Source organism: Rhipicephalus microplus, chromosome X (genome assembly GCF_043290135.1).
Source record: "Rhipicephalus microplus isolate Deutch F79 chromosome X, USDA_Rmic, whole genome shotgun sequence".
Taxonomy (NCBI): domain Eukaryota; kingdom Metazoa; phylum Arthropoda; class Arachnida; order Ixodida; family Ixodidae; genus Rhipicephalus; species Rhipicephalus microplus.
The window spans coordinates 106,374,839-106,519,017 of NC_134710.1; the positions used below are offsets into that span (position 1 = coordinate 106,374,839).

The 144,179-nt window shown below is 47.6% G+C and overlaps 1 protein-coding gene across 6 annotated transcripts; it reads left to right on the forward strand.

Annotated features, from left to right (window-relative positions):
- The first annotated feature begins 45,146 nt into the window (after nt 1–45,146).
- LOC119176772 (protein TMEPAI-like) lies at nt 45,147–121,364 on the forward strand. 6 transcript variants are annotated; one of them, XM_037428128.2, is made up of 4 exons: nt 82,784–83,408; nt 83,467–83,559; nt 117,515–117,690; nt 117,999–121,364. In XM_037428128.2, exons 1-4 carry the CDS (start codon nt 83,402–83,404, stop codon nt 118,356–118,358), a joined length of 636 nt encoding a protein of 211 aa, XP_037284025.2. In that variant the 5' UTR covers nt 82,784–83,401; the 3' UTR covers nt 118,359–121,364. The 6 variants fall into 6 exon arrangements, with proteins under 6 accessions (XP_075733481.1, XP_037284025.2, XP_075733480.1 ...); XM_075877366.1 differs by lacking the exons at nt 82,784–83,408; nt 83,467–83,559 and adding an exon at nt 45,147–45,350; XM_075877365.1 differs by lacking the exons at nt 82,784–83,408; nt 83,467–83,559 and adding an exon at nt 97,933–100,019.
- The last annotated feature ends 22,815 nt before the right edge of the window (nt 121,365–144,179 follow it).

Consider the following 144,179-nt stretch of genomic DNA (forward strand, 5'->3'; position numbering starts at 1 on the left):
GCGGACGAAGTCTTGCGTACGTGCTTAATCTCACGCGCAAAATGGCACAGAAGAGCGTAGCAGATGCATTCGCTTGCAAGTACTGCAAGGCGGCACAAAGGCACGTTAGTTTTAATGAAAAACTGGTTAGTATCGTTTATCAGGAAATACAACAGGCTTCGTTTGCATTCACCAAGTACGATTCGGATGCGCACCACAATAAATTAGACACACAAGTTTAATTATTATGCGGCAGTGCAGAAAAGACAAAAAAACAAGAACGTAAGAATGACGACACGAACGAGTGGTGCTGAACTGACTGTATCGTTGATATACGAGCATGCGCTCGCTCGCTCGGCCACTCTCTCGCTTGGCCACTCTCTCGCCGCTCACTCGCTCGCTCGGCCACTCACCTACGCCATCACATCCAGTTAAAACTTGGTGCGCTCAAATAAATTGATAATTTGGAAGTACGAATCGAACGCGTTTGTGCCCCATTCGATAATGCATTATACGATAGTGTCGAGAGCATTATAGATTCCTTCGAAGACGTGAAATATAGCGACACTGATTGGAACCTCAAATCACTGACCAACCACGATGAAGGTGATTACTGTCTCGAGTCATTCCGCTATAAAAAAGGCGTCGTGAAGAGGCCCTTGGAGTCAAATACCCGAACATTGCATTCGCACGTGTTATATACTTACCCTGAAAAAAGTTTATACATGGCCCCTCATGAATGTCGTTGCTGTTTGTAGACCACGGGAAGAAAATGCGTGACTCGGACGCAGCGCTAAAGTAATAGTTTGTATGGATTACCTTTTAAATGGGGTGTTATGGGAATGAACGTGCCGACCGCGTTTATCTCCCGCAGGATACTATGTAGCAGTCACGTGAAACATATTGTAGAACATAGCTGTACGGAATGTCTACATGCTTGGACGTCAGAACAACACATCATATTGAAGTAAACTACACCTCGCACATGCATGATTGTATTCCCCGGGTCATAAATTTCTATTGCGACTTTTCAGAAGATACGTTAGCCTGGGTGTCATGTTCGTCAACGCGTGTACACATTCTGTATGAGTAGCATAGCCAGAAATTGTTTTCGGGGGAAGGGGAGGGAATTCAGTCATATTTTATACATGTTCGCGCGTTTGTATGTGTACGTGTATATATGCGCAAGCAAAATTGAAAAACATTCGGTGAAGGTGTTGAACCCCAACCTTCCCCCCTCTCCCCTGGCTACAGCCGTTCTCGACATGGGGGTCGAAGCCGCAGCTTGTGATGGTGGCAGGGGTGAGAAAACAAGTACATCATGGTGCCAGTGCCCGTAGTTCAGTGTATGTAGTGAGGCGTGAAACGTTGCCAGGCCACTATCTATTTGTATTCTTATGGGAGCGTGGCCTGGGCTCCAGCAGAGGTCTCTATCAATGAATACGCCTAGAAATCTGTGCGTCCTAACATATGGTATGACTTGGCCGTCGATAGATATGGCGTATGGTCTCACTGGCTTTCGACTGAAAGCAATTAATGTGCATTTCGCTGGCGAGATTTTCAGACCCTGTTCATTGAGGTACACTGATACCAACGTCGCAGCTTTCTGGAGCCTTGCTAGTACCTGAGGTCTTGTCACGCCAGATGCCTGACCACACTCGGAAGTCGTTCCACAAGACCAATGAGAACGAGATTGAGGAGGGTTGGACTCAAGACGCCACCTTGCGGAACTCCACGATGCTTGGGGTGTTGGGAGTTTGGACCATCTGCAGTGTTCACAAATAAGGTCCGACCTTGTAAGTAACTGCGTGTCCAACAATACAGTTGTCCACCTAGGCCCACTCACTCAATGACTTCGAGGATGGCGTCATGAAGAACGTTGTCGTATGCTCCTTTTTCACCAAGGAACATGGTAACAGATAATCGTTCACATGCCTTTTTATGCTGGACATACGTGACACGATCTATGACATTGTCGATAGAAGATCGGTGACGGCGAAAACCAGCCATGGCGTTCAGATATATCTCGTAGTATTCAAGGTACCTTTAAAGCCTAGCCAAGATCATTCTCTCTATTACCTATCCAACACAACTGGAAAGTGCGATCGGTCGGTAAGAGGTAATGGCCAGGGGAGATTTTCCAGGCTTAAGAAGCGGTACAAAGCGGATAATCTTCCAATCTTGCAGTGAGCAGTGTGTGTCAAAGCTGTGGTTTACAGCGCTCAATGACTGTGCTGCATTTTGGGTAATTGGTTGCGTGGTATACAACACGTGTTAAGGCGATAGCACTAAAGAGCTCGTTACACAAAAATTCTGGTGTCGGCGTCGGCGTCGTTACTTGTGAGCGAAAAATCAGCGTTGTCTGTTAGCGAAAATTCCAGATAGCCTCAAATAAACAAATAATAAAAAATTTACTTTGAGTGGAAATAGTACCATAAACTTCTGCGTAGCAGCCGTGTGCTTTACCACAGACAGAGCTACGCCGTTTCTTGGAACTTTTCTGAGAAAAAAAAAATGGATATACGAAAGTCATATAATGCGAGGAACCTCATTGACACATGTAGTGCTGTGTGACAGACGCGTAGAATCGGTCCGGGCTTCAAGACCTGTGAACTGCACAGCAAGGAAGGGGTTTGACGACCCATCCATTGCGGTGTGCTCAGACAACTTTCATCATCATCGGCAAACAAAAGGATTGTGAATGGAAACAGCTGCGTATGTTCGCGTGTTGCCTTAGTGACGCTTAGTGAACATTTCGCTGATTTGCAAAAAAAAAAGAAAACAATTATGGCACGTTGAGAGCGCCAGATAATCCCAATTTTGGGAGCCCTCTATTATGACGTCACTCGTAATCATATATGCAGAACGCCGACAATTATGATGAGTGATGTGTCTATTGAGAAGTGAAGCCAGGCTACTGAATGAGAAGGCGATGCTCAGGGCGACCGATTACGCTATGACGATCGACTCTCGAGCCGAAGCTCAAGCATTATCCAAATTTTCAGAGAAAAATGTAAGGAAAAGCGAATCGTTGTCAAACGAAGTCTCACCCAAAACACGCGTGAACGATCCATTAAAACGAGGCATGCTGCGGCCAGGAATGACGGTGAACGAGTAGGGAATATTGACCGTTAGCGAACAATACCGATATACATCAAATAATCCTTACGCGCGGACGTTTCGCACGTCTAGGTGTTAGCCAGTTGTGATACATTCCCGAAACCGACGGGCCAATGACAAATAGTGTTAACAAGCCAAAAGCTTTGTGAATGAGGTCGCATATCTTGGAAACATTTGCTACGCTTTTTACAGATGATTGTCATTTTCCAGCTTGCTCACGATTGCAGTTGGCCTATACGTATATTCTTACTCACAATCATTCTGTGTATACGTGGACAAGAAGGCTTCAGGAAGTTTTCAAATCACAGAGAAGGGAGATAGTTAGTAGGGGTTCGTGTTAAACAGACAGAGTGCAAACAAGGACACAAGATAAAAGTAAATACACCACATACACTGACGATTACATAAGAAGGCGCACTCAGCAGAAGATAAAGAAAGTAGACACAAAAACATATCGGCACATACATGCCCCGGCAAGAGGCGAACTTATCAATCTGGCACGCGTGTTGGTCTACGGGACGGATAACTATTGACACAGTTCATTTCTGCCTTACGTAAGTCGATCGATAGTCGACTCACGCATACGCTGCCACTTTTATGATATGCTGTAGGTGTCTACCATTACACGCGTTTCTTCATCTGTGTGCCGGCACAAAATCGCGCATTCATTGAATTTTCGCTTGCGCTTATACTCTCGACAAGCCCAGCCGTGGTGGTCTAGTGGCTAAGGTACTCGGCTGCTGACCCGCAGGTCACGGGTTCAAATCCCGGCTGCGGCGGCTGCATTTCCGATGGAGGCGGAAATGTTGTAGGCCCGTGTGCTCAGATTTGGGTGCACGTTAAACAACCCCAGGTGGTCAAAATTTCCGGAGCTCTCCACTACGGCGTCTCTCATAATCATATGGTGGTTTTGGGACGTTAAACTATACATATCAATCAATACTCTCGGCCATGTAAAGATAGATTACATGGTGAGCCTCTGTTTAGCGATCTCTTGTGTTCCACTAACCTCCGTTTAACACAGCGACCCGCATAATTAAAAGTGACCGCACCTAAGCGGAATCTTATACACCAGACAGACCCGTACGGCAATCCGTACATCTCGGTATGTTTCCATCACGGTGCTTTCCAGAGAGAAACGTCAGTCCGCTTTTTGTGTATCAACCAATCATTCTATAAATGTCTTTTTGTTTCTTTCTTTTTCTTTGTATATGGAGGCACATAACTTACATATAGCTTAAGCAAGACTGTGATTCAGCCTAGCTTATTGGCTGCTGTAAAAACCCCACTTTCTTTAGTTTTCTTTTACTGGAAGCTTTTTTTACGGGCGGCGGCGGCTGCATTTCCGATGAAGGCGAAAATGTTGTAGGCTCGTGTGCTCAGATTTGAAGTGCACGTTAAAGAACTCCGGGTGGTCGAAATTTCCGGAGCCCTCCACTACGGCGTCTCTCATAATCATTCGGTGAATTCGGGACGGCAAACTCCACATATCAATAGATCATATTAACGCAAGAATGTGTAAGCTGCTGGCAGTTAAAGCATTAAGCGTATCGTTAACACGGCTGACGCAAGCAAGTTAATAAGACAAACGATGTATTCACCGTGCTAACGCCGTGGTTATTGCCTTTGCTTTACAAGGTCGCCAGGGAAGGAAGAAAGCGCAGAAGACTGTGTCGTGTTCCTCCTTCGTGACCGGCATAAGGAAGGACAACCTTGCATAGAAAATGAGAACATGGTGTCTCTCTTATTTTTTTTTCTTAGCGAGAAAGAGAACAGTCAGGTGGAAGAAATGGCTTCAGTGCACAGAGCCCCTTAATGAATGTCTCATATTTTGTCTCAGCCAGGATCACTTACAACGCGGAACGTGCACTTCTCGTGCTCGTATAATAATGAGATGATTGATTGATAATTCTTATTACTAGCATCGGAGTCATGGATAGCAGCCACCACACCAGTGCGCACATGAACGAATGTTATAAAGCATCAGCCCGTCGTTTGGCGTCTATCCCTTGGACGTGCGTCACACTAGAAAAAAAGAAAAGAATTTTTTGCACAGTACATATATTTAATATTATTTTATATGCGCTGCCAAAAAGTTGCACGACGAATTTAATGAGACATCTAAAATTACTGCGTGACAGGATATTTATTGTATATTTCAAAATTTCAAATATATAATAAGGACTAAGCACCACCATTTAGCATGGTGCGAAGTTATTGATGTATGTGTTGGAAGTTCTCGCAAAAAGCACCGCACTGGCACTTCGCACTTCGCTATTGTATTAATACTATTAATGAATACAACCTAATTATTGAAACTGAGTTTAATACCGCCACTGAAAGAGGAAAACTTTGCTCGGGTTGTGAAAGTAGGTGAATATGGAACAAGCTGGTACAGCTCATATGCAATCCGCTCATCTAGGCCCAGGATATACTTGGCACGACAATATAAAAGACGAACGGGACCCATTATTCAAGGCAAATTGTTCATTTTTCTAAGGATATTGTAACGGGTGCTGAACTATAAGGTCCCGTCCCCCCCACTCCTAGACATACCTCTCCGTAACAAATGTCGGTGGCTACATCACTGTACTTGACTCAAATGGCGCAATGTATACTATTGGCTGGGCTTCGGGCCGACTAGTGTGATTGGCGGAGAAACAGTACTCTTTAACAGGAACGATCGAGTTCCTTCTCCCGCTTACAACTGAGATATGCGTGAAGAGATCATTCTGCAAGTGCTATACATCTTCCCAGAAAAAAAAAAAAACGGTGATGTTCTCATAGGCATGAGACATCGCGTAAGACATTCCTGCTGGCTCATCCTATTAAAACGCATGAATTCATGCTCGAGTAAGCGTAAGACTCAGCGTAAGAGAACTACATTGAGCACCGCATGTATTGCGCAACTAAGAACTATCTTGGTAGAGTTATATACGCAGCCACCACAGTGAGAAAAAAAAAGTAGAAGACAGGGGGAAAGAGTGAGTTAAAAGCTAACCACGGCCATTATTGCACAGGGACTTACCAAGTCGGGGACCTTTAATTACTGATGCATTTTCATCGTTCACTGGAATGGAACCACACCTATAATACGCTTAATTATAAATCAGCCATTTCATGAATTCATTATGAGAAAACTAACTGAATGGCACGAAAAGAACTTCTTACAATTAAACACCCCAAGTTGACCTGGAACCATGCGGGGAGAGATTCCTACACTGCACATAGTCTGGGAACTGAATGGCACGAAAAGAACTTCTTACAATTAAACACCCCAAGTTGACCTGGAACCATGCGGGGAGAGATTCCTACACTGCACATAGTCTGGGAACGCTTGCGGCATTTCTTTTCGCGGTTCCAAGCGTTTCATGTGTGGCCAACACTTCGATAGGAGCCCTGTCGGCGAATGCCTGCAGTTGGCTATAGATTTTTCATCGCAGACCAGAAGACGCACGATAGGAAACTTCGTGGTTTCTGGCCGCCGGTGGCCCGCGTCTTCTGTTGTCCGCAATGCTGTGGGTGTTCGTGTTCGATTCGCGCGTCTTTTGGCGGCCAACTGAAAAATCAGAGAAATACGGAAATGGCGGATAGGGGAGGTGGGTGAGGGTGTGGAGGGGTCAACGACCAGATCAAAACGAGTGTTGTGTTTCCGTCGTCTGACTCGGTTTGTTACAAGCCTTCAGGAAATATAAAACATGTACTCACTTCGCCCAACGCGGTCAGCCATAGTCGCGTCCTATAGTGTTCGACATAACGTTTGTAAAGCTCCTCGCTTGGATCGGACGATTCAAGCCATTGACAAAAAAAATGAAATTGTTTTGAATAAAGGCTGTAATACGTGCGGCTGTTATAACACTTGTTATTAAAAGACAGATTACGTTTTGATGGCGTGAACCAGTTTCTGCGAAGAAACTGGCGTTTGCATTGTGTAAATCTCTTCTATAGATGAAGTAAATTTCAGACAACAAAAATGTGATAATGGCGGGTAGGTGGAGAAAGTGGTATGAAGCGTGTCCAGTGGCTGCTAAAAAGTGCAGTCTATTCACGGCACGGCACGCGTGAAGAAGTCAGTTGAAGCGCCTTTTTTTTTTCTTGCATCAGACGGTTCAGGTGGAATTCGATAACGGGCAATAAAAAAAAAGGAATACAGAGCGAGAAAAAGCATTCGTTATTTGAGCGGGCGGCTATTTTCAACCACACAGTAATATAAGCGACTGCCGTCTCGTCTGCCTTCCTTTCGTGCGTATGGTTTTAGCGAGGGGAATAAACTCCGTTCAGAACATATATACCGTATACCATGTTTCAAAAGTTACGGTGCAGAAGTTTACAACACTGTGCCGACTTTCATGTAGTGATGCACGTAGCTAAACTGTTTTCGAAAACCTTCCCGGTGTTTGGTTTCGGGGGTTCGACTTCGAGAAACTGTTTTCGTTATACGAGCAGAGCTTTTGGTCTTCTCTATTTCATTATCTTTAGATGCATGTTGTGTATTATTGGTATCAGTTTCCTCCTATACCGCCACGTTCAAGAAAGACGCCATTGACTAGCTGTGTGTTTCATTATGTGCGGGAGCACGAAAATAAATTCAATGAAGGAGCACTCTCTGTTCGGCTCTACGATATGCCCACGATACGGGAAAGCTGTGTTGTGGGAGCCGTGTAAATATATGATCCAGTGGAGGTAATAATTCATTCCAAACGAAAGAATGTTTCCTTGGCTCTGCCTACAAGGAGAGTTCTTGGCGAGCCTCAGCATCCCACACCGCTGCGATAGCTTGGCGCCTATGTTGCGCTTACATGTTTCAGTACACGCGTTCGATTGCCTGCATGCAAGGGCGGCGGCACTTAGATGGAGGGCGAAATACAAGAGCAGCCGTGAATATATACTTAAATTTAGGTGTGCTTTAAACAATTTTAATTCCAAGTACACTAATTTACGTCGTGTTGGATCATACGTGCCACGACATTGGCACGTATCACCCCAGAAATTAATTTTAAAGGACCCCTCCCCATGCCACATGGCAAATTTTATAGTTAGACACTGGAAGCTGTTTTGTACTTTATAAAGAGAATTGCACCACAGCGCTTGTTTTCATATTGTTTAATTACGAGCTGAGGCTACCATGATGCGAGGAGGTGAGCTTTAAACTGTTGCCACTCGCTCCGTCTGACCTTCGCAAGCCAAATTTTTCCGTGTCCTTTTAGTTATCGGAGCCAGAGGGTCACATGGCCAATGTCACATGTTCATTATGTTCGAAAGTGCGTGAGTGGTGTTGTGTTGTTTCGTCGTTCTGACGTGGGTGAACATCGTTGTGTTGTTTATAGTAATATCTGGGTTCAATGTGCCAAAACTACGATATCATCGCCCCGCCATGGTGGTCTATGGCTAAGGCATTCGGCTGCTGACCCGCAGGTCGTGGGATCAAATCCCGGCTGCGGCGGCTGCATTTCCGAAGGAGGCGGAAATGTTGTAGGCCCGTGTGCTCAGATTTTGGTGCACGTTAAAGGGGAACTCCAGCGTTTTTTTTTATATAATCACTGATTTCAATAAAACTTCGGACATGTGTTCGCGTTGGTACCTTGCTGATATGTGCCAAATTATACAACCATAAGCCATTTAGTTTTTCAGAAGACAAATTTTAAAATGTGTAGCTGATTTTGGAATCACACTTGTAAACGTGGGCCACCCCGTTTATATGACGTCAGGGCCTACCTTTTTTTTTTTCAAAAACCCCGCCTTTCCCAGCAGATGGATGCAGCGCATGCTTTTTGCAACAAGGTGACGACAACGCGAGCACAGTTCAATTTTGTCAGCACCATCGCCAACTTGCTTTTCGCGCATCGGAAGATTGAGGCACCTAAACTATGTTTACACCCTGGCCAGCCGTGGCGGGGTGTAGCGGATCCAGTGACGTCATCGGCGATGGCATCTTGAGACGTCATCGAATACCCACCATGGACGACAGAGCCGCTTCCTGTTTGGATTTCTGTTTTGACTGGTCGCTTTTTTTGCTTAATTAATATTTTTGATGAGTACTTGGGCAAAATGAACCGCCCTAGCTTTTTTTTTTCAGGACTTTCAATATTATTAGAAAGCAGCATTATCTCAGTATGGAAGAAAATGCATCGGAGTTCCCCTTTAAACAACCCCAGGTGGTCGAAATTTTTGGAGCCCTCCACTACGACGTCTCTCATATTCATATCGTGGTTTTGGGACGTTAAAGCCCGTATCAATCATCAATCTACAATACCACTATGAAAAACACTGTATATTGGAGTGTTGCGGTAATTTCGGCAATCTGGTGCCTCTTCAACGTGAAACGACATCGAACAGTACAGGTGTCTCTAATATTTCGCCTCCACCGAAATGCGACCACTGCGGCCGGACTCGAACCCATGACCTTTGGGTCAGCAGGTGCGCACTGTAGCCACTGTTCCACCGAGGCGGACTGTTGCACTGGTTCGTCGTTTTCTGAGGTGTATTTTGTCCTTCTGCGGTATGAAAACATCAGTGCGCCATGTTTGGAGGTGCTTGCCCTGATCATGAATCCTTACCGTGAGATGTCGCGTCGAGCCACTAGAACTGCTCTCAGGGATGAAGCACCTAACCCTGACAATTCTGGCACTATTCAACAAGATCTACATGCTTGAAAGCAAAACTGTGATCGGAAACTGTACGTTCAAGAAATACCCCCACTCCCCCTAATTTCACTAACTGGTGGACAAAATTGATAAAACACAATTTAGTGCACTTATATTTGAGAACTAAATGTATGGCACTGAGTGGATGGTGATTTAAGTAAAACACAACCTACATGTACAGGCGCCAGAGGTCTTTTGTGACTGACTCTGACTTTGTCCTCGTCTTCTTAGCATGGTGCTTTTAGTTCTCAAATCACGAACCAGCCAACTAAAGCTCAGCAGCAAAATTGTTGTTTTTATTTTTCTCGTTTTAATATGCCTCGAAAGGCACGATGACAGATGACGTCTTGCGTCCTGGTCAGGCGTGAAATCGAATAAATGAAACGGATGCACTCATTCCCTTCGACAGAAGGCAAGTTTAGTGTCGAAGTTCGGTTGCCGGTACCGTGTACAAAACGTGGTCCGTCTGTCTCGACTGAACCACTGCTGCCTTGCAGAACACGCAGAGTTTCGTGCTGGACTCGAGTGCTGTTCATTGCGTGACAAGAGCACCAGACTCTGTAGCCGCGGAAATTTGTACAGCCGTGTTGTCACAGAAGTGCAATCGGTACTCGAAGGGATGGGCAAAGCTTTGGGACAGATTTTTTTTCGAGTCCTTAGATATAGAGTAACCTCTCATATCCGAACGCTGTCACTTTCATTCGCTACAATTCTAGCCATCTGTTGCTTTCTTCTCTCTTTTTTTCCGGTATTTTGTGTAATCTCTATCTGGTACAGTTACTGCTCCAGCGTTTTCACAGTTTTGTTCTCCCATTCGTTTTTGTCGATGTCATTTTTGTAGGGCGGTGAACGAAGCCGCAATTTAATTACTTTAGCTTCTTTCCGGTGTTCCTTCCGAGCAACCTATGTCACAAAAGACATTTCAGTTGTTTCGCCAAATTACTTGATTCGGAATCCCTCAGAGAATGCTACATTATTTAGTAGACCACGCTTACCCCCTAAAAATTATTTTCGTTTGTATTCCTGTTTGTATGAAACTGCATTTACATTTTATTTTTCAAACTCCTTTGTGTCCTTCAGCATGCAGGCATTTTTCAAAGCTAATGTGCGGGTTTCTTTCTTTGTTTTTTTACGCGCACGTTTTCTGCATGTTTTGTGCACATGCAAAGCAAACCAGTCTAACTGATAACCCACCAAGAGGATCTTCACGATGCTTACAATGTGCAGTCGCGCAAACGTGCTTGAAGTAGGCGTCCCAATATGAAACCAGAAGAACGATGTGCGGCTGCCAGCTTTGTCATGAGTGTGTTTCTGATAGACCACTTGTGTCACTGTACAGGCTGGAACATGTAATCAGCTGAAGAAACAGCCAAACTGTTAGCGTGAGTCGACCTCCCTCGCCGTGTTTCCCGATTTCGCGGAAGCCCTGATAAATGCACAGACTTGCCATGCATCGAAGTATGAGAAAATCCCGGAGCTGCATGCTGCAAAAGAGCCGGCTCTACAGTATGAGTGTTCCTCTCTGATAACGAATCAAAGATCTTGGCCGGCTCGATTAGCCTTGCTTTTGCAGCCATTGGCAGCGATGTCGCGTAGCTGGTTATGGTAATACAAGATTACCTTTCTAATACACTGAACAAGTTAAATGACCAGCGCTTCAGAAGGAAGTATACTGCGCCATCGTCATGACTCACGATCACAGAAGAAGGCCGTACAAGCGCTACTTGGCTTCTTGCAAACTATACTGGCCTGTCGAAACGACTCTGAGCGGATTGATTTTGTGTGTGCGTGCGTCCGTGTTTTCCTCTTATTTTTCTCTTTTTCAACCTCTTATTCCCCAACCCCAGTGTAGGGTATACGCATACCGGATAGTACAGCATCTGGTTAACCACCCTGCCTCCCTTTTTTTCTCGTTTCGCTCTCTTTCTCCACTTTCGGCTGCTTTCTCTTTCACCAGGCGGTAAAGTTGAACGAGGAAGATATTCGAAAAGGACGTTTATGGGGGCCCCAGTAATTCGTACCTTAGAAAGTTCCACGATTTTACACGCCACCACGCAACTGGCCGTGTAATTCTCTTCGGAACGCTGGCTGCGAATTTAAATTCGACTCTAAGTCGTGATCAATTTTGTCAATGGCTTTCCGTCGACGAGCTGAAGTGTTCCCGGCAACGTTCCCAGTTTTGTATAGCAGTCGACGTCGTTACAAATGAAGTATTTAGCCAGACAGCCTCCGGGCAATTACGGCGCCAGCGGACCTGTTGAATGTAGCCGAGTCGTCAAAGTAGTCACCGCAGAACGCTCCCGGGTCATTACTCCGCCCCCGTTCGCGCAATAGTTTGCAGCGTTGGTTACGTGTTGATGTGAGAACTAAATATAAGTGCAACGGTAATGATCGTGTAGAGGGACCTGGGCAGCGTAAAATGCACCACCATCTGCACTTACGTGCCACTGAGAAATTTAAACGTGACTGCTTAGAAGTAGAGAAAGACATTAACTATATTGTCGCACACTTGTCAGTCTCCTTACACTCACTCAGAGTGTAAGTTCCCACCCAGTGCACCACCCATGAAGACCGAGCCCCAAAACGTCGTGTGAAGCATCACTAAGAGCACCCCGGAGAACGCTCCCACAAGTTTCCCTGAGTCCGATCGAATTGCTTTTCCCCCAAAGCTGCTGTAAGAAAATATGTTGTTTACGAGTAACTACAAGAAAACGAAAACAACGAATGTCATTCTAGATGCCACACACGCAGCATGTCATCACTTCGAGACTTGTGTTCCCTGTCTGAGATTGCAATGCATTTTTGAGCAGTGATCTGGAACACTGCTTTTGCAAAATGAATTAGACAATAACCATTCAGAAGATGGTCAATGTTTCGCTATCGCTTGCACACTGTTACTGTCCTTAACCGAGAAAACTTGCGGTCGCTCGAGCATCATAAAAAATTGGTTACACTACAGTAATTCACTATCTTGCGCCCAGTAGCGTGCCGGCTGGCCAAAAAACCACAGAGAACACAAACCACCGGTCACGTATTATCAGTCCGTCATTAATATTGTAGTTACCACACCAAATGGCTTGCTATTACGCCGGGTTGCTACGTCAGCAGCGTGTCGTAGTAGCTCTGGCTGATTTGACTAATTGTTATATCAGGAATCGCTTACGTAGTCTTCTATGCGCGCCGACTGATGTGGCGACTAGATTTTCGTGCACCTCTGATTTTCCTCTGCCCAACTTTTCTTAAAAGAACGCCAGACTTTGCAGAACTATTATGAGTGCACTGGGCGATATATATATATATATATATATATATATATATATATATATATATATATATATATATATATATATATATATATATATATATATATATATATATATATATATATATATATTCTAGTATCATCATCACACCCGAAACGACTGCACTGCTCGGTTCAGAGCCACGGAACTGCAGCTCCGGAGTGTCAAATAGGTGACCGGTAAAATGGGCAATCGCAGGTAACTGTGGGATACGATGGCTTCCGGTTCGACGCACCACACGGGTCAGCAACGGCACGCGCACATTTTTGTACTGCTCCGTTGTGGGATCGAATCCCGGCTGCGGCGGCTGCATTTCCGATGGAGGCCGAAATGTTGTAGGCCCGTGTTCTCAGATTTGGGTGCACGTTAAAGAACCCCAGGTGGTCGAAATTTCCGGAGTCCTCCACTACGGCGTCTCTCATAATCTAATGGTGGTTTTGGGACGTTAAACCCCACATATCATCGTCATCGTCATCATCACCATCATCATCATCATCGTACTGCTCCGTTGAAAAAGCACCTTGCGGTGCAATGTCAGTTCTTTAGAAGTTGTTTTTTTTTTTTTGTTTTTTTGCCAACCGTGACTGTGACGACGACAAGCTACGCAAGCCATGAATGGTCCGGAAAATTTTTAGCCGCTGAAAATGATGTGCAATGCTTTTATGCTGCTCGGGGGTGCTGTCAGTTTGGCTAGCAGATCAGTCGATAAGCAAAACAGTTTTCCTTGTATGATACGGTAATGGAGATAAAAAGTCACCATATTAAAGATCGCAGGTGATGGGGATGACTGAAGCAGTGTGCTAAGAGTTCATTTCGTTATCGCTGCTACGGCCGAACTCGTCTGTCGATCGGCATGAAGTGCAACACTTATTGAGCGCGTTCAGATATTTTTTCTAGCGTTCAGCGCGCTATAAGATGCATTTCTTAGTCGAAGCCAGATGCCTATTTGAACGCTGATCTTGGTAAAGCTGCACGGCACGGCGGCACATAAACAATACAGTCAGACATAGACGGCGCCGAATAATCAAAACTCTGCGCTTGTTTAACGCACTTCTTCCTATGGGTGCCGTCCTTGCGCACAGTTTGACCAAGATAAACGCAAATGGACTCGTCCAGTGCTTCGTGTAAACTTACTCTTGAGTGAAGCTTTCGTGTTTTTTGTCATGTATATGGGTACAATGGCCGTCGCTCATCTCGTATGGCAAGTAGGTGTCGCCCACGTGTTCCCATAACATTTTTGCTAGGGGCGCCTGAAGGACAATTTATTTCTCAATATAATATTCATAACGAATTCATGCGTAAGCTTTTCTTTAGCGTGGAATACACACGTACCTGTAATAAAATCGTTTTCGCACACTCTGGCTTCAACGTTCCGTACTCAAAGGCTACCTGTCGCTGTGGCTCTCTTCACAGCCGCGGCCTACCTCATTTTTTTCTCTTCGTTCCATGGGAATTATACCTGCGTTCGCCTTTCACGCTCGAGTAGGAGCAGCCAACGGCTGAACAACCGACCATGGTTTATCAGGACGAAGATAAACGGGCAACCGCGCGCACGAATCTCGGATAATCTGAGGCTTGCGGCGAAACGGTTCGCCGTCGTCTACTCTTCTCGAACCGGAAGCTGGTAGCATACGGTGCATCCCACGATCCCTCGCTCTTTTACTGGTCACCTATTGGCTGAAGACGCCGTCAAAGCGGAAGGCCTGACCACTACCTGAGGAAAAAGGGGACTAGCCTTCCCACTCACCTCCTCCCTAAGCCCATCTCCAATAAAAATATAGTTTACTACTACTACTACTCTTACCACTATATTAAGCTGAGGTTTATGAAGCGAACTTTACCACTTATAAAGCAACCCATTAGAACACTTCTGTATTGCGCCAAAGTATCAAACTTGGATATCCAACGATAGACCACATACGCCTTCCTTGTGAAGGCGATGAAATTGATCTCAACTGCCCCTTCTTTCTCTCGTTTGACATTTTCCGCATGCCCTTTCTTTCCTTCCTTCCCTCCCTCTCTCTCTCTCTACCACTACGATATCAAATTGACTTAGTGTGTGTTATCAAGTATGGCTCATTTAAGCTCTTCATGATTTAATACGAACTTAAAGATTGTATGTAAAGTAAACTGCAGGGTAAATCTCCAATCTCTCATGAAGCAACCATCAGCTGCTGCCCGAACACGTGCCTCTGTCGTGGGCGACGAGTCGTTGAAATCTTAGGAGTCGTCGCCCAAGTTATCGGCTGTCAGAATCTTCGTGGCTTGTCAAGTGCGCTGAGGGGCTTGAGAGCTTCGCCAGGGGGTGACGTGCCAATGGTAAATAGCACTTACGAGCGAAAAGCTTTGTGAATGAAGCCGCGTTTCTTGGGAACATATACTGCGGGGCCTTTGCAATGCACATTGTCTCGCCCTAATCTATGCATTGCATACAAACAAAAAATTACTGAATGGTGGTATAGTCCTCTAGATTACACCACCACAACTTCGGCTTTGATCTCTGGACAAAATGGGCATTAGTAAAGAGTGCTGTTCCACGTGAAGCAATTGAGTGTAAAGTAATTTTTAAAAAAATTGTGAAGTGTGAGCAGACTAGGAGGGTAGAGGTGGAAACCGCCTGCTCATTCATAAGAACGACTGATGAAGTCTTCTACTCAGCAATTGAAAAAGCAAGAAATGCTATAACAAGCATCATGTTCACGAATGAAAGGATGACTGAAGGCTAACACTGGTCGTGTCTATTTCTCAACCAACCATTCATCTGAAGAGCGCTAGGGTAACTCAGGCAAACGGCAGCGTTCGGCAACGACGAACATTTTCAAGCCAGAGGCTCAAGCAGAGAAGAGAAAACGCGCCGGCAGAAGTCGCGCAATCGACGAAAACAATTCGGAGCCGAAATAAGGTAAAGTTTCCCAGACGGCGGGCAAACGTTTCGTCAGCGCGGATCTGTCTGTCTCCCGTGGAGGGTGCCTTCGCTGCTTGTCGTCGGGAAAGATACGAGAAAGCTGGCTTCTGTACTCGAAACGTGTCCCTCGAGACAGTACGCCAGACGTGGCAAGCTTTGCTGCTGCGCAATGTTATGCGCGTGCACCCAACGCCATAGACCCATCTTTCCAGGCCCCGTTGCCACCGCAGCGTTGGCCTCGAGCGGGAAAGGGGCCGCAATAGAAAGCCCTCACAAGCGTTCCTTTGTCGTGTGCGACGGGTCGGCGAAAATCTTTTGAGGACTCGCCGCCAAAGTTGTCGGCTCTCAGGAGCTTTGTGGCTTGCCATGCGAGCCACACCAAGGGACGTACAGGCATTGATGTCTCAGCCAGGGATGAGGAGCTCTCTGTTGCGTCGTGTTCACAGCATATTTCAGGCTTGAATTCGCGGCGTTTGAAATCAAAAGGGGATTCTTCGATGTGGGCTATACAAGGAATAATTTACCGAATGCCTAAATGATGTGACAGCAAATCCTGGCAGTGTCTGCCACTTTCTTACCGCTTCCTTCTTTTTTTTTATATTGTCACGGCGTTAAGCATCTATGGGCTCGGCAGAAATACCTTGGGGCTGTTTGAAGCTCCACTGAAGAGACAAGTTAATAAAATAAAAGTTGTAAGTTTAGCCTTCTTAATGTCAACTTGATTGAAGTTGCTTATTTGAAAAAGCTTTAGGCAGTCACAATTTATTGAGGACCCACCTTTTAGAGAAGCGAAGAAGTCGCGCGTACTTTGAAGTATTCAGCGCCGAATCTGAGATATTAAGCCATGTACGTTGACCCCGAGGACGCTGGGAGTGATTCGAAGGATGCCGCTCTGTTATACGTTAGAATGAACTCTTCGGGGTGATAGGTGACGAAATTTGAATGAAGAAGCGTCGCGACAATATCTTGTGAAATGAATCGGCTAGTCATCTCATGTACATCAGCGAATAACTTATACGTTGCGTGTTGTGTTTGGTGCTTATTTGGTTCTTTTGTACCATGTGAAGCAAAACCAGCGCTTACGCCATCCATGCTCGTTCGCCGTGTGCAATGTAAACATCAAGGACAGCCACTGTGTCGTTTTTTTTTTCGCTGACTGCGACAGTGCTTTAAGCATATTGACACTTTAAAGAAACAAACACATACGCACCCCACATTACACTCTAAGAATAATTGGCACTATCGTGCAATTCAGCCGGACGGCTTGCCGTATGCTCCGACCAGATTGTGCAGCGACGCGCGTTCATTTAAATTTCGTCACTTCTTCACGGGGTGTTCTTGTCTGACGCAACAGAGTAGCCGCTTTTTCAGCGTTCCATCCTCGGTGTCAATAACGCCTGTACCCGGGACTTGAAGTTCGATTACAAATACCTTAAAAAATAAAGGAAAAGAAAAAAAAGCGAGAGCTTTCTTTTTTAATTTCAAGATTCTATGCCATCAATTGCGACGAGCTACAATTTTTCTACACAAACCATTGCCATCGAGTTTATACTTAAAATGTTAACAAGATTTCGTCAATTAGTCCACCCAAACTAAAGCTGATTTTAGCAGCGGCAATGTATGACGACCTCGATGTTCCGTCTGTGAAGACGACTGGTACCTAATCAAAGTCTCACTGTAAAAAGAATTTCTGGCTTGAAAAAAATTAAAAAGAATACCCGGTATGTTCTTGCTTTCGAGCAACCAGTTCGGCCGCCGAGATTCAAGATACTAACTTTTGTGTTGGCGTACAAATTCAATTTCCCGATCTCATGTATCCCGGCCGTAGTTGAAAGTTACCTTGTTTCCATCACTCTTTCCCAGTAGTCATCCATATTCGTTGACCTGTTTTTCTGGTTTTTTTAATGGCTCCTGCATGGTAGGTTACGTGCCTTTCCACTGTCTTGCAGAGCGCGATCACTGTAGCTTTCGTGGCATCTTCCTCTACTTGGTGTTCATGCTTGTGAGGTGCACGCACTTAGGCGCTATAGCTGCATATTGTCACTACCGTCGTTCGCATTTCTTCGAAGCAAACTTCCCTCTGCGCCTCTCTCTCCCTCCAAATGACGCCCAACTCACGGCGACCCTAAACTGCCTCATTTCTCGTTTGACCGTCGCTAACCAATGCAATCCGGTTGGACCTCCGCCTGTTGATTAACTTCCAACCCCGGGCCCCCGCGCTTCGAAGCCCAGAGTCTTAACCACAGTGCCAGTTCGAAAAACTCGCTCGGGCGAATTCCCGCATCTACTGAAATCCAACACGGTGCGTACGACGCTTTCTCCGGCCGTGTGTCTGTGGTGCGGCGGCGGCGAGCCGGTTCCTGGCTATTACTCGCGGGGGTGCGCTCGTAAACCAAACGACTTGGCCAATTTTCTCGGAAGAACTCTAACACCTAGTATGCAGCAGTGGGAGGAACAACTCGCCAGCTCTGACCCATGAGTGCAACTCGTGCTCCTGAATCTCGTCCGGCGGGTGGCCAAGGCCAGCAGAGCCATGAAAGCAAGGCCCCAGTCCTATAAAATTTAGAGACCCTTTTTCCTCGAATAATGTTATACTCTCTCCACTCTGACCCCGACAAAATATCTGATTTTCACGTGCAGAACGGATTCTGCCATAAGGCACCTATGCATATCTCTCTGGTCAAGCACCTTACAGTCAAAATTTTTCCTTCTGATGCGCTGATTAAACAGCAAACTCTTTATGATGTATTACTATCGTGTTACAACGTATCTCTATTCAGAGCTGTTCAGGGTGTCCAGTCTTGTGTACTTCATCTTGCGATGCACGTATTGGGGCGCTTTTTGTTCACATGGTTTTTTCTTCTTATATTTGTTGATCTATGCAAGTGCCCTTGCCACCTCAGCCCCCAAAAATTCACTAACAAAAAAAAATTCTTGCGAAAGTATTTCATTTGGCTTCCTGCCCTTAAGAACCAACGGGTAAAAATTACGAACTCGAAAAATTTAACGCTAGTATGAAACCTTGATGGTACCCATTTAGGTACCCAAGCCCCGCCGTGGTGGTCTAGTGGCCAAGGTACTGCTGATCCACAGGTCGCGGGATTGAATCTCGGCTGTGGTGGCTGCATTTTCGATGAAGGTGAAAACACTGTAGGCCCATGTGCCTAGATTTGGGTGCAAGTTAAGAAACCCCAGGTAATCGAAATTTCCGCAGTCCTCCACTATACGGCGTCTTTCATAACCATATGGTAGTTTTAGGACGTTAAACCCAACATATCAGTCAGTCGGTCGGTTGGTTGGTCGGTCGGTCAGTCAGTAAATAAATAAATAAATTTGCGTACTGAAAGTGGGTCCTAATGATGTGTGAAATGAGAGAGAACAGTTGCTGGGACATTAAAAAAAATGCACTAGGAGCGGCTCTCTTGATTTCCCATGGCATCCGGATCAGCGGCACTTCGTTTGAGATGTGACCTTTTCGTGCGGAAGTGTCTAACCTGGTCGTACCACGCTTAAACAGATGGAAGTGGAATTATCTTGCGGCACCTCACAGCACTCGGTGATGGCTGCTCATCAGTCTCTGAAGTGAGAAACGATCTTACCTGCCTTTCAAGGTCAGCTTTGAAGAGCATATTCGCTATGTTACATTCCAAATCCAAAAGATCCAAGTCTCTCCATCTGTCTTGAGAGGCAGAGCCCTTTCGCAGTCTCTCTCGTATTCATTCCCACTGTTTCAGCAAGCTAGGTCTAAGAAATGTGCAAATGCTCGTAGTCCCATTTGAGCATCCGGAGGGACGTTCTGTAGCAAGGGATGCAGCGATCAGTTGGATACACTCCACCCACGTTTGTATTGTACTTGGTGCCAAGTCTCGCTGCGTCACTAGCTAGGTGCTAGTGAGTGAGCCAGCGATGTCACACACTGGTGTGTTACATCCTAAGTCACATACTTAAGTGTGGCCTTGGTGCTTTACATCCAAACTACAACACCGACTGGTACTAGTATACAAAATACTAGCAGCTAGCATGACTAGTCAGCTACTTGGGTACATATCTCAAAAACGCTAGTACCAAAATGGGTGTCCATAGCTTTTTAAGTCTCTATGGTTGCGCGCAACAAAAGTTGCCGACCAACATGGGCCTTCCAACGTGATCTTAATGGCGTCTACAGTTAAGGGACTGTACTAAGATTAAGGAATGTACTAAAGATGTTGTCACTCACAGCTAAGAAAAATAGTTTTTACTTACCACGAGTACTCAGCCGTGCGCTCGTGCAGTGCGCAGCCATTTTCGTTCCCTCGTTTTTTGAATACGACTGGACACACGCCACTACTTCTCGAGGCTTAGGGAAAGCAGCTTATGCCTTTTGTAAGACGAATTTAGACACGCGAATAGTGAATTGTATTGATCTGTCGTAACGCTACCCATTTGGGTACTCTGGGACCTAGGAGGCCAGAGGTAGAGTTTTAACGTTTACTGGGTTCATTCTGGCCCGTAGATGACACGTTCCGATAAGATCATTCGCCACCTGAGATGACGCGCACAGTGCGTTTTCGTTTTACAAGTGAAAGTTCTACATTTTATAAGTGTGTTTAATGTACGTTAAGTAATGAGAAGAGAGTGAATTTTAATAGTTTCTGCCGTGTGTAAACAGTACCCACGACATGTATTTGATTTATACGCATTTTCAAATCTGATTCCATTGACGTTGTTGTAGCTTCAGTCACTTTGACAACTGGCTACATAACAGAAGGATCCCCAAAGCAGATGGATGTGCATGTTGGTATCACATATCTTAAATTGGAAGCATTTCTTTGTGTACTGCAAAATTATTTAAGCTATCTATCTATCTATCTATCTATCTATCTATCTATCTATCTATCTATCTATCTATCTATCTATCTATCTATCTATCTATCTATCCAGTTGCATACGTCTAGGTGCACTCGTGATCGCCCTCTTAACTTGGGGTAAGGGTAAATCAATATTAGTATGGCAGGTAAGATGGTTTCGGGATACGACTCGCTGGTCATGACACCTACCCGTGGGCGGGTATGTGCCACTAGTGGTCGACATTTCACATCTACCCAAGAACGGCGAGAACACACATGGGCAATTTGAACGTTTGAGCGTTTAGAAAAATCTGACATCAGCTGCGTTGACCCGCCGAATGTAAAGCAAAATGTTTCAGGTTCCCACAGGAATCGAAGCTCAGCATTCTGTACGGCAAACAAACATACCACAGAGCCACGCAAGGTCTCGCAACTGCTTTTCAAATAGACCGGTGTTTGTGAAGCGTCAATCGGGGATGCAGTAATGGCTATTCATTTCAATTTTTTCAATTTTTTCAGTTTGTTCAATTAATGCCACTGTGATGGCATTAATTGAACAAAGTTCCTCCATTTATGTTTTCAAAAAGAAGATACACACATTCCTTCTAAAAACTCAAACAGATTCTCATACCTCTTTCGATTCATTATATTTTATGTAACTTTTATGTGCTGCTGTGACTTTATGAATTTTTTTTGCTTTTGTCTGCCTGTTTGTTGTGCGTAAATAGTCTCTTATTATTCCTTTGTGTGCTAATTCATAATTGCTGTTCATTTCTTTGTTAATACTGGCTTGATGTAAAAAAAAAAAAAAAAATGTAAATGTTTTTTGATATTGTATGTATCTCAATTTCAATTTTTGTACTGCTTATGTATGTGTGTACATAGGGGGTTGGCGCTTTGTCAGGCTTTCTTTGCCTTTACGCCGATCCCCTAGGCAAACTGTGTACACGGGTTGTCTGAAATAAATTAAATCAAAAAAAAAAAAAAAAAAATATACTCCTACGATACAGCCCTCACGTCGGGTTAAGATCAACTGTAGTTAAACTCAATGCACTCAAGGTGATTGAAAATTTATATCAACCAAGGAACAGCGCGAAAAGTCATTGTCAATTCTCATTTGAGAGCGTTCGAAAAAAAAATCAGTGCATCTCCATGAAGTGAATGACGACGGGTGGGCGAAGTAATAGGTCCTATAAGGTGCATCATGTCTGCGTTGAAGTCACCAACTAGTATAAAGAACGGATGCACGAACGGACGGACACGTAGACGTATACACGGATAGTATACGGTGCACGGATGAACGGATGGACAGATCGGCGGACGGACAGATGGATGAACGGATTACTGAACGCGAGGACGGATGGACGGAAGTACGGCGCGGGTGATCATGCATCGTGCTGTCGTATAGGTAATTACACACAGAGTTGGTTGTTTACACATACGTTTTCATTTTTCGTTGTGCAGCTTACCACTTCTGGCGCTGCTAATACCTATGTTGCTGTCGGAATTGTTACGCAACAGTAAACATGCCACTGTTTAACATACGTCAGTTCGCACATATCTTTAGCGTCATTTTGTAACGTTTTGCTCAATAAAAAAATTACAACACAGTCAGCTTCTCTCCTCGAGCTTCGCATAACATCCATTCTCAAGGTACGTGGGATTTGCCGAATTGTTTTACACATGGTGCACTTCATTCCTACAGTTATTTGCATTTTCTAATTTTACTGAAACTGTCACCTTAAACATAAGAAACTTTTTTTTCTAGCATCCATTGCCTCTAAGTGAAAGGTCATGCACAATTTTACACCCTCCATTATGAAAAACCATTGAGCTGGCTGGACTTAATTGTGTGGTGGTGCCAATTTCATGAAGGACAAGGAAAACAAGGTTGCCCGATAGTTCACCGATATTCATTGCTACTGTTGTAATATTCGTCTGGGTCAACCATTTTCAAACAAAAAATACATATTCTAGCAACCTTAGCACAGTTGCGAAACCATTCGACCCTGTCGTACGTAATCAGACTATAGGGATGTGTAAGTAGGTAACTCTAATTTGCAATGTGTTGCAAGGTGCACCCCGGTACCGTTCGTGGAAATCTCTTCCCCATAGAAAAAAAAAGGGACAGACTCTCAGTACCCCAAGGGAGTTCCGTGTACGAGTTCTGTTCTCGAAAGGGCATGCACCAATGAATCGAACTAAGCTTCGCCGTTAACCATGGGCGACGGCTGCTCAAAGGAAGGGGGGGGGGGTGGGGGTGGAATACTTTACCGCACAACGACAGCTCTTCTCGGCGATAATGCATAAAACGCTTAATCTAGTTAACGCCTTTGCCGTCCTGGGGGTCTACCATTTGTAACAACTTACGGGGCAATCAGCTAGTCCCACATTATTCAAATTGCGGGAACAATAATATTCCACGGGAAGGTTGCTTGAATGTAATCAAATTACTCGAGGTGGCGCACGCCGCCTGAAAGTGTCTGTTTTTTTTTTCTGTTACACACAGAGCGCCTTTTCTTACTAAGTTCACGCTGCAATTTCTGGTTATATATATTTACTCACGGTGAGAAACGAGGTCGTTTTTCCTGAGCGTGGACTTGAACTAGGCCGCCTACTTCGGAAGGCGCCAGATGTGGAGATGCAACTAGGGCTTCGTGAGGACAGTTCAGTACGTGCATGCTAAAAATTCAACTATAGGGAGTTTCATTTAGCGAGGCGTATGTGCTTTTAGTTATTATGTTTGGATGGGTTACGTTCGGCATCATCATCATCGTCACTCTGTTAGGTTGTGTTCAGGCGTGCGTGTGCGGTGTTTACATAAAAATGAAAGTCCACTAAGCGCTTTCGCACTGCCGGGCTCCGTGATATATGCCACCAAATTTGCCAATATCCTCACGCCATCAAACCTTCACAGCATCAAACCTCCGATGCCATTGACTGCGTTTTCCTCGCCATGAAGCCCATTTGAAAAAAAAAAAAGATTATTCTAAAGAAGACATAGAGAAGCCTGAGTTTCCAAGGGAGATAAGAAATGTAACGTTTTGCCAGTGAGAATAATATTATATCCTAAACGCGTTAAATCACCTGTCGACCATCTCTTCAGCTTCATCATCTTAGCTAGTATATTTATCCAGTCATAACCGTAAGCCTTTTTTTTTCTTTTGCGCTCCGTATTGTCGCTTTCCCATCTCTTTTTGGAAAAAAGCTTGTGGCAAGTTAAGATCTCCCAGAGTTAATCTAAATAGAGAGCAGAGGCAACGTCCTACGGGATACAATTCGCGCTCGAAATGTGGATGCGTCTAAATTGACTTGGTAAGTATGGCATTTTTCACATCAAAACAGAAAAAAAAAGTTCCCTTACCGCTAGCGCAACGTAACACGTGGCCGGGAACACGCGGCCTCATCGCATCACCAACTCCGAGATTAGGCGATGCTATGGGCTATTTTACGCATGGGTTTGAGGTCCGCCATATTGAACAATTAACATTCGTGTTTTGCATAATTAACAACTAACCGATAGAGGCATACGCATGAAAACGGTTTTCTTGGTGCATACGCGTCATTACGTTGTTGATTCACGTTGCAACATACACAAACAAGAAAACATCGCCTTAACAGTCCAAGAGAGCATCGCCCACATATATTACGTAAAATAGTGTGGACTGGCTGACGGCATGTTGCAAAATTTTGGAGTTGAGGCTATTGAGTGTTACACTTCAAGCTCTTGTGGTCGTTGTTGCGTTTTCACAATATAATTTTGTTTTTCTTTTTCCTTCATATTTTGCAGGTTGTTTCTGTGCATGCTTTTCTCTTCGAGGGTATCGGTAAATTTCCGGTCATAAACCAAGGGTGCTAACTAGGTTGGCTTAAGCAATTTTTACTCGTTTAGAAATTTTGTTCCCATTGTCTGGCATGTTCCCTGTGTCTGCATGAGCTGAATAAATAAGGCCTTGCCCTACTTCACAACACTAGCTGCCAGTCATAAGCTCTCCTTTACTTGATACGCTATCGAACTTTCCCTTAGTTGTCTCTCTGAGAAGCTTGTTCAAATGGTAGATCAGCATAGGCATGCGCTCGAGGAAGTAAAGGGGGGGGAGGTATCACCCTCCCCCCTAATCATCTAAAGGGGAGCGCCAATTCAGCTCTTCAACTTTACTCATTCGGACCTTTCACGCCTTTTATAATGCGCCTGCGTTTTTTTTCCCTTAACAATAAAAATGTGACAGAGGACTACTGGTCTTGCATTCGAAGAACTGTTCCCCTCCTTCATCCCAGAAAGTGGAGGCCAATGAATTGCCATTGCGAGAATCACGATATCGCTTCATTTTCGTTTTTGCATCCGTTGCGGAGCTTGCGTTGTATGTGGGACTGGGGGGGGGGGGGGGGGGCTGTGGTCAGACACTTTCCCCCCGCCTCAAAGGACAACCGTATACGCATACCCACGGCCGCTGGATGAAAGAGCGCACAGTGCGCTCTTTCATCCAGCGACCGTGACATACCTTTGTGGATCAGAGAAAATAAACGCACCCGACCATAGGCCCGTTTACATTGACCCGACGAGGGCACGTTGAGTCGAAATAAACAGGTTTTTTGGACTCGCCCTCCCCATGTATAAGCGGACGCGTCGGGGCGGAGAGTCGTCGCGGCGAGTCCCGTCGACACGGAGACAGGGGGTAGGTTCACCGAACTCGCCGCGCTCAAAAAGGGCATGTATAACCGGTCGCGCTGAGTTGACGGCTCGTGACCTCTCCCGCCCGTCGCCGTCTCCGCTTCCCCTGTCCCCATCACTCCAACGTTGCTCTTTCTCTGTCGGCCGGTACGCGTGGTACGCGCGGAGGACATCGTTCTGTTATGCGGTAAATGCAGATCACTTTTACGTTTAAATCTTGCTTGGCACGTCCTACGAGAGCTTGTTGGTTATCGTTCTCACGACCGGCTATTTCGGCTTGTGTGCCAGAAATCTCAAATACGTGCACATGAACGCTTTAATAAAGTTTCTGGTCACCTCGCCATAAGAATACATTTGCGTAAATTCGCAGAAACGTCTACTAATGCACAGCATTTCAACTCCGCTTGCATTTATTTTGCGTTCTTCACAGCCAGGTTCGACTAGGAAAAGGCAAATAATTTCGTGTATTTTATTCTTTGTAAGTTTTGTTTTGAGTTTTTTTGCAAGTGGTGTAAATAGACTTTATCACAAAAATTAAGTGCCTTTATCAATACATGTAATTTCCCCCAGAGGAAAAGCGTAGTCAAGGGTTGGTTTCGCTCTTTTTAATTCGTGTTTCATGATTCCCTGAATGGACTTAGGCATTTCGAACGTTTTTTCGGGTTTAGTGTTCAGGTTTTGGAGGAGATGAGGGTCGTTCCACGCCAAATATCCCAGACAGTACGCTAGACCATCTACGATTACACTATAAAAAGTAATGGTTGGTCACTTTACTACACTATTCATTTTCGGAACCAATTTTCTAAAGAAAATTTTAATTTCTTAAATATGGTGGCAGTTAGGTTGCGACGAAACTTCGAAAAAGTGAAATATTATACGCAGCACGGTAAAACGATTCCAGTCGGTAGGAAAAGAACCGCATTTCCTTGTTAAAACGCATTCACCACTAGTGTATGTTAATGTGCTTTGCGGGGAAGCAATGCAGTGTTCTTGACCAAAGTCAGAAATTTTTACAGCTTTTCAACTTTTCCAGAGACAACGCTCCTGCATAGCTTGCTTGCATTGTTGACGGTAAGGGGGGGAAAAACACGAGTCGCAAAGACAGTAGTTTGGAAGCGCTGGCACATGAACTTTGAAAAATTTGCAATATTGTTCATGTTCAGGCACTTATCGGTCTGTGTGGCGCGCCATATAAACAATATACACTTTGGATCATTTCAAAGGGTGCAGAAACGATATTTATTTCTGTAAGTTTAATACGAATCTTTGTTTTACGCGATAAAATATTATTTATATTCGGTACGGCGAATTCCTGGAGAGACCAGCCAGGGGTGAACAGGGGACGGTGCGTCAGGCTGCGGATACGCCTGCGGCGAGCGCTGTGCCGCAACAGAACCACTGCTGCCATCGCGTTGTGCAGTGTTAGCCAAGACACCAACACAACCATAAAGTACAGCTGGTGCAAACTGAGAAAAAATACCAAGACAGCTATCGCGGTGGCGCAGCGACAACTGCGTAAACAACCGCAGCCCACAGCGGCGAGAGCGCAGGCTTGGAGGGGCGGAAACCGGTACCGGAAGACGGGCTTTCGGCTCGCCTCGACGCAAAGCGTCGCTGCGATCACCGCTCACCTCAACTCGTCCGTGCGAGTTCATATAAACTCGGGCGCGTCGAGGTAAGCTGAACCCGCCTCTCAACTCAGCCCGCCCCCGTCGCGTCCATGTACACGGGCCTCATGCAGGTCGAGGTTGTTGTGCCTCGCTCACATACCATGGTGTCAATGTTCCTTCGGGCGGTGACGAATACGGATAATCGGGGAGTTTTCGCCTAGCCGGCTCTTTCATGTTGACACGAGTTGTCGTTCGCCAAGCCCTGCTCAGCCACCGAGAGCAACATTCCAGAGCAAGGCGCATGGGACAAACAATAGTTCACCGGCGGTGTCGACTCGCTGGCGACATGAATATGTCAGCTGTCTCATCTCTCTTCAGTCGACTTGCGTCGTCAACGAGATGTCATTTTCCCAAGAATGGGTCATTCTGACGCGTCTTCCACCAACCAACGTCAACTGCCCATTGACCTTTGGAGACAGAGGCGTGTTCATCACCATGCTTCTGTCAGTCTTACAGGATTGGCGGACTTCTTCCTGGCCACCGCGTGAAGAGGCGAATGTGGGGCTGGACTCCACCCTTCCAATTTAAGCCGTCGCACCGAAGAGGGCTGTTCTTTTCCGTTGTCTGGTGTCTGTTTTCTTTTTAGATTGCACCATGTAAATACTTAATATAAGTTATTTTTCTCTCTCCAACTCGCCCTGAAGAACGCTCTGGGCCCGACACCAACTTGAGGTCCCACCGGCTGCCAACTCACAGCGGTAGTTTGCAGCACCGGGGAGTCGCAACAAAGTGCACGATTGGCCCGATGCATTCGCCGGTCTTCCGTGGCCTTCGACCGCATCTGTATCCTATATTGACCAACCATATACGTCAGCTCCCTGAAATGTGTAGCGTTCCATGACTACTGCATGCAGCGGTGTTGATTCAGCGCTTTCGTGAAGCTCGTGACATTTATTGGTGAGATCGGTTAAGGCAGGTTTCACGGCACGATTCAAAAGAGACTACGTTGCAATGCCATGTAATACGCGTCATGCCGTGGATTCCAAATTAACCCCTTTGTGGCCACGCTCGTCGTTTCTGGAGTTGAAAACACTTATTTCGTATCACCGTAGCGTCAACGGCCCCCACACAAATATAATCCCCATTAGAGATACGTGAGTACTTCACGATGAAACTTCACACGAGGCTTTCTTATGTAGTGGGTAGGGGTGTGTGAATAATTAAGTTTGGAACCGAATCAAATGCGAATCGAATAGTGACGACACCGAATCGAATGAGAACAGTAATCGAAAATACTGTTCGAATAGTTTTCGAACATTAAGTAGACAGTGTTCAAAAAAGTCTTACTACACAACATTTTATTTGAAACAAATATTCACAAACTTTTAGCAAAGCTCATTAGAGTTAGTTTCAATTGATTCAAAATAGCACAATTACCAAAACTAAGGAAAACTCGTATACAGAAGGAACTATATAGAGCCATCGTAATACTTTCTAACTGCAGTTTAAAATTCAGCATTCACTAACACTATCAATGCGGGACTTTGTAACCTGAATTTAAATAAAATTCGGATGCAAGAACTAAACAATTCTAAACCAAACACTGCGGATAAAGGTAAAGATGTAATGAAGCCGATCAACCTGTCATCACAACATGGCCTGCCCAGTGAAAGTCTGCTATATTCGACGTTTAAATCTACATCTGCAAGAACAATTTACGTGAACGCAACACTCGCCTCTGTTGTTAGCCATGAAGCTGCAAGCAGTCGCAGTCCCCACCTTCACTTATTACATTGCAAGATGAAGACAGCAGCGGATTAATGTGATACAGCTTCAGCATAGTAAAAAGTGAGCAAGAGTGGAGTTTTCAGACAAAACACGTTCATCCGGCAAGCAATGCAGTGTCGGTGGTCTCGTAAAAGCTTGGGCGGCGTGCAGCCCACTTTAAGAAGGAGGAGAGCCTAGAATTTGTGCCACACCACCACACTGAGGGATAGGCCGAGAATCAAGTAGTTCTAACGAAATACTTTTATTCTGTTGGCTTACGCCTTTTAAAATAATTAGGCATTAAAAGAAGAAGAAGAATGACCTTTAGCTGTAACAAAATTAGTTTTTTTTATGGTTCTCCCGTTGCTGACGACTATACGAAAAACAGCTGGTATTTAGAATATTTTCAAATATGCACTATTCGAGCACCGAATTGAGTGCAGCGCCATTCCATTCTAAATTTTCTAATATTCGCACACTCTTAATACTGGCGCAATGGGCATGGAAAAATAGCTGTTATCCTTTCAAACTTCGTCTCTTGATCGAGTGACGACCAGAACTCGAAGACAGACGCTGTACGTGTTATGCCGGTCGTATACAAAAAAAAAAAAAACTCTATGTGTACAAATGTGCACAAAAACTGCCATCCATCATGAATGGGTATGTGCCACGAAAATTGGGCGATACTTATCGCTGGTTCCCCAGAAAGGAAGAAGTCAACAGACGGGCGAAAAACCTTAAGAATTCTATACAGACTTAACCCATAATTGAGGGAAGCTTCAATAAACCGTCCCAGTGATAACCCTGTGATAAACAAACCCTGTGATAAACAACCTTGTGATAAACACTGTGGCCGCATTTTTCAGCTTCTCGGAAGCGTCGTTACAGAGTGCTTCAGCGGTACGCACAAGAGAACACTTGGGAACAGTAGAGACAATGGCGGCTGCAATAAAACCCCGAAGCGATGAAGAACGACGGGCCCGCCGATCTACGGAAAGGGCGATCGCTCGGTTTCAGCGTGAATTTCAGCCTTTGTAGTTTGGACTTCCGCTTCGAGTCTGTAACTGTTTGTGGCTTAAATCTAACCTCTCTGCACTCAGAAGCGACCCAGCAACAACCTAGAGTCATTTAGCTAAAACCAAGCAACAACCTATATATAGAAGAAACAGAAAAAAAAAACCATGTAGCATCGCCTAGCTATAGTTTTACAACAGCCTATATAAAAGCAACAATATTAGACTTTAGAATCGCCCAGCTTCGATGTTTCAAGCCTCGCGCGACTTACTGCAAGCTTCGTTATTTCTTTTAGCTCTTACGTGTCGCATTTCGGTAAGAAAGGTGCAGAGGCTGCCTGCGTAATAGGGCTACCAAAAACCGATAGAACTGTCACTAGAGAGATGAACGGCCAGAATAAAAAAATAAAAAAAAACTTTACATTTGTGGCGAGTACATTTATGGTAAAGGATGCGAGTAAAAAGGAATGTGCAGCCGAGTGGTTGACTATTATTAGAATAAAACCCTCTTCCGACTGCCGACTCAGTCAAGTGGGGACTTCGAAGTGTTTGTCAAAAGTAACTACCGTCCCATACGATTCTCAACTGTTGACGGCCCACCTACCTTATCCAGCACCATTAGAACATCGAACTTCTTCTCGTCTTTCTTGTCCTCTTCCCTAATCCCTCAGTGTAGGTAGCCAACCGGATGTCTTTCTGGTTAACCTCCCTGCCTTCTCCCTTTTGTTGCTTCCTCCCCTCCTCCTACTAAGACCACTGTTTGTGTCGGTTATTATGTTGTGTAAAAAAGCTGGGGCGAATGTTTTTCGCGGGCAACACAAGTCACCTTCGCGAGTCAATCTCGTACAGCAAATCGATCTTACCTGAAGCATGCGGAGCCTGAAAACGAATCGCACTCTCGGAACACACGGAAATGCAAACCGCATAATGCGGTCAAAACAAACAAAACAAAACATTCATTTAAGTAAAGTAGCGAATCGGGCTAGTTGGAACAGCGCCCGTGTCGTGCACTTTCTTTTGTTTTTGTGCTTTTCTGTGTGCAGATCGTGATGGAAAAAAATTGTTGATTTGATTTTACAAACGAAGATATCACCAGCCGTATCAAATACGTCTATAGTGACACGCTAAATGCAAACTTATACAATATTCCGACACACTCAATCCACATAACAACAAACACAACGTAACGTGAAGGCGACGTTACCAATGTTCGACTCAGCACGAGGGAATCTACGGGCCACGGCCCGCAGTCGTTGCATCCTGCGGAGCCCCTGCATGAGACGTTCATCCCAATCGCCGCTCACGCCTAAGCGACTTTCCGTCGTTTCCGATGTTTTCTGTGCGGCTGCCCATTGCCCCGCCGCTGCGCGGCCCTGCTGGCGCTACCGCGCTAACCACAATGGTAATGATGATAGTGAACCCGCGTGAGCACGGTGCCACCTACCGCTCGGCGGCTGTTAAGCCTCTTCGTGAGACACGTGCGCACCACGAGGCACGAGCGACCTTACATGGGGGGGGGGGGGGGGGTAGCACGCCCTGAAGTATGCGTAGCAGACACCCCGACCCGTTACCGCTTGGATTACAACTGGTACACGATGACTTCGTGATCGTAATTACTACTGCGATCTCCCAAAATACAGTCGAAATTTACACTGACGCACTTCACCCAGCTAATTTATAAGAGGTTCCAAGTCTGTCCATGCGTACCACAGCTCATCACAGCTTTCTGTTCAGCTGTAATGAGTGATATCCATATTTAGGTGCAGTGGATACAGAGACGTAGTCGGAACCATTTCACCAACATGGCACACCAATCGGTTCGGTCCCCAGCCCCATCTTATACCCCCGTCCCTTGAGTCGGATGTCGGTGACCATCTCCAAGCACTAAAACCAAGCCTTGGACGGGACACATGCGACCTGATTCTGCCCTGTGTCTTCGTCTTTCCCCGTTGTCTGACTCGCGCGCAAAAAGGCTTTTGCTTCGGAAAGGAGTGGCTCGAACGCCATCTGTTACCAGAGCTCGGGGATCGATAAAATACGACCAACGAACGTGCCCCAAGTTCTTGGCTGCAGTGGATGCTGATCAGATAGTAAACACCTGCTTTGGATGTGTCCTAGAACGTGTCAGATAAGGTTTAACGTTTTAGAGAAGCTGGAATAATGCCAGACCCAACTAAGAACCACAGCCGTTATGCGACCGGAAACAAGTTTTCAGAGCGACTGCTACACTTGTGCGATGGGCAGTTAGGAAGCTATAAACGACTTTCATTGATTATTCATGTGCCTTGCGGCAAATCCTAGTGGACCAAAAGAATGACTTCAGAGCTGGGATAATCGCTGTAGTTTGGTAATGTTAAGAAGCGTGTAACCTTGCCGCGATTCCAAGCCGTGTTTCCTTAGAACTGCGGCTTCCTATGAGACGTAGCTATATCTATGCTGATGATATGGCTGTCTGGATGAGCGGGCATATGAATATTGGTTGGCGCCTTCATGCAAGCCGTGCTCAGTTCAAGTTGGTCTACCGATTTCACTTGCTAGGTGGGCTGCAATCGAATACTGCCCCTAGGCAACGCGTGCGTCGAACCGTGAACCGATTGCGCCTCGGCGAGACGTGTGCAGAGGTTGCGACAACACCGTTACTTCGGCGTATAATTAACGATGGTCGTGTATCTTGGCGACTCGCCGTTAACTCTGTACGGGGCGAGTGGTAATCGCTTCTCGAGTATGTGGCCACCTCGATTGCCGTGGAGGTATACTATAGCCCAGACCAGGCGACAGCGCTGCGAATATACGTGTATCAATGTAACAGCACTTGCACTCTGGCGTTACACGCCTGTGGTAAGTTCCGCCAAGAGTCTTCTCAAATGAAACGAGGTCGTCGCATTGCTCTCCTACGGATGTTTAGAGGGGGAAAGAGAGATAGTGTAGAAATAGTTTATCAATAACAGAAAACATCAATCTTGCTATTTGCAGAGTTTGTTACTTCAGATGAGGCGTTTGAGATCACACAGAGAGAAAAATAATGTAATAGGTGAAAATGAAATAAGCAAGCAGTTGCAGGTGAGTAGCGGAAATCGCAATAAATAAGCAAATAAGTTGTGTTGACTAGCTAAAAATCACAGCATATCCACGGAGTGAATGATGATGAGTGGGGCCAAGTTTCCGTCAGCCCGTCCATGCTTTCGTCCGTCCGCGCGACAATCCGTGCGTCCATTCATGCGTCCGTCCGTCTGTCCATGCGTCCATCCGTGAGTCCATCCATCCATCTGTCTGTCTGTGTGTTCGTGCGTCCATCCGTCCGTCTGCCTGCTAGTCTGTCTGTCTGTCCATCCGTGCGTCCATCTAGCGAACACTCCAAGTACCACCATCTCCCATCTCGCAACCCCTGTGGCACATAGCCACTCTATAGAGCGGGTATGTGCCACCGGTGGCTACGTACTACTACTACATACATACAAGGGATGGACAGACCCATGCCTTAAGGAGCTTCGCCCCTAAAAAGTCAAAGTGTGCCTGCAAGTTTTGCTTTTATATCTATAGTACAGCAGCGGGGCCTCGGATTGCGTCAATGCGCTTTTGTTGCCGGGCTGTAAAAATATCTTGCCTGTGTTCACGTAAACCGACTAAAATATTTGCTGCAAACAGCATGGTAGTAATATCAGTAGCAGTGACACAGCACGTACTGACCAGGTAGACTGCATGCATTCGTTTCAGGACATTGATTAACCGAGCTGCCATATCTCAGCCAAAAAGCTTCTGGTGTCAGCTACATAAACTTAAGCAAATATATGACGCCCACAACGTGCTTTCCCGATCGCCTGGCGACGCTGTTAGTGCGCTAAGGGTCAATGCGATAAGCGTACGCTTGCTGACCACCATCAAGGTTGATCCTAAAAGCAACCTTTGTCCGCCATTCGATGTGTCATGCAAGTCTTTTGATGTACTCACGGTAAAATACGATCTGTGCAGTGGATGTGGAAAGTTCTGTGCAAGCCCCTTAGCTGGTGGAAAGTTCACGATAGGGAAGGATTGTCATCCATCTGTTTGCATATATATTTGTATGCTGCTCTCTCTCTCTCTCGTTTTCCCTCTTTCATGCATAGTGAATTAATCAGAATCGGCATCCTTGCCAGTGGAGTTTTCGTTGACGTATCCTGTAACTTCGCTGTGTCCGGGTAACGTTTTTTTCACGTGACCCTAATGAAATCAATAACTGAAGAGCTCGATGGTATACACTGATGTGCGTGAAATAGGAAGTAGCAGAATGGTACGCTGACTCGGAGTTGCATGCTGCTCATAGCACACTACCGGCAAATGACTCTGACGGCTGCACGTTAACACAATGGCTTTTTGCAACAAAATTATGCTAGAGGTTCTGCTAGAGGCGACATGCTAGAGGTTCGGGTACTGAGCGTCTCTCATAATCATATCATGAGGGGCGTAAAACCCAGATAATAATAATAATAATATTATTATTATTATTATTATTATTATTATTATTATTATTATTATTATTATTATTATTATTATTATTATTATTATTATTATTATTATTATTATTATTCAACCAGCGTTCTAATATACTGCATCGTGACGTCTGCCTGCACTTCAAATAAACTTTCTTCGTTTAGTCAAGCTATACGAGACTCTTATATGTTCCGCAGCATCCGATCGTTCATGCCGACAAGAACATTTGGACATCACGTCCTGGCCTTCAAGTTGGAACTCTTCAACACTTGACATCGGAGCACCGATCAATTGTTTTAGTAGACCGTGTACGTCACTCGTTAAGAACAAATAAATAAAAAAACAACGTCATCTTGTTGTTCTTTGCACAACCTCTGACGAATGCGCGCACCAGTTGTATGGACATGATCAAGCCCTCTTTGTTGTGACATATGCAGCGAGTTACTTTTTTTTTTCCTCCATTGGACATTATTTTCCATTTTGCTTTTTTTCACCTCTTTCACTTTCTCTTCTGAAAAGCAACTAGATGGTAGGTCCGATGGCAGTTGCCACATGATGTGGTGCAAAGAAAGTAACCTATCATTCAATCAATCAATCAATCAATCAATCAATCGAACATAATTGTGCAGAGTACGAGCTAAGAAGACCTAGCACCGGATTGCTTAAAAATTCATGCTCGTGTGGAGGAAGTATTAGGGTCGTTATAGCTGCCCTGCGCGTTATTCATTGGTGCTGAATTTTGCTAGACGGCCCTCAGTAATTAAAACACAAGGTCATTTCCTTATGACCCACACGACAATAAAGAAACCTGCTGCACTCTTGCTATCTTTCCTTGATAAAATTGCTTGGGAGGGGGAAGGGGGATGGGGCGTATTTACAATGGTCTCTCTTCCTACTACTGGGCACCCGGTTTATAAATTTGTCCGGATATTATGCTCGCCTACGTATTTTGCTGGTGCTTCTTTTTTACGAACCGCTGATTAAGCGTGCAAACTGCTCGCATGGAGTACTTCTGAAATAAAATGTGGTGGACGTCCTCATACATTGCTGAGTGCGAAGATGGTGCATTACTCCCGAAATAAGCGATCCACACGATCAATAATATCCCGTTCACTGCTGCCACTGTCCGTAGTGCTGACTGTAGGGTTCATTTAAAGAAAAAACATGATAGAAATTTCGTCGACAGCCGTCAATATAAATACATTCATATAAGTTGTGACGCCCCTGTCAAACGTACGCCACTTTCGAAAATTGATATCGCGTTCGCGAGGGTGTTCGAACTATACGTATACTCTGTGATCGATACTTCTCTGGCGGGAGCAGAACTTTTTTGTCATTTCCGTGGGTCGGCAAGTTCGAGAAACGGCCATTTGTTTGCTGCGCGAGCAGTCAAGTAGTTTGGATGTATAATGGAATAATGTCACTGGTAATTTCAAACCTTCCGAAAAAGAAAGAAGCGTCTTTAATGGACGTGAGGCTCCCTAGTCCCATTGGTTGGAGCCCCCCTCGTCCAAGGATGGCCGCACTGGCAATGGGGGCTCGCCTGGCCTGGCCAAGGGGTCGCTGATTGGCTTCCCAAATGCACAATTTGCAATGCTGCGCCTCCCACGACCAATTTACGAGTCTTCGGGTGTCAGAGCGGATGTCAGGTCTACGTATTAATAATTACAGCTACGGCTAGCCTGATGACGTAGAGTAGTGAATGGAAAAGTAAGGACAAAATTATTTCTAGTTCTAGAGAGCCGTGAAAGACAAAATAACTTGGAAATTTGTACCAAAGAAATTACCTGTTAGCAGCCCTCAGCGCATGGTGGCAACTTGGACTTATTGGCACTCGAGGCCTTTGCATGCTGTCTCACAAACGACTGATATTCCCTCAGCACATGGGTTTAAAATATCCGATGGCACGCCAACCCTGAGCCCTAAAATGGATCTATAGAAGCTGGTATGAAAGGGGGGGGGGGGGTGCACGACCCGTCTTTAAAAAGGAGAAGAGTGTTGCCCGGGGGAGGTTAGTTGGCGTAAGGAATTCGGGGGATCGTACCGAGCATCTGGGCGTTTTCTGAATACGTTCAGAAAGGAACAAACAATGGCGAGCTGTGAATGTCAAAATTGACAAGAGATCAGTGGTTCGAATACCAATGCCGGACAATTCCCCAACCGAATGTAGTTAAAAAAGTGCGTGATGATGAAGTCATTTAAAAAAAAAAAAGGGGGGGGGGAGGTATGTTGAAGAAAGAGACACTTATTTCTGCAGTTCTCGAAGGAGCAAGGCGCACGGTGTGCGGCCTCATTGGCGAACACAGTCAGTAATCCACTCCCTCCCCACCAGAGCAGGTGCCACTCTTAATTAGCGGAGATGGTGTCTGCCGGACTCTGTGTGGAGTTAAGTCCATCGTTTCTGTGTAGAACATGAGAAGAGGACTCGATGGGTGTAGGCGCGCGCCTATGGAGGAGTGACACAGGCATTCGTCAGAGGTGGTGCGCGCGACAACCAGAAGACGTTTTCGCTTGTCACTGACATGCACTGTGTAATAAACAGATTACTTGGCGCTCAATTCTTCTGCAATAAGTGTTGCACTTCAATTCCTTTGTTCAAAAAGTCCGTCAAGAAGCATCTTCCCGAATAACCTTACTTGCGATCATTTACCTGTTTGACTCGTTTGTTCTTCGTTTTTTTATACCATGTTGCGTGTTTTGGCTTGATTTGTGATATAAAAGTGCATTTTGATGTCCGTATATTACAAGAATTTTCTGTTACTCTGTATAAATTTTACCGTCGATTTGTATCGACAAACCGAGGGTCCCACTAAAGTCTCTGGCTCTGCGACCCTCGTCTGTATATCTTAAATTTTGTATCTTGTTTTTGGAAAAAAAATAAACTTGAAACTTGAAACTTGCGCGAACAGACCAGGACGAAAAAAGACACTTGAAAACAGGGAAACGTTGTTTCTTTTTTCATGTCTCCTTTGGTGCTTGTCGCATCGCGCTGAACATTTTCTTCACCATGGTCCAACTATATCCAATTCAAAGGTCGTTCTACGAGGTGTGCTTCCACATGGTAATCTCGGCCAAATTATACGGTGTGGAAGCAACGTTTTGAATTAACTTCAAAAATGCAACGAAACATCGACGTTTTCTTTCTCTCTCTCTCTTTCTCTTTGTGTTATCACACACACAGACGCACATCTTGTTGAAGAATCTTGGAATTGGCTGGTAGGCTCATATAGGGAAGAAAATATTCAATGCGACCGACCAGCACAGAAAGACACGCGTCAAAATAAGACCAACGCTGTCCTGTTTCCATGCGTCTTTGTTCGGACTTATTTGTCCGCGCTGGAGATCTCGTGCACACCCTGTAGTGGAAGCGTTTGAGATTTTGAATTTCGTTTTGAATGCGCCAGCCGATTACTTCACTTTATTCAATTGACTACCTCCTCATGTAGACCAAAGGCGTTGAGTAGCGATAATTATTTACCAACAGAAATATGTCGAGGCCTATACTTAGGCCCTATACCATTACGCCCACGGAAATAAATAAGACTTTCACTGTTCGTAAACTCGATTAATTCACTCTCCCTTATATTTATTTGCTTTCTTTCTTTCTCCTTTCTTTCTTTCTTTCTTTCTTCCTTCCTTTCTTTCTTTTTTTTATCATAATACTGTAAAAATCGCTTTCATGGTTCGTTGCATTGAAAATCTCGCGTTTTTACAGCTTCGAATAATCCTAACAGGATTCGCTCGACGAAATGCGATAGTCTTCGAAGAGTTTCCCCTCCTATAAGGCAGTAAAGGACAATAAAAAGGAAACCGGCTGCCAAGCGTCTGATCAAGATTTTCAATAATTAAAACGTCGCTATCCGTTCAACCATTGGCCGAACCCGGCGTGGCGAGCTGTGCGAAGGAATCGCCATGGGCTGTATTCTGAGTCGCGGTCTGTCCCGAAGAATTGATCTCCGTTTGTCCTCCGGTCTTCTGTCAGTCTGTTCGCGCCAGAGAGTGCACCGCGCGTATCGATTGATTCTGAAACGCCCCGAGACACCTCGGGTTTTCGGTCGACGCGCTGTGCTGGGGCAAGCGCGAAGGAACTGGCGCCAGACAGGGGAAAAAGGGGGGAGAGAGAGAGAGAAAAAAAGGTCGATAATCGAAACAAAAAAGGACTTCGCGAATGGTCCCAGTGCCTGACTGTCGGTCTGATTCACATTCCACTGCACAAAACATCGTATATAGATTTAACGGAGAGGGCCCGACGGACGGGTTGTGAAACATGCCGATCAGTTGCTGACAATGTATCGGAGTTCACCTCAAACTTCATCTGGCAAACTTGCATCTAACAAAATTATCTTTTTCTATACTTTTATTCCTCCATTTTTATATTTGATGCGTGGAAATGTTCACGTTCGGCCAAAATTTTAAGAAAAAAATGCGTCGAACTTGAAGCATTGCGCGAAACATTAATTGCCGGGTTGCACTGAAGTACTTGTAACAAAAGTAGACCCATCCCTTGCAGTACATTGGTCATATGAGCAAGTCTTTGAAATAGATCGAAATGACACTGCTTGGCTAATGTGCTTGCGCCGTATGAACTGCTACCGCATCATCATTGTCATCATCATCACTAATTGGCTCTTTCATGATGATGTTGTCGATGATTATGTTCATTTTAGTGGTTTATACACGAAGTACAAGCGACTGAAATGAGTCGTCAGCCCTACGCTGACCATTTCCAACTTTAATTACAACAAACAAGCCAATGAATAAAAACAAAAGAGAAAGGGAGAGAAAGGAGGAGGTGGAAAACTTACTATATTGGATACGTCAGTCTCTCTCCCTTTGTTACCGCTGCAGTCAGCGCTTCTGTGAAGGTGAGGGCGGTAAACATACCTTGAGACGATAAATAGAAAAGTTTTCTCAGGTGTGGATAATTCTCAGAAAGGTGAAGCTCCTCACGTTATGTGATAGTTCTCGACACTTTCTCCCCAGATGCCACTGTCTCCCCGGATCCCTCCCCCCATATCCTCGCTCAACAGGCCAAGCCTTTTCTCCAAACAGGGCATATCCTCCCCCGAAAGGATCTCGCCACTTTCATATCAAGAGTGCTATGTCACGCTGATAACACGCGCGAAGTCCGTGACCTTTCTCGAGTGACGGCCCTAGAGACCAGAGGTGGAAGATGAGGGTGCGCGGTGCAGCGACTCGAAAAGAGCGATGGTACTTTTCAAAAAAAAGTATCCCGTGGTTTTATGGAAAGTTCGGGCTCCATAGGATGGTCCATTAAATTTTTTAATCGATCAAGCGTTAATCATTAATCATTGCAACATCTAATCGATTTATCACTTTCGTTCCATAGTTTTAATGGATTAATCGTATAATCGAAATTCTTATGGGTGTTTCGAAAATAGTATCCCGTTACTTGAGGAGCATTGTTTGTATAAGAATGGAAGCTTTTAAATGAGTTGGTATGCGTTCGTCTTCGTTGATACAGCGCACACGAGAAAAGGACTAAGAAAAAAAGTCACAGTTTAGCCAAAAGGGTGAAGCAATAATGCGATAGTTTACTAATGCATTATTGCAATAATGCGAATGTTTTACGAAGCAATGCTATCGCCCTTTTGGGAGCAATAATAATTGTAGTAAACATGCGCTTGCTAAGTAACCAAGTTTCCTGCGGCGCGGCCACAGTAGATGACCACAACTAGGCTTGTGCGTAGTGACGGCGTTGATGAGAAGCTCCTCCCGTCGGCAGCGCATGCTGATACTAAGGGCTACACGTCGTGTGACGCCATTGGTGGCAGTTTGTTATGTGTGGAACGCATCTGTATGTGGACGGCCGCTCCAGGCACACTTTTGGCACCGTTTTTTCGTGTTGAGAACACAGCCTGTAGAAGCTCCCGCCTGCTGTGGGGGCGAGAGCCGCGCGCTGATCATTGCCGCGATCGAAATAAGCGCGCGCGCAGACGACCCCGGCCGGAAAGGAGGTTCGCTCCGCAGAAAGAGGAGGCAAGCGCCAGGGTTGCCACTGGTGGCTGCGTTTCGCCAAATTGGTGAATTTGAGGGGCCCGTGGTGACAGAAAGTGATGCATGGCGAAATTGGTTAATTTTAGGTGATTTTGAACTTATATCACGACTTTGAACATTCTATACTCTGTGCTTTAAAAAGAAATAAGCGACAACATGTGTTAAACTTTTCACAGCCTTTCGACCCTCCAAGTAGTGGGAGCACTTCACGCGCAATTCGGTACGTCCATCCTGTTTCTCGTGTGCCCTCAATTTTCTTAGGTGCCGGAGGCACTGTTGCATCTGCCAGCAACCTTCAAGCAAATTTAAGTCAGCGGATGGCTTCGCGTGCCGCGGGGAAGCTGTATTAGAATATAGGTTGTTTCGGTGCCTTAGGAGGGATAAGCTCTTTTTTTAAAGTTTCGCTTTTGCAGTGACTAGATGACGGTTAGACCGCGTGTTCCGACCACAGCTCCAACCGTTATGAATAGCTTGTCGACTTCTTCAATGCTGCGGTTCCCATAATTTGCTATGTAGAGTTAAATTTCTTTAGTTTTTACAGTGGTTTTGTAAATACGTTGTTCAATTATCGGACACACAATTCCACTGCAATTAAATTCACCGAATCTGCTGAAGGAATATGCTCTTCGTGTAGCGACTGATCTGTCCTATATTCGATACAACTGAAACCATCACTACGTTTTGGTATGAGGCGCTAGGATTCAGGGACGCTGATGGTGCATGCATGCTCTAACACAATGCTCCTATGTGAAGCGGGTGATGTTCTTCCAAGACCACTGAGCCCTTCCATGGTGAAGCGGGCGATGCGACTTACATTGAAAAGAGGGGCAGAGATAGAGAAAGGTTAAATGCAGGTAGGTGAACGTCAGTATAATTTGGGGTTATAGAGAGTACTGTGCTCCACGGGGCCATACATATTTTTCAATTTTTATTAGTAGGTACGCGCACATGAGTGCCAGCCGGCCTTTCTGGCAAACTTTGAAGAAAAATGGCGAGTTTTATATATATATATATATATATATATATATATATATATATATAACAGACAATAATTCCGAGCAAAGTATAGGGTAGGTTATCAGAGACCAAATTGTAAGGTAAATGTGAAGAAAGAAAAGTGCCTGAAAAGATAACTTAACCTGCGACCTTCGAATAACGCGTTCGATGCTCTACCACTGAGCTACCACGGCGGCTACCCTCCCGTTATTCGAAGCACTCAGGTTCGGTTCCTGCCTATACGGCAAGTTATCTTTTCAGGCACTTTTCTTTCTTCAGATTTACATTACAATTCGGTCTAATAACCTCGCCTATACTTTCCTTGGCATTATTGTTTGTTACATACATACATACATATATATATATATATATATATATATATATATATATATATATATATATATATATATATATATATATATATATATATATATATATATATATATATGTGTGTGTGTGTGTGTGATGGCAGCGGCGGCCGCGAGACGGCAATAGCCAGCCGAGACTGTCCATATAATTGCTATCGCAATAATAAGAAACTTGCTGGTCTCGAAGCCTGTCTGCTGTACCTGTCAGCTTCTCTCCTGTGTTTCTTATTCTTTGTCGTCTTCTTATGTGTGCTGTATCAACAAAGATGACCGGATTGTTTTTTTTTCTTTCGACCGAAGTCTTCCTCAGATGCGCTAGAGATCTTATGTGCACATTTGCGCCTTAGTGAAAATTTGTACTTACGTGCAGTATATAGAAGTCAAACGTCGTCTATGGGTGATGTCACAGAATTAACGATCTGTGGCCATCGTTCATGGACGATTCGGCAGTAAGCCGTATTGCCTCGAAGCCTGCCTACTCGAGAGCACCGACATGGCAGGCATTTTCGGCTACTACACTGACTGAAATTATTATTATTATTATTATTATTATTATTATTGTTGTTGTTGTTGTATTTGCATACAGATACACAAGGACAGAGAGAAAGGGGGGGTTGTGAGGGATATCAACCACCACCCGAATTTTTTTATCTACATGCGCACGCACGAGCATACATTAAGTATAATTGCATCATCCCCCGCCCCCCCCGTCCACCCACTGACTTTCAGGTCAGCAGCTGAGCGCTGCAACCATTTATCCACCATGGCGGACCTCAGAGTCCTAAGAAATACCTAAAAAGACGCCATAGACATAGCAGGTGCAGAAACTCACTTGCTAATCAAAGGCAAGGAGAGCTGAGTTTGCGCAATGAAATAAGACAAAACGGTGCGGAGCCGAAAACGAACGCAAACAAAATAAGCAAGCAGACTCGCGCGTCTGAAATGCACAGAAAACAACAAACGTCTATGTTGAACCTTGACGCATCGCCTTGCTGCTTTCATTCGATGAAGTGAATGCCCGCGCATTCTCCTGTCGGTGCTTGGGGAGGGCTGCGAGGTAGGCGTCATAGAAGACGGAGACCAGGGCGAGTTCATTTCTGCCTCTTTGAGGTAGGGCCGCGGACGGCATGGGGCTCGTTCTACTATACGGTACACAAATATGCGCTGTAGTGAGAGAGATTAGGTGTGCTGTGCTCGACTTCTGCTCCTCGGCATCTCTCGTCTCACACTCATGCGCACCCAGCCTAGAGGCGGTGTTGGGAATGAGGGCAGCGGTTGCTATTATTGATTAATCGAAAAGATTTTTTCAATTAATTCGATTTTTAAAAAAGCGAAAATTGATTATAAATGATCGAAGAATAGTGCAGCATTAATTATGTGATCGATTAATTGTTCATCGATTTTGCCATTCCTGCGTGCTCCACGGGTAAACTGTATGCGTATCACGTACACACCTTCCAAATTTGGCTCAACTGTTCACGGGCGTGTTAGCTGTTCGTAGAATGTGTACTTTCCGTTTAGCCCGAGAGGAGAAGAAATAAACAGTCTAGCTGACTGCTGGTGGCAGCTACAACTGAAAGGCGATACCATTAAGATCAGCAGCAGCAGCAGCAGCAGCAGCAGCAGCAGCAGCAGCAGCAGCAGCAGCAGCAGCAGCATATCCACAACGTTTTTCGCTCTTGATAGGTGTTAGCCCCTTTGCCGACTACCTTCGCTGATACGCCCATCATCAGGCTTCGTTGGACTTCACTTTCGAGAAAAACTCCAGCTCAAAATCTGTTCGTCAACAGGGTCTCTTGTTCCTAAACGCAGAACTTTTCACACGTAAAAAAAAAATAATAAGGATTGGCCAGCATTCAGCCATTCGCCACTCATGATGACTATTTGCAAAATAACGTCACTGTCACATCGGCATGTTCAGAAGAAAGCCGTGGTCGCGCATGGTAACTTTTGTGAAAACGGGGCTGAGGGCTAGTTGTTCATAAACTGTAACAACACAAGAGCAGGCGCCGGTCAGTCGTAACTTGACAAGGCTCGCACTTTCAGAACACTTCATTGGCCTAATTCGTAGTTATTAATCTTTAAGTTACGTTCGCCATTGGTGACCTGCCTTTATCAATATTTCCAACGTTAAAATGTGTCGGGACCACCTTTGTGAACACTGTGAGCGCGAGACCCTTTTATGATTACGCGCTATTTCGTATGTGCCGTCTGTAATTTGTCATTACAGCATCGATAGTCTCTTCATAACGCCAATCCATGACGTGACTGGGAGACAACAGCCAGGACTTCGACAAATCAGGACATGCTATTACGTAAGATAGGTTATGAGAATGCGGGTGCAAGGTAACATTAAGCGGTCCCCAAAACCACTCAAGGGTTGGAAGGCGAGGGAGGGATTTCTTTATCTCCTTCGCTGCCCTCTCCACAGGCGCTTTCTCCTCCTCTCCACTCATTTCATTGGAACACACGTTTTTCATCTGAGTAGTTAGCGTTGCGCCTATCAGAACCTCGCCTTTTTCGCCAATACGCGAGTTTCTTCGCTAGAGCACAGCCAAACGCACAATACGCGCTGACAGCAGTTCACTGCACACAACAGCCAATCGCAATAGAGTGGGCGTGCGAGTGCACGGTAAAGCGTGGCAGCAGACAAATCGCAACTGATATTAGTCACAATAATGGATCAATTGGGGACTTGCACCCCAGAGATGTTACGTGAATCACCCTGTTAGCGTCGCAAAGGGCCGTGCAGCTACTGCACGGCAAATTGCTGTAGATTCCAGGAGAACAGCTTATTACAATTGTTATAGCTTTCGAGAAGAGAAACTGAAATGGCGGAGAGAAGCAAACAAAAAAAAAAGTCATCGGGTGACTGTACGTTGTTACCACGCATTACGACACGTGCGCTTCGCTCTTGAAAGGTTGTTGAGGTCCCGACGCTTCAACGTTTCGCAAGAACACTGCGCCAACTTTATTATGAAGGTTTCCTTGGTCTTCATTAATGAGCGAAGTTCAGAGAAGACGAGACGCAGCGTACCACTATACGAATTCGTGACTGTTGGGGTTTTCGGATCTTGAGCTCCTTTTTTCGCGGATGGTGCTACGTGCCGTACTCGGCTGCTGCAGCGGTCACGACCAGCGCCGTGTGTCCTCGTGCGGTGGCGAAGCCGACCACTGTAGACGACGTCCGCGCCAGCATTGCCTCACGCGGGGCCGGGATGGCCAGGAGGCGGCGGCCGAAAAAGCTAAGCTCTTTCCGAGAAGCGCAAGTTATCGGGGGGAAAGCGTGGGTCTCCAGCAGCAGCCCCACGTAAGAGAGGAGGAGGCCGCAGCGGCAGCGGTAAACATTGGGCCAGCGAAATTGCGTTCGTCTGGCGACCTTGCGTCTGCGCGCCCGTCTGTGACGTCGGCGCCGGGTCACGTGGGATGTGACGTTGCCGGCGTTCAGAGGGCGTCACGCACCGCCCTGGCAGCAGCGGGCAGCGGCTTGGCGGCTGCGCTGCTGCTGCTGCATTTGCGTGTCGAGTGTTAGCCCTGCTGGATGGCCCGCCGAGCGCCGAGCTCGGCTTAGCCTGGCCGCTCTGCTCTAGGTCCACCCGGATAATGCCCACAAAGGCCGGCGCCGCCGGCCCCCCTGCGTTGCGGCCGACATGCTGGCGAGCTGTGAGTACTGCACTGCTCTTAACGGTTGGCCGCATTGGGGGCGTGCGTTTTGCACCGCGCCAGCCCAGCTGGGTAAATGCGCCCAAAGGCTTGCGACTTGGTCACCCGCACGGGGTCGAGTCGCGATCCTTTTGGCCTCGCTAGCGCTTCTGCAGCTGCGATCTGCACGCTCCCGCGGTCTCCCCGAGAGCTCCGTTCGAGCCCGATCGAAGCGCTCTGGGACGCCTGCACTGCTGGCCGATTGAGTCGGCGCCTTCGCGTGCTGCATTGGGCCGCCCGGGGCTCGCAGGGTCGAGGCCTAGGCGCCTGAGCGCTCCGGGCAGCTCTCCGGCCCCTGTGCGCCGGCATCCGCTTCGCAAAAGCTGCCCCGCAGACCAAATGGGGCATCTCCCCAGCGGGGATGCACGTTCGCGTAGGCCTTTTGAGTCGCGGTTCGCTCTTGCGCCTTTGCAGGCGCAATACCGACTTGCGAGGAAAAAGGAAACAGCGTCTTGGCCCATGTTCCTCGCGATCACATGGGTCTAGTATTCTCGAAGGCCTCCACGGATACAACTGGCGCTACTAATTTTCTGGAGACCTCTAATAAGCCAGCGGTCATGCGAGTGCTCTTGCACTTGGCTTTTCGCGCTAGTGCAAATGAAGCACGATTTCTATCTTAAGGATTGCCTGAAACCTTTTATGACCCCTTAATTTTGTGCAGGGACGTGCACGAAATAGGTGTGCGCCTGCTCATGGGTGACCTGACTGCTGAGCAAAAGGTCCCGTTCGCGAGCGTTATGTATAGGAACCGTGCGTACGCACACCAATGCATTTCGCGTGCTGCGCAAATATATTTGGTTATACGCAGACTTTTCTCAAGCGTGTAGAGCTAACCTACGTCAGAGTTATCGGTACGTCGGATCCTAGAATCATAAACGAAAATGAACAAACTTATATAAAATAGACCCCTCCCCCCCCCTTTTTTTTTTGCTGCAATCCATGCATACGTGCACCCGAGACGAAAGCCGTTTTCTGTTGACACTTTCGACCTCAATCATGCCGTCGTGCAGGCATTCTCTATTAGTGCTGACTAAAACCGTGTTAGTTACCCTGCCCCGAACGAGTTGAGCTGCAGTGCAGGGTATCCTCGCGTCGGAAATTCGTTTGCGCCTCCATAATAATTATTAGTGTCTTCTCTCTTCCCGGTATGAGAGCTAATTTGACGCGATGTGTCTAAAGTGAAGGGGTTAAGTTAAAGTATAGGTGGCGTTCGCTGTTGCCAACTGAAATTGCCCTGTTGCCTGCGCCGGGTCGCTGATGCCAGCCGCGGCCTTATTCGGGTGGTAGTACAACACACTGTCACACAGTGTTTCGTGTGCGCCCGAACGCGGGTCGGGTAGCCTACTTTCTTTTCTTTTTTTTTTTTTGTCTTTGCTCGGCGTAGTTTGGCCTTTTTTCTTGCTGCTGCATCTGCCCGTGGAAACATTTTCTGCGCCTCTCTGGGCCCCTCCCCTCCTTTTCCTGGACCCGTCCGGAGAAAACTGGATTCGGATTCCTCCTTCGCAGCGCCCGAGTGAAAGCGCCGCCGCTACGCCGACGAGTCGTCGCCGTCGTCTTGCTGCTGTTGCTTCTTCTTCGCGCGTAGCTTTTTCGAGCGCGCGCCTGCAGCGGGCTCGCTCCGTCTGCAGCATCTCGGCGTCGTCCCTCCTCCACCGCCTCGAGACATCGCATTTACGTTTTTTTTTTATTCTCTATTTTTCTTAGCGTTCGCCCCCCCCCCCCCCCTTCCTTTCCTTGGGTTCCTTTCGCGGCATGTGCCCAGATCGAGCGTACTCGGTCTTCACGTTCCCTGTGTCCTCTCTCTCTCGCCCTGACGTTGTGTCATCGATTCCAGTTTTAGAGGAAGTTGCTAGCCGCCGGCAGGCGGTCAACAAAATGTCCCCCGCCGTCTCGCTTCCGTAAACACTGCCGGTGACCACCACTGCGCGGCTTTCGCTCGTATTCAAACTGACGCGTCTCTTGTTATTTGCTCCCCCAAAGCGGTGGCGTGTGTCTGCGGGTATGCCGGATCAATAAAGGACACTGGAGCCGCCTTTGTGTGTGTGCCCACTGGCGTCTCGTGAAATGAATGAACACACAGAGATTAGAGGAATGTTCACTAGACAGCGGCATGACAGTTCTTCGCCTGTCAGATGAACTTTTTCTGACCAACCGTTTACCCCTTGTTTTTCATCTAAGCGAGGTTGCAATGAATCAACTTCACATGAGTACGCATAATTTCGCGATGACCTAGCGAGAAAAGTAAGACTGAAATTTTCACGTCCACACTGAACAAACATGCAACAAACACATCATAGCATTACGCATCTGCCTGTTCTTGTTGCCCCGTGTGTAAAAATTCCGGAGCAGTAAACACATTTATCTTTATACTTCTCCGGGCAGAGTTCGAAATCGCATATATTGTTGTAGTGGGCATCATTCGGTCAAGTAAGTATTTCTTGCCTTCATAGTCTCGTGAAAGAGCAATGAAGCAAATTAGTTTTACGGGTTCGCATTTCCAGCACAATGGCTCTGCAGCTTGTAAAAATCATTTTTGAAGCTACTGTTAATACCTGCCTCTCTGTTTTTTTTTTTCTTCACTTTCGCTGCTTATTGCAAAAACAAAAGCTTTTTTTTTTCAACCATATCGCCTGTCTTATTAGATCTAGTGGTATTAAATCGCATTTCTTCTGTCACCTACTCATTGCGTCTATATTTGGAGCGTGTTAAGTATACCGAGAATATAATAAAATGCCTTGATTCAGTCTTCGTTTTCATGTCAGGATCCAATACGTGCCATCACGCTGCACCTATTATAGTTAGAATATAATTACTATGAGCCTTCATCTCTGCGGTACCGTTCACTAATTTCTTTCCCAGGAAGCACAACATCCCATATGTCGACAAAGCGATGTTCTCGCTACAAGGGGACTCCAGTGTAGGTTCTCACCTCACCAGTAGTTTCACTAACCGAAACTTTGGTGCCGTTGTTATATGCCCAGGAGAACGTAACTATTGTGAGTGTTAGTGGTTGCGTTGCAACTGATTTCTGCCCTCCGTTTTCCACGACGTAAACATACAGGGATTTATGGCAGTCGATGTCATCCCCTTTACATGCCCAGTTGAGGACAAACTTTTCTGCAGAAAGCTCAAGTTTCGCGACATATTTGTCGCCCGAAGAAATGTCTGTGTCGCTTACTTGGAACCTCGCAGCACGTGTGGTTGTGCTTGCTGATTTCTCCGCGCGTAGTTGTGTTCGGTCGCTGCTGAAGGTGCGACAAAATACGCGTCCATCCAAACCGACCACTCGCGTATACACTGGTTCCTGCATTGCGAGATTTGAGGAGCATGTTTACGGCGTGGGGCTTTAATTGAGAACGCCTTCGCAAAATCAATACGCATAACGTTGCGATTGCTGACTTGTATCTGTAGATTAAACGGACATTGTATCTATAGATTACACAAACATGGTCTACTGTTCTTCCAGATCTGCGTGCATGATGCGTAGAGACATAAATAATTGGGTTTTTAAATCTGTCGTGTTTTATTTTGCAGTGAAACGTCGTTTTACTTTAATATTTTCAAATCAAGTAGAAAAAGACGCATTTCATGGATGTTAGATACATAGGGCTCGTGTTCACGAAAACCTAAGCTATATACCATTGTTCATAATATTTCAGCCAATGGTGATTCTGGACATCGGAAATGGTTGACCACTGAGAAAAAATCCTTTACAAAGAAAAACAAACGCTTTGTGAATTCGATTCCCGTTGTGTAATTATCACTTGACGTCTTTAAATATCGGAAAGGGGTTGCGCACACCAAGCGGGCGCCCTGTCTCTGTGCACATTTTTTTAAAAAACCGATTTACTTGAGTTATGCACGGAAAATGAGTCATGTGAAAGTCTGGCTTTTAATACTGCCTCCCACTCGTGTTTTTCCTTAATTGTTCAGCTTGCGCCACAATTCTGTCGTTAAGATGCCATGACGGCCACTGTGCATGTGTTCGCAAAAGATACAAATCGTACGCCGTGAGACCCGGAAGGCTTCTCTTGTGTAATTTAACAGTGCATGATTAAATATTTATTTCCAGAGAATGGAAATTTCGAACGCGCGGCGACAAAAGATCCAACTCGTGTTCTTCTATGCCATCTTAGTCCTGATTGAACACTGGGGCGGAGATGCAGTCCTCCGTGACGTGACCCACCTAAGAACCGGTCAAGTCTGCCGTACTTGTCTGCCAATGAAAGCAGAGATATTCTTGTTAATCGCTTTAGAAAGCTATTGATCGTTATATTGTCAGGAGTTTCTGCTTCATTTGTCTTAGCTCTTGAAGCTGCAATTGGCGTTGCTGTCGTTTTGCCTAGTTTTTTTTTTATGTATCGTTTACTGTGGATAATATTTCCAATTATCCATGGTTGTCACCGTTCTCTTTCTATCTATGCTATCTGAACTGTGCTGAACGTCTTCACTTCTCGAGCCATTCAACGAATTCTCAACCTGGCTTCTCGAAATTTCAGTAACACTTTCATATTACAAAGAATTGATGTTTTATCACAGAAATTAACTTTAATGCAAGCGTAGATAAAATGGACCGAACACATAAAACTTCTCTTTCGTAATTGCTTTTTCTCAGTGCTCAGCCGGCTTCGCTAATGATATGTCCCGAATCATGATTGACTGAAATATTATCTTACGGAAGTTTTTTTTTTTTTTGTGTGTGTGTGTGTAAGCCGTCTTTCCGAGCGCAAGCTCTATTGTTTGGTAGATTGGGTGCAACTTACCACATCCGTAGAAATGATATGGTCGTATTCGACTAATTATAGTCGGAGATGACCGCATGATATCTGATATATGACATTAGAGTAATTTTGTTATATATGGAAACAAAGGTCCTGCAACCGCTGGGGCTTAAGCGCGACTCCAGCTAAACTTTTTACAGCTTGAAGAGTACGATAATACATTTATTCTGGCATCGTTTCGGCATTAGCAATCTCTACCAAACTCGTTGAATATTCTTCCCATTTGAAGTGACTACAGTTGGAGTCGACAGTTAATGTTAGTTTTGTAATTCCAATGTGCATAAACATGTTGAAACCGTTCAGACTCTCGGGCAAAGCGGGAGTCTCTCCGTGTTACGCGGCTTCAATAAGATGCAGCATTAGCATAATTGATCGTTCGCCGGGCCGTTTCCGATAAGGGGCCGCGCCGTGCGCCTCCTATAGGCCGGCCCTGTCCCGCCTGACGATTTATAGCCCGACGGAACAATGCAACTAACGCCACGAGGGTGAGCCGAACGTAATAAAACGTTCTGAATCTGTTACTTTGTTTACTATACGCCGCTCGAATTCAGCGCATGCAGTCGGAGCTCTCACATGCAGCGCCTCGCTTCCCAAACACTACACGGCTGACGGTCCTGATACCGATGCCTTGCCAAGGCCAGACTCATCAGAGCCACTACTGCGCTGTCTGTTATCTCGACGACTTTTACGCGGCCAGCGAATGTTGATGCCATTCAGATATATTTACTCTAAGCTTATCGGAGATCCACTGTTTCTCCGTTAGTTTTCTTCTCCGTTTCACACTCCTTTGTCTTGCATTAAGTTGCCTCATTCTACTCGGCTGCTGACTCGATGGCCGCATTTCGATGGATTGCTATACAGGCCCGTATACTTGTGGGATGTCAGTGGCACGTTAAAGAACACCAGATGTTCGTGATCTCTGGACACGGCGTCTCTCGTTGTTATATCGTTGCTTTCGCTCGCAAAGCTCCAGAAATTACTGCTAAACTTGTCTTATTCGAATAAAACGAGATTTCAGCGTGCTTGCATTTTGACAAGTGCGCTTCTTTTTTTTTTTTGTATTCTGTTGTCCTTTGTAGCTCACGAGCATGCCCACAAATTTGTGTTGTGCGTATTTTTGCCATCAACTCAATCGAGTGGTTTCTTCGAGTGCCTTGAAATGTTTATTCCTTCTCTGTTTACCCATAGTTTAGTATTAAGGAGACGTTAAAGTGGAGCTGGCTTTTCCTTGTCGTGCGGCAAGCTTATATCGGCAAAAAACAACACCGATAGTAGTGGGTAACACTGAATGATGTTCTACAAATGCTGCTTACAGCAAAGCATTGTAATTTTAGTCCTAAAACTATAGTTTTTGTGAGCTTCTTTCTTTAAACGATCTTTTAATTGGCTGACCGCCATCCATAATGATGTTTAACATCGGGTTTGGCGGCATTTTTTTTTTCATTTCTTAGAAACCTATGTAGCGTCAGACGTTTTCGCGAATGCGGACCGACCAGCATAGGTTTAAATTTTGTCTTACGACTTTTGTGAATACAGGCCGAGATCTACCGCAACTTGTTTGGGATTGTTGAGTGTAGGACTGTACATATGAGTTGTGCGCGTCTCGCCGTTATTTCTTAATTGGTGATTTCTAAAAAAAAAAAAATGAGGGGCGACGCGCCTTCCCTTGTATGTGTTCGTGGACCAGTGCAATTTTCCTGTTCTCAGGTGCGTGTTAAACGTGTGCGAAGCCTATACAGGCATAGCTGAATTTGTTGGAGATTATGACATCGTTCGTGGGTCACGTGTTGCCCTAGCGCGTTACAATCACTCAATCGGTCAACTAATCGTGCCATTTCACTTTGACTGTTGCGGTGGCGTGTAGCGAGGGACGTATACTTGATGGTGACATAACAGTGACAGCTGATGGTGACCTTGACAACAGTTGCTTGCTCCTGTGACACCACATCGCCAATACCGCTAACCCTATAGAGCAAATTGACCAATCCTCTCCGTCAGTATACGTGTCGGTGTCCTGTTAATCGCTACGTTGTGTGATGATTATGCGACGTTTCTCTGTCAAAAGAATACTTCTGTAGGCACGTCCGTTGACTTGCCCTGCCGCGGAGGTCTAGTGGCTAAGGTACTCGGCTGCTGACCCGCAGATCGCGGGTTCGAATCCCGGCTGCGGCGGCTGCATTTCCGAAGGAGGCGGAAATGTTGTAGGCCCGTGTGCTCAGATTTGGGTGCACGTTAAAGAAACCCAGGCGGTCGGAATTTGCGGAGCCCTCCACTACGGCGTCTCTCATAATCATATGGTGGTTTTGGGACGTTACACCCCACATATCAATCAATCAAACGTCCGCCGACTTGTAGTATATTTCATTTGCGACTAAACTACGACTATCCTACCGCGCGGCTGTGACATTGTGCTTCTAAATTCGGAGTTGCATGTTTGGTTCCGGCCGCGGCGTCCACGTTTCGGCTCGAATCAAACGCAAGGACGCTCGCGTAGCGCGCGTTGGGCGTGTATTCAAGAATATCGCAGGTTGGCGAAAATGGTTTTCTCCGCCACGGCGTGGCACGGCAGTTCTCGCACGTAATACTCTGGCGTCCTCTTGGAGTGCGCGAAGCGCGCACCGGAAGCGTGCACCTATGGTCCACTTGACGGAACTTCGTGTAGGAAAAACCATAAGTTGGGCAATGGTGCGGTGCCTCGCTCAAATACCACGGTATCGTCGTCCTTCGGACGGCGACGGATACGGATAATCGCGGAGTTTCCATATTGCTGGCTCATTCTTTCGACACTAGTTGCCTTTCGTCCGCCCTTTTCAGCAGCTCAGAGCAGCATTCCAGAGCAGGGCGCGTGTGACAAACAATAGCACACCGGCGGTGTGGACTCGCTGACTCCGTGAATATGTCAGCTGTCTCATCTCTCTCTCCTGTCCACTTGCGTCGTCGGCGAAATGCCATTTCCCCCCAGAAGGGGTCATCTTGGCGCATCTTCAACCGGCCGACGCCAACTGGCCATTGACCTTTACGGGTGTGGTCATCATTGTGCTCTTGCTATTCCTGCAGGATTGGCGTACTTCATCCTGGCCAGCGCGTGGAGAGGCGAATGTGGGGGTGGACCGCACTCTTCCAATTTAAGCTGGCGTGCCGAACAGCGCTGGGGTTCTGTTCATTTTCGATGGTACCATGTAAATATTGTATACAAAATATTTTTCTCCCTTCATCTCGCCGTGATGAATGCTCTGGGCGCGACACCGACAGGTTGGCGAAGGCACTGATCGGTCGTCTCGGACTCAGATCAAGCCGCGAGTCTGAGCGAGTCTGGGTGAGTAATATTGTGGCGAGTTGGAGTCCGAATGAATGCGGTTGAAGAAAATGTTAGTGTGAGTCAAAGTGAGTCCGACTCGGAAAAATTTTGGCGTGTCTGAATCTTAGTGAATCCAAAATGCAAGATATATTCCTCGAGTGAGTATGAGTGAGTTTCACTCATGTTGTCGACTTGCGGTCCTCTCTACTCACCTTCAGCTTTACTTTTGAGCCTTACCTGGATTCATGCTTATACTATGACGTCTCTTCACAAGCATTCCAAAAGAGTACCGTTCATACAGCATCTCAATATTTATTAATTAGGGGGGGGGGGTTGAATTACTTGGGGGTGCCTTGTACTCCCCCAACACTAATTATTCCGGGAACTTCTCGGTAAATTTATCTTATGTTGTCATCTCTATCAATAAAATGTCCTTGCTGGCTCGCAACCCCTCATGAGTCGTATTCGAGGGTAATATATTGAAAGGCGCCATGGAGAGCGCCGATAATTGGTGTTAAAGAGCATGGGCGCCATGATCTACAAAGCTACTGCTAGACACGGACTCACGAGTCGACTCACCCGGACTCGCTCAGATCGAGCCGTGAGTCTGAGAGAGTCCGGATGAATAATTTTTTTTTTTTCGTGAGTGTGAGTCCGGCGCAGTAAAATTTCGGTGATTCTGAGCCCAAGTGGGGGATCCAAAGCGCAAGATACATTTCATGAGTGATTCTGAGTGAGCTCCACGGTTTTCGCCGAACTATGAGGACACCAACTCGAGGCCCCACCGGCTACGCTACCACCCGTTGTTAGCAGCCCGGAGAAGTAGCGAAGTCGCAACATGGGCGACGAGAGGCGGTTACATGAAAGCACAGTCGCTTATTGACATTCACTTTTGAGCGAACCTGGAGGGTCGTTGGCATCGCAGTGTGCAGGACTGTCACCGCATGATGGACGAGTTCATTTTCGGTTTGTCGCTGCTTGATTGGTCGAGGTGACCCGTGGCCTTCGCAGCGCTGCGCAGAATCTGCCAGCAGCCCGAGGTGGCGGCCCGCCGGATGGTGCCGCTATGACTCGTACACTTGCAAATGTGAAGCTACAATGCGTTCGCCGCCCGATAGGCGTTTAAGGAGGGTTGGCCTTTCTGAGCACAAAGAACACGGAAGGGTGCGTATACCCTCTCCTATGCTGCGTCCTATCTGCTTATTCTGCGCTCGCCTTGACAGCTGCGCACTCTCGTGGTGTGCCTCCTTCCTCTTGCCGAGCCGAGTCGCCAGCCAGAGCCTCTGTTCCGTTATCAATTTCCACACTTGACACGAGAGGCCCTCCGGGTGACCATAGCCGGCACCTCTTCACTTGTTGCATCTTGAATGGACACGTTGGCGGCTATTCAAACAGCTGCTGTTCTGTATCGCAATGCGAAGCCTAGCTTTTTAAGTGTGTAGACGTGCACAAGTTCCTTGTGAAAGCGCGTAGAAACATTTAATGCGGAATTTTTCTTTACGCGTAGGTTCTTGTTTAAACTGTGGCAGTGTGCGCCCGCAGTATTCCTTCTGCAACATAAAATGACAACGCTGCGCCGACAAAGAGGCGAAACTAAGAACGCAACGTATATTGCTGGAGGAATACATATCGTGTGTCTGTTTTTTTTTTTTTTTTGCACGGGTGTAATTTGTGCATCATGTCTCGTTCGGTTGGTGTTGCTGTCGCAATCTGGTCGTTAAAAGGGTCGGTCAGACAGGCACAGAACGCCTACACCGTTGTTGTGATTATATCCGTTTCGCCTTCAAAGCGCAAATCTCTTTCAGCGTACCGAACATGACTTAAATCACCGCCCGCATCATTTTCCACAGCGTGAATCGATTTTATGCCCACCACCACACCAAATGGGGTACATTTGATAAACCACTGAAACTGCTCTATTCGTCTGCACTAAGGCAGTAACATCTTTCAGCATACGCTAATGAAGATTAAAAAACTCACAGAATATCCACGGAGTGAATGATGATGAGTGGGGTGATGCGTCCGTCACATAAAGAGAGAGAGAAGGAATGTAGGAAAGGTAGGGAGGTTAACTAGACTATGCATCCAGTTTGCTACCCTACACATGGGGAGGGGGAGAGGGGAGTAAAAGAGAGAGAGAAAGATAGACACATGTCACATCACACACACAATGCCGAGTTTCACAGGCGGTCCCTCAATGAAGTTGCTGACAAGTATCTCAGGAGGGCTCGTGTGGCTTTCTGTGCTGATGTGCTGCGCATAGAGTTTCCTAATATACACTAGAGGTCACTCAAGTGCTCTGTAATGCGCAAAAGCTGCGCGATTTCGGCGCGTTCGCCGCACCTGATTTCTAAGCGTGCATCCGGAGTTGTCAGAGGCGTGCGCGTTATATGTTAGGTGTTTCTTTGTTAATTAATAACGTGAACGCAGTCTTTGTTGGGAGCCGTTGCCGCCGCTTCGCAGGGGTTCTCGTAACGTAATGCATTTATAATTTGGCGTTAATTAAACTACACACGTATTGTTCGTGCTACTGTGGTTTACCATCAGAGTGCTAATGAATGCGGCAGTGTGAAAAACTATCGCATCGTTTGTCACTGAGAATTTCATTGTAATAAAACTGCTGAATCTTCGAGGCTCGCGCCCTTCACCGTTATATTTTTAATTGTTTCCATGCGACGATTCCTTGAGCAGCAAAAGGCATAAAATATAGCCTTGCGTATTATAACTCAATCAGTATCCGTCCGAGGAAGTGACGGCCATTTTTCTTCTTAATATACTTAATAAGTGGCGATGATCATTACTTCGTGTTGCTATTTGATTCTGTCCACGTCAATGCATGCAGTCCTATTTCCTTGATTGTAGGCGTATACACATGTTCGTTGCCAAGTATCAAGACGAGCCGGCCGTATTGCGTCCTTCGGAGTAAACGTAGCTACATAGGCAGAGCTTCCAGGCAGTATACTGTGACAATATCTCACGATCCAACCGTGAGGAACTTTACAAACTATGTATATAAACGCCAGCGTCGTCCAAGCTCACGTCGTCGCCTTTAAAGAAATTTATGGAGCTCTTCGTCGGCTTTACTAGTTTCACATTCAGGCTGTAAACGGTTGCCGCAATGGCTTCTTTCGCTCTACGCCTGCGTATCTTCACTTTCGATGTGGTGCGCTCTTGAGAAACTTTCAGGGGTGTAGGCAGAAACTTTATTTTCGGGTGTGTTTGTGTGTGGGGGGGGGCACCTTTTTCATTTTTAGGGTGCAGTTCCTTGTTGTGGCCATTTTTTTGCTCTGTATGCCATGGCGAAAAAAAAAAGCAATTTTGTTTTTGTTTTTTGTCGATAGTGGACGCATCAATAGCAAAGTGTCCCTGGCTACGCCCCTGGACACTTTGCTATTGATGCGTCCACCATCGACATTTTTCGGAATATTTTTCTTAGGGGGTTGGTGAAGGTCATCCTCCGCTATACTCTGATACATTTTGAAAACCTAGCACTATGAGCCCACTTGTGGAAGTTCTTCCATAAGCGTACCCAAGTGATACGCTTATGGAAGCGTACCACCTTGATTTCGGGAGGGGCACCCCGTTAAAATGACCATTTTTCGCTCTCCGTGCCATGAAAAATGAATGGGGCGGGGGGGGGGGCACGTGTTCGGACTGCCACCCCTTGGCTACGCCCCTGTTCTTCCGATGCGAACGAGGGGTACGCAGAAAAGCTGTTGAGGTAGGAGCAGGTATGCTCACTTTACGTTCAGCTGCTTCTTTTACGGATGCTGAAGTGAAGAGGCCATTCTCATTAGCGCGTCATTCTATAAACTTCCATTAAGCAAGAAGCTGGGCTTCTGAACCCCAGAAACTATCACCTCTTGTTTTTTTTTTGTTTTTTTTTGTAACGCGATAACGTTTTAAGATCTCGTTTCACAGAAATTCCTGCGTCCACGTTGGCTTCGTTGGTTGTGAGCGAAAAATGGTCTTGTCTGTGACAGAGAAATTGAAAAATGCAAATAAAATAATAAAACGTTCCGGGTCCCAGTGAGGATTGAACCCAGGCAAGCTGGTGTTTACAACAGAGCTTTTATTTTTATTTTCTTTGTTTTGTTTATGGTACATATTACAAGTGTCTGTAATGTACATTATAGCGAACCAAATACTCAAAGCCGCTTCTACAAGCGCCCATTAAGCGTTGCCCAAGACGTTTCAAGTAGCAATGTCCTTAAAAACGGAATCGGAGCAGGGCATTTCGCAGACAGTGGTTACCAGTCCGGCTGGAACTGTAGCTTTTGATAAGTCTTGTAGCTACAAAGTCATATGCATGAAATGAAACCCTGATGATACGATTGATTCCGGATGCCTGTCTAACATGTGAGTTTTCAACAAACTGTTTCATGCCCGTTAGTAAGAGCTCGTCTGCAGGCATAGAAATGCTTTCGGCTGGCATGTGGTACTATAAGATGCTAAAATATTTTGTTTTTTACAAGCCCTTTGCAGGACGTCCCAAAAGAGGATGGCGTGGCTGCTTATACGTTTCATCAGCTGTAACGGGCGACAAGATTTGTTGAAACTGGTTTTAAAAAAACAAAAACAAAAAAACACTATGTGAATGTCGTGCAGGCGAAGGAGTCTCCTTAACGCCCCACACATCGCGTGGCAGAAACGTAGAGTCGCGCCCGACGTGAGAAGATGTGAATAGAGCAATGAGTGGGTGTTCTACCTATCACAAAGCGCTCACATACTTAGTCATCGTCAGCAGCAGAGCCACCAACCAAGGGAACATCTGCGTGTATAGGTTTGTGTGTTGCCTACGGGCGCGTATTGGGTCCTTCGCTAATTCCCAAAAGGAATTTTTTGGCGTAGTAGGCCCTTAACAACTTCCTTGCAATGGGCATTGAATAATACTTTGAAACGGCCGGCCAATGCTATGCGCGCACAGTCGTTCGTTTAGATACGGCGAGGGTGAGGTATGCGCCGAGAACTAAAGCAGGCTAGAGTATATATACCGTAAAACACCCATTAAAAGCGAGGAAAAAAATGTACATTTGAATGTTATAATTCTTTTTAAATCAGCAATTCAAATTATTCCACTCTCTTGGAACGCTACTGTAGCCTCCAGAGCAGTTTGCTTGTTTCTAAGTGCTTATGATATTCCACGATTCGTTAACTTTTTCTACATATTAAAGGGCAGCCGTTCATTACCGTTTTTTTATGGAATTCGGAACACGTCGTGATTTGTATGGAAGACGACATACTTGGGGCTCTACATTCCACCCCCCCCCTCTCTGTGTTTTATTAGCAAAATGTCAAACGCATGATGGACCATAATTTGTGCTGCTTCGAAGGAGCGGCTTATATATATCTATATTTTTTTCGCGGACTGCGGCAACGAGTGGAGAGAACGAACGAACAACCCTGATAACGCTCAGTCAGTTCGTATCACACGCTCCCCGCTAGCCTCTAAGCACAACGGCTATATCGAGCTGCCTCGCCATATTAATTGGCAGCCCAGCCTGAACTGTTGATTTGATTGATATGTGGGGTTTAACGTCCCAAAACCACCATATGATTATGAGAGACGCCGTAGTGGAGGGCTCCGGAAATTTCGACCACCTGGGGTTCTTTAACGTGCACCCAAATCTGAGCACACGGGCCTACAACATTTCCGCCTCCATCGGAAATGCAGCCGCCGCAGCCGGGATTCGAACCCGCGACCTGCGGGTCAGTAGCCGATTACCTTAGCCACTAGACCACCGCGGCGGGGCCCAGCCTGAACTGCGTCAACATCTATAGTGGCTGGTGACGAGAAGAGCGTACGCTGTAAAATGATGTGCAAATGTGACTGATTTCTCGCCTTGGCTGTGACGTATGCTGCCCGTGCGTATTGCTCGTAATGCGAAACGATGGTTCTTTTAGGCGTCGTTACCGGTATTTTGTAATCATATCAGAAAACCTATAAGTGTGTACTCACCTCCCCCCCTCCAAAAATTACTGGTGCCGTTCGCAAAAAAAAAAAGTCCCACGTAATTAATTCGTAATAAAAGCTGTTGGCCAATCCTGATATCGGACATATAATTAGCGCAAAGAACTTGTTGTTAGGCTAGTTGGTAGAACATTTCAAAAAATTAATTTAGAAATAATTAGTGAAAGTATCCTGCCAGTGGCAAAGCACACTTGCCAACAAAAGACATTGGTAATTCGGCTACCTTACCCTCGCTTTCGCACCTACCTTTGTAAATTCTTTATAAAGTTTGGTCATACTATCGCATATAAAGTTTGGTCATACTATCGCAGAAACCACGCTGAACTTCTGTATGAGAAAGAACCGATAAATATCTTTGAACCTTCAGCCAACTGGTGCACGCGTTGTGCACTATTTCAGGGAACGCGCGATGGTTGATACTTCCGTTGCACAGGCCTTCCATTTATACTAGACAGTATAATATCGAACCGCTTTACGCTGAAGGATAACGGGACTTTTGGGGAAACTCCCGCCACGTAAAGTATAGCGTGTGATGCGAACATTCATACGCCAATTTGATCTGCGTATAAGTGCGCAGTGGCCGAGGAAGGGCCTGAGGCAGCTGCGGCGTGATACTAAAGGAGGTAGTTTCCTTGCGGGCAGAGAATGACGCGATTTATTGCTATCCGCGGTCGTAACAGCAATTTTACGGTCACGCGCACACGAATTGCGCAGAACCGGCGCAGTTGTTGGCATCCACTCTAGTCGAAGGTTCGTTCTGATATTGGTGCCGTCGTGATAGGGCAGATGTGGCACTCTGTCGTCGACGCAAATGCATCCGCGTGAAAAGTAGCCGTGCCGGCCAATTAGTAATGTATACATTGTACAAACTGTATTCCTTAATAACATCGACTAAAGCCGCAGCTATATACTTCTACGTAGGCACGTTTATGACCTACTGGTAGGAATGGGATCCGCCATCGTTTCCTTTTCAGCTTGCAAAGACTCTTATTTTACTTTTGAGTTCGTGTCAAATGTCGTGTAGGCCGTCACGCCAGTTATACAGAACCAGTGAAAGTATGCGAAGAGTTCACTTATTGTTCTTTTTATTGTGAGTACTTAAGCAAAAGCTATCCGAGTTTGGAGTTTTTACGGCTTATGACCTCTGGAAACTGTCGAGTTTCCAGATGTCATAACAATAAAAAGAACAATAAGTATATATATATATATATATATATATATATATATATATATATATATATATATACATATATATATATATATAATGTTACCATCACCTTGGAGGCACGTAGTTAAAGGATGTCAAAATTCAGTTTTACGCCGAGAGGAGTTTTTATTACGCGATTTCAACCACCACTTGCGAGTTTATCAAGTGAGTGCAAGCTACACCTCCTTCGGCGGCTTTTGCAGCCCCCCTCCCCTACGGTTGGCGCTATCAGTAGTCGGGAAGGTATGCTAGCCCACAGATGTGTGTGTGTGTGTGTGTGTGTGTGTGTGCGTGCGTGCGTGCGTGTTTTAGATGCGAAGCAGCTCTTTGACTAGCCTGTGTAACGCTGTCCCTCCGTCCGTACCGCTTCCCTTGCCGCAGGTGTTGGAGCGGTGCCAAGTAGCTCACGCCCTACTAGCAAACCGTGGTGACGTCTCTCTCCCTTCACCCTTTCTACCGCTCGCAATGCTTGAGCCCACTCCTCACGTGGGCATCATCTCATCCGCGCCACCTATCGTCATCTGTCGGCAAGAAGAAGCCGTGAGACGGCGGGTGCGCGCGCCTCGAGAATCTCGCGGCGCCGACAATGTGGACAGCGTGCCGCTGCTTGCCGTGCGATCGCGCCGACAGGCGGGACGCCGTCGTGACATGCTTCCCGTTAGTGTGCGTGTACCTTTCCCGGCTGTCGTCGGCGTTGCGATGGTTAGCGAAGCCAATCGTGTTTGCAAACGGCGACGTCAACACCGACGAGGCGGGAGCCAGGGAAGCCTAACGTAAGCGTCGGCAGTCAAAGACGAGCGACACCGACGAAGTGCTAGGTAAGAACACCAATCGCGATCGAGAATACAGACGGCGCGCGGGTAACACCGACGAGACGCGAGCCAAGAAAGCTGAGCGCAAGCGTCTTCAACGCGTCCCGCCTACAGTGTCTTTGCGTTTGAAACAAACGTTTATTCGAGTAAACCCTACAATGAGTTTCGCTTCAGACCGTTCTTCTAGCACCCGCGTCGACGCCCCTTTCAACCAGGTCAACGCTGTGCGCACCGCTGCTGCTTCGCATCACACCACGGTTCCCTTACGGGATATGGATCATAGTTTTTTTTTGTTCAGAGAAGGAAGAGGGGGGGGGGGTGTTCAACATTTCCTCGTCATTCGTTTTTCGTTGCATCACGCGTACATGGAAACTTGATTCCTGCGCACACGGTTTTAAATATGGTGCGCAATGCAGTATGATTGTGCGATATCTCTACTCGACAGAACACGCAAAGTCGCATGGCATTTTCGTTTTTCGAAGATTGGTATGGTATTGTCGCGACTCATGGCGGACCTCGAGTTAACGCACTTTCACTGGAATGGGAAGCTGCATAAGCCCTACGACCGAGGAAAGCATTCCGTGAACGATAAGAAGGGCCTGCTCCAAGAAAAAAAAAAAAACCCTGATGGAAAGTTGTTTTGCAGATTTTTGCTAATCGTTGACCTTTGCTGTCCGGTGGCCCTGGCCCGGAGACGGGCGGTGTAAGAATCTCGCGTTGTATGTGTCTGGTTGAGCGGATGGATCTCACGTGCTTTTTCTATCACCGACTGGCCGTGCGCTTCTGAGCGCGAGCCTCCGAACCGGTACGTCGTGGATACCTCGCTTTCGAGCTGATTCGCGAAGAGCTGCCAGCGGTAACAAAATCAAGCTGGTGTCATCGTCCGCAGTTGCTTCCTAGAGAGGGACCGTACAACTTCAAAGTGAATGCTTCGCTACGTCGTCGGCACCGAGACGGCCAGCAGCCAGTGTGAGTGCGTCGCCGGGGCAGGTGAAAGAAGCGTCGCATTGAGTTTGTTCCACAGAAGACAATGCCTGCTGGAGTAAAGTGCACCATGAATTGCCCGCCCCGTGCGCCGACCGTTGTCAAACATCTAGCGCGCGAAGGCGAGCACCGATACGAGGCGCACGAAACCAAGGAGCGGCAGCCAGTGAGCAGGCGTTGATAACCCGTGCAGTGATCAGTTTGTTTCGTTGGAAGTGCATCGCTCCGTAAGACGCCGCAGGTATAATCGGACACGTATTTTTCATTTGTATCTAAAACTACGACGTCTGTGATCGCCAGCCGTCTTTCATCGCGTAGCCGTGCTCCTCGAAAAGGCCTATAGTGAACTGAATGCAGGAACAGCGCAACCTAGAAGTAGTTACTTTGTAACTACGCAAGCGAAAAAACGACAGAAAAGAGCGCTGACTTTCAACAAAGATTTAATGCCGGAGTGGTGTACATATATAGGCGAAAAATGAGAAAAATGGGCATGCGTAGAAGGGTGCAGGAACAACTAATGCGATACAATGTCAGCAAAACTCTTGTCTCTTGTTGAATGGGCTGAAAAAAACAAATACATGTGTAACTTAAAAAAGATCGAGATACGCAATCTCCTTTTGCAACAACGCAACCGATGGGCAACTTGCACATTTACCGTCAAACTTGTTTATTTGATAAGCTTCAATTATCTCACGTGTGGCGTGCGAGTTGTGCTTGCTTAATACCTCGCAACGCTCAACGCCTATAGTGACACTGTCGGTGCGGAGCCAGTGCAGGCGTGTCGCCGCTCTTCTCGCCTGCGTTTTCGAATGCGTTCTGCTACTGTGTTTTTCAGTCAATAGGGAGTTTTAGAATAGCGCACCGCGAGCCCTTGTGGTGCGGTCTCTGCCACTGCGCATGCGTCGTGACGCCAGTCGCCGTCCGCGTTCGCGGCCCGCACGCAGAAAATCCGATATAGCGTGCGGCGATCGCGGCCCGCGAGGCCTGCGAAGTGCTGTGTGTAGCTTCCGTGCAGTTGGGCTTGCGATCGGAGCGAAAGTCCCTAGACTTTTCCCTACGGGGAGTGAACGCTATTCTAAAGCTCATATAGCGCCCGCTATGCCCGCAACGCCTGCAAACGTTATTCTAAAACTCCCTAATGAAAGTGCTTGAGCTGCCATGTTTTGTGTGTGCTTTAATTTTACGCTTGTGCTTAGCCTTTGCTGTTCATGAACGCATAAGCATACTTTGTGGACTTGTGCATCAGCAGTGCTAACGCGGGTAAGGCCAACAGGCCGGAGTGCCAGTTAATTATTGGATAGTTGAAAAGAAAAATGAGATCGGGTGGATTTATACTAAAGGTCGGTGTTATCCACGGCCATTTGCAGCCTGCTTTAATTTTGAGCTTGTGCTAATTTACGCTTGTGCTTAGTCTTTGCTGTTCATCAATGCAAAAAAAAAAACATGACTCTCCTACTGGCACTACGTGGCAGGTCAAAATGTTGTGCCTATATATACCGTATTGTCGAAGTGTGGTTGGGTAACGCGAGCAGTCCGTCGAGATGGTGTTATATTCTGCTTTTGGTTGTGCTAATGTTCGTGTCTATGTTTCATTTGTGTATGTGTCATCAATTCTGCGTCATTTGATGTTTAATAAATTTGTGGACTAGTTGCGGGATTGCACCTGTCAGCTTCTATTTCTTTTTTACCACCTGAAATAACTCTCGGAAATCGCCCCTAAAACCAAGTAAAGGCCGGAAAAATTACTCTCTCCATACTCGCTCAAGAACCTCAGCGGCGTAAATTATTACTACCCTTGCTACGTTCGAAAACCCGGTTAGCACGAGGGTATTTTTACCTCAACTTGTAGGTAGTAAAAAAATTACAAAAGGGAATTCACTAGATGGCAAGTAGTTTATCCACTTTTTCAGGTCATTTCAGGTTATTTTTGTTAACTATGTACTGGTACTGGGCCGTAAACAACATCTAGCAATTCTCTCAGTGGAGCAACTCTCAAGGAAACTGCGGCTTGCGCGTACATTCGTGGCTTTAGAAATGAAACTCGAGCCCTTAGTGTTGCGTATGACCTTTATCAAAGCCCCATTGTTCTGAATGGAGTACATATTTTGTCTTTATCAGCCTGTTGCATACCAAAGTAAGTTATCAGCGGGAACAATTTGCCCCGTCTGGCTTACGCAGACGTATCTAACAAGTCACATGGCAAAAAAAAAAAAAAACGTGGGTAGCAGTGGGGGGTATACACCAGCGCGATTGCTTCTGGCACGCGAACAAGATCACGCAATATTTTATTTTATTATTTTCAAATACTGCAGCCCAATACAGGGCTATTGCAGGAGTGGGTACATTTACAAGAACAAAATACACTGATCACAAGGTTGACATAAAAGAAAAATGATTCATTATAACAGTGCGTCTACAAATTCCGACAACGATAGTTCACGAATACTACCGGGTAAGTCATTTCACATTTCAATAACTCTAGGAAAAAAACTGTTCTTAAAGATGTTCGTGTGTGCAAAGAAAGGCTTTAAGTTGAGGCTGTGGTAACGTCTAGTTGAAAGAGTATCAGCATATGAGATCTAATCATCTGAAGATAGTCGACAAGATGAGTGAAGAAATGAATGCAATAGCTTCAAAGAATCTGTATCCCGTCTGGTGGATAGGAGAGGGAGTTTCAAGGAAGTCATTGCTGATGAAGGTGAAAAGTTATGATCGTAGCGATGGCAAATGAAACGAACCGCCTTCTTTTGAACAGATTCAATTTTGTTGACGTCGCATGTTATATACGGGTTCCAGACACATGAAGCGTATTCTAGTATAGGGCGTATGAGCGTTTTATACAACAGTAACTTGGTGCATTTCGGAGATTTAGATGACGTACGACGCAGGTAACCTAATTTTTTCAATGCTTTGGATGAGATGTAATCAATATGCCGCGACCAATGGAGGTTGTGTGATAAGATAACCCCAAGGTGTTTATACTCTTGTGCCCGGGGAATTAGTGTGTTCTCGGAAGTGTAATCATGCAGCAACGGAGAACGGCTGTTAGTGAATGATACCACTACAGTTTTCCGAAAGTTAATGCGCATGCCGCGGATCGTGCCGTGCACTGAACTACACGCAAGAGCAGCATAGGTTTACGGCACGAGCGTGCACCGTCGTCGTGTTGCCTTGTTTATTTACGTGAAATATGAAAGTTCCAGCAGGTGAGATCCGTGCAATGGAATGAGAAGGGTATTCTAGCTGAGTGCGGCTTTGGGCTGCATACGTGACTTTTTGATTTCATGAATCTTCCTCCGGCTTGCTGGTAACTGACCTGGACAATGAGACCGTCATGTCGACGCCAGCTGCGCGTTTCTCACGCGGGGGGGGGGGGGGTAATGAGAGGTAAATTACTCTTGCAAATAACGGGACCCTGTGACTCACCCACGCGCACTAATACAAAGAGTAATTCAGTTAGCAACGCGCTCTTCACCGGCGGAGCGATACCGCGTTCTATGTGTGGAGAGGCGTTTAGAGCTGCCGATCAAGACGTGATTCTGTGTGCGTTGTGGAGCGCGACATCTTAATGCCGTCTCGTATGTCGGAGCCGTTTGCGAATATTGAGCGTGTCGGCGGGAAGCGCCCCCATTTCGGGAGCCGGCCCTGTCTAGCGCTCTTCTTTGCGCGACGAGATTGGACTCCTGGCGTGGAGGACAACGATGCGCTTTGCGAGCGGCTATCGGAGAGAGCGGTCGAGTGGGCTCGCGCATGCCTCCGCCGAGACAAAAATGGGTTTTGCATCATCCCGGTCCTCTCTATTTGCAGCCGCGCTCTGTTGTGTCGGTTTCGCTGGAAGGCGCATCCGTCGCTATAGCGCTGACACGCCGGCTCCGTGACGTAACACGCTCTCTCTGCCTACGCACTGGCGAATCTCTTGCTGCCAGTCTCGTCTGCCCGGGTCTTGCATAAGAGTTCTTTCGCGCTGCGGCTCGTCTCAAGGCTTAACAGTGTGCTCATCTCGAGGGTTCGCCCGGCGTTCTCGGAACGGGCCTCGCTCCGTTGACGGTGTCCAGCGCATGCTGTGAACTCGTCAGCCATTACGAGCGCTTCAGAAATAGTGAAACCTTGAAGCTGAGCGCGCGCGCAATGCGCCAATGTCGCCTATAGACGCTCGCTGAGCGCGGCTGCCCATAGGCAGGAAATTCCGTAAATTCCGCTTCCCTGGTATACATAGTGTTACTTGCTTTTTAGTGGCGGTCTAGCTTGACTCCTGGTTTTGTGAGTCACGCGGTGGTAATTTCGTTCAAGTACTGTCTTTATATTTGCCAGGTTTGTTGGCCATGAATGTATGTACGTAATATGCGTTCTTGACAGTGATCCGAGTAGGAGCTCTTTCTTTCTTTCTTTCTTTCTTTCTTTCTTTCTTTCTTTCTTTCGGTCTTTCTTTCTTTACAAAAAAAAAAAGTCGGGGTTCGCTGTTATATAACAGTGTGCAAGGAAACATGAAACCATTTTTCTTCCCTGCCTCCTCCCGCTTCCCGTTATTTATTTATTTGCAATAAATTTTCCTACTTTGATCGGCAAGAAAGATCTCTTGGGAAACAAAGTTCTTATTGAAGAGGCACTATAAAGGACTTCACGAAGCCTGTTGTCCTTTTTGTGCATTTTATGGCGCCTTGTCTACTTAATATGCACGGGGCTATTGTATTATCATCAACCTAGAGATCAAGTTATTTGAATCGCTGCTTTAGTGGCTGTTGCAATAAGTATAGCATGCTGAAAACAGTTTGAAAGATTATTTCATCGCGTTTAAGAACATTGCCATTTGATTGGCTTTATGTTCTCGCACCTTGTCTTTTTTGTTAAGTACAATAAAATCGAATGTAATGAAATGACCAAAACGTACTTAATTAAATATGCTCGTCACTCTGGAAACTTCTAGCTGACTGCTTTTTATAATCTAGCTGGGTGGATGGAACCTTGTCACTGAATACCTATTTAGGAAGTGTCGGTACTTCGAGGTTCAATCCAATACTTCTCCGTTCCGTTTACTAACCACAAAAAAGTTGTTCCACATGGTATGCGTAACTATAGTTGCTCATCATTGGTTAGCGTAGTTAAAGGGGTATGTACCGCGGTGAAATCGCCTCATTCTTGGTGTCTCCCTCTCGCCTTGCCCACTCTCTCTTCCCGACTATAAACGATATGTGAACAGTAACAACGAAGAAACTAAAAGAGCAAACTTGTCACACATGTATGTATGAAATCGGGTCACCACTCCGTTGATTTTCCATCTGTTGACGCTCTTCCCGTTTCTTAACTGTGACACCCTGTCCCAAGGCATGCCGACTGTTTCGTACATGTGTCTCAGGATGCCTAATATTTAGTATTTTTCATATTTTGCGAGTAAATATGTGTGAGCTCGTGAATGGTTCAGAGTATACACATATAGAGTGCGGGAGCAGTGACCAATTTGTACACATGAGCGGCAGCACTCATTGCATACCTGCGCTTCTGTGATTCTACTGCCTCTCCAATTAAGTAATAATTACGAGTGTTGTGCTTCTCGAGTAATTGTTTTGAAACTAGTTTCTCCTCTTTCCCGTTCTTTTTCTTCCTTTTATTTATTTTTCGTTGAGGTTGGCCATGCGATGGACAGGGCGCGCGAGGCTGTTCGCGTAGATTGCGCTTGTCAGTTCGACGCTACCAAAATCGCCACCCAAACAGGGCAAAGTTCGCTAGTCGCCGCTGCGTATCCGTTTCGTTCACAACGTAACCATGCGTGTGTGCCCTCCTCGATCCTCCTCCTCCCATGGTTAGCCCGGGGAGTTTCCGCCAGAACGGTTGTTCCGCAGACTTTGAGCTGCTGCCTTCGCAGCCCCTCGTAACATTCGCAGTTCACAGTGTTAAGATATGTGCAGAGAAAAAAATACGCGAAAATGCGTATATATATATATATATATATATATATATATATATATATATATATATATATATATATATATATAGTTGTTGTTTTTTCGTTCAAGGTACGCTACAAATGAAACCCTGTGAGTGTGCCGAAGCTGAAGATCATTAAACGCAAGAGAAAAAAAAGACACACCATCTTGTTTAAGTATGTACTTATATATTTTTTTCTTTCGCGGAAAAGAAACATTGCTGGTATTTTGACCTAAGTCAGCGACCGTTATCGTTTTGCACTTGCAAGATTGCGAGCCATCAGTTTCGTATTCTGGATGCATGCTGCCGTCTCATCTTTCTTCGCGGTGCAGTTCGACGACTCGCCATCGACCCATTTGGTCACGTTTGACTTTTGACCATTTGACCAGATGCGACATTCTGATCAGTTCGGGGGGGGGGGGGGGGGTTCTGTTTTTGTTATTGCTATTAAAACTGCGCTAATTCTTTTTTTTTCTTCATCGCCTCGCTTTCACCCAACGCCGAGCAGCATTATGAAGAAGCGCCCACTTTCATTTCACGCGTCAGCATGGGGGCTGAAATCCTCCCGTTCTGGGCACCAAACTAATATACGCGAACTCTTGGCGCCCGCACCTGTAAAAGAAAAGGGGGCCGCACGCAAGCGAATTTTTCGCCAGGCTGGTTTTAGCCGAGTCGCGCGTCGTAATGTGCGCCAGCCTCGAGAAACGTGCGCCTTCGTCCAGCGTGTTTCTCAACGCCGTCTTTGCGGCAGCGTTATAGCGCAACCCTTGAATTTACGTCAATCGTGAAATTGGGCAGTTTCGGTTACAGAGTTTTAACGAAATGCGTGTAGTCATCATTTGCCTGAGGCTCCGCACGGAGCCCGAGTGACACAGCGCCCCATGCGATGCCGTCAAACATTCTGTGAGGTTGGTCATTCCTAAAACAATTCGAGAGAGAGAAAGAGAGATTTTTCTCTTATTAGTTGAACCACCCACCGCAATACCGAAATCACCAATCTTGCCGTCGACAAGACTCTTGCTAAGCGAGAAAGCGTGCTAGAACAAAAAAAAAAAAAAGCGCGGGCTGCGACGACGTCTCGAGGTTACCGCATCGACTCGGTGTGACGTCACAGACGGACGGCTACCGATATGGGGCCTGCGTAATTCTTTATCGGCGTGCAAAGTAATTACATACTGTTCCAATGGTGTTCCAATGGTAGCTTTGGTAGTTTTTTTTCAAGCGATTGTGACCGAAATACGAAAAAAAAAGACTAAAAGATACCTTTTGAAATCCGTAACCTTCCTTGGATTTAGTATCTGCTCGTTTCATTAAAGTTGCGTTAATGCGTTGAACAAAAAGAAACTAGCCCGCGAAATTTCCTTTCATGACGTAGCACTAGACATTTACGCGAAGATTTCAGCACACAATTCAAAGATCACGCTTTCACCTCCGTCTTTTTTTTTTAAATATTGAACTCATGATCACTAAGCTGACGACAATACATTTATGGAAGAATAATTTGAGTCTAGAACAATTTAGTGTTTGACGTTGGATAGATGCAGAAGCTTTTTTTCATTAGCGTATGATAAAAAATGAATTATAAAGGAGATAAGACATGGGTGGGTGCCAATTCCTAATCACCATTTTTCCACTATACGCGTTCTGTGTGTTCCAGGAGACTCATTTCTTCAACCCCCAGCTGCGGTCGGGAAAAAAAAAAAAGTCCCTTTTCCAACGTTTCCGAGCACCACTGGCAGCTGCAAGGAATGTAATTCGCTGTTATAGTCTCGTGCTGTCATACGAAGATGCATGTTAAACAATGCGCGGACGCCTTGCCCGCTATCATATTAACGGCTCTGCGAGGGATCTTGGAACGCACATGTGTTTTCAGCCCCATGAAAGGTGTTTTACAATAAGCCATAACTGGTTTTATATGATACGCTTAGATGCCAGCCACCTCTACGTACAAGCACTGAAAATGCGTCAACTTCTCGCATCGCTCACCTCGTAACGGCCGCCATTTTGGCAAGCATTTGCAATCGAGTCTCGCGAGGGTGCGCTTGAATGACAAAAAGTATACGCTCCCAAACGCCACACGTGGCGCTTGCGTTCTACGCGCTGTTGTGATCCCGGGGTGCGGTGGTAGCGTATCCAGCCGCTGACGACCAGTTGTTGCGGTCGAAAGGAAGGTCGCTGGAGGATACGAAAACAAAACCCGGTCTCTTGTGGTAGCGTGGTGTAGCTTCGGGTTGAGGAAACGAGCGCTTACAAGATGGGGATACGAAAAAACAAACAGGTTTATGGCACTATTTACAAATATTTACAGCATGATGTTAAGAGTTCACAAACCACGAGCGTGGTGGTTAAACCGTTACATGGTCCAGAGCGTTCACTAACTACGAACGTGGTGGTTGAACCTTTACTTGGTTCAGAGCGACGTCCTGCACTCTGCGGCGCCGTTATAAGCCCTGTCGGGCTCCTCCTTCTTCAGTGGAACACCAATCACACACACACACAACAGGTGAGGGGTACGAGCATGCACGGCGCACGTGAACATCCAATTTCGAGTCAAGATCACTGCACTTAAAGGTGGCGCCAGAGAGGCTCTTGCTCGTCGTGTATGTCGCTGGTCGAGGGGTCCCAAGCTTCGGACAGCAGACATCAAACGGTCCGCCAATCTGTCCGCTCAATTAGCAGGGCACTTTGTGGCGGCGGTCGCCGTTTCTTCAAAGGAATACGCTGTCTTTGTTGTCCCCTCTGGAACGGCTTACCGCTTCGTGGCGACGTGACGTCTCATCCGCCGGCTAACAGGGACAATACCTGGCGGGCATAGGCATTCGGCGAGTCGGCTACTTGTTTGAGGATTAAAAGAGCGCCGCTCCCCCGTCAGCTCTCGACGCTGGTTCCAAGAAAACCTGGGTTCCAGGCGTGGGAACGCGGCCCGGCTACGCTTTTCAGCGACAGCATGGCGCCTACCGATGGCGGTCATAACAGCGCGCTGTATAGGTGCCGCGATATGCGCGCGCCCTGGCGACCGCCATGCGGACGTCCTCTTCGTCATATATGCTACTTGTGCCGCGAGTTAACCTTTTTTGAAATATCTTCATGTGTGCAGCACCTAAATGTGACATTCTTTCATACGGTTTCATCGTGCACCTTATATGAAAGCGCCTTCTTGAGCCTCGACGCTGTGTGAAGGAGCCTCGGCTGGCACGCTTTCTTCAATTTGTGCTACGCGAAAGCACTCCGGCGGCGCCACTATTTCACTTTGAGCTCGACTCGGAGAGGCGTTGCTTCGATTTTGCGTACATACAGATCTGATTTCGCCGTGACGTCAGTGATGCAGTCCGTGGTTTCTTTCCGCTAGAGCGCAGTCTTTCTCATTTTTTTTCCCTCTTTTCGCCCTGTGAGATCCCGATGCCGGATTTCGCAGCCCCTTTTCGTGGAAGAGCAACCACTGTATGCACCCTGCATTTATACTTCTCAAGCGTGCTCATTTTCGCTGATTGCGCCAGAAGCATTCGCTGCTGGAAGTCTGGCCCTTATTACATTTCGACATTTTGATGCAGTCGAGAAATGTTTAATGAACTGCCCGCCATGCTTGGCACGCAATCGCCGTTTGCCATTTACGTAATTTAGCGAACGTTTTCGTACATAACGGCGCGTAAGGCGTGAGGAATCGTCGGAAACTTTTCGCAATAGTGGCGCGCCTTGATCCATTCATCACACATAACCCACCCATCACTGTCAAGCCGCTCGCTTATGGAACCCAAACCCCTTGAATCCTGCGCTGAACGAGTCAACCGTCGAGGACGTGCGTTCGAAAAAAAAGCATTCATTTCTTGACGGGTGTCGTTGTTCATCTGGCAGATAACGTTCTTTATCGGTGACGACACTTTGCGATGCGAAAACGTGACCTCGCTTGACGGTTATCAAAATGCTGGCCTCACTCAGTTGCCAGTGGCGCCTGTGCATGGAATGAGACAAGTTATCGCTAATTCTCTATAAGCTCGTAGTTCGTGAGAACTTTTCGTCCATGGCCAGCTGCTTTCATCATCTGTCCGTTTTCATATACGATGGACCAGCGGTCGCTTTTACGAAGCGCTGAAGCGCACGAAATGTCTTGTGGCTGCGCGGCCGGAATTTCCTTTTCTTGTTGCTTAAACACGAAGCGAGTCATGCAAATTTGCAAGTTTTTATTTTCTTTTTTCGTTCAGTTTGAGTTTCACACAACTTATAGGCGCTTATGCGTGCGCTGGTTGCGGAAATTTCAAACCACTTCTATTGAATAGCGCTAGCTTTCAGTCCAGCAACATACATATCACGCACTATTCGAAGCATTAAGGAGCACGTTAAGCTCCTGTCAGTTCCTTTTCTTCATTTTTTTTTTTTTTGAAAAGCACGTTATAATAATGGTGCAAAGACGGTACAAAAAAGAAAAAAGTAAGAACTTGCATGTCACTCCTTTGAATTCGCGAAGCGCATTTCTAGTGCGCAAAATGTATTGCGATGTTTTTTTTAAAAAAACGCTTGCGCTCCGAGTTGGGCCTGAATTTATGAAACTTTAGTGCACCCCAATTTAAGAAAAGAAAGCGTGATGTGAAGCATCAATATGTGCATTTAAATTTTTTGTGGGAGGGGCGGAGGGAGAGGTGTAGTTAATAGTGAGCTTCCTGGCATCGTATTTCGTAACATTGCGCGTGGCCATGCCATGACCAATTTGCATGTGGGCCAACTTCCAAAGTTATGATGCAGCCGTACACACTCTTCCCATTTTTTTTCACCCGTACTTGTGGCGCATTCTCGTGTGCTCGTACTTACTACTGCACGATCAACACTTATAGGCTGGTGACACCAAGGTGGGGTTATTGCATATCACGTGTTATTTTCTCCAGGTCAGAGGACGCGAGGCAGTGCTCAATGAGACATGATACTTTGATTGATTTATGTGTAGGGTTTCAAGTCCCAAAACCACCGTATGATCATGAGAGACGCCGTTGCGGAGGACTCCGGAAATTTCCACCACATGAGCTTCTTTAACGTGCACCTAAATCTGAGCACATGGGCCTACGGCATTTTCGCCTCCATCGAAAATGCATCTGCCGCCGCCGGGATTCTATCCCGCGACCTGCGGGTCAGCAGCCGAGTACCTTAGCCACAGACCACTGCGGTGGGGCGTGGTGCTTTGGCAAAACGTGTTTTTCCTTTCCTTGGATGTTCTTTGGTATGGCGCGCCTGAACTAAACGCGGTCAAACGTCAGTGGCCTTCTATGTTTATGTGTGCAGCACGGTTTAGCACCCTTTGTTTTTTCAGTGGCTTATTGTTGCGTCTAACGTTCCAAAGCCATGATATGATCATGAGGTATGCCGTAATGGATGGCTATGGAAATTTCGACCAGCTATAGGGTTGTTCAACGTGCACTTAAATCTAAGCACACGAGCCTCAAGCATTTTCACCTCCGTCGAAAAGATGGAGGTGGCTGGGATTCGATCCCGCCACCTTCGGGTCATAATTTGAGCCCCACGTCCGCTCGATCACCATGGCGGGTAGTTTCACAGGGTATACGTATGAACGACTACGGTGGGGCAAATCTGTTTTAAAACATATATGTGGTTCGAACTGTCGCAAAGCACGCTTCAAATAGGGCGAATAGGACATGTCTGGTCGGCGGTTAGACTGTACTGTGAGAGCCTTCCGTTTTCGGAAAGTTGACCGCCGCGCTCGACTGCTGACTGCAGGTCGTGGGATAGAATCCAGGTCACGGTAGCCGTACGTCGATGGAGTTGTAGTGCTATAGAGGCCCGTGTATTTTGATTTGGTACATGTTAACTCCAGGTGGTCGTAATATCTGGAGCCCTCCACTACGCCATCCCTCACAATCTTATCGTGATTTCGAGACGTAAAAACCCAACAATTATCATGCTCTTACTACTAGCGGGAAACTGCGAATACGGGATCATCCCGGATCGCTGTTTTCGCACAGCAATCCATAATCACGGGCATTCGTAGCACGGTGGCCAGCAGTCGCGCACATCGGCATCTCTCTGTTCTGGCTGGCGGGTGCCTTTTTTTGAGGTCTGCCCAGCGTGTGAAAGAGCGCGGTGGAGATACAAAAAACAAATCGATGGCTGCTGGGAGTGACTGGATTCCAATCGGAGTCTCGCCTGACTGTCGTCTATGGCCACTCCGCATGCTCTGTCTGGAATGTGCCACCCGCCGTTTCCTGCCCGGTCGCTCTTCATTTCGCCCTGCGTTGGGACGCGGCATTTGTTTCTGGATTTCCCACACGCGAACGTGCAAGTATTCGTGCGAACTTTCGCTGCAGGCGCGCCGCTCGTGATGCCTGTCATCGACACATGCGCGGTGGTCTCACGTGATGGTCCGACCGGCACTTTTTTCTTCAGTTATTTTTGTGCCGCCTCGGAGACGTTTTCGCCTGCTCGCTCGCTGCATTTCCGCGCGCAACGTCATCATCCCTAGTTTGCGTGCTTGTGTGGGATCACCTCGTCAGGGAATAGTCCCCGTGCCACTTGGTGCGATGGACGCTCCGAAGCGGAAGTTAATTTCATACGGAGTTCACCGTTCGATTCTGATAAGTTTGTCGTAAGCAGTCACATCACGTATGCCTAATTAGATTTGTGAACAGCTCGAATAACAGGTTAAGGGCTCGTGTTTGTATCAGTTGGTAGTTGTGTGGTCGTTCGCGTGGGCCCTCGGGTGTGGCACGTTGAACGAAATTTGAGGTAGAACGCTTCTAGAAAAGCGAGAGCGGTGAAGAGCCGAAATTCTTGGCAAACTTGGCGCGTTCTTTTGAAAAAAAAAATCGAGCAAGACTGGGGGGAGTAGAATGCTTCTTCCCGGAGAAGCGATCGAAGTGTTGCAGTTGCTGTAGGTTCCATCATAGTTGTAATTGTGTGTATGGAGAGCTTACATTAGCATGCATGCCATATAGCTTAAAGACGCAGCTGCCCTTTGCACTGATCACAAGCTCTACATTTGCCGATTAGGTCGTTTCTGCTACGATAGGCTGGTTACCCTTATGCAGACTGCCTTTGACCCCTGGATAAGCCTAGGTGCCTTTGATCTACTGGACTGTGAGCGCTTCTTCTTTTGTTTGCGTATGTCTGCGCACAGTGCTAACCTACCCCCTCTTCCACATCCATCTTTCAATACTGTTTCTCCAGTGTAGGGTAATCAATCGGGCTTAGCCATGGTCAACCAACCTGCCCTTCCCTTGTAACTTATCTTTTGGCAAATGTAGATATGTTTCTTTCTTACAAGCGACATTTATAGGAGGTTAAAAGTGATATGTTAAGGTACTTTGCCTTTTTTTTATACTAGAGCAGCAGCGCACTGTTGCATGATTGTCGAAAGCGTAATTACCCAAAGAAGCAGCTTTTTAAGTACACCTAATTCATTATTAACAAAACTATAGATGAAATGCCGACGGCATTGTAGTGCAGCGTATACATACTTTTTCCAGGAAAGCTGAGATTCTGATAGCCAATACATTTTTCCGTCATGTCAAGTCATTTGCAGTTTATAGCTGCCAACTGTAGATATAGGGCTGCCACTGCCCTTCTATGTGTGGGTTGATGTCTCAATTCGGAGGTAATCGGCTTGACCTGTGTCATTCTTTTCTCGTTTGTGTACTGATATATTTATATAGGGATTGCGCTCTTGATTGCGCTCTGGATGTGGGGATTACTCAGCACCGGCTCTGGAGTAATTTTATGCACGCCTAAAGGAAGAACTTTGGTAAATAAGATGTAATTTATTTCTGGGCTCTTAGCACTTAGATATGGTTGATTCCGTTAGTATCCTTGGAGTATATTTTTCACGGCACTCAACGTGGACTGTACTTGTTGATAGTCTACACCCTAAGATCTCATCGGCCATTGGCGTCCTTGCATGTATGTGATCTATTCTTCCTACTAAGGTGAAAATTAACACGCACTGGTGTTATTTTTGTTACAGTACTGTAGCATAGTGTGGTGTATTACAGGTGTGACGAATTTGCGCAAGTTGTACTTACTACAAAAAGGAGCCATACGACATATTGCTGATCACTATCAGTCCTCCACAATACTTCTTTTTCCAAAAATATGATATTCTTCCAGTTTTCTCTTTCTACAAATCAGGTTGATGTGTTATAAAAAGCTTGTTGAGCATGGTACCAATTCCACAATTAATCTTGCTAAACTTAACGTAAACTCAAGTGTTCGACTCGCTGGGCACAAAGAATTGGACTGTACCCACACCAAGAACTTTTTCTGACGAATAATCATTGTCCTATAAGCTGCCTTCTTTGCTAAACTTCTTCAACCTCGAATATTTTGATCCTTCGTCTAAACAAAATGTTCACATTAAACACTTCGCCCAGCTCATTTATTTTCCTGTATAATACATCTCTCAAAATTTCTGGCCATTTTTTTCCTATCAGTTGCTTTTTCACGTTCACATCACATCATGACTACACATTTGAACTATTCATGCTCTTTCTATTTTCAGCGCTTTGTTTAACAAATTTTTATTATTTTTTGCGGCGTTATACGTGTAAGAATATTTGGTATTCTTTATGCATGATTGTCTGCCATTTGTGCTGCTTTGCCGACTTGTGGACGGGGTGGGGACCTCGTCAATCTCTTGAGCTTTCAGTCCTTTACTCCTCCTACCAAAAGGAAATAAAATGGTTGACTGACTGACTGACTGACTGACTGACTGACTGACTGACTGACTGACTGACTGACGTACTGACTGACTGACTGACTGACGTACTGACTGACGTACTGACTGACTGACTGACTGACTGACTGACTGACTGACTGACTGACTTATAATGTTTGTATTCAGCCTATTGCTGTTATCCCGGAGAGATCTGCCCTTGGAAGAGAATGTGCATCATGAGTGAGGGGCCCAGATAGGTGACTTGTTGACCTTGGGCTAGCAAGCTATATTCGTCCCAACCTCTTTTTTTTTTTTTTTTGAGGTCGAGGTCTTCACGTCTGGCAGACATGACGGTGCTCTTTGTTTTGACGTGTTTTGGCGCATCATTCCTACGCTTTGATGTTCCTGATTTTAACGCGATAGCGTTACAGAGCTCGTGTCGGAGAAAACTCGCCGGCGGCGTCGACCTTGTTGGTTGTGAGCGAAAAATCGTCTGTTCGTCTTTGACTGAAAAACAAGTTACCGAAATCGCCGCGGGAGGCCGCTACTTGTCCACGCGCGCGCGCGCAATCACACTGAAAAAGCTGCGCATTCGAAGAAGAAAAAAGTGCTCAAGGTCATGAGGCGCGGTAGTTTCTTTGCCCTGCCACCCCTCCCTGCTTAGCTTCCAGCGCTTTCGTTGGGACGAGAGACGAGATAATGCAATTGCAGCATGCGACACACCTTTGTAACTCCCCTCGCACTGGTGGACTCTTTTTTTTTTCTTTGCTCGCCCGTTTTGTCACTTCATTACGCTTTTAGTGGTTTCCTGTCTTCTAACCTTGTCTCCAGGTTTAGATTGATTCGTGTTTGTGCGCACGTGAGACACGCTGCATGTCGTGATGCCTTCTTCGTTAGTGTATAAACCCTATATAAGGGTCACAAGACACTCGAGACTCAAGCTCGCAGCCTGATTTTTCTGGCTGTACTTATAAGTATTTTCTATACATAGATCCAGTATTCTTGTTTTTGCGTCCGCATTTATGAGAAAGTGGGCAGCTAAGTTTTCTCGACTGTATGCAGCAACCAATTTCAATAGTCTACTCTCTCGTTCTTCGATACCCAGGCGCTCTTTACCCATCCCAACTACAGGATGGCCCACTGGAGACCTTTTCTAGCCAACCTCCCTGCCTTTGCGTTACATTTATCTCTCTCTCTCTCTCTGCCACCCTATTGGCACGTAATTATTGAACAACCTAGCGATAAGCCTCGATGCTATAATCAGTTCGGCCACATCAAGATACTGTCTTACATTTTTCAGTGATTCAAAAGCTTTCGGTGGTTGTTTGTTTTCGTAACATGAGACGGTATAGAAGGCTCGTGTACTCCTGGTGGTCCTGCTGTGGGTCGTCGCTTCTGCCAGGACACCACGATCCAGTGACACAGCCAACCACCACGAGGCGATGGCGTTGCCACGTATAACTCATTTACGGGGTTTGGTGATTCGGTCCCGTCAATTGCTGACTGCGCGCCAGGTGTTCACGCAGGTGGCAGCCTACGACTGCGTGTTTTTCGAAGTGCGCCGCGTATAGGAACTGAAACACAGATGTCACTAAATTCAAGAATAAGATAGAGATCCCCGGGCCTTCAGCTCCGCGAGAGAGGCTGGTGGAGAGAGAGAAAAACTTTTGTGCATCGGCACCGCTGCAGCAACACCAGGGCCAGAAAAAAGGGCGTTTATGCAGCGTGCACAAAACACAAACCGCAAGAGCTTCGGTATCGCGCTGCTTGGGCTTACAGAGAAGACGCAACCAACTATAAGACCCTGAGATATGGCCGCTACAAATTTATGCAGTGAAACGCTGCCTTCTCCCAGCGAGGCGACCTTGTTCTCAAGGCGTTGCCGCGACCCGCGCTCGCACGACCTGCAGTGCGGGCTTTGCGGGCGAGGTGCCGTCGTCTCTCGCCGCCGGTGACGCCGGTCGTTTTGTTGTGTCGGCCGCTGGGACGCGCTTCTGTCAATACGCACCAGCGGGCGTTCGCCCGTCTGTGTGTCTCATTTATCATCGGCGCTCCCAACAAAAGGCATACGCCGAACCGGAGATTCCTCCCCTCGTTATTTTCTCCTCGGCATGTCACACCTGCGCGCCTGGCCGACGACGTCGTGCATCGACCCTGGAGCGCGCCGCAGCTGCGCCTTTGGCGACCCCAGCAGCAAGTGATGTGGCGGTCATTGTTCCCTTTAAGACCGACGCGTCCCACTGGGGCTTGTCGTCGGCCAAGCGTTCCATCTTCTTCCGCGCTGGAGCAGTTTGGAGCCGGCAGTAGCCCAACAATGGGGCGTCGAAGACGAAGCGCTGTGACGGCCAGCCACTGATGCTTCGGCGTTGCGGCGGCCTATGAAAGCTCTCCCCAGCGTACCGCGTTCGGTCCTGCGACGCCGACGTTCGACTGTCCTTGCCTCCGCATTCGCGTTGGCTCGGCCGCCAGAGGGTCCTTCGCGGGATGCGCAGGAGCACTTTCTATGTGGCCTTTTCATCTACGAAACTCGCACCGACCCTTGTGTCATGCCGGTAAATGGAAAACAGAAAATCCAGGTAGAAGAAAATGCGGCCCAAACGCCTCCTTGAAAAACGAATGAGTTGTGCAGACCCAAGAGACATCGGCAACTCTGATAGGACCAAAGAACAACTATCGCAATTCTATAGACTCGGGATGCTGCCCCGCCGCGGTGGTCTAGTGGCTAAGGTACTCGGTTGCTGACCCGCAGGTCGCGGGATCGAATCCCGGCTGCGGCGGCTGCTTTTTCGATGGAGGCACAAATGATGTAGGCCCGTGTGATCAGATTTGGGTGCACGTAAAAGAACCCCAGGTGGTCGAAGTCTCCGGAGCCGCGTCCACTACGGCGTCTCTCATAAACCTATGGTGGTTTTGGGACGTTAAACCCCCCATATCAATCAATCAATCAATCAATCACTCAGACTCGGGATCCAAAAAGTAACGGTAATCAAGTGAAAATACCCTTTGTTTTCCGTTACATGGTATCAAGCTGAATCCACTTCGCCTGTCGTTGTCGTTATATACGCATAGTCAGAAACCTTGATCTACATGTTGGGTTTAACGTCCCAAAACTTCCATATGGTCATGAGAGACGCCGTAATGAAGGGCTCCGGAAATTTCGACCACCTGGGGTTTTCTAACGCGCACCCAAATCTGATCACACGGGCCTACATCATTTGTGCCTCCATCGAAAATGCAGGCACCGCAGCCGGGATTCGATCCCGTGACCTGCGGGTCAGCAGCCAAGTACCTTAGCCACTATAGATCACCGTCGTGGGGGCACAAACACGAACATTAGACAAGCTCTTGACTCACACAACGCTGGAAAGATGACAATGTTTTGATGACCTCTGTTTTTAGGGGCGAAGCTCCTAAAGCCGTGGGTTTGTCCTACTGTGACCGGTTCGTGACCGCCTAGTTTATGGATGACTCAGCAGGTGGCGCAAGTGTCACAGACAGACGGGCAGACAGATGGGCGGACGGTTTACCGATAAAACCATCCGAAGCTTCGCTCATCATTATTAAATCCGTGGATATGCTGATATATATATATATATATATATATATATATATATATATATATATATATATATATATATATATATATATATATATATATATATATATATATATATATATTTGTCTGACGAGGTCAAGCCTTAGCTTCTTCTAACGAATGCGTATTCTTAGTTGTATCTGTCGATTTCGGCTGTGCTGCGGCGTATAGATTTGATTGAATGAATTGTACCGCTAACGAGAAGGTTTCAGCAACATATACTGCATTCAGTGAAGGAACGAGCGTTTTACGCCTATATGAACACGCAAGAAGTTCAAGATGTTTCGCCACGCTGACGCCCTGCCCGCGTGCTGCAGAACGTATACAATGGTGCCACATAAAATGAAAGAAAGAAGAAAATCTGCGATAACTAGTTCTTTTTTTATAGATCTGAACCGAACAAAAAGAGTTTTATCTTTAGCAAATGATACTGCCTTGGCAGGCCGTACATGGGCAGGTTCATGGGGGTATACGTGGAGTCAGTCACACAGTGGCTCTTGGGGCGAGGACGATAGTGCCGCGATCTGTCGCGCGTGAATCATGCCAGTGGATCGAGACTGATCAGTATAGTTCCTATTGCGAAAGGGTTAATTGTCATGCACAGCACGCTCACCTTGCCACTAACAGTATTAGAAAGTTTCGCAACCTATTAAAGAGAAGTGTTAGGTGCTGTGTGTGTGTGTGTGTGTGTGTGTGTGTGTGTGTGTGTGTGTGTGTGTGTGTGTGTGTGTGTGTGTGTGTGTGTGTGTGTGTGTGTGTGTGTGTGTGTGTGTGTGTGTGTGTGTGTGTGTGTGTGTGTGTGTGTGTGTGTGTTAGTTCGACGTCATAACCCAGCGTTTAACTATCACTGCAGATGTCACAGGGAACGAAGATTTACATCACTCTTTTCTGTGGCTTTGTTGACAAAGTGATTCATCTTGGCAGCTTACAAAACAATGTTCAGATAGCTGCAAAAGTCTAAGCTCATGTTGCGCAGACAGCTGCGAAACATGAGTTATCATATCGGAGGCCTTGTACCACCGCTTTCCGTTCGTTCTGAGTATGACGGAAGGATAATGGCGTGCTTCAGTTACTCTAGAGCTTTTGGGCTGAAATAGAGTTGTTGACACAAAAAAGATAAAAAAAGAATGTCTGGTTTATCTTCACGTTGATATACCTATAGCTTAATTGAGTGAGCGGGCTGAGGCTTTGAGCTGTGTTTTTGCACCACCAGGCTCCTTGCTCTGTGCGTTGCCCAATCTTGGAAGCCGCGGAGGACCCGGCCATTTCTGTCGTTTGCCGCCGGTGTGGTGCTTTGATGCGTTGAAAGCTGGGTACACGTACTCTTAACTTTTGGAAGAAGTAATACATAAAAGACGCGCTTTTTGCTTCTGGGCGTTCAACTATACCAGAGGACAAGTACTCCCGCGTGCACAAATTGACAGCCTTTATACGCAGTGCAACTGTCCCATTCTTCACTTAACGAAATTAAGACCTCTCGCCCACTTCGCTTAGTGTTGCTTTGCGAGTTATCTATCCTCGCAGGATCGTTCTGTCCATCCAGCCATGCGGGGAGCCCGAATTCCCCACGGTGCTGTCGCCTGTAGACGTCAATCTTACGCGCTGCTTTTGGCACTTTCCGAGTGCCCTGCTGGTTTCGATTAATCTCCTTTCGCCTCGGCTGTTCGCTCAATGGCCGAGATGAGAGGCGACATGGCCCGACACAACCAACACTCTGACCGTCGTGATTTCGAAACTGGGAGTGCGCGGCTGGTACCTCCTCGCCGGGCGTTGCCTGACATGAGGCGTTCGTAGTGAGAGCGCGGCGGGATAAAGAAGCAGTCAACAAAGGCAGCTGTGTCGCGACAGCGCGGAAAGACGCAGTGGTGTTTCATCGTTGGTTGCGTGTTGCCGGCGGCTGTGTCGCGTTTTGAAATCGCGCGGCGTGCCGGCGGTCAGGATTGCTGTATGTCTGCCACACGTCGTCTGCGGTTTTGCTTTTGCGACTATTATACTTATTCTCTCTTGACGACGTTGCCTGGGTGTTTAAAAAGAAATACTTCACAGCTTCGTAAGACGTCATTACTGCATGTCAGAATATTGGCGTATGAGTGAGAAAATGAAGCAAGGTTTTCCCTCTCTCTCTCTCTCTCTCTCTCTCTCTCTCTCTCTCTCTCTCTCTCTCTCTCTGCGTGTGCGCGTGTGTGTGTGCTTTCATCGTCGATGCTTGTTGAAACTCCGCCAGATTATTTGCACGGGAATTCTCGTGTGCGCAGACTTCGCGCATGGAGGATCCCGCTGGCGTTGCGAATGTTCTTTGCTCAAGGTTTGACTTTCTAGGTGCTGCCTACTGCTACCTGCGCGTGTGAATAAACTAGTGTGGTCCTATCTAGCAATAAATTCATTCTGTATATGAGCACGGCGAAGACCGTGTCCCCCTCTGCGTTTTTTACGTTCGCCATAACCAGGAGTGCTATACATAGCTCACAGCTCCCACACCTGCTCATCCGCAGCTGTAGGCCGTAATTTAAAGACTCGCTCTATTCATATTGCCGTTAGCTAGTCTAGTGCAATGCGGCCGTTGCTGTCGCAGATGCAGTCTTCCTTTCGGTCGTTGAACGCCTCCCACGTGATAGCCTGCTACCGTCGGCTCGCTCTTCGCGCAGCGGTGTTTCTGCCGTTGCCGCGTGTATACTGATCCCTCTAACCGTTCGTATTAGTGAACTTCGTCTTTAGGGACATGTGCGGTAGCAGATGTAGGCTCCTCCCCGCGCTGGGCGCTCCAGTCTAGAGCACATAGCGGCACGGATACTATGAAAGGTAACATGCAGTGAGTGAAATTGGAACTTCGCTCTTTGCTAAACGACGTAAGTTGCAGGGCTTCACGGTTTCGAAGGTGGAGGATATGCGTGCTGCAAGAGGAACGGAGAAGACCCAACAGTCGGTGATACTTGTAATAAGCGTCCATTACGTAAGTTCGTGCCTTCTCAAGGGATGATCTTTCGCGTGCAATTTCGTGATCGCTATTGGATCTTCTTTTGTTTATCCAGCTACAGAGAACAATCGGAGTTATCGCATTGCTCGCGTATTCGCCGGGGTTTCCACTTAGCGCGCTTACTGTTTAGTTGATGTCGATGTCTTTCGCCATAACATATGCTTTGATGTGGTGGTTGTGCAAACATAGATACATACGTACGTACGTATGTGTATGCACATACATACATACATACATACATACATACATACATACATACATACATACATACATACATACATACATACATACATACATACACATACATACATACATACATACATACATACATACATACATACATACATACGCGTATTTCTTTTATCCTCATTTAGAGGTTTAGAGCTTTACGAAATTATTTGCTACCTTAGCACATTTCCGTCTCTTCGGTTGAAGTTTTCTTACGGTGATTGCTTGCATCATGGGTCGATGCACAACGACCAGAAATGTTATACTTGTTTTGTTTTGCATAGTTTGTGTGGCGGCGCCACAAGTAATCTAGCGAACAATAACAAAGTTAATTGCTCATTTATCCTCTGCAATAGCGTCACTTTTGGATTTCCCTTACCAGTACTTTAGAGCCCCTTTTTTCCCCGCATGTCCATACTCCGAAAACTGCTAGGGATAACTTGTGCCAGCATACATGATTAAAGTGAGCAAGCACAATCCGCGTCAGAATATGAGCTATAACGTGGTGGTGCTGGGATCTGTCGCTAGCGTTATTTTATAGCACATATGCCTCAGCGAAATTTCCTCAGTATCGTATCAGGTTGCGAATGAGGCGAAAGTGTAATGACGCTGGGAAGCTGCGTCTTTTTTACACTTTTCTGTGGGCTGCAAATTGGTCTCTGCTGCAAATTGTTCCGTCATTTGCCGAGAGTCGGTTATCCGATGCCCTTTATATCCTGCCTTGTTTTGATATCTTCATATATAGCGCAGTTTGTCTTTCAGCTGATCCGATTTCCTCCTCCGCTGTCTCGCTTTGTGATTGCCACCGAAGCGAGTGAATGAGAAGGAGCGAAGGACAAGAGCCGACGTTTAGGGAGGAAAGAAGGGGCTATAGTGGTCAGCGCGGGTTTCTTCGCGTCTGGAGGCGCGGCCGGCCGGAGGTCTGTTTCTATTTCGGGAGTAGCTAATTGCCGCCAGTTGGACGCGCGTGCACCGCGCACAGGTGCGCTCCGACAGCGCCACCTCTTCTCGCCGAGCTCCTCGGCTGCAAGGTCCACCTGCGCGGCCGTAATCCCGTGGATCAAGAGGGAGGGCAGACGCGCCCGCGTTTGTCGAAGTGACCTTCTTGGAAAACAAGGCGGCTAACCCGGACTTGGTTGCGCTCATCGTGCAATCCGCTTGCGCTGCCAGCAGCACAGCTCGGCGCGGCCACCGATTTGGTCGCGTCCTTGTCTCGCGCGAGTCCCGCATTTCATTCGATCGTTTTTCTTTCCCTTTTTTTGCTCCTTTTCAACTCTGCAAGCAGCCACGTGCAAGAAAAGCGAACTCCGTCAATGCCGCGCGTTACTATAGGCGCCAGGTTCGCGGTGCCACGGTTTGGCCCTCTTCTTGCTCTCCCTGGATCACTGCCACGTTTGGCTTGTGCCGCTTCTTGGGCCGCCGTGCATAGCATATGCATCGCGGGGGATCGCGAATGGTCGTTTCTGCGAGCTCGGCGCTGCTCTGCGTCCTGTTATTTAGTGCGCGCTATCATTAAAAGTAAATTGCCGCCCCACACTCGTCTCGTTTCCGCTTTCTTCGCTTTGTCCTTGCAATCTTCCCTCGCGACGCCGCTATCGGCGTTGCGAGATCAGGCGCGAGCATGCGCTCTTTGTGGCTCACTTCCAGGCCACGTCCGAAATATCGGGTCTCCCACGAAAGAAAATAATCAGATTCGCCTCCCTGTCTGTGCCTGTTGCGTCGCGCGACGGTCGCTACTATGTAGTCTATGGCGTTGCTTGAGTGGAAGTTTGCGAGTTCGATGATGATGGCGCCAGACGGTGCAAACTTGGCTCGTTTGCTTTGCTTCGGGTGCACGTTAAGTGCGCCAAGTGGTCAGTATAATTCGGGGTCCCGCTCTAGATTGCCTCTAATGATAACCCTTGCATTGGTTTGAGATGTTTAACAATGGCAGTGAATGGAAGAGGGTGAAATTTAAGTGCACAACTCTCTTGAAGGGGGGTCTTGGCGGGACGATAATGGACACATTGCCCGACTCCCATGGCTCGCACGTGCCTTCTCTTGCACGCATGTGCGCGGCTAGCTCTATGCACGCTATCCCCTCTTCAGCTCAACGGACCGAGATAAAATAAAGACTCTGCTTGAAGTTAGGCCAGCATCGCAAATAGTGCCAAGTCTGATGTCATTCTGTGGAGCTGTTAGCATGTGATTTGCCTAGAATGTAACTCAAGCACTCATTAAAAGCAGCCTTTCATATCTACACTATTTAGAGCCAATTTTTTTTCAAGCGATATTTCTTTTGATATCGATAAAAACTTGCGTGTCGCACAATTTGTTCTTTAATGTGCAATTCGGATGCACTTGGAGATGAGCCGATCATCACTGACTGGTTAAGGTTAACTGTTTCAGGCAACATTTCAAGAACGCTTGTTCGTTCAAGTATAGGTCACTGCGAATGTCCTGTCCTTCCTGTAACCTTGCGTTGTCTCGCTCCGAAATAGGCTGTCGTTTGGCATGCTCGTATGATTATCTAAGGAGAATATTCAGGTTAAGGTTAACATGCATGCATCTGCTTTATAATACGATTGGGAAGCTGTTCCATGGTTTGGAGTACATGATTCATATGACTTTGTGTTTTAGTTATTTATTTATTCAGTTCGTTCTTTCGGGGTGGAGGAACCTATATATAGTCGCCAAAGGCGTACTTAATGCGGACTCGACAAAAACAGGCGAAAAAAAAATCGCATATTTAGGCGAAAGCATGATGATGTCGTGTTATATATGTCTGCATGCGTGAAATCTGATTGAAAAAAAAAATACTCCCTTGCGCGGAACTTTGCGCTCTGTAAACAGCTGGTCATTAAATCCCACATTCAGCGGCGATAAAATATTGTAGACTTGATCAGGTCGGCGATGCACTCATGCAGTTATCCTATAGCGTAGACAGCAAAAACCATGCGACATCTTCTATCTTCGCGGAAAGTCTAGTCTGATGCGCCGTCGCTTAGCGTTGCTGCTTTCACATTTTACATGTATACGTGACCGGAGACATAGTTGGCGGCCCCTGATGCAAAAGTCACGGCGCTGAAGCAAGGGCGAAAGGAACGCGAGCGACTATTGTCGCTGGTTTTTAGGGCACGGCGAAACAAAAAAAAAATGTGTACAGTGTGGTAGGTGTCGTTTTCTTTCGAGTCTCGCGCATATACCCTGTAAGTCCGCGATGTTAACTCTGTTTCTTCTGTGAACGCCGTGATTTCCCCGAAGGATTAGCCCATTTACATGAAAGCATTACGTGAACCTCTCGGGCCGTGTCGCATTCCCCCTGGTGTTTCGTAATAGGTTTACTCAAGTGAAGGCTCGCGCGCCCGCAGCAATTCGACAGCGCTCACCGTTGGCGCGCGATGTGTGATATTAATTCAGAGGAGCGCGCCATTCGGGCGGCCGTCGTGGATTGCACGGAAGCCCTAATTGTGGCCCAAGTTACGGGGCGTTACGTAAAGCGCCGCACGCCTGCGGCTCGAGGCGCATCTGCCAACGCTATTACGGGCATGCACGTCTCGGGAAGCCGACGTGTGGTGACATCCTGCGTTGTCGGTGCCCCATTCGCAGACTGCGCGGCTTTCACCGAGGTGCGAAGCGCCCGACCTTGCGTGACATTAGTGCGGCCGCGGCGCTAGCAACAAGTGCGACCCTGACGCGCAGAGCTGCAGACGCCGCCGTTGCGCCATGGGCGCCCCTGTCTGGTGCTCCTCCGGCGGCGCATTGCTTTGCGTACTGTAAGGGACTTTTGGCGTCTATCTGCCTGTCTATCTAGTAGCTGCTTACGTTTGGGTGCTCTCGTGATCACCCCCCTAACTTGGTTTGAACCAAAATTAGCACTGGAGAGTCAGATGGTTTGACGAAGAATTCGACGCGCTGGTCAAGACATGAATAATGTTGCGATCCTGTCGCTTACGTCGTCAAAGACTTCCCGCCAAAAAATGACACATACCCGCGGGCAGGTATATGCCACTGTCTGGAGGGTATGTGCCACAGATGATTGACAGTACCTACCCAGGAATTCGACGAGAACACACGTGGGCGATTTTAACGCGTGAGCGTTCAGAAAAACCTGACATTGGTAGCGTTGAGCCGACGAAGGCAAAAAAATAAATGTCAGGTTTCCAGCAGGAATCGAAGCAAAGCATTCTGCGTGACAATCACGTATTCTACCGCAGAGTCACGCCAGATACTACTTTTCCAGTAGCTCCTAATGTTCGTGAAACGTCAATTGTGGTGGCAGTGTGGGCTACCCAATTTTATAAACATTACATATGTACGCCATATTGATACAGCGGTTCCGCCGGGATTACGTCAATTGTAATTGGGTGCCATGTGCTGACGTCGATTCATGTAGCAGTGTCCAGGGCTACCATACTCGCGAGTACCAACGCTTCATATATGCTTATCGCGTCTGGTGTTGCTAATATGGCCATGTTCCCGTTGGCATCGTTGCGCAAGTGCAAACAACTGTTTATATAAATGTTTGCAACGCTTCAACATACGGCTGTGCGTGCAACATTTATAGATGTAATTAGCGTCATTTCATGACGTCTCGCTGAATGAGAAAATTACAAATCGGTCACCTTCCCTCCGCATATGGTTCGCATCCCCAAGGCACGTCGGATCTGCCGAACTTTCTTTCTTTATTTTTGGGACAGCAATTATAGGTGGACGCGAAGGGAAGTGCATAAGGTGCATAAGCGCCGTTGCCGTTGTCGTGCTGTGTAGGAGTACATAGCGCGAGGGTTGTTTCAGGCCCTCCAAAGACGCCGACTGTGTTTTGCTGTCACTCGCGCGCGCACACGTATATACGCACATGGTGTTCCCAGTATACTGTAGTAGCTGCTACTAATTTTTTTCGTTATTGAGGTGTAGTTAAATAGTCCCAGTACGTTTATAAAACGAAAATACTCAGCAGTATATATATATATATATATATATATATATATATATATATATATATATATATATATATATATATATATATATATATATATATATATATATGGGGTTCTTTAACGTGCACCCAAATCTGAGCACACATTTCCGCCTCCATCGAAAATGCAGCCGCCGCAGCCGGGATTCGATCCCACGACCTACGGGTCAGCAGACGAGCACCTTAGCCACTAGATCACTGAGGCGGGGCCCTTTGAAATTGTGTAGTGACGTAATGGCAGGCCATTATATGGCTTCGCTCTTCGTTCTTGTTACCTTTACCTCGTTGTAATCACCACCTTATCGAGCACGAACTCATGCATTGAAAACTTGTTGCTATTTTTAGTTTAACTAAATACTAGAAATCGCTGCCTAGAGAAGTACGCTTTCTTCCTTTTTTTTATCTCTTTCCTTTCTATTATTCCCCCTTTACCCCACCCCAAGTGATAGCCAACCAAGCCAAGCTTGGTTAACCTCCCTGCCTTTCGTCCCTATTTCTCTCTCTCTCTTTTCCACAATTTATTAATACATCTTTTTGGGTCTGCTTGTTTTCTCTCGGGCTGTACGTAATTTGTGAACGTAACTTCACGAAGTTTGTTATTTCACAGTTTTTTTAAACAACATTCAGAAACAATAAAAAAAGCACCCGTGCAAAGCTGTATATTTAACCATTAAATGCATTTGTAAATTTAGCCTTTAGATTTTATAAGTCAGTGCATGTTTTCTCTAAGTTTAATTATTACGCCAGTCAATTTTGCCGCCGCAATATTTCTGCACGGCAGTGTTTGCTTGACACGCTTCTTAAGCGGGTTTCTAGTATTTCTTGATGCCTAATTCGCAGAGAAATGGAAGAAGTAGAGCACACTTTAAGTATTGTCATCTAAATTGGAATATTGCCTTTTCACACAACATCGACAATCTGAATAGGAGCACAGCCTTCCGCGTCTAACCCAAGTGACGATGGCTCCACCTGGAAGGGAGAGATGTGATTGTGGGGCATGAGAGCCATGGCAGCTTTCTGCCTTTGAACGCGATGGAGTTAAAGAGTTCGTTTCGCAGAAATTCTGGTGTGGGCGTCGTTCTTTGTGAGCGAAAAATTATCATCTTATGCGTGACTAAAAAGTCGAGAACGCTGCAAATAAAAATAAATAACCGATAAAAAGAAACTCTGCAGTAAAGTGGGGACCTAACTAGGCTTGTGGGGGTCCGAGTGGGGATCGAGTCCGGGTCGTTTACTTGGGAAGCACACGTCCTCGCCTCTGCTTGTGGAAACAGGGAAAGAACTTCCTCTGCTTGGAAATGCAGGGAAGGTAGCTTTCATGCTTCACAAACACACGCGTCCTGTATACATGCTTCTCAATGAAACATAAAATATTGCAGTAGTAATGCGTGGTCAAGCGTCCATTGCCAACTGGCGTCAGAATTTGTGATTATCATATGGCTCCGTGGTTGAAAGCCGGTACCCCACGACAAAAGGCACACACGCTACTGCGCCTATTCCATCAAGGTCACGTAATGGGTGCATAGCAAATTCGAACAGGTTTCATGCACGAGGTGTTTAAAATACGCTATACGAACAGGATGTCGCTGTCGCGTTCGTATCCTAAAGGCCAAGCTTTAGGGTCCCCTAGTTTTTCGCGCTGCTGTCATGGACTTTGCGCACACGCCACTACATATGTACAGCAATAATTCCTTCTGAGCTGTTTTTGTATGCACCGCTGTGAGTAGAACGAGCTGTTAAAGTTCAAGCTAAAGTTGTCTACTATTCCAAAGACTGTGATGGTTTTCTCGTCCAGACTCTTACCGTGCGCCAACATCGTGGTGTGGCGGCGATACGGGCGGAAAGAACGGCGATGTGGGCGAGTTGGTTGATGTACAGTACCTCCCACTGTTAACGGGAAGACTCGAATGTGCACCATCAATGTTGCTGGCCCTCTAACAGCAAGTGGCAATGAAAACACTGTGCATGCACATTACTAGTCTTTGAAGAGGAGTAACTTTCAACCACCAGTAGTCTTATTCATATATAATCTACTGTGCTTCCGTAAGATAGCGAAATCTAGATATGTCGTGCACTCAGGTGTTCCCTTTGACAGTGAACGCGTTTCTACATATGCAAGAGCTTGCAGCGCAAGCTCGTAAGTGCTGAAATAAAGGTAGTACAGCGAAGAAAGGAAGACAAAGAGGTATGGGACGCGCACTGTAACTCCCATGCGTCCCTCATTGCATTCCTTTCTTTAATTTTCGCCCAGGTTCAGTACTTACGTGGTTGCGCTGCAAGCTCTTGCTTATATGGACGTCTGCGTGGGGCGTGAGGCATAGAAAGAAACGGAAGAGGAAAGGAAGAGGACGTACCAGGTTGGGTATACCCTACTTTTGGTGAGTCGAAAAAAAAAAAGGTAATGGCAAGGAACATTTCAGAAATAATAACAATAAATGCGACGCTTCTCATTGTGCGAGCGTTGCGAGTCGTCATAATAGCTGACATGAGGGCCCGCTCTTTCCTGTCATGTGCCGCGACGCGTTAACGTGTTCCAGCCGCGTATATAGTTAGAAGACCCGTCAGGGGAGTCCAAGCGCTTAACCTCGCTATCGTTGTCAATGCTTCGGGCGACACTGCCAACCATCTTTCATGTTGTTTTTTTTCTGCTCCCCGTGTGGCGCCGGTGGGGGCTGCTTTTGTGCGCGCGCAGCAGAGGGGTGAACGTGCCCCGTCGGCATGACTAACGGCCTTCGAAAGCCACGCCGGGGTCACGGCCAGATCGAAGCTGCGGCGCGAAGCTCTCCCACCTGTCCTGCAGTCCGTCTCGCGGCCGCCGCCGCGTGCTCTGATTTATCCCGCCGCTGTTGATGAGCCAGCTGTATGCCTCTGCTGGTCGATGACACCGGCGGGAGCGCGGCGCAACCCGCCGCCGGTTCCTGACCTGCTAGGCAGCTGTTAGTAAGCGTCAGGGAGAAAATTCGCCCGGCTTGATATTTCCCGATGGAAGCGTATTCCGCTCTCTCTCTCAACACGAGCGTGTGGGACGTTCTCTGGCTTCATGTCTGTACAGATGACTAGCGGGCACTTGTCGAAGACACTGGGGCCCACGGCGGTGAATTGATCAAACTAATACGTTGCAGCACGGCCGGTCTGGAGCATTTAGACCGGCCGTGGTTTCGGCTATAGTATACATTACTCGTTCATATATAGTGGGCGAATTAGCCGCCGTAGAGTTGAAACTCTAGCGGTACACTGTTATACTAAACTTTGTTAATACACATTTCTGGTGCGCTACCATGAAAACTCGTTAGCTTCTCATATACCGAATCCGCCCCTGCGCAGGGTAATCGTGCTGGTGGATGCTAGCCCCCCCCCCCCCTTTCTTTTTTTTTTTCGTCGTTGCGCTGGCGCTAGTGCCCATCACTTCGGTGAGTAATGAATTATTCACGAAGTACGTCACACTAAAGTTATAATATGTGGAGTTTTACGTTTTAAAAGCACGATATAGTTATGAGAGACGCCATAGTGGAGGGCTCCGCAGAATTTTACCATCTGGTGTTCCTTAGAGTGCACTGACAAGGCGCAGCACACGAGACTAGCGTTTCGCCTCCACAGAAATGCGACCGCCACAGCCGGAATCGGAACGGCGACCGTCGGCTCTCCAGCTGAGCACCGTATAGCAGGTACACCACCGCGGCGGGTATGTTGAACAAAAGTGGCGGGAAGGTGCTTGACGAGAAGGGCGTTGTGGCTGTCGGACAAAGTATATGCTTCGCGGGCGCCGGAAACGTGCTCGTAACTAAAGCGGAGTCCGATGTGTTGCGCAGGCAACAAATCGATGTACCCCGGAGATGCACACACGAGCGCGCAACCTGTGCTTGAGCTTAAACGGCGATGACCGCCAATTTTACCTCTATACCCAGCTGCCCAGATGCAGTATTGCGAGTTTCTTCGAGCTTGCAGTATCGTAGTAATGCCGGATCGGTTCTAACCTGCGTGTAGCAATCCATACCAGCATTTTTGTTTTCTGTCTGAGGTGACAACATTAAAAACAGGTGTGTAACCTCTTGGGTAGCTTGACAGTAGTGACACGCGGATGGACCTAAGCGTGCAGATTTTTACTTACATTCGTCATGGATAAACTATGTGCATTTCTGAGCTTGTTGAACACATTGACCTTGACGTATCGTTGTGCAGTTTGTATGCCAGTGAACAATTTTCAGTGGTGTTAATCATGAAATTCCTCCATCACTTCGTCGCATTCAGCCGTAACACGCAGTAGTTCTTTCTACCTTTATCCCGTAACAAAGCCACGACGACGTGCGTAACGAAACGCACGCATTCTCCATAGCACATCTTTTGGAAGCATACTCTTGCTGAGATTGAGCTTAAAAGACACGATGAAGATGCCTCTATAGCTCAGAGTGATGAATTCGACGTCATGTCGGCCTTAACAGCCAGAAAGACGGACGGTTAGCTATCGCCTTGTGCCGTCCAGGATTTTTATTTGCCCGTCTCTCTAGCACCTGGTGAACCGAGAAAAAAAACGAAGTCTCGTCTCGCACGTGCATGTAAATGAGTCTTTATACTAGCCAGATTTCTATGATTCCAGTTTGTATAGCTCACGAGCTCGTCGTTTCTCGCAAAATGTTCGCAGTATATAATGTGGGACACGTGATACCTCGTCGTCTAAATATACGCGAAAAGAACCGCCACGGAGCCGGCTCTTGGAATACGGCGATGCGCCATCTGCGACTCCATTCTGCTCTCTGCAAACGGCCTGTTTAGCTACAGGTGATCCGTGAAATGCCGGCAAAGCGGCGGAAGTCACGTGAAGGTGTACGCGTTTAGAAAGCGAGCGTGTTTTGACGTCCAAGGTATTTGGCAGTCTGCCTGCTTTGACGTCTAAAATCCGCGCCCGTCTCGATTTCGCGTGCATCCTATCCGTGCTTTTCCCTCGAAATGCGTGTCCCTACCTCTTATGGCTCGTTCACACTGAGCATTCCGGCCGCCAAAACGGCGCCGAATCCGATTCGGCGGTGGCGAGATCCGCCGAAAGGGCCCCCCCCCCCTCCGCGCCTATTGCGTCTGCCGCCGGATCGGCTCGCCACGAACCAATAGGAGCGCTAGCCGAGGAATTTGACAAAATGGCGGCCAAGTCCGACTCGCTCGTAAGTTAACGTGCGCTCGGCAGAAATGCTCATTGAGCCGGTGCGCAGCCACCCCGTCCTATACGACGAACGCCACCCCAAGCACAAGAACAGCTTGCTAAAGGGCGGCTTGTAGAATAACATAGGAAACGAGCTCGGATTGACTGGTAAGTACCAGTTTCTCTGCGTATGTTGCTTTGCTTTTTAAATCGCGACCAGCTTGAGATGTAGTTGCCTTTCTTTTCCGTGTTGCAACGAGCGTTGAAACGCGCAAAACAACAGCAAAAACAAAAATCACAGCATATTCTCGGAGTGAGTGATAATGTGTGGGACGAAGAGTCCGTCCGTCCGTGCGCCCGTCCGCTCCTATCCTATTAGAGCACGCATCGGACGGTTGGACGCTTCCCCCCACTCATATTCTCTCCGTGGATACGCTGGCTACGCAGGATGGAAGGACGACCGACCTGGTGGCGCTCCAAGGAGCTTCTCCCCTAAGAGATCTATCCCTTCACGGGCGCAGGGAAGTTGCGAGCCGGCGAGAACATCCGGGGAGCAGCGCATCCATCCCGCGCTCGCCTCGAGGTGGATTGTTCACTGGGCTATGGCTGTTCGGTAAAGTTCGGCGGTGCTGCGCGCGTCCAGTGCGAACAACGCTGCGTTTCGGCGACAGGAGAATTTCGCACGCTGTAGAAAGTGGATTTTTCAGTGTGAACTAGCGGTTTCGGAGCGAGCAGTTGCTGTGGGGCTTCCGAGTTCGTGGTTGAAGCTTATCTGCGACGACTGGAGAGAGGCTTCGAATCCCGCCTTAATGAGCCTGCGCGGCGATCGGAGTTGATACAGTTTGCCATATGGACTATGGCGGCTGCGGTGCTCGGCGAGTGGAGGCAGAGGTTTCTGGAGATTCCAGGCGTGTACAATGGCAAAGGGAATGGGCCGAGCGCAAAGGAAAACGGCGTAATTGTACAACTGCGAATGATTGTACAGCGTTGAGCTGTAAGCGCGCGTTCAATGTTCATTAATCGTAATTATAGCCGTGCGAATGCTTTTTAACGTTATATAGGGGTGTTGGCATCACCATGAAGCGTAACCATGAAACGGTCATTAAAATGATCACTCCGTCGTGTTGCAAACGTTCAGAGATTCCGAGTGTCTGTTTTTCGCCGCGCTACGGCTAACCACCTGATACTTGCTTCGAGTGACAGAGGGCGATGAGTTTACCACGCGTTGTATATACTTGGCTGCCGACCCGCGAGTCGCGGGATCGAATCATGGCTGCATTTTCGATGGAGGCGAAAATGCTGTAGGCCCGTGTGCTCAGATTTGGGTGCACGCGTTAAAGAACCCCAGGTGGTCGAAATTTCCCCGGAGCCCTCCACTGCGGCGTCTCTCATTATCATATATGGTGGTTTTGGGACGTTAAACCCCACATATCAATCAATTAGAATTGCCATTGATTTCCGTCGTCTATCCGCAACACGTTTACCCCCGCGTTCTCCGCGCCGTTTACCGCTCATTGCAGCTTACTTTTGCAATTGCTTTATGCAATTTCGCTAGGCGTCCGTTTCTTTATGTTCTTTATCGCCGTGGAAGGTGATAAGCAGACACGTTATCTCGGTCTTGTTTTCATATGCGTGCGGTCAGTTTGTCGTTGCGGTAGCACGACACTATATTGCCTTTAGGTGAGCATTACGTCTGGTTTGTTAACGCTTTTCAGCGAATACCACTGTTTTTACGTGAGACTGTAAATATCAGTCGGCTTTTTCACTAGTGGCATCGAGAATCCCCCCCAAAGTGAAAAAAAAAAAACGAAACAAACTATTTTGCTATTGCAATGTAACAGAGTCGTTAGTTATCACTCCGGATAGACAACCTACTATTGGCTTTTATGCGAAATATATATGCACAGCGATACGACATCTAAGCTGCTTTTCAGCCCCCCTCCCAACACACACGCGTGCGCGCACGCATTTTTTTTCTCTACAGAACAAATACTCCCATATATTATGGCATTGCTCATCTTACGCAAAACAGAGAAAAAAATGTGTTGCGGTGTGATACGTATTTCAGCGAGACCACGTCAGTGTTGTGATATGTGGGGTTTAACGTCCCAAAACCACCATATTATTATGAGAAACGCCGTAGGGGGAGGGCTCCGGTAATTTAGACCACCTGGGGTTCTTTAACGTGCACCCAAATCTGAGCACACGGGCCTACAACATTTCCGCCTCCATCGGAAATGCAGCCGGGATTTGATCCCGCGACCTGCGGGTCAGCAGCCGAGTACCTTAGCCACTAGACCACCGCGGCGGGGCGGCCACGTCAGTGTCACCAACAATATAGGCCGTATATCCAGTATAACATAATGAATTAACTTCACAAACTTCGTGCATAAGCATGTCTGGGCGTTCAAGGATACGGCAGTTTATGAGCATGAATTTTATCATGTTGGTATTGTGGCCTCGGTGTTCCCGTTTAACCTTCTGCCTTGGCTCTGGATAGTGATCGGAAGCTTTAAATTTACAAAAATTAATGTCGCAGATACAGGAAGAGCTACTGAAGGCCGAATAGAAAGAAAGAAAAAAAAATACACCAAACGGTAGCTGACAGTAGGGGGTGCAAGACGGCTGTTGTCTGCGCGCGACTAGACGTCTGTAACAAGACTTGGAAGGCAGACTCCATTGTCATCGCCCAGGATCGGCGAAATGGGATCGACGGCGCAAAAACCGTCGGAGAGCTGGACAAAAGATTCCGTGTCTACGAACAAGTGTAGCGCGTTTCTGCCTGGCTCCGTTGCACGGGGACGCATTGTTCGAGACGCTTCGTGGGCGGACGCGACGGCGTTGCCCTTCGAACCGTTCTCCGATTACGCGATGTGGAGAGAATGGGGGACCATCTAGCCCTGTCTGCGCGTCGTCTAGTGTGCGACAGTGTCGCCCCGAGTCCGACCGGGGTACGTAGAGATGTGTCTGGACGTACGTAACCGAGTGGCGCTACGGTTCCTGCTGCTGCTTGGACAGTGGTCGTATCGCCGCAGCCATGGGAGCTATTCTCGCGGTGTCCCATTCGGGGCCGGGTCTCATTCGCCGGAGTGCGTTCAATTACGCAAAAAGACTCGTGACTCAAGGCACGCTTGACCATATCGGTGCACCGAACATGCCAGCACATTCTGAGCGTTTAAAAAAAAAGTGGATGAAACATGACTTTTAAACAAACTTGACGAGTTCGCGTGCGTATGAACGTGTTGAGATGTTTCAAGAGCGATGCAGAGAATGCGTACAGACATTTCCAAGGCGTCAGGTGGGCGGTAGCGTTAAACCTAATTCAAGAGCTAAAGTGACTAGAGTCTATGCACGGCCTCAGATGTCTGTGTCTAAAAGCGCATCTCTAGGGGCAGCATTCGTTGTGTTAACGCAATTCCTTCTGTCTCATTTCTGTCGAGAGTTATGAAAGCTGCGTGGCGTCAGAATGATGTTGCGGAATAAAGATTGGAAACAGGCGGCGCGCTCCAGCCAATCCGGGGAGGCCAAATCCGGGGACACCGCGAGAATAGCTCCCATGAAGAGCGTGTCTCGCTCGACGAACTCGTCATCGTACAGCCATGGCAACGTCTCGAGCAGCCGGCCTTGCTCTGCGGCGCGACACCTTGCGGCCGTTGCGCGTTGTGACGTCGCGTACACAGGAGCATGCGCGGCCTTACAGACATGCAGGCCTGCTCTGCACGGGTGACAACGGTGGATGGTGTGCCTGTTTAACCGAAGACCCGCGCTTGCCCAGGGTGCTTTCGTCATATCCATTTTATAAGACGAAGCGCGTTTCGACTGATACCATACGCCTGCATAAACGACGCACTCTTTGTGGCCGGTTTCATTTTGTGGTCATCTAGTATTTTCTCACGTGGCAGTTGCATTGTCATATATTCTTATAATCACATGCCTCGAAACAGCCATAACTGAGCATGCATCGTTGATGCAAGCGCGTTTCATCAGTCGAAACGCGCCTCGTGTAAAGTGACCTGAGGGAGCGCGGATCTTCGGCTAAACAAGCACACCTTCTGCCGTTGTCGCCCGTGCAGAGCGCGCCTGCATGTCTGTAAGGCCGCGCAAGCTCCTTTGCACGCGACTTCACAACTCGCAACGACCGCAAGGTGTCGCGCCGCAGAGCAAGGCGGGCTTCTCGCGTGCTATACACAGACATGGCCGCGGCAGTACATCTTACTTACCCTCCGATCTCGGCGCTTTCTGCCGCCTCTTTTGATATCAACTATTGCCATCTCGCCGATATGGCGAAAGTGAACGCTGCAATGCATCATACCTTCTCAACCTTCTGAAGTTTTCCTCCTTGCCTTACCCGAGTTTGAAACGGCTCACAAAAAAGAAAAAACGGGAGGTGCGGCATGTACCGGCTCATTGTCCGCGTGCTTCGGCGTAGCTATGAATGCGGCTTTTCTCGCATTCGTCGGTGGGGAAAAGTGGCGGCGTTTGAAAGCCATTATGCAAGAAGCATGTTCGCTTGAGTGCGGTCCAAGGTCAGCCGGCCACGATGACGTGCCGGACGGGCCCTTCCTTCGTAGGAAGAGCCCATGGGAACAGTCCTTCGAATCGCACGCCGCCTCCTGCAAGCGCGGACTGGCGTGGCAGCAACCGGGCGCGGTCTCGGGGATTCCATCTTGGACGCGACACGTCGTCCCTCCTTCCCTCTTTTGTACGCCCGGCCAGACGGCCGGGGGTCCTTTTTGACACGCGAATCGATCGATCGACTTGTCTGGCGTGGCGCCGATCCTCTGAGTGGCCTTTGTTGTCGCGTGCCGCAATAAACGGCCGGGGCGCAGCGGACGGCGCACACTTTTGGACTGATCGAGCAGGAAACGGATACAGACGCTGGCGTGGCAGCAGGTGTGCCTTCCTCCCCCTTTCGAAACGCGGAAGTGCTGAGGCGGCGGCTTCCTCGTGGCGCGTAAACAGGCGCCGCACGTGCTCGCCAGCCCATATGGCGGACCTTTGCTTCCTGGTCTGACCACGCACTTTTTTGAGTTACTCCTGAGCCATGACGTTTGTTTGCTGCAAGCGCACTGGCCGCCTGCCAAGCGATCTCCGCGGTGCCGACGGCGCTGCAGCCTCTCGGTCCGGATGGTTCACTCGGCTAAGGCCATTTCTGGCCGTCCCTGGAGCCTCCTACAGACAGATATGTATATCTTTACTCACCACAATCGCTCTCGTCTACGCAGGACTCTAAATCTGCTGCGGGCTCAAGTAGAGTAGGGAAGTCTCAATCAGTTCGTGCCGGTCAATGGCGCGAACGATGGTTTTCCACGAAGGCCCTAAGAACCGGAAATAGTCATTTACATGGTTCAGGTAGCAGCGAGAGTGCGTAAGAGGCAGCCTTTTGTTATTTGTACCAAAATTGGTGGTTGGAGGGTGCGCTCTGCAGATTATAATTCTTGGCGTGGTGGAATCAGTGCGACCGTTACTGCACCCAGAGCGCAGGGACGTTCGGGCCGTATGGTCAGGTTTAAGTTTGCCGTGCTGGCGCTGTTCCGTGCCCGAAGCTTCTCTTTTACAAATACTAACTGCTGTCCTTCAGCCGGCACCCAGTGTGCCAAGGAGCTGCGGCCGTGTGAGCATCTCCTCGAGATGCCGTGGCTGCGCGAAGAATTTGGCGCTCGTGGCGCGCTAGTTCGGCCTAAAGAGAGAGGCACACGCTTATCGTGTCCCTGGGATTGATGACGCAACGTGTCCGGCTGGTTCGCGAAAGCTAGCGAGAGACGCTGTCTGCGGCTGCGCTGACCTTGGTCGCAAACCGTGGGCGGCGCCTTGGCAGACCGCGCGCTGCCAGGTTATCCTCCTCGTGTTTTTGTTGTCGGCGCATATTTGGCCGCGCGATAAGGGTTCCGCATCAGCTAATTTATGTTGCAACGGCCCTCGTGGAGCAGCGCCAGCGTGTATTTGCATGACCCCCTCCCGTCCGACGATTCCCCCCTTTCTCTCGCGATCCGTTATTGGTTTCTGCACTCGTCGGCACACATCTTTAATGCATGCTGCCTGCAGACTGCACGCTCGTTCCTGCAGAGGGTGAGCCGCCTGCGAGAGTCCTCGGCGCGACACTTCTCCCCGCCGCCGCAGGTATGCCCATTGGGTGCCGTGTGCCGCCCCTGTGCTGCTTCGCGTCCAGCTGCGCATGTGATGATAGCCGCGGTTTTTCTCGAACACCTCGTCCGCTCGCTTCTCCAAGACGCTACTTTCCTGCGATCACGCCGCGTACCGGGGAAATAAACGGCGGACGTGCTTATCTTATCGGAATAACTGGGTGGCTTCTCTCGCGCTTTGCGGCAGCTCTCCGTTTCCGCGGTCGTGCTGATACAGTTCAGGTCCCTCCTCCCGTCGTCTGAGTAGAAGAGAGCCGACGGCAATGAAGGCGCGCCGAGAGGAGTGGCCGGACGGATTGCCTTTGTTGACCTGGCCAAGGAGAGTGCTCGTGCATTCCTTCCCGAGGTGACGGTCGTCCTCTCTCGGGGTGGGTCTCTTGTTACGTGAGCGATGACACGCACACGTCGTTTCATTCACGGAGCTTATGTGCGATATTCACTAGGTTTCGTGGCACTGCAGCATATAACCGCGGAATGCACGCGGTATTGCGCGCACAATTGCCCTCGTTGTGACAACGATCGCGTCTTTCCTGCCTCCGGTCCCCAATGACAAGACGGCCGTCGCCTGTCTGGCATGCGAGTGATCGATCGTGGCAGACGCGCAGAAACATTAATTACCGCGCGTCGTTCTGTTCCATCGTCGAGCTGCCACGCGTCCCCATCGGCCAATCAATGGAGTCCGTTGATGAGGTAACGTGCTCGGCTTGTTTTTCTTTCCCCGAATCCTTTTGGTATAATGACCTCTTTCTCTCTCTCTTTTTTATGTGCTTCCCTCTATATAATTTTTTTCCTGGATGCGTTCGCTCGTGTCAGTGTATATTTATTCCTGTATATTTTTACGGGCGTTTGCTGTGTATATTGCCTACCCGATATATAGATGAAAGAGTTGAAGTTGAATGCGTTCCTTTTGAGGTGGCTGTCATCGTCAGGGTTGAGACCACACATTCGGCTACAGCGGTTTGTACTCGACGGTGTGATCGGTGTCGTTAAATATGTAATAACGCGCGAAATGTTTTACAATATATGCGTATATACTTTACCGCGAGAAACTAAGGTTGTAAATCTGCGGAATTAATTTTTTTTGTGTGTGTGTACAGCGATCCACGATATATAGCGCTCACGGTGCTGCGATAAATCTTGCATACTAAATCTAAACTTTCTCGTTTTGGCAATGGTTTTTATCTGGCTCGGGAAAAAAAAAAGAATGCCGCCCCTTGATCATTCGTGCGTTTTTGGATTCAAATTATCCGGGTGTCAAAGCATGTCGGCTCGGCCTATAAGTACACTTCCTTCAAACACGCAATATTAGCGTTCTGTATAGACCTTTTTTCTCTTCGGTCCCATGCGTACCGACATGTGCTTGATTCCGTCATGCCGCTTTGCTCAGCCCGCTTCCGCTGCGCCGCACGACACCAGTGCGCAGCAGTGTAGGCTACCGTTTCGGCGTGTGTCGCCCATAATGGCTGCCGAAACTGCACGAAGCGGTGGTCAAAGCTTCGTAAGAAGCGCGGGCGTCGAATATACATCCTTCCGAGCCCGTTACACCTTATCGAAATGGTAAAAGGCCCGTGCGCTCTCGGTTTACGCGCGGATCAAACAACTCCAGCTGGTAAAAATTTCTGGATTCCTCCATTTCGGCGCCCCTCATCATTGTATCGTGGCTTTGAGAGGTAAAACACGAACAAATATTCTTGTCTAAATGGTACGAGCCATCGTATTTGTTCCGAGAATTTTGCGTTTTATAAAAGATCATCAGGGAACCGCAACGTTCTGCCGCGCCAAACCTTCATTTAGTTGAGATGGCGCTTTGGCATACTCGTCTTGCGACGAGCGACTCATCCTCGATTTCTGTAACTATAAACTGTCGCTTTCAAGAAACGAAACAATGAAGTTGCGCCTAGACAGCATGGCGAACTGGCCTCGTCGTGACCGCCATATGTTTGTGTAACACATGACGTTAAGCCGCGTGAGAATTATCCTCACGAGATCAATGTACCTGGGCAGGGTGCAGAATCGGGTCATTCTGCATCGGTTGGGATACTATAGAAGGCGCTCACGCATTTGCACACCGAATCTCCTGCATGTCGCTCGAGGAGGCTTAATTCGAACAAACGTTTGTAACTTGGTCAGTTACTAAGTAACTTCGCTTCCGATACAGCGTTAAACGCCCTTACGACTATTCTAAGGCATGAATCTGCCGGTGCAGTTGCGTGGCCGATCTCGCCCCACGTTCGTGTCATTTTCTTGTTTGGAAAAACTCGTAGAAGTGAAGCTCGATGCATATTATAACAGTAGTATATCAGTAGCTTAACGTCGTGTTTGTCTGTGGTGTCTCTTCAATGAATTCTTGTACTTTATCTCTTGTGGCGCTGAATGTATTTAATGCGCAATACGCAACGATGATGATGTTGATGGCGTCAATAGTCATTATATATTCGGAACGTTTGTCTCTATGCGGACAAAATTCCTTGACATACTTGTCATTGCTAAGCCCTTGTGGATTGTCCGTAGAGCACGTGACTACTAGGTTGACATTATCAGCGAAACATTTTCTGTGGCAATCTAAATGAATACAACAAGCTATTTTTGGCTTCTCAATTACCAACTTCAGGGTATATTTGGACTTGCCGCATTTAAGCCGTCAGGGTGTAAAGGCAGGTCTAGAACACTTCGGCGATGTGCGACTTTGAAAAGTGCTACGGAAAATGTTCGAGTTGTCTGTTCAAGGCGATTTTAACTGGAATGCCGGTGCCTTGTGGAGCTAATTTGAGCACGAGTATACACCTAAATTGATTTGAAACTAAATGGTATTTCTGCTCAGCATACATGACTTCTCTACCTCTCTGATCTAATTTCGTAATCGCAAATTTTTCTCAAATTATTTAGGTCAATCTGCAGTGGTGAAGTTTTCTTACCGACCATATCCACCCAGGCATGTGTCCTGTACCTGCAAGAATGGTCGTGTCACAGATTACAATTTCTGCTTAACCCTGGAAGCCCTCGCCAAAGATAAACGGTTTATGTGACAGAGTATGCAGTACTGTGCTTGCATTATCATTTTCCAATTACGATGCTTACGTCTTTGAGCCACGTGCTAGTTGCGTACGTAACGATTTAGAAACTTTATGTAGCAGAAGCGGCTGGGGCCTTGTACAAAAATTGAGTATACTTTAGGACGAATGATTCAGCGGAACCGCCTGTCACTCGTTGTTCATGTCTAATCCGTGGCCCGAGAAGCTGACTGATTGATTGATTGATTATTGGGGTTTAACGTCCCGAAACCACGAGATGATTATGAGAGACGCCGTAGTGGAGGGCTCCGGAAATTTCGACCACCTGGCGTTCTTTAACGTGCACCCAAATCTGAGCACACGGGCCTACAACATTTTCCCCTCCATCTAAACCGAGAAACCAACTGCAACCATCTTGAACCGTTCGCGGCACATGTTCACTGAGCGGTTCGTAATTTGGATATCGGGACAAGGCCACGGCCGCTGGCGACAGTTGTCAGATCCATAGAATAGGTTATTTTACGTTCGCACTATCGTTTAGGGCAAACTTACGTAATCTTGAGTCCAGTTATCACCGGTCCGCCCGGCCAACGCGAGGGCTGTGCCAGTTCGGTTACGTCTTGGCTGATGACGACGGAATAATGGCAGCAAGTGTGCGATAAGGACAGGTGGTACAGGTCTTCGTTCGTTTCATTTGACCCGCAGTACCCCGGCCGCGTGTTGGTTCTCCCTCTACAAGTGACGAAAACTGAAATCTCGCGTACGGTGAACAAAAAGCAACTGGCCACTTGCAGTAACCAGACAGAAGCGGGTCAACTTGCCTGCCTAAAATTTTCCCTCGCATCTTAGTCGACTGGTCATGTGTATGTTTACCAGCTATGCGTGCACCCGACAGACGTGGGGATCGCGCATGTGTATACTGACTCAGCCCATAGTTCTCACGTGAAACGGTCCGAACAGACTTGGTATCACCTCGACAAGTTCGAGCGTCAGCCTCATCAGAGCTATTTGGACGGCCTGCTTTTGTGCTCGCGATTCTCTCGATTCTCGCCCTGGGTTCTGCTCGTCCAAGTATCTTGGCTTCCGCGGTGTGTGCCACGTTCAGACCCCCCCCCCCCCTCCAAAAAAAAAAGGCTGTGCAGTATTTTTTCGTTTTGTTCAAGTACGAGATTTACCTCGCTCTCCTCTTTTTTGTCTTAATGCACTCGTTGGACCGGTAGCGGACGGTTTGCTTTGGTGATCCTCGCATGATATACTGCGCAGACAAGTGAGCTCGAGAAAGGCGCGGCCAGCAGCCTAATCTCCCCCACACTCGGTCGCTTCTCGGCGGGAGGCGCAGACTGGTGGCTTTGGTATAGACTGCGGGGTAATATTTACCCTGCGACGCGCCGAGAAGGCACACTTCGCTCGCAGCGGACGTGCAGGCAACCTCGCGGGCAGGTCAACAGTCCTGACCCCTCTCGCCTCGACCCGCCGGTGCGTCGTGTCGCGGCAGTAAAACCCAGCTCCTCGGGTTCTCCTCGCTAACTTGGCGGCGACGTCGAGCGGAATGGGAATAGAAGACACGGCCAGGGGGGTCCCGTCGCGTGACTTGCATGTGGCAAGGGATGTTGACAAGCGCATTGGAGCCGCTATCTTATCGGCCTCTTTTTTCCCCTCGCTGTAGCCGACCTGCTGGTTTCACTCGCGTAGGATGCTCGCTTGGCCGCCACCGCCTGTCTTCCGCTGCGCGTGTCTTCGTGGCCGTCCCGGTGTGCGCAATAAATCGCACTCGTTGCGCCCGGCACTGCGGCAGCCGATGTTCCCATTGAGTCGCTGTCCGGCGCCGGAACTCGCAAGTGATTCGAATTTCGCTCGCGGATCATCCGGGCACATTCTAGGTGCTGCACCTTCCTTTTGTTCTCTTTCGCCGTTCCGAGACGCTCGATCGGCTTCATTGCGAGCGCGGCATTCGGCGAAGCCTGGATATATCCAGCGGGCCTTCCGCGACGCTGGCTGTGCAGTCTCGCTGCTTACGTCGGTGACCTTGCCGCTCGGACGAGACGGCGTGTAGACAGGCAGCTGCTGGGGAGCCTGCCGACGACACGCAGGCAGCTTTCTCGCTGCGCCGACAGGTCGGCTGGCGTGTGCTGCGAGAAGCGTGGCGGCGCAAAGCCGGCGCGTACATGAGCGAGCACTTCCGTGTTGCGCGCGCCGTGCCGGCTCACTGGCTGTCACTAAGTTGACGTGACGTAAGAGGCGCTCACTGTCGGAGGAGGGATATGCGTGGGCGTTTCTTGAGGTATTCGTCTCCGGCGAATGGATCCGCGCTCTGTCCCTGGCACAGTTTCTCGGGCCGAACGAGGAAGCGGCGGAATACGGAAGAAGGCGTGTCTGCGGCAGCTTCTGGGCCACGCTTCGCCTCGCGAGGTGTGCGTCTCATCTCGGGACCTGCGACACTCAGCTTTCGCCTGGCGCCAGCGATATAGCCGCGCTACCGAGCCCGCAGCCTGCTGGATTCGTTTCGGCGACACGCTGAAATATCGCTGCGACATCGGCCGAGCATTGCCGCCGCGCGGATTGTGGGCAGTCTGCTGTGCTTCTCTCGGGTCCTCTATACACTCTTTAAAGAACGCTTTCACCCTTTGGAGCTTGTATGTATAGTGATATTTTTCAATTATTTTCGATGCTTAGTGTTTCTACTTCCAAGCAACACCGATAACTGGGCTAGCTGGTGCTTACGGTCCCACTTTAGACTGAAGGGGGGTGAACAAGGAACAAATTTGGACGGATATTACACACTCTTACCCGCAAATCTGAGGTGTACTGGAAGAAAGCGTAAAAGGTGAATTCACACCAACTGCGCAGTTGGCACAACATAAGTTTTGCTAGCGTGCAAAAGTTGTGAAAAAAAGGAGGTTCTGTATGTTTTTATGCGGAAACATGCTTAACAGGGGGGGGGGGGGGGGGGGTACGAAGTTAATATCAAGGAATTACTAGTCATTGCCGTTATCAATTTTGCAACAAATCACTTCGTTGTTGAAGATGTTGCACAGCTTCAAAGCAGCTTTTGGGCGCCTGTTCCGCCCCGCCGCGGTGGTCTTGTGGCTAAGGTACTCGGCTACTGACCCGCAGGGCGTGGGTTCGAATCCCGGCTGCGGCGGCTGCATTTCCGATGGAGGCGGAAATGTTGTAAGCCCGTGTGCTCAGATTTGGGCGCACGTTAAATAACCCCAGGTGGTCTAAATTTCCGGAGCCCTCCACTACGGCGTCTCTCATAATCATAGTGGTTTTGGGACGTTAAACCCCACATATCAATCAATGGGCGCCTGTTTCAGATTAGCTGCAGCCATGCCACACGCCGCGTCTGTTGCAACGTGCCGGACGAGACGGTCAGTCCGTGGCTGCGAATATTATCGTGAAATGAAAAGACGTTGGCAGCTGCGTGCAGATTTTGTGTCATGGCATCGTGAATAGACAGCAGGCGTCTATGTAACGGAAACATTAAAGGGACCGACAGCTGGCCAGAAAGTGCGGTTGGATACCGGTAGAAATGAAAATACCATCAATGATGGTGACGCATTCAAGCATTTTTTTTTTTCAGAATTTGAGTAGGGTCATACTTTTTTTTTAAATTGCGTTTAAAAGTCGCAATTTTGTCGCTCAGCGGAAAAACCTTTATGCCACACTGTGGAGTGTTTCATTTTGTTGTTTACGTAGTCTGATGCATGCATTGATTGATTTGTGGGGTTTAACGTCCCAAAACCACCATATGATTATGAGAGACGCCGTAGTGGAGGGCTCCGGAAATTTAGACCACCTGGGGTTCTTTAACGTGCACCCAAATCTGAGGGCCTACAACATTACCGCCTCCATCGAAAATGCAGCCGCCACAGCCGGGATTTGATCCCGCGACCTGCGGGTCAGCAGCCGAGTACCTTAGCCACTAGACCACCGTGGCGGGGCTCTGACGCATGCATTAGTGCTCACGATTGGAATATGTGTGTTGATATCTGTCACACACTTCGGGTTGAGGCCCCGCCGATCTAACATCGACGTGCGGCAGACTCGCAGGCTTCCACTTTACGTTTCGGCCTGCGACGCCTGAAAGGCCTCGAAGTGGCACATTTCAAATTTATTTGCGGGTTGGCCGACCCGTGCGGGGTTGCACGTGTGGTGATGTGTGGGCCCGACCGACGCACTCATAAAGCAGACACGGAGTTTGATTACACATAAACAAACATTTAATTGAAACAGGGGCAAAGGCCGGAGATTACAAAAATAACAGAGGAAGAATAACACTGATACGCGATGGGAAGAACTACTATGAAACAAACTATGCTCTAAAAGAACACTACAAAAGGTACAGACAAAAGACAAATATGCGGAACATTAATAAAATAACAACAAGATGGAAATCAAAGGAGAGAGACACTAGAAATTAATTACAGAATGATCATGGTGGCGCTTTAGAATTTAAACGTGCGACGCAGCGCACACTACAAATATTTAAAAAAAAAGGCTGGTTAAACAATTTACGATTTAACAAAAAAGTCACAATAAAAGCTTCCATACGGACCAACCCAGCCCTTGGTGCACGTAGGGGAGTTGACGGGTGCCGCTGAAGGTCTCGCCGGCTTGGTAGACGACGAGGGTGCCCGGAATTGCAGCCGTCTCAATACGTTGCGCGGGTCACTCCATGCTCGCCGCCTACGCGAGACTCGCGACACCGACGCCCGCACTTGTTGCTGTCTGTACGTCAACTGCCTTTTCCGATGCAGTTCAAACCGCCTCAGGGGCGTACACGTGCTCCCGTCTCATCTGGGAGTAATTTTTCTTGTTTAGATCGCCGGTGCCCCTTCCGGTACCGGTGCAGGGAAGACGAGCCGGCGCCACGCTGGGTCGTTATAGTCGCCGGTTGTCGTCCCCCAACACAAAAGCGCCCTTCCTTGGTAGGTGGGGCCCGCGGATGCTCCGAAAATTGGAGTCGTTTGTGACAATATCCATACCCACTCTATTCTGTGCTGCCATTGTCCGAACACTCGTACGTCGGGCAATGGAGCGTGTGCAGCACACCTCAAGCGCACGCATACGAACCGCTGTCGCGCTTGCGTCTCGCTCTATGCTGCCTGCATCGGCGTGCGTACTGGGGACTCCCCCCCCCCCCCTAATCACCACCGGAGAGAGAGAGGAGGGGGGGTTGCTGCGACCAACTTTCACCCGCACTGAAGAGAAACTCCGTGTCTGCCTATGGACGCTTGTGTCGCTTACACGACTTCACAGTCGCCGCTGATCTAAAAAGTTATTATGAATGTTTCAGGGCTCTTTCCGCGTTGCCATTACGTGATTATAGACACTGGCCGGTAAGCTTTCCGTTTCACTAAGGAAAACGGCTTCCATAAAAGTCGGTTGTTTATCTTTTAAGGCGCCTCTCATCGTTTTGCAGGCTATCCGTAACATATATAACAGTATCCGTTCGAGGCATTTTAAGCTGCACTTTTAGAAGATTTTCAAACGATTCTAAACTATCCTGCGCTCCCCCCCCTCCCTTTTTTTTTTCTTCTTGGAGTTTCGTCCCATTCTATTCAGGAACCGCAACAATTTTCCAAACTTCTGCTTGCACAGAGTAGCTCGGCTGAATGCAACTCTTTACTGCTTCGCAGAGATTTTTGCGGTAATGTTACACTTTTTGAAACCACTTGTTAGGTTCGTCATGTGACATGTGCATTTCATGTGTATATTTAGGGAGAATGCATCAACGGAGAAATTGCAGCTTAATGCGAACCGCAAATGTAAATGTTAAAGAATCCCAGTTGGCCTTGAGTAATCCGGAGTGTATACTCTTGTGTTTTTTTTTTTCCAACTGTGCAGTTTGAGAACATTAAACCGGGCATTTATTCTTTTCTTTTCTTTCGGTTCCGCCAAAAAAAAAACGATCTCTAAACCTTTTGTAGTCGATATGCGTCAGCAGCGATGTGATCTATCCAGTAACGCCATCTTTATCTTCCCCGTCTCTTGCTTTTAGGCGTACGGAGTGAAGGGTGTGATGTGAGCATGCGTGCATGGCATTGCATTCTGTGACCGCGGAGTGTTGTAACACTCGCTTTCTCTCGGCCATTCATTGTACGTCGCTGTGGTTGGCTTGACGAAAAGTCGCTGCCCATTACGAGCCTAATAAGAACGAATGGCGCCTACCCATTTTAACCCTTAACGTAACCTAATAAAACGAGACTGCTTTCGCGCCTCAATAGCGCGCGAGACCGCCAAAAGCGAGGTTTGTGTTACCCAACGTTTTGTTCGTGTCGCCGCGATAACAATGTCCATTCGCGCTCGGAAATGTGTGGGTTGAGCAAACTCGCTATCACTGTCCCGTGGAGCGACAGGGCTTTCTGAAATGAAGTGAACCACGTTGTTGCGCAAGGCTTCATAGCCCAATGTTAAAAATAATATGACAGTGGATTTCAAGCGGGGAAGTGTGTACGGGGGGGGGGGGGGAACAACGTAATACGTTGGCGGAGATAGATCATTAGAAAATGTGGTCCTATGAAAGCGACAGCAGTGTCCGAGCATTTTTAATTTCACCGAAACATTAACACCGCACAAACTTGGTGAAATGAGCGGTTTCGCTCTAAAGCGACACCAACTTTATCCTATTAATTGAAAATCAGGGGGGGGGGGGGGAGGTGGCTAGGCACAGAGCATGTGTACGATTATGTGTTAGGTTCGTATTCTAGATATAGCTCTCGTATAGCGTATAGCTCTCGTAGATCTCGGTTAGCCGAAGATCTTATTTGTGTGGGCCTCGCATAGGCATCACTTTTAAGCCCGCAAAGTGCATACATATTTATAAGACTTAAGCTGCCAGAACTTGCTGAACAGGCTCCAGCCGTATGACTTCTCTCTCTCTCTCTCTCTCTCTCTCTCTCTCTCTATATATATATATATATATATATATATATATATATATATATATATATATATATATATATATATATATATATTTGTGCGTGTGTGTTTGGCGGATATGGCGTTCTGCCGCGGAGCATTCGCGTTTTGGATTCCTGACCGCAGCTGCCGCATTACGAAGGAGGCAATCGAAATGCAAAAAAACCTCTCGTGCACGTATACATAGATTTAGGTCCATGTTAAATAACCTCCAATAGTCTAAAATTAATTCACAACTGCGACTGCGGAGTGTGTTCTACCCCTTGGGACGTTAATCAGTTTGCAAACTTGGCACGGATAGCTGGGCGCGCATGTTTGCCGATGCAGTCGACGCGTCGCAGTTACGTACTATCAGAAGCAAAAGTTTGCGGGACGCGAAATGTTCGATAAAGCAAAATTCCCTCTTGGTGTCGGAATGTAATTTCGAAATAAATGTACTGCGCTTGGCATTCCGACGTATATAGAGTCGCCAACTTGATTACAAGCGTTAAGCGCTGATATAGCTGGAATTCACATTTGTTACGGATCCAACGTTCCTCAAACTTTTGCTGTTGATAAGACGTAACGCGCAACTACTGCAAAGTGCCTTAGCGTGGAGGTGCTTTGAGAACATGATCAGAGAATTGTGCAGGGTACCGAGCTATGCCATAAGAGTTCGCTTGCGATTGAAAAATGTAGGTGGCGCTGCATTAACATCTGTATATCGCCGAATTTGCCGATGTTGTCAGTGCGCTTTAAAAAGCTTACACCTATAAGGTTTTTCCTTGTCTGCATTGGTGGAACTGGTCTTATAAGTCTATAAATACCTCTCTTGCACAATCACAGCAGTGTATAATTGTACTTATCTGTGATAAGCAAAGGCGCAGCATGAAAGTTGGCAGTAAATAGGACTACCAGGCTCGTGGAGAAATATCAGACGTGATGACTTGCCATCCTAAGTTATGGGGAAAGGCTATTATTACACTTTTCCTGTCATTGGTTATCCATATGGCACTTCCGACCTTACAAGATGGTAATGCTACCCTTCGACGAGATGCAGTCTGGTGTGGGACTTTGTGAAACTGAAGTGATGGTTTTTCGTATAACCCTACTGTATATCCACTGTCGCGGAATTTTTTTATTGTGAACGGCAGGAAAAACCGGGAAAAGTCTGGCAATTTTAAGAACATAATTCTGGGTGCCGTGGCGAACAGAGTTCATGTGCCCACTTACTTGCGCTCCGTCGTTCTCGCAACCCGTCCCACGTGATCGATTTTCACCTTGAGGCGAAAGAGTAGGGAATCTCGCAAACGTCAAAAGATGGTCGCTTTTCTGATGTTAACTTTGCCGCATCATAGTAGTATTGCACAGTGAAGCGTATGTAATGCATTGCGTTGAAGCCTAGCTGTAGTGCACTCAATCTTATTAAAAGGAGGGAGAAATGACGCTAAGCCTAGCTTAAGTGTCCCTCAAACATTCACGAGCCGTCTCCGGTCGTCGCAGAAGCACCGAGAGGTCTAATAGGTGTACTCGCAGGCCTTGACAGCTGCTTCTGATGAGGCTGTGACCCTTGCTTCTCGTATACGTAGCTGCATGCACCCTGCATCTGAGAACGTACTGATGGTACGTGTTACCTAACTATACAGGCCAGTATGTGCCGTTTCTGATCACAGGATGAGCATGCGCGAAGACGTCCTTACAAGTCTAGGTGCTCAGAGCCCTTTTCTTTACACGGCTGTTGCGATACGAAGCCCCCTGTTTCGCCCGTTTCGCGAACCATGTTCGGGACCTAGTCAGAAGACTCGTGTTCCGCCATTAACTTTCAGCGCTCTGGGTGTGACTGCCTGGAATGCTGAGAAGACGTGTGCGCGCCTGTATAATTAAGTGACGCATATTAGGCCCCGTTACGGTTTCATATGCGAGACGGGTGGGCGTCGTAAGAGCTTACGTCGCCACAGCCGCGCCAGAAAACAGCCATGGAGGCCTTCCAGTACGCCTACTATACCTCTCCGGGCACGCACTGCGACCGGAGACGGCGCATGAGCGCTTGTATAATTGAGGAACATGAATACTGGGCATCACGCCATTGCCCCCCTTTCCACTCTTGCTATGTATCAGAATGCGATAAGTATGCTGCACCTCAATACATGGTGTGCGTTTTATTGCGCTGCAGCCTTGTATTGCAGCGAAGGTGATTCGAGGGAGTAGATCGGTATGCAAAAAGCGTGCGAAGACCCTTGCCATTTATTGCGTTTATACATGTTTGACGCGGTGATTGCGACGAAACATGCAAGCCCAATAGCTGGTTATATGTCTTCGCAGATATCTCCACACTGCCTCTTCGTTTCTGCTTGCTTTCGTTTCGTTGTTCACCCATTCACCACTTTTTTAAAGCTGTTCTGGCTTGGTTAAAAAATGCGTTCATCGTGTAACTACTAACAGCTAACATTTCCGCCATTCCCACAGCGATCGCTCGTTGTACGAAGAACACGTCTGCGGCTCCGGAGATTTACGTCCACTCATCGCCGACTGTTCCGCATTCTAAATAGCTTTTGCGGCGCGATCTTCCGGTGTGGACACCGTCCAATGTGTTGGCTGATTCGCGTATCTGAATGTATTCCAGAAGTTGGTGAAGTAATGAAAATTCTTGAGGCATAAAGCCGCAGCTCGACACTCTCCGTAGGTGGTCTGATTAGTCTCTTGTTCGCTATCTCCGTGGCATTTCCCTTTTTTTATTGAAATAAAAAATAAACGAAGGAGTTTTTGTCACCGTTACTAAATGACGGATACCCCTTCCCACTTGATTGTTAGAAATCGGGAGTAGAAAAAAAAAACAATATAGCATATAAACATATATACAATCCTACATAGGTGACTTCAAAGGTTCTGATATGGGCAGAAGAAACACGAAGCCGCCACACGCCGAATTTTAACTATGGTCTGCCCAGTAGTGGTCAGAAATCTTTGTTTCTTCGAAGAAGCGTTGCAGCACCTTCATTGCTTTGCAAATCATTCTAGATGGCCATGGGCTTAGTATTTTATCCAACGCAAACGGCCGCTCGGGATCTAGCGTATGGAGTTCCTGTTCGAGTCGCCTTAAGTGTGTGTCGTGTTTCGGACAGTCGAGCAAGAGGTGATGTATATCCTCGTCGTCGTGGCCGCATGAGCATGCTGACAATGTTGCACGCTGAATACGAAGTATGAAGTAATTTTTGTAAGCAGTTCCGAGTCTTGAGCGATGTATGAGTGTGTCGATACGCCTTGGGAGGTCACGGTCTAATTGGCATTAAGATTATGATCAACAGCATATATAGGATCGATTCCTTTGTTTCGTCTGTGAACCAGGTAGACAGGCATAATTCACGTTTCGTTGTTCTTAAAATTCTAGTTACATCAAAGTCAGATGCAGGGATGAGGCACGTTTGCGTAGAATGATGAGCGGTTCTCGCCAACTTATCTGCCATTTAATTTTCCTTGTTTCCGCAGTGACTGGGAACCCACTGAAATGCCACTGGATGATTCGACTTCGTAGCTTTTTGGTTCCACTAGACAGACATCTCTACATGTTCACGTCAGAAAATTGTGTCGAATGCTTCGTGGCCCGTGTTCCATATTCACGAAGCCGTTCGTGAGAAAGAGTTCCCGGACGAGTGACTAGACGTGGTGCCAGCTTTAACGAGCGGCGGGTATGGGCTATTGGCGAAAGCCATAGCGTGAAGCTAAGTATGGCGGTTAAAGCTAGAAAGACCATATCGTCTCTGTCTGACAACTTGTCTCGTCTTTAGCTCAACGCTATAGCTCTCGCCAGTAGTCATAAATAAAGTGTGTCAGCGGATTCGCTTCAACCGTGACAAACGTTTTTGTGCGAGCAATATACTTTTAAAGGTCGTAGGTATAAGCGTGAAAATGGTCCGTAAGGCCTGGCGCAGCATAGTCGCGATATCCAACAAAACAGAACCCCAATCGCTGCTTTACGTTTTGAATGGAAGCTTCCAAGTCTTGAATCTTTCCATGCGAACGCAGATGTCCGAGGAGAACGACGACTGATTACGTGCTGACATTTGGTGTCTCGAGCTCTTCCTCGCTCTCTGCGTGAGATATTATGGTGGAGAGTTCCGTATTGATTTCGACAACCTGGAGTTCTTTAATTATATAATAATGTCTTCTTTTTTGTGCTGACAACATAATTGAGAACAAAAGGAGCTAGCTTCTTGTGTTCTATTCATTCGCGAATGCCGTCAGGTTACCTTCATGAAACTTGTCTTCGCATTCTTCTGTTGGGTTTCCAACACCCGCTGCTGCTCTGCAGAACATTCGCGCGCAGATTATGGCGCTGTTGGGGCCCGTCGCTTGGTATAGGCTTGGTGTTATTACTAAAGCTCTTAGGCTCTCTATCCTCCTCCCTGTGATGATGATCTGTAACTAATGGTATAACACAGGCTTGCGTTGCAACGCTTTAGCAAATGCTTTTAATGAGGATAGCGTAAGTACCAGTGTAAAATCTTTTTATAAAGAAAGCTAAGTGGCGACAACCTTTGAACTGCCGCAGACACATCATGTAATTACTTCTCGTCAGTAAGTTTCCGGTTGAGAGCTCTTACCGTCTGCCACGTTCTTCATATCGTGCTGTGACCAGTGTAACGCTTCTTACGAGGAACTAAATGGTTATGTTTACTGCGTGCTTCGGATGGATATCGCAGAAAAAATGCTGCCGCGAGATCAGATGTACACTTTGTTGACCACCGCTGCCTGAAGATAGGTCCTGCAGCGCAGCGCATCGTCTCTCTCTCTCTCTCTCTCTCTCTCTCTCTCTCTCTCTCTCTCTCTCTCTGTGTGTCTCTCTCTCTCTCTGTGTGTCTCTCTCTCTCATGCGTTTCGTTCTCGTATATGCGTTATTTATCCTGAGCAACGGCCGTGGATAATCTGAAGTTACGCAGTCCACCTGGAAAGCTCAAGGCGGACGACACTCATTGCTGGTACGAGGAAGCAGGCGCTACTTGGCGAAACTGTTAGCGAGCGTATCTGCAGGGATTGAGTGGCATCGTGCGCGTGCATGCATGCTCCACGGCAGCTGCGCGCGCACACAGAGGACCTCTCGCCAACGCAAGACGCGTGGTGTGGTGGATCGTGCACCGCGGTTGCATGCTGTGGTGCCGCCAACAAACGCACGTTTTGTTTGCGCTCAGAAAGCGAGGATACTCCACGGTAAAACTGCCTGTGTAGGATTCGCGGATCGCCTGTTTCGCAGCACAACTTGTGCCTCTCCCGTGAAACTGTAGCCGCGGAAAAAAGAAAAAAAAAAACGCTCTCTCGAGGCGGCTTTCTGCGCGAGTAGTTGCTGTTGGAGGCAGCTGACGAAGTGCGATGCTGATAATGATATGCAGACCTCGCGTGGAGTGCGCGCGAAAAAACGGGAGGGTCTCACTGGGAATAAAATCCATGTGAGGCAATCAAGGTGCACCAAGTAACAGCTCTGATCCGCCTCTCTCGGGTGCATGTGCCTGCGTGACGTATATATTATTTTTCTCTGTTGTATTTCGAGGCGTGCAGCAACGATTCGCTCATTTGTCTAGTATTTCCAAACTGCTAGCGTAGGTTTCTTACATTGAACTTAGGTTTCGCACATTCAAGGGGCTTTGAAGTCTCAATCTCAGTCGATTGTGAACGGGTTGGCAGTTATACAAGTGCTCGTATATTTTCGGTTGTGGCGAACAACGCTGTTTTTCTGTGCTCAGTGCTTCGACAGATCATTTACCTCGCGATATGAAAGCAAAAAAAAAAATAATCTTTCATGACAGTCGCACCTGTTTGATGACTCTGATTACGGTGATTACGCTCGCCGTTATCAGAGCCGTCTCTGGTTATGGGCCGATAAAGACCTGACAAAAGTAGAATTCCGTCCCGTCCACTCGAAAAACACTGGTGCATCTGCGCCAGCTTGCGGGCGCTGCCTTTCATGCTTACTGATTCCACGTTGGCGTCGAAGACTACAGGCCCTATCGAGCTGTTTGATTTTTCATCTCGCCCTTCGCCGTCGACAAGGACGCTAGCACACATCCGCTAAAAGGTCAAGGTGGTAAAGTTTCCACTGCTGAACGTTTGCTGATCTTCAGCTTGCGACAAAGCGGCTGCTATAGCCACACGGAGGCGAAAAAAGGAAGTCATGTACTACCCATCATTCGCAAGTTGGCTGATGCTCCATGCGTTGCATTTCCCATAAAAACCAGCGCCAATTTCCCGCTAACGTATTATTTCGTATGGTGGTTTTGGGACGTTAAACCCCACATATCTATCCTCTAACGTATTATTAGGAAACTCTAGCAGCTGGCCTATCTGTGAGGCGATTATGAATGAAAAAATGAAATATTGCAAACTACGGGCCCAAGTTCAGGCTGCAATCGAAATTTGTGGTTATAATTGTAGACTCCCGTTTACTGAACGGCACCATAAAAAGTAATATGAAACAACAAACTGCATGCACAACAAACGACGTTCACAAATGCCACGAACCGTTTAATAAAGCTACCAACTGTTCTATAAGGTTTCATAAAAATAATAAAAAAACGTCAGGCCGATTTATCGGACGCGTAAACATTGTGACATGTTTTTCTCTGCGGCGCCCATCAGGTGTGCGTGAATTTCAGGCAATCTTTTCTCTGATCTCTGTAGAGCGCAGGGAGACTGTTTTATTGATAACACAGTTATGTTTTATATTTTATTTCGTAGAATGTTTCTAACAGCCGTAATGCGTTTTACTGCTCGTGCTAGCCAATAATCCTGGTTTGCAGAAAGAAAGATTCACTAGAGCAAACTTAGCATCGCGTAGCCAGATGTGCTCCGCCAGATTAACTCATTTTGGGACGTAGAACCTTAGCAATTACCATTGCTAATAATCCTGAGGCTCCACTGTGGTGTGTCTCATAAAGGTGGTGGCTTTGGCACTTAAAACGTCAGTATCAATCAGTCAATGCGGACTCTGACAATTTTACTTTGTGACTACTCATTACGAACGTAATGTGCTAATGAACATATATTCCTTTGGCGAAAACTGACGTTGGTTGCGTGGATTTTGAGTTATGCAAATTCTTACCCGTGCGGGCTTCATACTTGCCTCACCTCATGAGGCGGACGAAGCGCAAAAGGAGGATACAGAGCCAAAAGAAGTTTGTGTAATATGAACCCGCGCTTCAGAATTTCGCAGCGTTTTCTTTCGCCATTGGGGAAAGTATCGCCCAGCAGTTTTGTGTGTTTCAGACGTTTTGTTTCCTCGTGTGGGCAGCATTGATAAATTCCCAACGGCGAGTTTCTGTTCGCGTTTGCATGCTCATGAAGCGCTTTGCGCATTCAGGCTCAGATACTCGCGCTGTCGGAACTGCCAGCAATAGCGCCGCCGCGTGGGTTTGCTTCAGCGGACGTGCACCGCGCGAATTCTTGGCAGTGTGTTTAAAATAGACTTAAGCGTGCCCTACGAGTGCCCTGCAGCATTGCTTTTCGCTTTCCGTATTTGATGTAATTTTGCTGCTCGATGCGGCATCATCTCGTCTCGCATCTTGCGCAGCATCCTGGAGCCAGGTGGTGAGCGGCCTGTTCAACTCGGTGTTCAGCCTGGGGCTGGTCGCCTGCATCGTGAGCCACTACAGGATGGGCGCCCGGTCGTGGAGTGAGCGGCGCAGTCGGCCGGCGCCCCACGACCCGCAGCCCTACCAGCACGTGCTCCTGCCGCCCGTGCAGTCGGTACGTCAATCTGCATCCGGCCGTGTTGTCCCAGTTGGTTGGGAGATGAGCGGACTGCATGCTCCGGTTGGCAACATGATGGTGATTCCTTGTGGCTCTTTGCATGCCTCGCCTTTTTTTTCAAACTGCCAGCTGGGCTTATTCGCGCTTCAAGTGCCATGCATGCGTACGTAGCATACATCTAACTGGAAGCAGCGGGCCCTGTTATGTGTGCGAAGGTGCTAACAGCTTGCTTCCAGAGTAGCTTCGAGAACTGTCAGCCAGGGAATTGACGTTCTCTGTAAGAGTTCTCCTATGGTTCCGTGCAGGCGCTGTACTCGTCTGCCAGCGCGGCGGAGCGCCAGCGGGCCGCCCTGGCCGCGGCGCGCGACGCCCAGGTGCGCGCGGCGTCGGTGCGCACCGACTTGGCGCTCGAGCTGCCGCCCACGGTGGCGCTGCCCGAGGAGCACGCCGGCAGCGTGCGGCTCCGCGACGCCGACCAGGAGCAGGAGCTGTACGGCGCGTGCGTTCGCGCGCCGCCCAACCGGACGGTGCGCGACGGGAGCCCGCCGTGCGGCGGCGGCGGCGGCCGGCTGCGCCGCGTCGTCGTGCGCTCCAACTCGGTGACCCCCTGCAACCGGACTGCGCGCTGGCACAGCCCGGACTGCCAGCGGCCCGGGGGCGTTTGACCCCGCGCCCCGCGCTATCTGTCTTTCAATGGGCCATGTGATACGCTTCAGTGCCTGCCCCCCGTCGGGCCGCCCGCCCCCCTCTTTGTACAAACACGCCGGAGGGAAGAAGAACAAAGTAAACGTGACGAAGGCATTGCCAGCGCCTGCCCAGGGGACTGACCCTGCGGTCCATGGTACAAATGTCTTCACAATTAACTCTCAAGCATTCCTAGTCATGTTGTTGCTTCTGCTGCGAATAGTGCAAGTCTTAGACGATACCAAATGGGCAAGGACCGCCGCCGAGAGGACTTCGCAAGTGTGTTCGCTGGTCTGTGTGCCCAAAGCCAAGCCCGTGTCTTACTTGCATTCGACAAGCCTGTGTACAAAGGCATTCTTTAGCAAAATAATTGGATGCACGTTCTAGTAAAACACACCGCATTTTTTTTTTCGCTTTTCTTTCACGTGTATGTTGAGTAAACTTTGGGGCAAAACTCAGTAGCGTACAATTTTTTTTAGAACGCATACATATACTCACGGCTTCAAGTATTGTTTACACAATTGGCTATAAAACTGTGTTTTGCCCTCAATATAGACAGCCCTTGTCACTGGTCTTATCAGCGAATTAATGACAGGCAAGCTTAGTCCACCTTGTTTTAACCCTTTGAAAAGCTTAATAAGGCCTTTGGACTTTTGAGGAGTACTTTGGACCCTTTTCTTTTTGTACGTTCAGTTGTTGTGTTGCACTTTGTGCAGAGCAGTTCTTGCGTTTTGTTTTGAAAGAGCCTTGAAGAAGATCAGCACGAATTATGCCGCTGTTTGCTGACGCACTACCAGTTGAGTTTGCCAGCAACTGACTCGTTGAAGGAAAACTGTTAGTCACCAGGGTGATGGCCTCCCCTGCGATAGAGCATTTGTGAAGATATTTTTCCATGATCATTCGCGCTTGGTTCCTGCAAAGCTCAGTAGGAAAAGAGTGGGCCGACTGAGGGGCAGTTGTTGCGCATGCAACAGATGTGTATATATTGTCCAACGCCTATTACTTGTAGAGTTCACCATGTCATCATGACTGTCTATATTCATCATTAAAAAATAACTGTACTTGTTCATGAACTCCAGGCACATTATTCAGTGGCTGCAAAGTATTCCCTCATTTTAAGCAGTCTGTGCTACTATCTTGGTTACAGATATATTTCTCAGTTGTGGTTCCCATGCCGAGTTGTACAGATTGCAATCCCTGGCCTTGTGGGCTGCGGTTCTCGCTGAGGTGCGGAAGAAGGAATCGTGGTTCGTGCAGCTACTGCGACACGCTGCTCTACTGGCTGGCTATCCCGCATTAAAAAAAAAGAACAAAAAAACTCTGTCCGGAGAGAAGTGGTCATAGTCGTTGCAATGGCAGAATAAAAGACTGCATGAATCCTAATGTTTGGGTCCTGCGACGGCCGTCATGGTTGGGGCTCTATGCAAGTCGCACCCAGCTGTCAGAATCGACATCTCTCTTGGTTAGCACCACTCCTGTCTGCTTGGACGCCAATGCAAAACTCGGCTTTCCCTGCAGCGTAGGCGAGCCACCTGTGAGAAGAAAAAAACTGCCTTCTGCAGATTGTGTTTGTTCCTAAGAAAACGAGCGTGTGGTATATTTTGTAGCACATGTGTGTATTCTACAGATTATGCCCCGCATTCGTAAATTGTTCTTGTAGCAACCGATGTAGCGAAAACGAAGCATGATTGACAGCACACTGAGGACTTTTGCTGGACTAATTGATGCTGCTGGTGCAGTGGCTGCTATGCAACATTTTTGTTTTCTTGTTGACGCCACTATGTGTTCAAATTAGGGTGGCAGCTGTGTTTCGTTGTGCTGACACAGTTTTGAAATGCAAAATATGAACTTTGCTTTTCATACCTCACTAGTCATACGTGTGAACTTAGGTGTATACAGTGGTGTCGTGGCACAAAAAAAAAGAGAAAAAAAAAAACGGCGCGGTAGTCAGGATTATGGTTCGCTTAGCGCTGCTCTGGAAGAAAGAACAGCTGCGCCTTTGCGTCACGCGACCGGTTCGATAAAGGCTGCCCAGTTAAGCGACTCCGGGCATTTTTCGTTTCTTTTATGTTATCACAGCAACTCGCGGGGTCGCTGTACAGTACGAGTCGTAAGCAAGGACACTGCGAGTTCAGACGTCTACGCAAGCGCCGATTTACGAAAGCGCGAGTTGAGGCCTGGTACTCGATTCGAACAATACAAATGCCAGCGGGATAACCGAAGAAACTTTTCAACATCTACAGCACGATCGGCTAGCATTACAGTGCCAACGAACGGCAAACCGCTGCGGGCGCAGTGAATGCGGGCTTAGAGATGGCCCATCCGTTTACGAAAAGTCTATCTTTGAATGCCGTGCGCAAGTGCCCCGTGACCCTGTACTCCCAAAGGGCAGGCGCTTCATCGGGCGGACGTAATTCTGTCGACCATGCGCGTAAGATGTGCGCGAAAACACGGTACAGCAGCCAGTGCTTATCGCATCGAATAAAGTTCACGTATTTCAGTGCGGACATTTCCACTGCATCAGTGGGCACGAAGCTTATTTCTGCGCTCTCGGACGTTAGCGGATTGTTGAATTCGCCGCGACAACAGTGGCGCGTGTCGTACGCCATACTTTTGCCTGGATAACGATTCTCGAGTGGCGTCGCGAATGGAGTGCTCGGAAGACGTTTCGAAATTGCCGGAAGTAGTCGTTGTCAATTGCTGTTTCTATCATTTCGCTTTCTTAGTGCTGCTGCTCTGAATTGATGCGGAGCGTATGCGAGGTCGCCGCACAAAGGCTGTGTGTCGGGAATGTCGGCAGCCTTTTGCCGCGCCTGTTGTGGAGGTCGAAAAGCAAGGTTGCCGGGACACATTGCCAGACGCATGCTAGCTTTTGCGGCTGGTGCTTCAGAGAGCGTGCGCGCGAAAGAGGTGCTTGTACAACTGTGTGACTGATGTATCCCTTGCCTAAGGGGCCTGGAGTTGGTTTAAATAAACGGATAAAAATACGGCTTTCTTTCGAACAGCGACACAAGTGTTCCCAAAGCTTTCGTCGAGAAGGCGTCGACAACTTGCTGACAGCGCAGTGGCGCGCGCCTCGGCTTCAAAACCTTGTTGTGTTGGCTACTATGCTCACTGCAGTGTCGGGACTTTAGCCGCTGCACGAGCCTGGATCGCATGCAGCGGTTCAACAATACTGAGGTCGCTCTTAGTTTAGTTTATTATGTTAGTGTATTCGCATTCCAGGCCACGCAGTTTTTTTTTTTCAAGCGCATGTTTCAGATGTGTAATGCTGTGACCATTGCATGAAACGTCGTAGCTGTCACTTCTGAGAGGGTGACAACAAACCACCCAGTACGATCTATTTTTGATGTTTTTCGTGCCACTTCCAGTATGTGATTGCGGCACGTTGTTGTGTGGGACTCTGGGCTAATTTTTACCACTAAGCAACCCTCAACGTGCGTCTAAATAAGTACACGTGTGCTCTTGCATTTGGCCCTCATAAAAATACGGCCGCCATGGTCGGGAATCGAACCTACGTTCTCGAGCTCAGCAGCGCAGCGCCTTACCTGCTAAGCTGCCATGGCGGGTGACAAGTCATGTGGTCACCCGCATAATGGCCTGTACTTTCATCCGATGTCCCGCCGCGGTAGTCTATATATAGTGGTTATGGCATACGACTGCTAACTCGACGGTCGCGGGATCGAATTCGGACTGCGGCGGCTGCATTTTCGGTGGAGGAGAAAATGTTTTGAGGTCCGTGTACTTAAATTGACGTGCACTTTGAAAAAACCCGAGCTGGTCGAAATTTCCGGAGCCATCCACTACGGCTTCTCTTATAATCAAATCGTAGTTTTTGGATGCTACACCCCGGATATTATAACTTTCATCCGAGAGCACCCGTACGCTATAGTGGAGCACCACGCCTGTGGTAAAGTTCTGGGGCAACCTTTTCGGTTCCCATTTAGCAGCCACGTAAGTTGCATATGGAAACCACAGTTCCTGTGCTTTGCGGTCCTCTTGCGTACCCAGTGGGTAGCTATTTTGGCCTGAACCCAATCAAAGAGCGAGGTGTTGCCTTTGCATTTCGCCTCTCTCTATGACGGTTCGGTCATGCTAAAAATGAACTGATCTGGCACGTTTGATAAAAACGCTTGTTGCAGCACGTATGTTGCCATTGCTGAAGGTAAGTTGGCCAAGCCCGCGAATATGCGTCTCTCATAATCATATGGTGGTTTTGGGACGTTACACCCCACAAATCAATCAAGCCCGCGAATACAGTGAAGCTTGAATTAGTGTTTGTGTTCTGAGGATTTACGTCATAAACCTTCTAAAAGCTACTTTGTAATAAGCATTGCAAAAGTATTTTCCTTCGTCCATAACTTCAGATATGTGTGTATATTCTGACCGCTTGTTTTCTGCTTGTAAAGAGAAAACGGTAGAATTGTGTTGCTGCACTAAATATTATCGCGTAAAGGCGCCCTTCGCGCGAAAAAAAAAAATGGGATAATGATGAACGTGCGTATGAAACGATAGACAGTGCTGTTTAATGCGCGCATGACGCACCGTTATTTTAGGGTCATGTGTAGTCGAAGTATGTATTGATCTTTGGAATCCTATCAGTTGGAAAGTTTCGTGTCCTTAAAAGCAGTTTTGTCTAGAATCAGATCCGATCCACCGTGCCCATTTTTTGCATCATTTGCGGCAGAGATATGTACCACGGACTTGCTGATTTTTGGTCGCACGGTAAAGTGCGCTGTGGCATATTTTAATGCGAACCATGGTTTATGTGTATTTCAAACTGCGCGGCAGGGCGGGTGTCGAGGGAATGAATAGCGACACGCTGGCAGAGGCTTACGACTGAGTTTAGCGAAAACACTTAAAACTTATATGTGCTTTCGATGAACTCGGCTCTATAGCATTTATGGTTCGTGTGTGCGAAGAAAAGTAAAGTTGGAAGTAATTGGTTACTGCCGTGTCACGATGGTGCACTTCAGTCCGTATTTTTTTTTTTTTTCACGGCGCCGGCGCCCTTTCTCTGGCGGCGATGTTGCGAAGCTTTTGGTATTATCCCTGACGCCACTTGATCTCGGAGGCTTTCATACTGACGATTTCGGACCACCACACCAAACTCTGCCTCATACACCAAAGCGTTTCCCAACGAGAGAGGGCAGCAAAGATTGTGTGATGACCTCGTATGGATGGCACTCACCCACAAAGGGGAATAAAACAGGGCGGTAGGATGCTTAAAGTAATAGCCTGTGAAACTGAAACCAAGCTGAAAAATTAGATTAAAATTAAAACTTCGAATAAATGGGATTGCTTACTCAGCAAGTAGTCAGACCGTCTACGCTTCCTTATAGAAATAATGAACATGGAGCAAGCGGATTGAACAGCAGACAGGGGAACATCCACGAGGAATATTCTTGGAGGGATATCGCGACACGTATATTGAAACATTTTCGTTCCTGCAAAAAAAAAAGTTTTAGGGGTTCGCGTAAATCTGGAAGCGAAAGTTCCGAATTCTTGGACGGTGTGCTGCTGGCGTATGTACTACTTCGCGCAATTATATGGCTTCATTTTAGAAAGTCTGAGACCACAAAAAGATGCGCTACGCTCCCTGCGTTACTCATTAATTCACCACGAACTAGCTGTAAAAACAAAGGTTATTGGAGACCAACAACACAGACATCAGAATGCAAGCACATGAAGAATGCAAGCACATAAAGTCAGAGCCAATATGTAAAGCGCACAGATCATGGTCACACATCACAAAAGTCCACGCTAGTATTTATTCATGCGCCTATAAGAACAAAACGATCATGAGGTGGCACCTTTAAATGAAAACACCGCGAAGAATACAAACGGTAGTATACAAGGAGTCAGAGGTTAGTGTGCACCAAAAATCTAGCCAAACATTGATTGTTTGATATATGGGGTTTAACGTCCCAAAACCACCTTGTGATTATGAGAGACGCCGTAGTGGAGGACTCCGGAAATTTCGATCACCTGGGGTTCTTTAACGTGCACCCAAATCTGAGCACACGGGCCTTCAACATTTCTGCCTCCATCGGAAATGCAGCCGCCGCAACAGGGATTCGATCCCGCGACCTGCGGGTCAGCAGCCGAGTACCTTAGCCACTAGACCACCACGGCGGGGCAATGTCGCCAAACAACTGAACTGGCTATGGTCCAAGTACTTTGCCCGTGGTGAGCTGTTGTAATCGATTATATTAAAATAGTCACGCGGGGCACATCCGCAGTTCATATTGAGCGTGCTCAACGAGGATTGACTCCACATATCCTTGCTGGGACTGGCTTCTTCTGATGTGACACAAGACGTGAAGCGTGAAACTACGTTTAACCCTGTATAATTTATGTTCGTCATTGCGGTGGCAGCTCCCGTGACCCTCTTTCTCTTCCTTGAAATTAAGGCGTGTGAGTGGTCAGTAAGAAAGTTTTTTTTTTTTTTTTTAATTCTGGAGGGTTCTGGAACTTGACTCACACACGCATCAAAGAAATGAGCCTAGTGATGGCCGGTAATGTCGTGTAGCCTTGCAATATACTTTTGACAAATAGTTACTTGCGCATTTGTGTCATACAGTCACTGCTTCAGGTATTCGTTGACCAATTATGTCATTCCTGGGAATGGGAGACATCTGTACGTGGCGCCGTCTCTCGGCGGCAGTAACGGCCTCCAGCCATAACTCGATGGGAAATAGGCGAAAAAATTATATCGTTTGAAATAAGCTTCATTTATCATAAACGTAGGTCTCTTCTACAGGATGATGTAGAAGAGACCTACTGAAGCATTTTGGTGAAATTGCAGTGTCGCGCTACCTATAGGGTGTGGCTTCCCAGGACAACAAAACACTGCCCTTAGGAAATACATGGGGCCCTGTTGCAACACATTAAATGCTCCAGGGTGCTACGTCGTTTGTAGGGCGACACAAATTTTAACAGAATGTTTATTTAAATCTCTGTTGTATAAAAGCGGGAGTCGTTTTTGATAACTCGTTTTTTTTTTTTTTTTGTCAGATATGACATTTTTCCCCTTCTATATTCTATTCAGTTACGGCAGGCCGCCGACGAGTAATGGCGCTACGTGCGAATGTCCCCAAATCATGTTCATGCCAGTGATCAAGGTGCATATAAGCCTCTTGCTCCAACTTCGGAATTCGCTACGGCGCGCATTTAATGTGCGCCCTCGAAGTAGGGCTGTTGCCTCCGATAGTTTTTGTGTGTCTTCGCCCCCAATTCCGCCATTTCTTTTTTTTTTTCCTTGATTGGCTGATTGCCCACATCTAACCTAAAAGAGGCTACAAGAACAACGAGCATGAAGTGCTGCCACATGTAAAACCTCGCGTACTGACGCATCTCGGAGATAGATATCACACAGGAGACCTTACAGGTGAATTGAAACATTGAGCATCCCGCATCGAGAATTTGACAAGAGTACTTTCAAGTAAGTCTGAAGAGTTCTGTGGCCGACATGTCGGGGACCTGAAAAAGTAAGCCGCTGACCTAAGCTCACTGCACGTTTCACAAAGCTCGTGGTCCTGCACAGCGCAAAAAACACACAAAAAAGTGCTATATGTTATTGGTTCTCCGTAGACAGGTGGCGCCATAATCAGCAGACCTCCGTGATTTTGAACAATGCTATTTTGATTCCGACATGAAACCTATGGAAAGTTTTGCAGCTCATGTGATTGAAAAACGGCAAAGAGCAGCGAGATGGGTGCCGTTGTCATAAAACACAATATAAATGAAAAAACGAAACAAGACAATAAGTATTCGGTGATCCCTCGTACCTTGGGAAGGACGTTATGCGAAGCATGCACAGCGAAGGTGACCATGTAATTTTTTATTGAACGACATGCTAATAAATGACGCTAAATATATGTACACATGTTGCACGCACAGACATATCATGGAACAGTTGCAGATGTTTATATAACCACTTGTTTGCACTTATGCAATGATGTCAACAGGATCATGGGCCTATTAGCAACACCAGAAGCGATAATATGATATGAAGCGCTGGTACTTGCGAGGATGCTATAGGCTTGGACACTGCTACATAAATCAAATTCTGCGCATGACACCTAACGTTAACACGACATGACAGCTGTATCATTGGCGTACATATGTAATGTTTATCACATTGGATAGCCAGCACCGCAACCACTATTGACGTTTCACGAACAATGGGGTTTATTTGAAGTGTAGTTGCAGACCTAACGTGGATCTGTGGTAGAATGCTTGATTGCCGCGCAGAATGCTAGGGTTCGATTCCTGCTGGGACACTGACATTTATTGTATGCTTTCGTCGGGGAAATGCTACCAATGTCACCGTTTTCTTAACGACCACGCGTTAAAGTTACCCATGTGTTTTTTCGCCGTTCCTGGGCGAGTGGCACATACCCACACGCGAGTATGATCCGCTGTATTGCGCGAAGTGTTTGACGACGTACGCGACGGGATTGTGGCATTATTGATGTCTTGACCAGTGCGTAATATTGTCAAACTATCTTATTCTCCCATATTAATCTTGGTTAACGCCAAGATACAGGGGCGATCACGAGAGCACCCATATGTAAGCGGATAGATAGATATATAAATACGCAGGTAAACGCCAAAAGTGCTTGCAGTACGCAAAGAAATGCTTTGCATCAGGAAAACGAAGACTAATGAACGTTCCTGTCCGAACAAAGTGAAGAAGACACACTTTGAACTCTGAATACAGGTAGTCTGCATTCACACTAAAAAAAAAATTAAACGCTTGTTTCACCACGTTTCAAACTAAATGTCTCTTGCGTGTCGAAGGAAAGGTGCACAAGACGTGCCAGCGCACCGGACTCGCTTCGGTCCACTGCTGAGCACTTAACTGAAGGCACTTGTGAGAAAGCGGAAAGCTCGTGGCACGTACGAGTAAAGAGACGACAAAATGAAATCCTCTCTCAAAGAATCCTCTCTAGCCTCCAGTACATGCATGTTAAGAGAAAGCGCAAAGCTCGAGTCACCACGAAAGAGATGACCAAATGAACCGCTCTCTCAAGAAATCCTCTCTATAGCCTCCAAGTACATGTGTGCTAAACTGAAGACCCGAGTATTCCGAGCTTGGGCAGATTTCGAACAGCTTAACTTCGACACTGCAGGCTTTCATATATAGTCCATACCGGGCATTCGGATGTCTGATCAAGGTCGGGCAGAATCGTGTGCTAGAGACACAAATTCATTCTCAATTCGGGCGCCCCGCTGTGTAAGGCTACCAGGGCGACCTTGTGAGTCTGTGCCTTCTTGTTGAGGGTATTTAACACGGTTGAATGGCGTCGGGGGCAGTGCATCTTAGTTTTCGTTTCGAAATCTCCGGTGTTGATCTACAGCCGCCATTCTCGACGTCACGTTGGCGAACACCGAAGGAGTCCTTTTGAAAAACGTCAGCCACCAACACGTCATTCATGCTGTCACGGAGTTGTTCTCCCTGATCCGTGTGCTTTTTCATACCGATGTCCTTTATTTTCGAAATCACATGGCGGGTGCGTGCATGTGATGTCCCCTTGCAAGCGTTTGTCGGTTCAGTGGTCCTGGACTCTTTAACGTCCAGACGTAGCGCCTGCGACGTGGCTGATTCATCTTTAACGCCAGCGTCATCGATGGACGTGTCGGCGTTTCGCCTCCTGAGGCTCCCTCCAATCCTCGGCAAGTCACCGAAGACCACCTCTTGGAGTCCAGGGGTATTCTCGAAGAAATGCACTGCGTAGGCTTCCGGTAGTTCTGCGGGAACGGCTGAAGCGTCGCACACTCGTAGCATATTTGTCCAGGGGACGCAGCGATGCCTTACGACGGTAATCTTCCTGCCCGAGATGGTATTTGGAACAGCGGTTTCGAACGCCAACTTCCAGTCCCATTGAGGGCTCAGCCATGAGACGAATAGGGCACGCTTTTCTAGGCAAGTGCGATGTCGGTTCGGCGCTGCACATGTCGTCGACACCACGATGGCTTCGTGCATCTTTCGAGCGCTATCGTAGAGGCGCTGGCCCTGCCCTTCAGGGACATTCCATAGATGGTACAATGGACGTTTTGCAATCGCCCAGAGATGACAGAGTGCACCACAGTTGAAGCTGTGTGTGGGCCGGAACGGCGTCATGCTCCTGGTCACAGGAGTCGCTTCATCTATGCGGTCGTGGGAGTGGCTTGAGGACGATCCATGGTCCCAGCAAACACCCCGAGTGCATGCGCCAATAATTATAATGATATTGCTAAAAGTGACACGTACATTTACCGGTGAATGTATATATTTGCCGTCCCGATCGAGGTACAAATTGTGAATACAACTAAATTGAGATCTCGATAAAATTTTCGCTCCAGAATCTAAATTTCAATCTCCGAGATTCCTAAATAACTGGTTATAAGGTTACCTAGCGCATGTACAAAGAGATAACAAAATAGTCACATACGCTTCCGTGCATGATGAAAAAGCAGACGTAGAAATCATTTCGCTTTTGCAATGCTGGTCATTCTCTTTCAGGCTGCCTTAACGAGGATGTTAAGCTCTTCAGGATGGCCGAATGTCGAAACAGCGCTATAGCACCTCGGTGAAGTGCGCGGGTTTTAGGTGTGGCCAGTCGAAGACGTTGACGTAGAGAGACTCGCGCGCTTTAGCCTTTGAGGCGCTGTTCGCCTGCGTAGCCTGTGTGGCATGTGCGTTCCTCTGCTTAAGTAAACTATGCCTTCGTTAGAATGTCTCCTGTTTTCAAAGACGCCTTTTACTGGGGGAGTCGACTCGCTGTACTGGGTGAATCTTTTGAACTGACCTATTTTATTGGGCTGTAAATAATAATTCACAAATCGTCCGATTTCAGTTGCGGTTTGCAGCAAAATATTCAGCAAGAATACAAATTTAATGGCCCGTCTCGTTTCTTGATTTTCAGAAAAGAAAAGAAAAGAATAAATAAGAAACACGTGAAACCACAAACCTCCGTGAAAATCAATGCTTGAGGGTCGTCAAGCGCGCGGAAGTATACGCATGCCTGATGGTGACACGGCATGGCGCACGCTTGGGTTCATATATAGTTTGCTTGAATTTCACGACAATGTAACGTGGTTAACCTATATGAGGGTGGCGATTTGGGCTCGTTGCTATGGTAGCATGATAATATATGGTAGCGCAGACAAAGGCCATGTACAAGAGAAGCCACATTCAAGACAACACAGGGCTAACTTTCAACAACAGTTCATTACTCGCAGATCCGCCTATGTACTCCACAACGTTATACGTCACATGTGCGTAGATCTCACAACCTTAAATTGCCACTGACGCGCATACATCAACGCTTGACAATACTGTATCGCACGCATTTTCTTTTTCCTAGTGCGTAACAAAAAAAAAAGTATCGCGAAACATGTAATTGAGTTCCTTATTTGTCGACATCACCGGGACTGCTTATAGACAGACGTCACCAAGCGCTGAGATTCTGCCCACCTCGATTATAAACCGGGTCATCTCGCACCTACTTCTACTGATGATAACCGTTTCCTTAAATTTAGGTGTGCACTCACATCTATGCAATGAAGAGAGAAAAAAACGTGAGAAACAACGCTATTTACGTTGTTATTGTGCTCGCTTGATTGACATGTGGGGTTTAACGTCCCAAAACCACCATATTATTATGAGAGACGCCGTAGTGGAGGGCTCTGGAAATTTCGGCCACCTGGGGTTCTTTAATGTGCACCCAAATCTGAGCACAGGGGCCTACATTTCCGCCTCCATCGGAAATGCAGCCGCTGCAGCCGAGATTGGATCCCGCGACCTGCGGGTCAGGGGGCGGGGGCGTGGGGCGGGGGCGGGATAAGAACACACATTAACACGGTGAGCCGGCAAAACTAGTTTTGTTCATTGTCGTATCATCCAGACAAATTCATCACTTCTTCATTTTATCGACATCTTAAAATGGTGCTTCAGCTGCCCACATGTGTTCCCAACACTTCCTCTTGCTAGAGAATGCACTCGTAAAAGTTGTCGCACCTCACGTGGCCAGAAGTTCGGCTAAAGCGACTAACGTTCTTTGCAGCTACCGCAACATAGCTTGGTGCGTGCGATTCGTGCAACCTAGGGTGCCTGAATGGTTTTCCCTTGCCCGCCGATCCGTGCTGACCACACGTGGTTCTACCTACAAGCTCATTTTCAAGGATAAACACGGAAACAGTCGAAAACATGCCACTGTGACAATACGCACCACCAACTCGCCGACCGAGCGCCCTATCTTCGCGACATCAGCCACGCTCTCATATGTCGCCAGCACACCCGCTTCCAAGAGCTACCGGAGCTAAGCCGGACCGGGACAAAAGGTTGTCGGTGACCTCGGAGTTTTCGCAACGCGTGCTGCCTCGAAACGGCGTGTGTGAACACTGCATTCGGCTGGGCTTCAGCTTAACCGAAGTGAGGAGTGAACGTGCCGCTCTGGCTCTCGAAAGAGGCCCATTGATATGCTGTCTGCCAGTGCCGCGAGGCAATTAGGGCGTCGTCACAATCAAGTTTCTAATTTCTGTTGCCCACGTGAGGATCGGTCTCTTTTTTTCCTGAGTTAACGGGAACTTGAAATGCTCGGCCGTCTCTGGCGCTGCAGAACTACGCGGGATACCATGCTGGCGCTGTACTATCTGCGTTCATGGCAAATCTGGTTGGACACGCTTCGACCGAGTGCAACGAAAGCAATGCTGCCTGCCAACGGCTGACATGCCTCCCCAAGCTTACGGCGCCGAGTTAATGAAAGTAAACTAACCGCCGCACAACCAATTGTAACCGTGGTCGTACACCATGCATACCCTGTTGTTGTGCAAGCACTGCGCCTATGACGTGGCCACTGGCATGGGTACGAACCTCCGTTTTAGCAGAAGGGCCGAAGTGTGCAAGAACTGGTGAATCGGTGAGTCTCAACGAGCGACGAGAAGGCATTTGCGTGCTGTTGGCCCCAGGTGAATGCGACATCATTTTTGAGCAGGCAGGTCAGAGTACGGGCTATTTCGGCGAAGTTCTTGACAAAACGGTGGAAATAGAAGCACAGTCCAAGAAAACCGTGGAGGCCCTTGGCCGAGTGGGGTGTGGGGAAATCTCGAACTGTACGGACTTTTCCTGGATCTGGTTGCCAGCAGAGTTTACAAGATGACCGAGTACGCGGATTTGGCGTTGTCTGAAGCGAAGCAACATTCCAGCGAGTTAAGTTGGAGGTTAGAGCGTCGGAAAACGTAAATCATGGTGGCCAGGTGACTAAGACGGTCTTCAAAAATAGTAGAAAAAAACAATCAGGTCGTCCAGATAGCAAAGACAGATGGACCACTTCATTCCTCGAAGGAGAGGTCATTATGCGCTCGAAAGTCGCCGGGACATTGCATAAGCCAAAAGACATTGCTTCAAACTGTTAACGGCCATCAAAAGTCACGAAAGCAGTCTTCTCTCTGTCTCGGTTATCTACAGCGACCTTCCAGTACCCTAAGCGCAGGCCTATCGAAGATAAATATCTGGCGCCGTTTAAGCCATCGAGTACGTCGTCAATACGAGGGAGAGGGTACACATCCTTCTTCGTAATATGGTTGAGATTTGTTAATGCAGAATCTTCAGCTATTGTACTTCTTTTTCACAAGTACAACGGCAGAGGACCAGGGACTAGACGAGGGTTCGATTATTCTCTTATGAAACCTCTTGTATAACAGCACGCTTCGGAGATGACTCACGGCATGGCCGTCTGTGAATGGGTCGCGCATCACCTGTATCGATGCGATGGCTTACCACGAATGCGTGGTCCAAATTATGGTCGTGTCAAAGTTGAAGATATCATGGTAGGCAACGGGGACGCGGCGCAGAGCAGATACTTGGTCTAAAGTGAGCTCGTCGGACACAATTAGCGTTAAGTGGTCGCAGAAGGAACGTGACGCTAATGTCGGAGATGAAAAATCAAGTGGCCAGTCTATGGTTCAAGCGGAAACGGTATTGTCGGCTAGTGGTGTCAGATGTGCAAGTGTGATCCCGCGAAGAAGAACTTGTACTGAGGAGGCGAAATTGAGAACGGAAATGATGTGCGATTGTCTGCTATAGTGTCACCACCGTGTTGGGGAGCAGGACATTGTGCGTCATTGCGACGTTAGGAATAGGTGCCGCAACATAATCGCCATCTGGTACCAGAGGGAACGACGAGAGCTGAACTTGCACTGTGGCTTACAGTGGAATTCGAAGAAACTCTAGGAAGTGTAAGTGGGGTGTGTCGGCAGAAGTGGTATCCGAGAACGACGGGAGTTCCAGATCAAGAAGTCCTGAGGAGCAGTCGATACGGGCAGCGTGTGTGGTCAGAAATTCGATGCCAAGGATGAGATCATGTGGGCAATTTTTTAGTACAGCAAATAGAACTGAGGTGCGATGACCGGAAATACTGATGCGTACACCCCACATTCCGAGCACAGCAGGAGTACTCCCTTCGGTGGTACGGATGGTAGTAGTGGTCGCAGGCGTCAGAACGTTTTGGAAGCGGCGGTGAAGGTCTGAGCACATGACAGATATTTGTGCACCAGTATCATTGAGAGCAGTCACAGCAATATCATCAACGAGCACTTGAAGTAGCGATGAAACGATAGAGTACGTTCTTTGTCACTGCCCACGCTACAGCGTGCAAAGATGGCCGCTGGCTGCTGCATTAGCTCGCCTTAACGACAGACCTTTGTCAGAACAGTCTGTGCTTGAAAGCCGACATGATCTGCCTTCGCACAGAAAATCTGTGAAGGCTTTATTGAACTTTTTGCGTGGTAATGGCCTATAGAATAGAAGCAGAAGCCAATTATTCCACAACAGAAAATGAGTGCCTCGCCATCATCTGGGCTACGTCGAAATTTCGCCCATACCTCTACGGCAGGCCCTTCAAAGTTGTGAGCGACCACCGCGCCTTGTGTTGGCTAGCTACCTTGAAGGACCCTTCAGGTCGCCTCGCACGATGAAGCCTGAGACTTCACGAATATGACATTACCGTCGTTTACAAGTCCGGCAAGAAATACTCCATCGCCGACTGTCTCTCTCGTGCGCCTGTCGACCAACCACCACCCGACGACCCGGATGACGACTACTTCTTGGGAACGATAACTGCCGACGACTTCGCTGAACGACAGTGGGCCGACCCGGAACTTAAGGCCCTAATAGAATACCTTGAAGGCAGGACCGCCGAAGTCCCGAAGGTATTCAAGCACGCAGTTGCGTCGTTCTTCCTACGAAACGGTCTTCTCCAAAAGAAAAACTTTTAACCACTTCTAGCCAAGTACCTCCTTGTGGTGCCTTCAGCTCTGCAATCAGAACTCCTGCAGACTCTGCACGACGATCCGATGGCAGGGCACCTCGGTGTTTCCCGCATGCTCGCGAGGATACAAGAAAGGTACTACTGGCCACGTCTTACCACCGACGTCACTCGTTATGTGAGGACATGCCGGGACTGTCAGCGACGCAAGACACCGCCGACAAGTCCAGCGGGACTTCTGCAGCCAATTGATCCACCTTGCCGACCTTTCCAGCAGATTGGTATGGACCTACTGGGGCCGTTCCCGACGTCGGCTTTCGCAAACAAGTGGATCGTGGTAGCTACCGACTACCTCACCCGCTACGCCGAGACAAAAGCCCTGCCCGAAGGCAGTGCATCCGAGGTAGCTAAGCTCTTCGTCGAAAATATCGTCCTACGTCACGGCGCCCCGGAGGTCCTCATCACCCACAAAGGAACGGCATTTACTGCTGACCTAACTCAAGCGATCTTGGCATACAGCCAGACAAACCACCGCTGGACGGCAGCGTACCACCCACAGACCAACGGCCTCACCGAGCGGCTAAACAAGACGATCGCCGACATGCTAGCAATGTACGTCAATGTCGAACACAAGACGTGGGACGCCATTTTTCCGTACGTGACCTTCGCATACAACACGGTGGTGCAGGAGACGACGCAGATACCTCCATACAAATTGGTCTACGGAAGGAGCCCAGGAATGACGCTCGATGCCATGTTACCCAACGTCACCGACGAAGAAAACCTCGATGTGAGTGAGTACCTTCAATGCGCCGAAGAAGCCCGACAACTCGCGCGTCTCCGTATCAAGAATCAACAGACGACTGACAGCCGCCGTTACCATCTTCGACGACGTTTCGTGGTATACCAGCCCGGTGAACGTGTTTTGGTGTGCACGCCGATACGCCGACGTGGACTCAGTGAAAAGCTTCTGCGACGGTACTTCAGACCGTACAGGTTGGTTCGACGTCTCGGCTCACTTGATTACCAGGTTGTCCCCGACGGTATCACGAACTCTAAACGACGCCGATCGTGACCCGAAGTCATCCATGTCGCGCGCCTCAAGCAGTTTCATGCGCGTTAACAAACTGAAACAGTGTTTTTTTGTATTATAGCTAATTCGTAATTTATTCATTGTACTTTCTTGCATTATTGTTGCACTTTCATCTTCCGTTAAAGCATCGGGACGATGCCTTTTTCAGAGGGGGGAAATGCCACGTTCTTGTTCTCAAGTTTTGTTATCGCCCCAATACACTACGTATTTCTCAGCGCAAACCGCACCTGCAGTCTTCGAGAAGCTTTAGGACTGTCATTTTTATAAGATCACGCCCACTCCGCGAACTATACAGATTATTATGGATCCTACGTCACCGCTAGCGATAACGCTAGAACATTCGATGGCAAGTGTATAAATTCCGACGCGCTTCGCCGCTTGCCAGTTGATCGACGGCTGACGATCCGTTCGCCGCTATCAGTGCAGGTCTACTACTGTGATCCGACTTTCCGTTTACCGGGCACAAGTTTGCCCAAATAAACAGTTTAACCTTCATCCTACTGTCTGTTTCTTTGTCAACGTCATGACCCTGTCACAACAAAGTGGCTGGGGGATAGCCGCCGTGGTAGCTCAGTGATAGAGCATCGAACGCGTTATTCGAAGATCGCAGGTTCGTTTTCTGCCCACGGCAAGCTATCTTTTCAACCACTTTTCTTTCTTCACATTTACAACACAAATTGGTCTAACAGCTTCCCCTGTAGTTTTCTCGGCATTATTGCCTGTTTGATCTCGTGTATATAAACGGACGAAGATTAAAGGTAAAGAGCCGACCGACCCATTAACGGGAAGCCCTTCCTTTACGCACGCCGCACGCCGACCAACCCATTACAGGGAAACCCTTTCTTTACGCACGCCGTCACGGACCCTCCCGGCACCGCGGCGACAATCTTGGGTGGCCCGACACACGTCGAGAACTGAACAGCACGTGATAAGAACCGTATGTGGACGTACACGGACAGTTGGTTTCGTTCTCAGTGTTGACAGTGGTTCTTCCTATTCTTTACTTTCTTTCTTTTTCTTTTCGTCTTTTTTCTCCCCCTTTTTTGTTTTTTTTTTGTTTTTTTTTAGTTCCCTCTCACTCTCGCAAACATTTTTCAATGCGAGAGGGACGCGGCAGCAACGAAGTTTGGAAGTTCATGTCAGTATAACTCATCCCCTGATGAAGGGAGGACCCCTCCCGAAACTGTTGGGAAATAAATATATTTATCCTTGTTGACAACGCTCCCGTTGTGCCATATCCCATACCTATATATATATATATATATATATATATATATATATATATATATATATATATATATATATATATATATATATATATTCATTTCTGTGTGAACCGCAGTACGCTGCGACGGGGAATGCCATAATGAGCACGTTCCTTGCGCGGTATTTATTTCGACACGAAGCCCTCTACTGTGACTGCCGTGCAGCTATGCGGGTTCAACGCAATAAAGCAAACAATATTGAGTTCAGGAATGATGTACGTTAAAATAACGACCTGAACGTGGCTCTTATCGATGGCATTTCGTTACTTGAGGCAGCACTCACTCGCCGGCGTCAAAATGCATGCGTGACGCTTCCGTGCACCTTCACTTAACACCCCGTCATGTCCCCAGCTGCAATGACGACGGCGCTTATTTTGGACGGCAGTGACTCCAGTGAGGCGTACTACGACACGAAGAGAGAAAAAAAAAAACTCGTCCAAGGACTCCGTATACAAATGGTTAACCAGCGAAAACTGAAACGTGCGGCCTCGGTGTTTAGCAGTGGGTTGAATCCGATGTGGCACTGAAGCATTTCAAAATTATGGGTTACGTGTTCGCACTTTTTAAAGGGGCCCTCCAACACTAATAAATATTCTGTTTTTTTGTTTGTTTTTTGTAGTTTTTCGATTACGCAATAAAGTCACTACGAAATTGCTGCCGACCGCAACATTACGTAGTGGCGCTCGTCAAAACTTTGCCACCGGATATGACGACAGAAGGTTGCCGCCATATGAATGGTTAAATGTAACGTTAGAAGCGATCGTAGTGTAGAATCAAAACTGAGGTTACTAATCTGTTTCATTTTTCGTCTCTGTGTTTTAATCGAACCCTGCACAGACGCGGCCACAACAAAAAAACATCACTGCGACTACAAAGCACGACAGAGACGCTGGCTGCCATTTCGCCACTGAATTTTTGGCTTGCCCGGGTGGGATGTCCATACGATAGACGCTGATAGACGTCTCTCTCTTTCTTTCTTCCTCTGGCTTTTGGGAGTTTGTGAGCTGTCTCTTTCCTCACGTGTGCTGTTGAAGGGGTGCAGTGCTCCATTGTTGTTCTTTGGGTGGCTCACCGAACAACGCGCGAATGGTTAACAGTACTGCGCTTTCTTGGTCGTTCCACAAGTTTCTTTCTCCAAATAAGAGGAGGTTGGGACTCGGTATGTTGCAGAAAATACCTCGCTTCAACACAATAGCTCCCGCTCACGTTCTGTCAAGTGAGACACAAGGTCAACAATACTAAAATAAAAAAGCAACAGTGGCGTGCGAGCTTCCCCTACGTAGGCGCTTCCAGCTTATTTCATTGGGGCAGCCTTCCTACGTCATGGGCGAGTGAAATGTGGTGAAGTGACCCCGCGAAAATCGAGTTAAGTCGGCTTTTTTTTCTTGTACATCAAATTTTCTAGGTCGAATAACTTCGGACTGCATGCCGTTATCACTGCCGTTTTTGCGGCATTAGTCTGTCTGCACTTCACTCTACATAACCCACGAATAAAACATGGGGCGTTGAATAGTGTTGGAGGGCCCTTCAATGAGGTTAGACACACGTTTGGTTTGGGTTTACTACAGTGTTTATTTCACATGCCGCACTTCGCGCCTCGCATGACCACGGTCATGAAGTAGTGTAATGAGCGGTTGAATGCGTTTCCTAATGCGTCAATCACAGTGGTTGTTCTCGAACCACAAGTGGTCACAGACGTCGCAGCCGAAGCCAATGTGCTGCTATAGAGAAACTCCCGCCGAAAGCAGACATTCGCCCCGGTGAACGCGCTTCCGCAATCACGTTGACGCCGTATCACCGCGTTGTTGCAAGCGCTTGACATCGCAAACTAACTTGAAGACTTGCTTTGTGGGATCCGCCCTCCACCGGCGCTTGCATTCCCGTTCGTTGATTGATTGATTTGTGGGGTTTAACGTCCCAAAACCACCATATGATTATGAGAGACGCCGTAGTGGAGGGCTCCGGAAATTTCGACCACCTGGGGTTCTTTAACGTGCGCCCAAATCTGAGCACACGGGCCTACAACATTTCCGCCTCCATCGGAAATGCAGCCGCCGCAGCCGGGAATCGAACCCGCGACCTGCGGGTCAGCAGCCGAGTACCTTAGCCACTAGACCACCGCGACGGGGCTGCATTCCCGTTCGTGCCCCGCCGCGGTGGTCTAGTGGCTAAGGTACTCGGCTGCTGACCCGCAGGTCGCGGGTTCAAATCCCGGCTGCGGCGGCTGCATTTCCGATGGAGGCGGAAATGTCGAGGCCCGTGTGCTCAGATTTGGGTGCACGTTAAAGAACCCCAGGTGGTCAAAATTTCCGGAGCCCTCCACTACGGCGTCTCTCATAATCATATGGTGGTTTTGGGACGTTAAACCCCACAAATCAATCAATCAATCATTCCCGTTCGTGATTTAGCGCGGCTTGGAAGGCTGCCGGATCATCGGTACGCAGTTGCTGCCGGCACATTGCCTCCCGGGCCTGTTTCCGTGCCCAGACTGCACCATCAGCTCGACGAATGCGAGCTCTCTTGCGTTTAATTTCTTTGTCGGCGCTTTTTTAGAGTTGTCCATGGCCCTCCCTCGTGGAAGGTTTCAGAAGAAACTGATGCGCACGGTCTCGCCGTAAAGTAATACATAAAAAGTTAAGAGAGGACACTTCCATAGGCCTCTGTGGCTGACTCGGGGTTGTAGCGCTCGAAACGGCCGTTTGGAACCTTCGCAGCCTCAGAGAGGGGATACTAATCAGGTGACCCGAATCGTATACGGCACGAACTTGCAGCCATACATCCTGCTCCAGCTCACACCGGTGCAAGTGACACGATCCACTCACGGCTTGCATGGTTCCAGCTATCATCCGCCAGGAACTAGCCAGCCTATATATATTCACTCAGTGTGCGCTGTGCCCAGCCCGCAGCGAGCTCCGTAGTGTCCACCCTCGTCCTATCACGGGTTTACGGTCCGATCTCGCGACCCGGCGGCCTGGAGAACCGCCGACAATCGACCAATTTGTTTTCATTGACACCGTCGGTCATGTCGTCCGTTACTGCAGATCCCGGTGGTCCTCGCCACCTGGGACGTCGTCTGAACCTCACTACCAACAGGACAGCATCCGCTTAGCATCTCCCAAGCAGTTTTCTTCACCGAACATTTACAGAGAGTTCAACAGACGTTCTGTGTCGCTGCATGGTCGCCAGTTTCGTTTGCCTCCAGGACGTCGCCAGTCGTCTCGCTCGCCGCAGACTCACAGGCCATCGTCCCCATTCAACCGCGCTCCTGCCAATCCGGAAAAAAAATGGCAGCATATCCACGGAGTGAATGATGGAGAGTGGGGCGAAGAATTCGCCCGCCCATTCGTTCTTGCTTCCGTCCGTTCATTCGTTCTTGCTTCCGTCCGTCCATGCGTCCGTCAGTGTGACCGTCCATGCGTCCATCAGTCCATCCGTGCGTGCGTCTGTTCGTGCGTCCGTCCCTGCGTTCGTCCATGCAGCCGCCCCTGCGTCCGTTCATGCGTCAATCCATGCATCTGTCTATGTGTCCGTTCGTCCATCTATTCAACACTCCAAGTACCACCATCTCGCATATTTTCATCATATATTCCCCATATAGAAGCACCGCCATCCAGCGGACATTCCAAGGACTAAACGAGAGGTGGCACACGCACACTTTTTTGCGGCTTGCGCTTCGGGTCCACTTCCCACCTTTAACCCCCTCGAGTTCATGGTATATACTAGTTCACTGTATTCATGGCACTGCGGCCGAACGCTCGCTAAACCTTTCGAAAACCAAGGAGGTTACGCCCAGCGAATATGACGTAGCAAACTTTTTCAGTCGGATAGTGCTCAATGTACTTGCCAATGGCTGCTAATGGGAATTGAGAGGCGGAGAATTCGGCTTTTACTTTCTTACGGCTTGCGCTTCGTATCTACTTCCCATTTTTAACCACCTCGAGTTCATTCATGGTATATACAAGTTCATTGTATTCATGGCACTGCGGCTCAACGCTCGCTAAACCTTTCTAAAGCTAAGGAGGTTACACCCAGCGAGTATAACGTAGCAACCCTTTCTTGTCAGATAGTGCTCAATGTAGAATGCCAATGGCTGCTAATGGTGATTGCAGCCTGCGCGTTAACTAAAAGCCGAATGCTCCTGTCTCTCATTCCCCATTAGCAGCCATTTACATGTACATTGAGCACTATTTTTTATTGTTCAACAACGCACAGAAGAAGTATCTCACCGGCACCACCTTGGAGGTCAAAATGTTAGACTTGTTACATACTACGGGGGACGAACGGGTGCCGCTATAAGGAGCTTCGCCCTTAAAAACTAAACCATGCAGCACCAGGAGGTGATGCAGCATTGTCGACTAAATCCTCTCTTGACGCTTCCGACGAGACAAAGTTTGTCTGACGTTGACGTTGATGGTGTGACTATTTCTGCCCTTATCGATACCGGAGCGCACATTTCTGTAATGAGCGCACACTCCGAGTCGCTGATGGGAGAACCCCTGCCGTTCAAGGGATGTGCATGGCCTGTGTTTCATTTCACGGTCATCCTACATCAGTTCAATTTGCCGTCACTGAGAAGTGTCCTCACTACCTAATACTTGGCTTGTATTTCCTGTCACGTCATTCTGCACTTATTGATTGTGCCACTCGTTCTCTTGAGCTTGAGCTGGCGCAGCTTGCCGATTTTCCAGCTGACCATTCTCTACATTTGTGCATGCTCTCGCCACCACGTTCGATAACCTCCGCAAGCTGCTACATACGTCACTTTGTCGTGTTCACGCAATGTGCCCGATGGCGACTACCTCGTCACTCCTATTGTCGACGTACTGATGACCCTTGCTCACACTGTTCTATTCGTAGCTGATGATACAGTGGTCACAACCCTGCTGAACGTCAATCTGCTGACTCAAGTTATTCCGCAAGACATGTCTTTGGCCACCATATCTCCGTTTGACAGTTGCAACATTACTGGTTTGAATACCGATGCTACGTCCCACTGTCCCGGCCACAATTACACTCTGCCTGCCGATGACATTAAAGAAACTATTGCTTCCGATTTCACCCCATCGCAAGCAACCAGCCTCTATCATCTGCTAACATCACATCGATACAATTTTGACTTTTACCACGGCCCTCTCGGCCAAACATCTGTCGTGACCCACCGGATCAACACTGGTGATGCCAGTTCTATACGGCTGCGTCCATACTGTGTATCTCAACAGGAACCCCAAGTAATTCAGAATGAAGTGGACAAAATCATTCCTGAGGACGCCATATAGAACCATCATCCAACCCCTGGGTCTCCACAGTACAGTCCTGAACGGGGATGGGGGCACAGGCATCAGCTTTCCTCTGTGACGTGACTATCGGCAGTAGTTTGAGCAGATTGTGTACGTGTATATCAAAGTCATTAGACTTCCCCCCACCTCTCCCCATGCGTATGCTTGTGAGAAGAGTATACGTAAAAGTAAAGTAATCGAAGTAAAACATACACAATTACAGGTAGAGTGACCGTTTGGAGCAATGGCCTCTCGTCGCACCATTGAATGGACTAGTCTTCGAAAACGTATTATTGCGATGACCCGCCCGATCGTAGAAAAAATCGTTAATCTCTGTTAAGCGTAGGGTGTAGCCCTCGTCGTGGCGAAGTGCGCTTCACAAGTCAAGGACGGCTCCGCTTACAATGAAGAATTAAATGTGTACGCAGCATGCTTTTGTACATTCATAATTACGTTTCTGTTTTGCTTACTTTGCTGAGTGAATAACTTCTTACTGTCGGTGTTTGTGACGGCATGCCTATGGGAATGATTGACGCTTTATATGCCAAGGAGCCCTGACAGAGTCAAAAATTTTTTTTTTACTTTACAGCGCGCACCCAAGCATGCTTGTGATACGCAATTAGTAACTTTTTAAAGTTATGCTGCACTCTCAGAACACGATTTTGCATGAGTTATTTTTCAGCCAAACTTTCCGGTAACCTTGGTTGACATTACAGCTGCACTTTTATTTTTTACAGTAATGAAGTAATCCGATCGTGAAGGTTTTATAGTGAAATCTGCAGGGACAATGTAATCATTTATGAAAAATGTTCAGTTGGTCTCAATCGAAAATGCACCGGCGACCAGACTATACCTATTCACATAGAAATTGCTTGTTCGCTGCATATATGCCCTACTAAGCTAAAATAAGCGGGAAAATGCGTAATGTTCTTTTTTTTCGTAGATTTCATCGCTCTGCTCCCTAGAACGATAGCGTTCATTTCGTGAAGCGTTCAAACGTGGAGCCGTCATTTCCTTTTACGTACATGGATTCAGAACTGTACAGAATAATTCACCGTGCAGCATAGATATTCTATGTATACACTGTTCTAACTACAGTGCGTACATTATTGTTTGCAGCACTTACGCCGGCGTGAAAAGGAGCAGCCTCGCACCACACAAAGTCTCGAGTGATTGGTTCACTAGTGATGAAGGAATGAACTGGCGTCATCAGAGCACAGTGCACCATAATCAATTTCTCAGAACGCGTGAACTGTGACGAGAACGGTCAGCGTATGTAACACGAGTTTACTTACGCTGTACTGTGCACCACCCGCGCCTGTCGGTTATCTGTTTTGGGCATTGTGATGCGAGTCACTCGAACTTCACTGCTGGCATCGACACCTTCGCGTTAATTCAGGTTTGTCGTATGGCATCACAACGCAACAGAACCTACCAGCCTTCTGTAGCGGCGCTATCACAAATGCGAGACTTAAAGTAAAAACACCCCGCGTAGTTTCGAACTTCTCACCTTGTATATAGGCTGGCTTAGTGCCCTCAATGACCCTCCTTCTCACGCATTTATTCCCTCCTCTTCTTGCTGTTTTGCTCAAATTTGACATTGTCGGTTTCAAGTTATCCGCAATGTCGTAGTTTTGCAGATGCCGAAGGGCAGCACTGCTACTTTGGTCATGGCCTCCGAGATCGCGGGCACGCGGTGGGTAACCACGCCGCGTCCCCGCGATCTCGGAGGCCATGCTTTGGCATTTCGTGTCAATTGACGAGTTGCGCGCACCTGTTTCGGCTACTTCTATGTGATTATTACGCTGAACGTATTCGTTGCTGGCAGTTGGCGTGCATGAAACTTAAACGCTAAATGTTTCTAACTACTAAAAAATTCACTCACGCGCTGCCTTTAAGGCTGTATCCTGTTTTGTTGGTGCTTTGGAGTAGTAATTAAAGCTCTGGTAAATAGATATAGAAGTAGACAGTGGCCCTCGGTTTGGAGTCAGATATACGTACTAGTAATTAAATATACAGCTAGCCTAATAACGTAGATGGAAATAGTGGATGATAAGGTAAGGTGCAAGTTATTTCTAGTTCTAGAAAGCGACGAAAGGCAAGAAACTTCGTACGAAAGTAATGACGTGTTAGCATCTCTCGCCATAAGGCGTCAGCTTGAATTGCTAGACCCCGACGACTCTCGGCACCACACTCGTACAAAACGAAAAGTCCGCGTGACACGTTCACCTCGTAAGAGCTTCCAGGTGTTGCCCTGCGTTCGGGCAACGCAACTGCAGTTGTTGGGTGCCTATGCTTCAGGATAAATATTTTAAATTTGCCTATTTATTTAGGCAGTGTACAAATATATTAGGTTCAAGTCTGTGCCAAATATCTTCTTTCCAGCATCGGTAAGTCGTATACTCTTTTGCTTCCCGGATGTGTCGTTTTACATCCTCAACTACTGAAATCCACACGGAGGTTGATATGCCGTAGCAAGTATGATGAAGTCCTATAAATCGAATGGAGTCGCTTTTTTGAAGACCGAAAAAAGGACTTTGGCAGGCGTCTGAGGAACCAATAAATAAACACCGACATTTTGAAAAACTTGACGCAGGACCTGAAAAGTCCCATACTCAGCAAAAAGTCGTACGAGATAAACAGTCCTCATTAATCAAATACAACGTGATCTCATCGGCAAATTGTTTCACGTTCACCGTGCCACTACCTGGTGGTGGAAGGCCTCGAACGTATGGATGAGCAAGTAATTGATTGATATGTGGGGTTTAACGTCTGAAAACCACCATATCATTATGAGAGACGCCGTAGTGGAGGGCTCCAGAATTCCGACCACCTGGGGTTCTTTAACGTACACTCAAATCTGAGCACACGGGCCTAATGGATCAGCAAGTAACGAGCGCAGGAATGGTTCGAG

What these genes read in the sequence shown, in the direction of transcription:
- LOC119176772 (XM_037428128.2), top strand. An exon ending in TTGTAATAAGCGTCCATTAC is followed by an intron (nt 83,560 to 117,514) that starts GTAAGTTCGTGC and finishes CATCTTGCGCAG; the next exon opens with CATCCTGGAGCCAGGTGGTG. An exon ending in TCCTGCCGCCCGTGCAGTCG is followed by an intron (nt 117,691 to 117,998) that starts GTACGTCAATCT and finishes GGTTCCGTGCAG; the next exon opens with GCGCTGTACTCGTCTGCCAG.